The sequence below is a fragment of the Balaenoptera musculus genome, chromosome 20 (assembly GCF_009873245.2).
Source record: "Balaenoptera musculus isolate JJ_BM4_2016_0621 chromosome 20, mBalMus1.pri.v3, whole genome shotgun sequence".
NCBI lineage: Eukaryota > Metazoa > Chordata > Mammalia > Artiodactyla > Balaenopteridae > Balaenoptera > Balaenoptera musculus.
In genome coordinates, this window is record NC_045804.1 from 11132790 (window position 1) to 11268713 (window position 135924).

At 50.7% G+C, this 135924-nt stretch overlaps 3 protein-coding genes and 1 non-coding gene across 5 annotated transcripts in view; 2 read left to right on the forward strand and 2 right to left on the reverse strand.

The window, feature by feature from the left end:
- The first annotated feature begins 1094 nt into the window (after window positions 1–1094).
- Window positions 1095–88138, forward strand: ENDOV (endonuclease V). The gene is given in 13 exon segments (XM_036836327.1): window positions 1095–1204; window positions 1522–1693; window positions 11102–11236; window positions 11443–11463; window positions 11465–11483; window positions 12492–12604; window positions 13481–13549; window positions 13912–14040; window positions 16554–16627; window positions 17471–17529; window positions 86536–86678; window positions 87576–87696; window positions 88101–88138. Coding segments are annotated over 13 exon segments (1131 nt in total). The 5' UTR covers window positions 1095–1148; the 3' UTR covers window positions 88121–88138.
- On the reverse strand, window positions 53063–62910 carry NPTX1 (neuronal pentraxin 1). Its single transcript, XM_036836326.1, has 5 exons — window positions 62339–62910; window positions 61841–62048; window positions 59466–59710; window positions 58062–58241; window positions 53063–57273 (listed from the first exon to the last, which is right to left on the reverse strand). The coding sequence occupies exons 1-5, from the start codon at window positions 62780–62782 to the stop codon at window positions 57052–57054; spliced, it is 1299 nt and encodes a 432-aa protein (XP_036692221.1). The 5' UTR covers window positions 62783–62910; the 3' UTR covers window positions 53063–57051.
- Window positions 88139–107633: 19495 nt separating the features above from the next.
- RPTOR (regulatory associated protein of MTOR complex 1) overlaps window positions 107634–135924 on the forward strand; it is a 353305-nt gene continuing 325014 nt past the window's right edge. Inside the window, exon 1 of one of the 2 annotated variants that reach the window (XM_036836768.1) lies at window positions 107634–108557. In XM_036836768.1, coding sequence (XP_036692663.1) covers window positions 108396–108557 — 162 coding nt within the window. In that variant the 5' untranslated portion in view covers window positions 107634–108395. The remainder of the gene's footprint in view (window positions 108558–135924) is intronic. The other variant, XM_036836767.1, reaches the window with a different exon arrangement.
- On the reverse strand, window positions 122430–122502 carry TRNAR-CCU. Its single transcript has one exon. It is a non-coding gene; the product is annotated as a tRNA-Arg (tRNA).

Here is a 135924-nt window from a genome sequence, read left to right on the forward strand (position 1 = left end):
TCTCCCATTTGCCACCAGTGGTCAAATGCCATATGAAGCTTTTCCTGAACCTCAGACTCCAATCCTGTATTTTCCTCTTGAGGTCTATATTCAGACTAGATTACTTATCCATATACTTCTCTTAATTCCCCTAGTAGAATATAAACCACAGGTTAAATCGCTACACTTCAGCCTAGCTGGCTGCCTTTCAGTACATCAAATATACCAACCTCTTTGCTACCTCAGACCTTGAAATGCTCCCATATTATTTTCACTCCAGCACTTAACACAATTGCAGTTCCACCATGAGGAAGCTGTAACCCCAGCATCTCACACAACACCTGGCACAAAGAGAATGGAATTACTCTTCATTCAGTTGAAGAGCAGGGGTCAGTCAATGTTCCACAGGTTGTCCGTAGTAAGTCTTTCTGCTCACCAAGATCCACCGGGTCAAATTTACGAGTTTGGCCCCACTAAGGACTGTGTCCTGTCCTCAAAAAGAGTCACTGAAACGGAGATCAAGGTGCCATGTAGGCGGCAGATGCTTGGTGATGGCGTTCAGGACACACTAGCAGCAAGATCACTCCTGCTTCTCCCATTTTTCACTCCAAATCTCCCACGTGAAAGGTCCCCTCCCTGTACCAGGAAGGAGAGAGACATTCTCATCACCAGAGACAGGGCGTTTAAGGCCAAGAAGGTGAGCAAACCTCCATCCGGTTTCACCATTTACTACCCACAGCCCAAACCCCTCTGCCTTAACAATTCTTCACAAACTCATTGTTTCTTTATCCAAAAGGTATAAAGCTTCCCGCTCTGGTCACTTCTTCAGGTCTCCACTCTCCGGTGAAAGGTCCCATGTACGTGTAGAAATTCAGTAAAATGTGTACACGTGCTTTTCTCCTGCAGATCTGTTTGTCAGTGTAACTTTCAGATCCTGTCAGGGGCCCTGGACGGGGACCACTTTCCTTCCCCCACGGCTGCGGGGAAAGGCTGACTCTGATGGTCGGCGGCCGCTACTCCCGAGCCGTTGGTCGCCAGCAGGCCCTCCGGCCACGAGGCGTCGACGCCCCGGACCCCAACCGAGCGCCGCCATGGCAACGACGCGGTCCGGCGCTTGCGCGCGGCGCTCCGGAAGTGACGCCACGGGAAGGGGCGCTCAGGGCCGCGCCATGGCCCGAAAGGTGGTTGGGAGGCCGCCGGAGGAAACACTGTCGCTCTGGAAACGGTAATGGGGCCAGAGGACGCGTAAGATCCGGGGACTGGAGCGACGAGGTTCCGCGCGGACCTCCGACCTCGTAATCCCCGGCTTGGGGCCGCGGGGGCCTGCGACCGTTTCCGGCGTGCGGGCGAAAGGGCGTTCGGGAGCTGTAGCTTCCGGCGACGCGTCTGGGTCCCAGGGAAGGGAGGGGGTGAGACCGGGAGGGTCCCCGGGTAGAGCCCCGACCCCCGGGCCTGGACGCTCCGCGTGTGGGCGGCCGCAGCCGGACCGCGGGGTGGGGGGATCTGGGTTGGGCTGCTCGCTGGACCTGTTTCTGCCCTCAGGGAGCAAGCCCTGTTGAAGACACTTGTCGTGGACCGGGACACGGAGGCGTGGCAGCGGGACCCCGCTTTTTCGGGTCTGCAGAGGGTCGGGGGCGTGGATGTGTCCTTTGTGAAGGGCGACAGTGTCAGCGCCTGCGCCTCCCTGGTGGTGCTCAGCTACCCTGAGCTCGAGGTAACCCCGGGGGGACGCTGGCCAGGGGCCGCTCCGCTGGGCCCCGGGGTGCATTAGTGAGAGAGGTGGGGCTCTGGACAGGGAACAGTGTTAGGGTAGAACCCCGCTTTTCCTTTCGTGGGAGTTCATTAATGAATTGGGAAGCCTTTGAAAAAAAGAGGATAGGGGACAAAATCTGAAGTCATTCTGTGACTTATGTCCAAATAAACTCATGATCTCCAAGTTTGGCCGTTATCTTGGGCTCCCCATGTCAGGGACCCACAGCAACACACCCCCAAGTTGCCCAAGCTGGAAATCTCTGTCTTCCCAGACCCCTCACAGCAGGTCACACACGAACTCCATTTTTTCTCCCCCCTAAAATCACTGGAGTCTTATCTATCCACTTGTCTGCATTGCTGCTGTCCCTTCCCTGGCTGTGCCACCGTCACCTCTCCTGTAGGTGACAGGCAGAATCTTTCCTGGGTCCCTTCTCCATGCTGCCATCAGAGCAATTTTTCCAAAAACCAAATGTGAGCAGGTCACCACCTAGTCCACTTAAGACACTTAAGTGCCTATCCTGTGATCTCATGGTAAATAAAAGTAACACTCACGGACAAGGCATAAAGGCCCTTCGTGATCTGACCCCTGCTTAACCTAACTCCCTGTAGGCTCACCTCTAGCTACCACCCGCTCCTCCCCTACTCCCCACTCCGGAGGCCTTTGGCTTCCTCAAACACGCCTTGCTGTATCTGCCTGCCTGACCTTAGCAGTGATGTTTCCTCTCCTGGAATGTTCTTCCTGGCTAACTCCTCCTCATCTCTTAGGTCCTCCAGTAAGCCCCCCTTCGTCCTGCAAGACCAGGAGTTGCTCTCAGCACCCTCTCATTCCTCTTTATCACACTGGGATGGAATTGGCCTGTGTGTCTCTCCTACCAGAATGTAAACTCCACAATGGTAGGAACCATGCTGTCTTGCCCACCGGTTGTAGCCTCTGCACCTAGTTCAATGCCTGACACATAGAAGACGATCGAATAGATACGTGAATGAATGAACAGCGTGCCCACGATTCCTTTGGAGTCAACAGCTCAGGAAGCCTTGGCTAAAGAAGAGCTTGACGAGGAAACCTCTGCTCTGCAGCTTCAGCATTTCCCCCTCCCTGCTCCTCTGCCTGCTCCCAAAGCTACCACCTTCCTGCCTCAGCGTCTTTGTGCTTTACTTGGAAGATCCTTTAGTCAAAATTCAGCAGAAATATATTGATACCTGACTCAGAGTTTGGTGAGGAATAATTGAGATCATGCATGGAAAGCAGTTAGCATAATGGGCGTGTGGTAAGCCCTCAAAAATTAAATGCTAAGCCACTGTTAATTCTGAGGATGACTTCTCGCTTCTCAAGACCCAGTTCACTTGTTCCTATTGCTTTATACCTTTCTGTACCTGCAGAATTAACCACCCCCTCGTCTCTGTCCTAGGCCTGTTTCTTATGCATGTGCTATTACAGTACTTCGCACACTGTATTAAAGTTATCAGTTTAGGAAGTACTTGCAGATCTTACAGCCTGTTAACAGAGCACTCTCCTTTTGCAGTAGTCTTCCTCCCCTCATTGCAATAATAGTTTTGAATAGTTCCCCTTACCTCAAAGAAAAGTTATTGGTATATTCTGGTTTTCCCACCATCTGTAGGTTCTGAAGGGCAGGGTTATACTGTATTTCTTTTGGAGCCCCAGCACTGAGCAAAGTGCTTGCTACTTGGATGTAGTCAGCACTTGTCATCCTATGCTATGGAAGCTTAGACTAGGGAATGATCTTGGAATAGTCTGGTCCAGTGACTCCCAAATGCCCAACCATGGATCTATGCAATGAGAGTCGCCTGGAAGTACATTTAGAAATATGGATTCCATAGGCAAATCCATAGAGACACAAAGTAGATTTGTGGTTGCCAAGGGCTAGGGAGTGGGATGGAGAGTGACTGCTAATGGGTATAAGAATTACCTAGGGGTGGTGAAAATGTTCTAAAATTGGGTTATGGTAATGGTTGCACAACTTTGTAAATACCAGAAAGCGTTGAATTATACTCTTCAGGTAATTTTATGGTAGTAAATTATATCTCAATAAAGTTGTTAAAAAAAAGATTCCAGGGCCCCACTCCCTTTACTGATATTTACATTTTTAAACAATCCTTCCTGTGATTCCAAAGCAAAGCCAGGCTGTGAATCACTGGTCTCCCTTTAGCACAGCCAGGAATCCTTTCCTCACCATCCCTGACAAATCGTGGCCTCACACCAGAGCCCGTTCCATAGTTGGAAGCCTGGTTCGTATGTTCTTTTCCACATGGAGCTGAAATTTCGTTGTTTGTGACTTCTGCCTTAAGGTGCAGAGCACAGGACAAACCTTTCCTACCCTCCTATTTGAAGACAGTCCTGTGTTCTCCTGAGTCTCACGGAGGTGATTTCCAGCTTCTTCACTTGCTGCTTTCCCTCCAGCCTGCCCTCAGTGAGCAGGGCCCATTTGTACATCCAGCACCCAGAACTGAATCGAGTACCTCAAGTGCAGTTCAGCCTTTTGGTTCAACCGTTTGGTGGGCCTAATGCACAACGCCAGCTTAGGTTGAAACTTGCGTATCTTCACAGAGATTACTGACCAGATCATGCCCACACGCTAACTATACAACTGATCTTTCCTTCTCCCAGAATTTTTTTTTTAACATCTTTATTGGAGTATAAGTGCTTTATAACGTTGTGTTAGTTGCTGCTGTATAACAAAGTGAATCTGCTATATGTATGCACATATCCCCCTATCCCCTCCCTCTTGCGTTTCCCTCCCTCCCACCCTCCCTATCCCACCACTCTAGGTGGTCACAAAGCACCAAGCTCATCTCCCTGTACGATGCTGCTGCTTCCCACTAGCTATCTGTTTTACATTTGGTAATGTATGTATGTCAATGCTACTCTCTCATTTCATCCCTTCTCCCAGATTTTTAACTTGAAAATATGTGCACATACTGAAAAGTTGAAAGAATAATACATTGAACACCTGTATACCCTCTGCTTAAGATTCAACTGATTTTGTGGTCTTTTGTGTGTGTGCGCACTGAGATTCAAGAGTGCCTCCTAGAGCTTGTGACAGCTTAGCAAACCTGTCCTAGAATGATATTTTCTTACATAATGGCAGCGTCATTATCACACCTTAAAATATACATACATTATTCCATCACCACCTGAATCCCATTCCATAACACATTTCCCCAGTTGTCCCCGTATGTCTCTTAAAGCTGGTTTTGTATTTTGCTCTGATCTGTAAAACTTTGACATGTGTTATGTTATAGTTGCTGTTGATAGTAGATTATGATTACTGTGGAGATTTTCTTTGAGGGGGGTCCAGTATATTGCTGTTTACTTTTTTTTTTCCCACTAAGATACATTTTTTTTAAATTTTATTTATTTATTTTTATACAGCAGGTTCTTATTTGTTGTCTATTTTGTACATATTAGTGTATATATGTCAATCCCAATCTCCCAATTCATCCCACCACCACCACCGGCCCCACCTCCCCTTAATTTTTTAATTTTCCTTAATTTCTCTTTCTGATATTTTGTTGTTAGTGTATAGGAATGCAAGAGATTACTGTGCATTAATTTTGTATCTTGCAGCTTTACCAAATTCATTGATTATCTCTAGTAGTTTTCTGGTGGCATCTTTAGATTTATCTATGTATAGTATCATGTCATCTGCAAACAGTGACAGTTTTACTTCTTCTTTTCCAATTTGTATCCCTTTTATTTCTTTTTCTTCTCTGATTGCCGTGGCTAGGACTTCCAAAACTATGTTGAATAATAGTGGTGAGAGTGGACATCCTTGTCTCGTTCCTGATCTTAGAGGAAATGCTTTGTTTTTCACCATTGAGAATGATGTTTGCTGTGGGTTTCTCGTATATGCCTTTATTATGTTGAGGTAGGTTTCCTCTGTGCCCACCTTCTGGAGAGTTTTTATCATAAATGGGGGTTGAATTTTGTCAGAAGGTTTTTCTGCACCTATTGAGATGATCATATGGTGGTGGTGGTGGTGTTTTAATATTTATTTATTTATTTGGTTGCACCGGCTCATAGTTGTGGCAGGTGGGCTCCTTAGTTGCTGCACATGGGCTCCTTAGTTGCAGCACATGGGCTCCTTAGTTGCAGCATGCGGGCTCAGTAGTTGTGGCACATGGGCTCCTTAGTTGCAGCATGTGGGCTCAGTAGTTGTGGCACATGGGCTTAGTTGCTCCGTGGCATGTGGGATCTTCCTGGACCAGGGATCAAACCCGTGTCCCCTGCATTGGCAGGCAGATTCTTTATCCACTGCGCCACCAGGGAAGTCCAATCATATGGTTTTCAATTCTTCAGTTTGTTAGTATGGTGTATCACATTGATTGATTTGCATATATTAAAGAATCCCTGCATCCCTGGGATAAATCCCACTTGATCATGGTGAATGATCCTTTCAATGTGTTGTTGGATTCTGTTTCCTAGTATTTTGTTGAGGATTTTTGCATCTATATTCATCAGTGATATTGGTCTGTAATTTTCTTTTTTTGTAGTATCTTTGTCTGGTTTTGGTATCAGGGTGATGGTGGCCTCGTAGAATGAATTTGGGAGTGTTCCTTCCTCTGCAGTTTTTTGGAAGAGTTTGAGAAGGATGGGTGTTAGCTCTTCTCTTAATGTTTGGTAGAATTCACCTGTGAAGCCATCTGGTCCTGGACTTTTGTCTCTTGGGATATTTTTAATCACGGTTTCAATTTCATTACTTGTGATTGGTCTGTTCATATTTTCTGTTTCTTCCTGGTTCAGTCTTGGAAGGTTATACCTTTCCAAGAATTTGTCCATTTCTTCCAGGTTGTCCATTTTATTGGCGTAGAGTTGCTTGTAGTAGTCTCTTACGATGCTTTGTATTTCTGTGGTGTCCATTGTAACTTCTCCTTTTTCATTTCTAATTTTATTGATTTGAGTCCTTTCCCTCTTTTTCTTGATGAGTCTGGCTAAAGGTTTATCAATTTTGTTTATCTTCTCAAAAACCAGCTTTTAGTTTATTGATCTTGCTATTGTTTTCTTTCTATTTCATTTATTTCTGCTCTGATCTTATGATTTCTTTCTTCTACTAACTTGGGGTTTTGTTGTTCTTATTTCTCTAGTTCCTTTAGGTGTAAGGTTAGATTGTTTATTGAGATTTTTCTTGTTTCTTGAAGTAGGATTGTATTGCTATAAAATTCCCTCTTAGAACTGCTTTTGCTGCATCCCATAGGTTTTGAATTGTGTTTTCATTGTCATTTGTCTCTAGGTATTTTTTTGATTTCCTGTTTGATTTCTTCAGTGATCTCTTGTTTATTTAGTAACGTATTGTTTAGCCTCCATGTGTTTGTGTTTTTTACGTTTCTTTCCCTGTAATTGATTTCTAATCTCAAAGCGTTGTGGTTGGAAAAGATGCTTGATATGATTTCAATTTTCTTAAATTTACTGAGGCTTGATTTGTGACCCAAGATATGATCTATCCTGGAGAATGTCCCGTGTGTACTTGAGAAGAAAGTGTAATCTGTTTTCAGATGGAATGTCCTATAAATATCAATTAAATCTATCTGGTCAGTTGTGTGTCATTTAAAGCTTGTGTTTCCTTATTAATTTTCTGTCTGGATGATCTGTCCATTGGATGGTAAGTGAGGTGTTAAAGTCCCGTACTATTATTGGTGTTATTGTCGATTTCCTCTTTATAGCTGTTAGCATTGCCTTATGTATTGTGGTGCGCCTATGTTGGGTGCATACATATTTATAATTGTTATGTTTTCTTTTTGGATTGATCCTTTGATCATTATATAGTGTCCTTCCTTGTCTCTTGTAACATTCTTTATTTTAAAGTCTATTGTATCTGATATGAGTATTGCTACCTCCAACTTTCTTTTGATTTCCATTTGCATGGACTATCTTTTTCCATCCCCTCACTATCAGTCTGTATGTGTCCCCTAGGTCTGAAGTGGGTCTCTTGTAGACAGCATATATATGGGTCTTGTTTTTGTATCCATTCAGCGAGCCTGTCCTTTTGGTTGGAGCATTTAATATCCATTCACATTTAAGGTAATTATCAATAAGTATGTTCCTGTTACCATTTTCTTAATTGTTTTGGGTTTGTTTTTGTAGGTCCTTTTCTTCTCTTGTGTTTCTCCACTTAGAGAAGTTCCTTTAGCATTTGTTGTAGAGCTGGTTTGGTGGTGCTGAATTCTCTTAGCTTTTGCTTGTCTGTAAAGCTTTTGATTTTTCTGTCAAATCTGAATGAAATCCTTGCCGGGTAGAGTAATATTAGTTGTAGCTTCTTCCTTTTCATCACTTTAAATATATCTTGCCACTCCCCCCTGGCTTGTAGAGTTTCTGCTGAGAAACCAGCTGTTAACCTTATGGGAGTTCCCTTGTATGTTATTTGTCATTTTTCCCTTGTTGCTTTCAGTAATTTTTCTTTGTCTTTAATTTTTGTCAGTTTGATGACTGTGTGTCTCAGTGTGTTTCTCTTTGGGTTTATCCTGCCTGGGACTCTCTGCACTTCCTGGACTTGGGTGGCTATTTCCTTTCCCAAGTTAGGGAAGTTTTCAACTATAATCTCTTCAAATATTTTCTCAGGTCCTTTCTCTCTTCTCCTTCTGGGACCCCTATAATATGAATGTTGGTGTGTTTAATGTTTTCCCAGAGGTTTCTCAGGCTGTCTTCATTTCTTTGCATTCTTTTTTCTTTAGTCTGTTCCGCAGCAGTGAATTCCACCATTCTGTCTTCCAGGTCACTTATCCGTTCTTCTGCCTCAGTTATTCTACTATGGATTCCTTCTAGTGTATTTTTCATTTCAGTTATTGTATTGTTCATCTCTGTTTGTTTGTTCTTTCATTCTTCTAGGTGTTTGTTCTTTAATTCTTCTAGGTCTTTGTTAAACATTTCTTGCATCTTCTCCATCTTTGCCTCCATTCTTTTTCCGAGGTCCTGGATCATCTTCATTAATCATTATTATGAATTCTTTTTTCTGCAAGGTTGCCTATCTCCACTTCATTTAGTTGTTTTCTGGGGTTTTATATTGTTTCCTTCATCTGGTACATAGTCCCTCTTCCTTTTCATTTTGTCTATCTTTCTGTGAATGCAGTTTTCATTCCACAGGCTGTAGGATTGTAGTTCTTCTTGCTTCTGCTGTCTGCCTTCTGGTGGCTCTTCACTAAGATACATCTTGAGTTGACTTCCATGTCAGTTTCCCAAGTTCCCCACTTGGGTCTTTCAATATGTGGGGGTCAGATCTTCTTTTTATTTTTGGAACGTTCTTAGATTGTGGTTTTAAGTATTAGTTATATTTATTATTTCAGCTCATAGTTTTGTTTCTCTTCTTCAGTCATGCATATGCTGGGTTTTCTGTCTTGTCAGGTTTTTTTGTGTTTCTGTTTTTATTTCTGCCAGGTTGTGCTCTCTATCTGCCGTTTAGTTAACTACCTCTGCTGCACAACTGATTGGGGGCAGCATTTCAATCAGCTCACAAGGTTTGATCATTGCCTTCTGAGTTCTTGTAGTTCTCTGTTCACTCTAGAGTTGTACTTAGGGACTTCCCTGGTGTTTCCAGGTGGCTAAGACTCTGCACTTCCACTGCAGGGAAGATCCTGCATGCCACACGATGCGGCCTTAATATATATATATATTAAACAGGAAACTCAAGGGCCAGGGGTTTGGGTGCCTCAGTGGGTTTCTTAAATCATGAGGGACAGTGAAGTATAGTCGTTGCCAATAAATGCATCCTTTCAGAAGCAAAGACGGCCAGTGTCTCTTCTGATTCTTTGATACTCTCATTTCCAAAGGACCTTACACTTCTGGGCCTCGCTCTCTTCTCCACAAGCCCCCAGGGCTCACCTGTGTCTCCCCAGAGCAGCATCTTCCTGATAAGGCTGGGGCTGCCCCCCAGGTCTCATTCCATCAGGCTCCCCACCACTAGACCCCACCACACCCCCTGCCCTTGCCCCTTCCCCACCTGCCTTTCTGGCAAGGGGTCCAGAGCTGGCTCTGTGAGTCTGGGCTGTTTATTTCCGCCCGTAGGTGCACACCGTTGCTTGTAATTGGCTTGTCTCCCAGTCACGCTGTGGGCATGGGGTACAGGGGATTCACCTCCTCTCCTGTGGATCTCTGGTTCCTGGAGCTTGTGCAGAGGGATTCAAACATAAGCAGCCACCATCATCCTGTGGGAACTCAGGCCACACTTGAACTTCACTCCTGTCCCCGTTAAGAGTCATCCTGTTGCATGGGGTTCAGCACTCCAGCCTGCCGGGTTCACTGAATCGAATTCTCTGGTCTGTCATCCGGTTGGACCCTGCCCACTCTAGGTCATTGGCAGTTTGATGAGTTTCCTGTGAGTCACTGATAAAAATGTTGGAAGGACGAGCCCCTTCCTCCATGCTATTAGAGTAATCCCTTCACTTAGGGACACGTCATTATGACCTAGCTTCAAGGGAGAGGTGGAAGTATGATTTTGAAAGCTATCACCAAGAGATTGGGGGGTGGGTGGGATGGTCAGTAACAACCCAGACATCCGAAGGTTCTGGAGAATGTGTGCTTAGTGGGAAATGTTCTCACCACCTCCGCTGGTCTGGCTGTAATGAAAACTCAAGGTTTAAGGGCTTAGGGCTGCCGTCCTGTGCTCTGAGCGGGTCCGTTACATTCTAATCAAGTACCAACAGGGCCTCCTCTTCCATGCTGTTAGGACTTTTCAGTTTGAAGAACAGTCTGCCAGAGCGTGTGAAAATTCTGGGTGGTCCCCAGCAGACTCCTGGCCCCCACTCCTCCCAGCGTGAGCCAGGCCTTTTAGCACAATATCCCCAGGGGTATCCCCTCTTCTCTCTCTGGGGTTATTTGCAGGTGCAGCCTCAGAATTTTTCTTTTTGGACTCTCCCATCCCTTGGGACCCAATTCTCTTCCAAACTGCCTCACTCTAGATCGTGCCTGTCCTTTTTCTGAAATATTTGTAATCTCTTTTCTTAAAGCCAGAGTTGCCCTTCTTGCTATTGTAGCTTCTATGAAGACTTGGCCTCTTCTTCCCCAATGCCCCTTCTAATATGGCACTATGGTGTCTATTCACAGGTGCTTCTTGTGCTTTGTCTTCTGTGAACCTCCAAACAGCCTGGCAGCAGGGTGGGGTGGGGAGGCGATAGGGGAGGGCCTGATACAGACCCGGTGTGGCCAGTACCTTTGAAATGGCAGCATTTGAATCCCCACTGCCCATCTGCAGGGTGGATCACCTGTCTCCAGATAGTGAGGCAGGGAAGGGGGCGACTTGGGGGTGGGCCTGGGAGACAGAGGGAGAGACAGGGATTGTCAGATAAGGGCCAAGGGCATGCGAGGGTGTGGGGGAGGTGGCCAGGGCCGCGCGTGCCTAGTGACCTGGGTGCCTGGTGGCAGGTGATGTATGAGGACTGTCGCATGGTGAGCCTGACAGCCCCCTACGTGTCAGGCTTCCTGGCCTTCCGAGAAGTGCCCTTCCTGGTGGACGCGGTGCAGCAGCTGCGGGAGAAGGAGCCCCGCCTCATGCCCCAGGCAGGTATCTCACTGGGCTGGAGGAAAGGCCCTCCACAGGCCCCGCCCCATTGCTGGGAGAGATCCCATGAGCTTCCTGGAGAAGTGCTTTTGCGTCAAGAGGGATCAGACCTAAAGACCTGGGCCCTCCTCTTGCTCTGGGATGCCCCACCTGATGGGCAAGGGGCACTTCAGCTTACTGTGACTTTCCCCTGTGGCTCTTCCAGGTCCTTTTTGTGGATGGAAATGGGGGTGCTCCACCACCGAGGTAATCCTGCTCCCAAGAGTGCCCGAGAGGGGCTGTAAGAGCGAGGGACCAGGAGGGGTGCAGTCCGCCTGCACCAGCCCCAGGCCCTCTGCCACCAGCCTGGCCTTGCAGCTCCTTCTGGCCTTGCTTTCCTTGTCAGACCCCCTAGTAAGGAGCCCCTACTTCTCTCACCCTCCTCTTTCCTGCCTGCCTCCACCGCCTCTGCTGGCCGAGCTCAGGTACCAACATCCAGTTTGGACCTGACGCTTCCAGAAGTCTCAGGCGCTGAGCCCAGCTAGCCTGTCCCACTGGCGGCCTGCCCTGTGTCCTAAACAGACCCTTGCCTGAAACCAAACAGGAACAGACAGGTGTGCCTGTTCCCCACCGACACAGGGAAACCCACACCCACCTGGGTGCTGGAACATTGACCCGGGGAGAACCACCAAGGGGGAGGGGCTGTCTTACCCTCAGATACAAACCTGGGGGTTGGGCGGCAGAGGGAGTCAGGAAGGGGTGGCATTGTGATTTTAGCCCCGGCCCTGGGAGCCTGTGGGCCCAGAACCACCCTGGACGCTAGTGCAGGACCAGCAGGCCAGCCCTGGGCCTGGACCCCAGTCACTGCAATCCTTGCCCCCTGGCAGGAGCCCCAAAGTTCTGGGGGAGTTAAGGGCAGAGATGGAGAGGCCTGAAGGTGGCCACAAAGGGGAGGGGAGGATGAAAAGTGCCAGGAAATGAAAGAAGCAGGTGAAGCACGTGAGCACGCTAATTATAATCAGGCTCCTAATCTTGTCAGAACAGGGGGAGGCGTCCTCCACCCAGCCTGCCAGCCCGGAAGTCAGGGTAGAGGGCCATGTCCGAGGTCAGGGTGGGGCTTAGAGCCCTGTCCCACAAGTCCTTGCCCACCGACAGGCCTCTGCTCACATAGAAAAGTTCAGCGAGGCTCTGGTGTGGCCCCCATCCCCACACTGTCTCTAAACTGCTGGGCTCATCGCCTCACCTCCCCAGCCTCATCTTCCTCTGCCCCTGCAGGCTTTGGGGTAGCCTGCCACCTTGGTGTCCTCACAGACCTGCCCTGCATCGGGGTGGCCAAGAAACTCCTGCAGGTGGATGGGCTGGAGAACAACGCTCTGCACAAGGAGAAGGTGAGGGGGCCAGAGTCCGCCCCGCTGCAGACCAGCTCCACCTGGGACGCTCTCCTCCCAGCCTGGATTGCTGCCCTGGAGTGAGGAAGACCAGCTTTCTTTGCGCGCCTTGTGTTCCTTGTGGGTGGTGGGTCATCTCGGGAGACTCGGAGCTCCTCTCCCAGCCTCTGGGCGCACACTTGCCTCCTCTCCACCCCTGCCTGCGTGCTGCTGCGGCACCCCATGTGGGGGCAGAGCCTCCAGGTATCGGGGACCGGGCATTTGGGGCCTGTACAACACTCTGTACTTTTCCGCCTGCGGTGCCACCCCCATCTGCCTGGGGCATCTCCCTCCTCTGGGACCCCCTCTGGCGGGAGCTGGTGACACACGTGGCTCTCTAACCTGGACGGCCAGCTCTGAGAACGGGTCAGTTGCATCTGTCTCATCCTTTCAGCTCCCCCATGCCTGTGTGGAGTGCCTGTTTGTTGAGTTGACAGGGTCCCCTGACCCACCCAATGGGCCAGTCCCCACCACCACCACTCCAAAAAGTTTGTCAGGTTGAATCGGAAGTGCTCAAATTTGTAGCAGGAGAGAAAGCAGCAGGAAGTAAGTGGCCTCTAGTGGGTTGTGGCCCTGTGTGTGCACCAGCCTGGCGCCTCCACCCTGCAGCACTGGGGCCTGTGCGGGCTGCTGTCTCTTGTCTGCTGCAGAATGGGGAGGAGAGCACCTCGTCAGGGTGAGATGGTGCTGCAGGCCGCGCTTGGACGCAGGGTCCACTCGCGATGGGCCCTTCCATCTCCTTGCCCAGCGGCTGCTCAGGTTTTAAAAGTGAGCAGGCTTGCCTTCAAGCCTTTCACCAAGAAAGGTGTTTTTCCAAGTCTTTTTTCTGTTTTCCAGATACGGCTCCTGAAGGCTGGAGGAGACTCATTTCCTCTGATGGGAGGCTCCGGGACCGTCCTGGGCATGGTGAGTGGCCAGGGGCCTGCACCCCACCGAGGCAGACCCCTCAGCTGAGGGCCAGAGGGGGCCAGGGGTCAGCACCCACGTACGTGCACGCCCCAGAACCCGTCCACGCCCCAGAACCCGTCCACCTCTCCCTATCTTCCTGCCACTCTGGCTGACCCTGCATCTTTATTTCTTCCCCTCCCCCACTGTGCTGAGGGGGCCTCTGGGCCCTCACTCGCCCCACCCTGTCCCTCAGACAAACAGCAGGAAGGTGCCCCAAGGGTGCTGCCAGTCTCCCAAGCTCCCGCCCGCCGCCCAGGACATGTCAATCCTCCAGCCCACAGAGCTTGCCCAGTGCCCTGACCTCGCCCTCCCTGTCACAGGCCCTGAAGAGCCACGACCACAGCACCAAACCCCTCTATGTCTCTGTGGGCCACAAGATGAGCCTGGAGGCAGCCGTGCGCCTGACCCATGGCTGCTGCAAGTTTCGGATCCCGGAGCCCGTGCGCCAGGTGAGTGGGCTGCCAGGTGGGTAGGCTAGCGCACGGCACCTGCTCTTCCTGTACTCCCGGGCTGAGGGTCCACAAGCACCCGTGGGAGAGTCAGTTTGGGCCACACTAGGCTCCGGAGGGGAGGAGAGGGGCCTGGAAGACGCAGAGGCCTGCCCTGCCTGGCCCGGGGGTCTGCTGTGCCCCTGCACTCAGCCTTTCAGCCTCTGGCACCCTGGGTCATCGGGAAAATCAGCTGTCAGCTCAAATGGCAGAGTGGCCTGCCAACCCCTGAGGGCCCAAGCTGCCCAGCTGGCCTGGGAGTGAGCGGCCGTCCTCGGCTCGGGGGCCCCTGCAGGGCTGCTGGGCACTGCTGAGGAAGACTTGGGCCAGGGATGCCAATCAGGAGACTCCAGGGTGTGGCCACGCCAGGCACCCAGCACCTAACTTGGGGCCCAGGGGGATCAGAACTCTGGTGAACGAGTCGGCTCAGCTAACCTCATGCAGGATGCCCTTGGGCCGCCTTGGTGGTCTTGGCCATGACAAGGTGCAGAGCGGGTGCAAGTCCCAGGGAAGCCCATGAGGCGAGGATCTGTGAGAAGCTGTCCTCAGGGAGAGGCCTGCTGGAAGAGGGGGGAAGGGCAGTCCAGGCCTGAGGACCAGCATTTGCAAAGGCCCTGGGGCAGGAAGGAGTTTGATGCCAGAAACTCAGAGGAACTTGTGGCTGGAGCCCTGGTGGGGGTGAGTGGGCGGAAGCCTGTGTGCATTGCAGGGGGACAGAACTTTAGGTTTACCACAGGGCCTTGGATGTGAGTTGGGAGGGGACACCATCAGATTTGCCTTCCCAGCAGGGACTGTATATCGCCTGCTGCTCCGTGTGTCCCTGAGGCCTGTGCTGCGTCAGCTAGAGGCAACCTGGCCTAGGTGCCACAGGCCCCCTCGGTACTCTCAGCTCAGCACCAGCTGGTGACGCCGCAAACCTGAGGGCCCTGGCTCTGCCTCGACCACCCCAAGAGCCCCGTAGCCACCACCTCGGGGTTTGGGGCCTCCCGGCTGCTGGTGTGCAGGGCAGCCTCCAGGTGGCAGCAGCAGCACGCACGCGGCTGTGGCTCTCGGCCCCTGCCAGCAGCTCTCTGGGCTGCGAAGAGTCAAGGCCTCTAGGGTGGCTTCCAGGGTGGACTTTCTAAGTGTCCACCAGCCTCAGCCTCCTTCCCTCCCCGTACAGGGTTCGTAGGTGCACAAGCCTGTGACGTGTCCTGGCCCCAGGAAGCCTTTCCTCCCCCATTCCCATCCACCTGTGCGACCTTGGGGGGTGGGGGTGACGACCCGAGATTTCTCCGCAGGCCCTCAGAGCCAGGGACTCCGCTGAGCTGGTACGGTGGGCAGGTCTCTGTTCCTTCTGTGTCTCGCTTTGCCCCAGAGTGGATGATAGCTGTGTCCTTGCAGGTGGGGGGATGCCCCATAAAGTGCCGTGAGCCCCTCAAAGGTGGGCAAGGACTGTGTGTCTGCCCTAGAGAAAAGCCAGACGTCTGCACCCAGGAGTCCACCAGCCCCATCGCTTCCAGGAACGGGGTGTGGCCCTGTCCAGTGGCACTGGTTATCTCTTGGTCCATCTTCTTCCTTGGCCCACTCACCTGTGTACACTTTGCCCTCCTGACTACTTCTGTAAGCTCTGAGGAGAAGCTGAGAGAGCGGCTTAAGGCCCGCTCCATTGGTCACAGGCCCGCTGCCCCCAGCTCCCGGGCCAGGCCGGGACAGGTTGCTGCAGGGGAAGGCGGGAGGTGCTGCCTTGCGTCTCCAGGGCCTTTCTCCCGGAGCACCCTGCCGCCCACCCTGCCCGCTTGCCCGTTCACTCTGAAGTAGAAACAGTTGGGGGGGATTAGCTGTTGTGTCCTGTAGTCACACAGCCCAAAGCGGGGCTGAGCCATCTGAGCTGGGATCAGGGGCCTCCCTGAGGCCAGGCCCCCTGGAACGGGGAGAGCCTATGGGAGAACCTGAGCCGCAAGGTCCTGGCGGCCCCACTCAGGCCTGTTCCCCTCTCCCCAGGGTGTGCCCTGATCCCAGCCTGTGGCCCACAAGCCCCCTTTCATTCCGGTGACTCTGCAGAACTTTCCAGACACTTCTCCAGGGACGGAGGTTGCAGCTGACACTAGCCAGGGAGCCAGATGAACCAAGAGTGAGGACAGACAAGCTGGGCTGAGGACAGCCTTCAGAGAAGAGGGCTTTAGCAGAGAAACTGTTGGCTCAAGCAAAACCTACAGGGAAGCACAAGCTATAAACCCACTGAAAGCCAACTGAAACAGGAGTGAGGCACCCAGCCCATTTCCTCAGGCCCTTCGGGGACATGCTGTCAAGCACCTCGACCAGAGGGCCTGACATCCTGGCACCCACGCATGATGGGGCTGCTTCTCCTTGTCCCTAAGGCTGGGCCTCCGTGGGCTTTTCCAGGAGGGGCCACCCTGTCGGGTGGGGACTGGTCCAGAGGCCAGCTTGGGACCCCAGCCATCCCCTCTCACTCGAGCCCTCCCTTTCCTCAGGCTGACATCCGCTCCCGAGACTACATTCGCAGGACCCTGGGAGTCCAAGGGGCCCCTGCCTTGCAGCCGGAAAGGTGAGTGCTGGGGTGGCTGGGTCATGCCCCTGTGGGGCCACTTCTGGTGGCTGGGCCTCTCTCGGCGGTGGCGCTGTGGCTCAGGCCAGACAGGCAGGGCCAGGCAGGGGGCGCAGGGTTCCTGAGGGGACAGGAGAAGAGCCAGCAGAATGCTGGGGGCCAGTGTGGACTCCATGTTCAGTGGGAACTGTCCAGCAACCCCCAAAGCCCAAAGCTCACCTCCCACCAGGGCACCCCCTGCTTACCTTGGTCCATTTATCTGTGAGGCACTGGGGTGTCGTGGTCTCCACAGAAAGGGTGAGGGAGTCAGATGGTCCCGGTTCATGTCCTGGCTGTGCACCTGCTGTGTCGTTTACGCTCTCAAAGCCTGTTTCCTCACCTGTGTGGTGTGCACGGTGATTCTCATCCCACTGTGCTGTGGTACAGTCACAGCCAGCAGTGGCTGGTTACTTAATCCTGACGGCACTTACCGTGAGACAGCCACTGTGATCACTTGGCCGATGAAGAGACTGAGACAGCGAGGTTGCCATTGGCAGCTTGGACATCAGGCCCATCCTCTCCCACCCGGAGTCCTTGCAAGCATGGCGTTTCCTTTGTGCTCCCTTCTCCTCCAAGCTCGTGCTGGCCTGGGCCTGGCTAAGCTGCTTTGAGAACTGTGGGAAGGTGTGGCTGGGACCCCTGAACTCTCCCAGGGGTGGGGGCTGGCCGTTGGGATCTGCCTTGCCCTCTGGCCTGGGCTCTTGCACCCCTGAGGATCCAGGTCGGCGCAGCTTCCAGGGACCACCTGGGGATCGAGGGGGGGCTCTGACGTTTGATGCTGTCATTTCTTGATGTCATTACCAGGAGCAAGAAGGCACAGAGGCCAAAGGCGTGCCCCCAGGGAGTCTCAGAAGAGCCCGCAGGTAAGGACAGGCTCCGCGAAGCCCACAGCAGAAACCCCAGGACACACCGGAGAGCCCCAGGCCCAGGTGCCCAGGGGCAGTAGGGCAAGGGCTGGGGCTGGCACCGAGCTGGATGCCAGGAAGACTCTTGGGCCGCCTGTGGCCCTGCTCCAGCTCGTCTGTAGGGACTGGGGGAGCGGCCCCCACATCAGGTGGGGCACCCTGGCCCGAGGACATGGGGACGCAGAAGGCACAGCCCTGCTCGCCCGGGAGCCTGGAGAGAGCTCAGTGGAAGACAGAGCTCACACGGCAGAGCGCCAGGCCCAGAGAGCACATGACGTTAATTTCTCAGGAGCACAGGAAGGGATTCAGAGTTCATAGGGGATTTTCTGGTGTTTTTTTGTTTTGTTCTGAAAGCGCCCAGGTGGGCTTACAGCCGCCAGACCGCACATACATGCACACCTTCTCCTTGCCTGTCTGCTCCTCTGAGTACGTGTGCCGCTTTCACTTTGTGTTCGTTTATAAACCAGCACGTCCCTCCCTGCCGACCAGCTACACCGAGCCGCTTCTGCCCTGGCCGCGGAGGGTCCAGACTGGGGTGGCTGCTGTCAGGCTTGGCCCCTGGCTGCCCAGCCGGTCTCCAGCCTGCCTGCTGCTGGGACGTGCAGGGCCAGGAGGAGGGGAGAAGAGCAGCGTCTGAGCCTGGAAAAGGCTGAGGGTGGGGGGACATACAGGGGCAGTCTGGGCTGCAGGGGTGGGGTGCCAGACAGAGGGCCGGCACCCATACCCGAGGAGATGGGTGTTGGGGGTCTGCTGTCCTGGCCACGGGCCCTGAGGACGGGCAGCCCACTGTGTTCAAGTGCCAATGGCTCTCCCCTGTTCCTGTCAACCCGACGCACTCCCCCCCCTGCCAGTCTCTTCACCCAGAGGCCGAGCCTCAAAACGCGTCTCCGCTGTGGGAGGGCAGCCCTGACTCTGGCCCCCTGCCTGGCCACTCCCCTTGGTGTGAGCTAGAGTTCCAGGGAGGCGCACGGCCCCACCCACAGCCCCTGGGTGCCTCCCAAGCAGCCCCAGTCCTCCACCTCCTCCCAGCTCACCCCCAGGTTCCCTAAGGACTCTGGAATCTTTGCTGAGTGGTGTGAAGAATCCTCGGAGGCTTTTCTTGCCGTTTATCCTGCCTCTCAGGAAGGAGCTGCCTGTCATGGTTTGACAGCCTGGGATGGAAGCCCAGGGAGGCCCCGGGTCGCAGCGCTCCTTCCACACCCTGCTCTGGTTTCTCTCCTTTCATTCAGAATGAGAAGGGAGCTCTCCTCCAGGGCCTGGGCTCCTGGAAGAAGCAAAGGGGACAAGTAAGCAAGGCAGCCAGCTATTTGGGGTCAGCTGTCCGCCTTCCCCTCCCGCTTAACCTGTGCTCCCAAAACCCTTTGTAAGGCGGGGCCAGGGGCTGCCCCACATGGTAGTAGTAGCCCCTAGTCAGGACATTGCAATAGGAAGCGGGGCCATTCCAGGGCAGGGGGCTTCGGGGTACAGAGGGCCTACTGGGGCCAGGTGGGCTGCTGGGTGCCACCCACATGCTTATGGGCTCCACTGGATGGCCCACTGGGCTCAGCAGCTTCCGGCATGTTCCACAGGTACCTTCAAGGGGACTCCTTCAGGCAGGAAGGCCTGTCCCAGGTTCTGATACGTGGTCCTCCCCAGATGTCCTCGCTGGCACATCTTTTTTCTCACCTCAGCTTCTACTGTCCACCCAGTCCTGAGACTGAGAAAAACCCCTGCTCTTCACAGCCGGTGGTACACAGGGAACCCCAGCTCACCCCACCCTCCCTAGCAGGCCCTGGGCCTTCTGCCCACTCACCCCGGGCTCTGGGATGCTGTGCCTGTGGCTTTAGAAGCTGCACCTCAGTGCCTGCGGCTTTTGGCTCCCCTGTGCCAGCAGTGCCCCAGCTCTCCCTGCCTCTGGACTGAGGCCCGGGTCTGTGTCCTGGGAGAGAAGGTGGAATGCGGCGTCTGATGGTGCTCCGAGAGGGACCGGTCCTCCCTCTCGGAACCTGTTTTCTCACGGGGATACAAGCACCTGCTTAGTCCAGTTGGGGGAGTGAGTGTGAGGACCCACGTGGAGTCTCTGCCGGCGATGGCACAGTCACTTCCCAGTTAATGAAGGATAGGGGGCGTCCAGCACCAGCTGGGCTCCACGCTGAGACATTAGTGGTCAGAGGCAGGGACAGCGTGGACTCCCGTCTGAGGCGTGCAGGAGCACGGGGCCATGGCGAAACCATCTCCCTAAAATCCCTGATGGTCACTGGGCACAAACAGGCCTGGGCAGGGTTCCACCGGGGGGTCACAGCTGGACTAAGCACAGCCATAGTCCTGGGGGCTGTCCAAGGACAAGGGAAACAGTGGCACTTGCCTGGGGCCCCAGGCAGCTGCTGCCTCATTCACACCCCTGCTGAGTGCAAGGGTGCTGAGCCACCCCAGATGTGCCCCGAGTCTGGTGCCCAGGACTCTGTGCCAGGGTGGCCCTCAGGAGACTCAGTCCCAGCCTGCCACCCATGCAGGCCCTGCCTGGCGCTCCACAACCACTGCCCTCCTAACTTCTTCCAGGTCTCTCCCTGCCCAGAGTTCATCAGGACCAGGGGGTGGGGGGGACTTAGGAGTGCAGGATGGAAACCAGGCAGAGCTGGCTGGGCCTGACGGCTTTGTACTGACTGGCCTTGGGCAAAGCTTCGGGCCTGTAATGGGGATCATACCTGTGCTGCCTCCCTGGACAGCTGCAGCCCTGTGTGGAGTGGCCATGGCACAGAGCCTGGCACGCAGTCAGTCCTTGCAAAGAAAGTGACAAGGTTTGGAGAAGTGGGGCCCACAGGGGCCAAGGTTGATGGTCATCAGTCTGCAAGGCTGTGCTAACTGCACCAATGGGAAGGGAGAAACAGGAAGTAAAGGTCCTCATTTCCTACCGAGCTCCTCCCACCACCCCAAGCCGCCAGAATGCAGGTCCCGCAAGGGCTGGGCAGGAAGGACTGTGACTCCCCGGCCCCAACTGCACCTTCCCCTTCAACGCCTGCCCCACGCACATGCCAACAGGAGAGCTTCCCATGGTGCCGGGAGGCTCAGGGTGATGTCCGCAGCAGCATCCCCTGGGGACCCATCTCTAAGACAGGCACAGAGATGGCCGAGACCTCCTAGTGGAGTGGGACTGGGGCTCTGCTTAAAGCCACTGCTTCCTCACTGACCAGAGGAGTCAAGTGGGCCCCCTGGGCTGAGGCATGGACTGCTGTGGGGACCCAGTCCCCTCCACTTCAGTGAGAAGCAGACAGAGCCTAAGATCAGTTTGCAGACAACTGAAAACCTGAGTGGTTTTTGTTTGTTTCAAGGTTAAAGTCATGTAACAAGTCACCATTTTAACATCTTTAAGTGTACTGTTAATTGGCTTTTAGTATATTCAGAGTCTTGTGCAGGCACACCACTATCTAGTTCCAGAACTTTTTCATCCCGCGTCCATTAGCAGTCACTCTCCTCCCCCCCTCCCCCCCCACCCCAGCCCCTGGCAACCACTAATGGGCTTCCTGTTTCTGTGGACTTGCCGATTCTGGGTACCTCATAGGAATGGAGTCACACAAAGTATGTGACCTTTATGTCTGGCGTCTCTCCTTAGCATGATGTTTTCAAGGTTCATCTGTGTTGTAACATGGATCAGTACTTTTTTTTATGGCCAAATAATATTCTGTTGTATGGATAGGCCACATTTTGTTTATCCATTCATCTACTGATGAATATTTGGGTTATTTGGGGCTATGATGAATAATACTGCTATGCGAATCGACGTACAAGTTTTTGTGTGAACTTACGTTTTTAGTTCTCTTGGGAGTGGAATTTCATGATAACTCTCTGTTTAACTTTTTGAGGAATAGCCATACTATTTTCCTACTGTTTTCCGTGGTGGCTGCACCTTTTTACAACCCCACCAGCAACACAGGGTTCTAAGTTCTCCACATCCTCACCAACACTTGTGATTATCTGTCTTTTTGATTCTGGCTATGCTAGTGTATGTGAAATGGTATCTCATTGTGGTTTTGATTTGTATTCCCCTAATGGCTAATGATCTTGAGCCCCTTTTCATGTGCGTATTGGCTATTTGTATGTCTTCCTGGGAGAAATGTCCACTCAAATTCTTTGCTGTTTTTAAAATTGGGTTGTTTGTCTTTCTGTCATTGAGCTGTACGAGTTCTTTATATGTCCTGGGTACCAGACCCATTTCAGTTATATAATTTACAAATAGGTTCTCCCATTTTGTGGGTTGTCTTTTCATTTTCTTGATAACGTCCTTTGAATGAAAGTTTTAAAATTTGATGAAATCCAGTTTATCTGTTTTTCACTTGTTGCCTGTGCTTTTGGTGTCATAACGAAGAAACCATTGCCGAACCTGATGTCACAAAGATTTCCTCCTATGTTTTCTTCTAAGAGTTTAATAGTTTCAGCTCTTACATTTAGATCTTTGATGCATTTTGAGGTAATTTTTGTACATGGATATTTGGGTCTCTTGCAATTCCATATGAATTTTAGAACCAGCTTGTCCATTTCTGCCCCCAAAAAAGGCAGTTCGAATTTTGATAGTGATTGCACTGATCAATTTGTAGAGCATTGCTGTCTTTTTTTTCTTTAATAAGTTATTTTTTTAAATAAATTCATTTTATTTATTTATTTTTGGCTGCTTTGGGTCTTCGTTGCTGCGCGCAGGCTTCTCTCTAGTTGCAGCGAGCGGGGGCTACTCTTCGTTGCAGTGCGTGGGCTTCTCATTGCGGTGGCTTCTCTTGTTGCAGAGCACAGGCTCTAGGCGCGCAGGCTTCAGTAGTTGTGGCACGCAGGCTCAGTAGTTGTGGCTCATGGGCTCTGGAGCACAGGCTTAGTAGTTGTGGCGCACAGGCTTAGTTGCTCCGTGGCATGTGGGATCATCCCGGACCAGGGCTCTAATTTCTTTCAACGATGTTTTGTAATTTTCATTGTACACGCCCTGTACTTCCTTTGGTAAAATTTATTACTGAATATTTTATTCTGTTTGATGCTATTGTAAATGGAATTGTTTTGTTCATTTTATTTTTGGATTGTTCATTGCTAGTGTATAAAAATACAGTTGATTTTTGTATCTTATATCTGGCAACTTTGCTGTATTCATTTATTAGCTCTAATTGTGTGTGTGTGTGTGTGTGTGTGTGTGTTCTTTAAGGGTTTTATATATCAGATCATGTCTTATGTGAATATAGTTTTACTTTTATTTCTTCCTTTCCAATCTGAATACCTTTTATATCTTGTTCTTGCCTGGTTGTCCTGGCTGGAACCTCCAGTGCAATGTTGAATGGAAGTAGGGAGAGTAGACGTCCTTGTCTGGTGCCTGATCTTAGGGGGAAAGCTTCACCAGAGTATGACGTTAGCTGTGGGTTTTCCATAGATGCCCTTGATCAGGTTGAGGAAGATCCTTCTATTCCTAGTTTCTCTGTGTTTTTATCATGAAAGGGTGTTGGATTTATCAAATGCTTTTTCTGCACCTATTGAAATGATCATTTTCCTTCATTCTGTTAATGTGGTGTGTTATATTGATTGACTTTCATATTTTGAACCACTCTTGAATTTATGGAATAAATCCTTCTCGGTCATGGTATATAATCCTTTTACTAAGCTGCTGAATTTGATTTGCTAGTATTTTGTTGAGGATTTTTACATCTATATTCATAAGGTATACTGGTCTGTACTTTTCTTGTGATGTCTTTGTCTGGCTTTGATATGAGGGTAGTACTGGCTTCATAGAATAGTTAGGAAGTGTTCCCTCCTCTGAGAAGGATTGGTGTTGATTCTTGTTAAACCTTTGGTAAAATCACCTGTGAAGCCAGCTGGCTCTGTGCTTATCTTTGTTGGGAGGGGTTTTGATTACTGATTCACTCTCTTTATTTGTTATAGGTCTATGAAGATTTTCTATTTCTTCAATCAGTTGGTAGTTTGTGTGTTTCTAGGAATTTGTCCATTTCATCCAGATTATCTAATGTGTTGGCCTACAATTGTTTGTGATATTTTCTTTCTATTTCTATAAAGTTGGTAGTAGTGTCTCCACTTTGCTTATTGACTTTAGTGGGTTAGTCTGGCTGTGAGTGGTTTTTCTAAGGAGCCCTCTCCCCACCCCCAAGATGCCACTGTTAGTGCCCCTGGCTTGAGTGGGGAGTGGGAGGGCAGCGTCCCCTGCAAGATTCAGAGGGTCAAGACTCAACCTACCTCTGCTTTCAAGAGTTTCCAGTTCTGCCCACAAGCCCCAAAGGGTGTAAATCCCACCCCATCAGAAACTAATTATGGCCCCAATAAATCCTGGGCCTGACCTCAGGGGGGGAGTAGGGTTCCAGGAGAACCAGTTGGAGGATAGCAGAGACATTGTATAACCCTGGGTGGGCTGAGTTGGGGGGGGGGTTAAGCCTGGCATGGAAGGCTTGTGGGCAGAGGTGGGGGTGTCTGAACCTTAAAGGGACGAGAGTTTCAGCTACAGCCTGATGGAAGAGAATCTGCAGCAGTGCGTGGTGCCATTGGCCCCTTGGCCCTGTCTACTGGCTACACCAAGGCCGTATCAGAGATAAGATGAAGAGGTAGAGCATGTCAGCAGCTTGCTGGGACCCCTGGCTCACCCCAGGGTGGTGGGTGTGGCTATAGCCCTGAGCATCTTGGAGGGATGGGCCATGCTGAGAGTTCATGTGGAGGGGTTGGGGAGGCTGTGGGAGTGCAGAAGCAACTAGAAGGGGCTGAGGTGGTGCCTGGGGACCTACTGGCTGGGGTCATTCATGGGAGAGCGGGAAAGCAGTGGGACTGGGAATGGGGAGGGGGTTTGGGGGTGGCATGTCCTGCCCACCTCTATCCCCCACCCCCAGAGGCTCTACCCTGCAGAAGGCTACACAGGAGCCCTAAGTGCAGTGGTGTCTGGCCTTCTTCTCACAGAACCTTAAAAATAGGGCCGAGATGATATCCATCTTCGCAGATCACAGCCCACCCCAGAACCAAGAATAAATCTCGAAACACTCAATAATTCAAGTTGGATCCAAATAGATTTTTCTGTTAGCCTGGCAGCCTCTGTGCCCCTTCCCTGCATCCCCAGGGGCTGAGCCTGAGAGGCACCCACGAGGTGGTGGGCTGGCCTGACCATTGCAGGTCACACCCAGGCCCCTCAGGACACCCGCCTCCAGGACCCCAGTCTGCCCACGCTCCCCTCACCTGGAGGAGTCAGGAAGGGAGGACACCCAGGGCTGGGAGTCCTTCATGATCAGGTCAAGGAGGAGGCCCACCCATGTTCCTAGCCGTCCCAAGGATACCTCCCTTGCCCCCCTACTTTCTGATCACAGGCATTGGCCTGTTTGAGCTTGGGTCTGAGCCAGGCTTCTTGGCCCCTTTGACCACACCTCCCCTCCCCTCCTAGGCTCCTGGGGTCTCAACTTCCCAAGGCTCAAGGGCCAGCCTGGGCTCCAGGGGAGCAAATCCCCCCACTTAGGCCCCAGTCACTGGTGCACACACACCCCTCAGGGTCTGCATTCCTGCCTCCTCCTGGAAGGGTCCCTAAAGGGGCTTCACCTGGGGCTCTGTGGCCTGGCGTGAACAGCTGGGGCAAGGAAGCAGGGCCCAGGTTCCCGCCCAAGGCCTCTGCATTTGCTGGGGGTGGGGGGGTCCTCATTGGCCTGGCCCACCCACCGCAGGTTTGGCCCAGCCCCAGCAGTCCCTGTTGCACTGCCCTGGCCAGGCCTGAGTGGAGTTTTACCAAATTATTAATTAAAGGCATAGGCATGCGGCAGCTCTGACATCCAAATGAATAACACACTGGGTAATTAGGAGAGGTGTCAGGGAAATGATGGAGCATGGCCCGCTATCCCCAATTCACCTCCCTGGGAAGCAGGAGCAACTTCTCCGTTTCCTGCCATGATGGGCGGTACTGGAGGCGGGGTAGGGAGTGCAGGCCAGAGGGGCCAGGGCACAGCTGTTGCTTGTGGACAGGGCTGGGTCTTCCCCGGTCTGGTTGCTCTCCACCCAACCGGGAGAAGACCTGGGAACAGGGCGCAGAAGGCAGGAGGTGGGCTAATGGAAGAAGGATGCGGTCCCAAGACAGATAGGCAAGCCGACCTGGAGCGACTCAGAGAGAAAGAGAGAGACTGGGGGAGACCGCTGGAGGCCCGTGGCGGGGCAGGGGAGGAAGGATCCAGACCCGACTCCAGCACACTGGGGGTCCTGCCCTGGAAGAAGAGACGGCTCCCTAGGCCCTTCTTTGGGGCTGCAGGGGCCTGATAGAGAGCTGGGAGTAGAGAGCAGGCTGGAGTAGTTTTGTCTTTTAGTTACTTAAATTGCACTGGTGTTTTGGTGGTGTTTTTTTTTTTTAATCAAGGTTATAAACGTACATAGTTTAAATAGTCAGATAGTTCTATAAGACTTGTAACGAAAACCCAGTAGCTCCTTATTCACCCACCCCTCTCCTCTCCTGACTTCGCCTGCTCAGAGGCAAAATTTTGTTATTTTAGTTTTCTTTGGTGTGGGGGTTTTTCATATTCTAAATAACATGCTAATGCTGCCTTTCTTTTTTTTCTTTTTCTGTTTTTTTTAGATTTAGAAATTATCCATTGACTTTCTGCCATGGAGGTTGAGAGTTTGTTCCTTCTCACGTAGCCTCTCATACACTTTCCTTCCACCCATCTTCTCATTTTCATTGAATCAGAATTCAGTGTCTGTGTTATTCTTTCTTTGCACATACTGTTCACAGCTGAGTAATGTAATGTAATTACATCTCCTTTTTTGTACAACCTCTTGTTTTTCCTGCACGTGATAATTGCCTCATGTTTTGGATTTGGTTTATTTTCTGTGTATCCGTTACTTATTCCCAAACCCTGCAATGAAATATAAATCTCTTTTTGGTACATTCAGAGCATCAGGCCATCTTGAATTTATTTTTTCCTCAGAGCCTGTGGTAGCCAGCTTCCAAGACGGCCTCCTGGGGCTGGTGTCGCCCTGTGGCCACACTGAACCAGGTCACTTATGCAATGACCGATGGAGGTGCATAAGCGAGGGCGTGTCACTTCTGATACTAGGCCTGAAACACACTGGGACTTCTGTCTTGTTGGTGCCCCCTCCCTTTCTCTCCCCCCTCATCATTCACCTTGAGAGAAGTCAGCTGCTGTGTTGTAAACTGCTCTGTGAAGTCCACGTGGCAGAGAACTGAGCCCACCTGCCAGTCACCATGTGAGGGAGCCATCTTGGAAGTGCACCCTCCAGCCCTGCTCAAGCCTTCAGATGCCCCCAGCCCTGGCTGTCATCTGTCTGCGACCTCATGAGAGACCCTGGGACAGAACCAGCTAGCCAGTCTGCTTCCAGGTTCCTATCCCTCAGAAACTGTGAGATAATAGACCTTTGTTCTGGAATAATATTTTTATGCAGCAAAACATAACTAATACAGAGCCACTCCTCCCATACCCACCTGTCCTGGTTGCCTTGTATACCTGATTCACATCCATCACCAGGGACCTCTCTCCACCCTCATTTTGCTCCGGCTCCTTGTTATAATGGTATGCGTCATCTAGTGTCTTCTTGAGAACTACAACCCCACCCTAGCCCCACCGTAGAAACTGGGGAGACCTTGGAAAGGGGCTTTTTTAAGTACCCAGAAGAGTCCTTGTTTCTAAGGCACAGGGACACCACGACGTCTTTCAGGAGTCTGTCAGTAACCTCAAGATGGGCCACATTGTCCTGTCTCTCCCAGGTGGGTGGGAAATCTGTTCCCTCCTCTGGGCCTGCAGCGCTGTGTGGGGCAAGGCCACCGCCGTCCACGGTGCTGAACTCAACGCCGTCATGTTGGCCTCGGGTGCCAGCCCCAGATGCTGGGTGGCCTCAGCTCTAGCTTTCCTCCTCTTCCACCCAGATCCCCTCTGTCCAGGCCTCACCTTTCTGCACTAGGCTGTCTTCCTGCTCAGGGCTCCTTCTCGTTCTTGTAAGCAGACCCCACATGGGCTCTGCAGACAGGCTTGAATCCTGAAGTAAGATCCTGTAGGTGCTTGAGCTGAGAACTCTCCAGATTACATGTGACAGAAGCAAACTTAAACCACCTTAAGCAAATAATAGGGGCTTGTTAGTTCACTCCAGGGCAGAGCTGGCTGTGAGTGGCCTGGCTGCAACATACGTCTGCCCTCTCCCTCTGTGCCGTTCCCAGGGGGCCTCCCCTCTGGGTGCTGGATGGCTGGCAGCAGCCCCAGCTTACTTTCTCCCCTGTGGTGTTCCCAGGCAAAGTGCAGCCTCTATCCTAAAGGCTCCATCCAAAGCCCCAGGCCCTGGGTTCTGGATGGACTGTTATCACTGCTTAATGTTATCACTGTGGCTGGAGGGGAGGGGGAACCATGTGTGCCTGGAGCCGGGGAGTGGAGTCAGCCACAGCGCATCTCATGGAGGGGCGTTCCTCAGTGGGCAGAGCACTGTCACCAGAAGAAGGCACACCTGATTGGGGAAACTGAGGGGAGGGGACCCCAGGCTCTCTGAGGATGCTCTGTTCCCAAGGCCCTAAGAAAGCACCGTCTCTTCCCAGCAGTGCCCCATCTTGTCTCCGGGCAATTCTCTTCCCATACCAGCAGGGAATGGCATGATTAAAGCTCCATTATTAACTTGCCAATCTTATTTCTGGGGCACAGATGCTGACGGCTTAGGGGACCCAGTTGGCATATAACGAGGTCTCTGTGACAAGTTACTTGGGTGTCAATTAACTATCTAGAGAAATGTCAAGCGGGATCTGTCATGCTGGTGGTGAGGGGCAGCCAATTAACCCGGAGTGGTTAATCCAATCCACGCAATCGCCTGCCTCAGCCTCCGGCAGGGCTGGGAATGAGGAAGAAGACCTAGGGTGTGGGGTAGGCGGGGCCTGGCCTCCATCTCCCTGGGACACACTTCTGCAGTCACACTGGGGTGCTCAGCACATGGCTCTTGCCTTGCAGCCTGATTCTGTCCATTCTTTCATTCATTCCACAGCCACCTGCTGGGTCAGGCCTGAACTGGTCACTGCTGGTCAGGGGGTGGGACAGTGCTGGGGAAGGACAAATGTGCAGACAGGTGTCCATGACTTGCGTGGTCTCCACAGGATCCAATATGGATAAGAGTGTCCTCAGGGAAGGGTAAACTCTAAAGGGGTGAGGGCAGGGCAGGGAGGTGAAGGAGGAGTGGCCAGGTCCCGGGTGGCAGTCAGGTGGAGGGCACCCAGGACAGCGCAGACACAGAACAGTACCCCGGTCCCAGTGCTCGGAGCCTTTGGCAATCAACTGGCAGACCTGAGCACAATCCAGCTACCCGACTCTGAGCCATAGGACTTGGAGACAGTTTCTTCAAACTTTTCTAAACCTGTTTTCTCACCTGTAAAATGGGGCTAAAAGCCCCCAGTTCCCAGGAGTGTTGTGAGAGCGAATGGGGCCCTGTGTAGACATGCCTGGCCCAGCACAGGTGCTGGCTGAATTTGCATCCCCCTCCTCCCTGCAGGTGAAGCCTTGGTCCCCAGCTCACTAGTGGGAGGCTCAGATGGAGCACGTGCTGGGGAGAGGCACAGGATGAGGCATGCAGCCTGGGAGGAGAAGGGCATCCTGGAGGGGGTGGTGTGGGCTGGCCAGCGGGCCCACAGGCAGACACGAAGCTGAGGGGCAGGGTTCAGGGACTCTGGCTACCCCACACGGTCACACCATGCCATTTGGGTTTTGCTTGTTTTCAGGAAAGCACACTGGTCACCTGGAGGTGGGTCCCTCTGGTGAGGACCAGTGACCATGCTCTGATCCCACCCTCTTCCCATGCCTCTGCCCGCACCATCCCCCCACCTGGCCCGCCCCTCTGGTAGTGGTGACCCCCCCCACCCCACCCTGTGGTAGCCCCCACCCGATGTCTGCTCGGCAGGTGATTGGCAGCTGCCACTTCCCAGCCCCCCAGCTACAGCGCCTCATGCTTATTCATGACACTGACATATGGCACCTCCGTGGGGGGGGGGGATCGGAGGGAGCTGCCAATTGTGAGAGTGCAGCGTGTCCCCATTCGAGCCCTGCTGAAGGAAAACAAATGCAAGATGTGAGGGGAGCAGAGGCGGCCTGGGGGCGTGCGTGTGTGTGTGCGTGTGCTTGCCTGCACCGAGGGGGCGCTGGGAGGAGGGGAGGAAAACAAAGGGTGAAGGTGGGGGAGAAAGGGAGGCTGCAGGGCTTGGAAGTGAGCTTTGTTTGTCGTGGCTTCTGCCGTCTCAGTTAACGGGGTCCTCAGAGGCCAAGCTGTCCATCCCTCTGCCCCAGGCAGGCTGGCTCACACCAGCCTAAGACCCCTTTCACCTCGCTCCCCCTCACCTCTCACATGGGACACTGGGCTAGAGGCCGTGAACAAGATAAGGGCTCAGCAGCCAGCAGCCCCATTTGCAGATCGTTGAAATGTTCTAATTCTTTCTAGAATCAGGCAAATTTAGCTAATGTCAAGCCAGAGTCCATAGGGCTCCAGACTTAGCCAATTTATTTTCCTGTTTTTATTGAGGAAGAGTATGTGCACCACCCCCCAGCAGTTCCCCTCCCCCAGGCTGGGCTGGCCCTCCAGTGCTCTGCTGGCCACCCACGGGCTACAAAGCTCTGTTCCTTGGCTGGGGAGGGCAGAGCAGAGACAAAGGCCGAGCTCTCGGGGTCCTCAGCCAGCCCCTCCTCCTGGACCCAGGGCTGGAGGCTGCTACCATGGAAACGAGGCTCTTTGCCAACTGGCCACGTGCATCCTGGAAACAGTAGGTGAGTCCAGGAATCAGTGGGTCCAGGAACTGTGACCACCTCCCAGGAGGCCCAGCCCTAGGGTCCCTTGACCCTGCTCTGCCATCTACCCCCATTGGTTGTAAGAACTCAGGAGAGAGAGAGAGAAGCTTGCTGAGGGAGCCTGGGATGAGGCTGGGGCCAAGAGAGAGTGAGGAGCCCCATGAGGCCCAGCCGAGGGTCCCACACTTGTACAGGAGCTGGATGCTCTGAACCCTCTTCCACAAGCCTTCACACGCGCTTTGTGCAGTGGCTGACCCTGTGGGGTCTGTCCATGGAGTCCACCAATCCCCTCACTTTAGGCCTTCCCCAGGGAGTCAGAGAGCTGGAGAAGCCTGTCCCCCAAGGGTGCAGCCTGCTAGAGAGCTGCCCATCCAGCAACTCCCTCCCAGGACACTCTGATTCCGGCCTCAGACACCCTGGTCCCCAGCCCTGGTAGGCTGTCTGGGTGTCCTGACCCCCTCCTGGCCCAGCCTTGGATGAGGGGCCCCTGCCCCAGCCAAGTGTCACGTGAGCCCTGCGCTGGGCTGGCATGCTCTCGTCCGGCAGGCGCAGGGCCGCTGCGCTTCAGGCACCGCTGTACATAGAGGCATCTGCTGTTCACTGTCTCCGGGCAGATGGGCTGCCAGTGAGCTAAGTGTGTGCGGGGGAAGGGGTGCCATAGGAACCCCTTCCCGCGGTAGCATGGGGGCGGGAGAGGCAGGCGCCTGCCTAGGGAGAGCGGGGAGCACACAGGAGGGAGGGGCTAGGATCGCATGGGCTCCCCGTTTGGGGTGAGGCCTGTGGTGCTGGTTCCTGGGCAAGGAAATCCCAGCAGGACCGCCGAGGGGAAGGGAAGCCTGGAAGCACTGGCCGAGGCAGGGATCCCCCTGTCACCACTGGCTGGCTGGCCTTGGGCAGGTCCCTTGCCTCTCAGGGCCCGAGGGAGTGGGTCTGGATTGTCTTCAGGATGCCTTCCAGTTCCTAAACCCTGAGCTTCGGCAGGATGGGGGCAGCCTGCCATCTGAGGGACCTCCTGCGTGGCAGGGGAGGCGGGGACGACACACCAGCACAGTCTGCTGTGGCTCCTAGAGAGGTTAGGGTAGCGCTGTGTGTCAGGTGAGGTCACTCTGCAGAGTGGGACTCAGCGCCGGCTTTTGCAGCCCTGCCTGGCCGCAGCGGGAACCACGCAGTGTGGGTCCCGGCAGGTGATGGGGGCAGGATGCCGGCTGAGGTGGGAGCCCTGCCCTGATACAGACCTGGCTGCCCCAAAGCCCAGCCTGCTGGACCTGGACCTGGGGCCCATGAAGGGGGAAGTGTGGGAAAGTCGACAAGGAAACAGCCCAAGACCACCGACAGCCTCGGAAACGCACCCATGGGGCAGCAGGAGGGCCTAGGGCAGGGGTGGGGGAGGTCCACTGGGCAAACCCCAGAATCCTGCTCTGGGAAAACCTAAAGGCTCCTCATTCATAATGATGGTGAGCAGAGCCACTGGGGCCTGGCTCAGCACCCCCTCGTGTGCCAGATGCCACCCTGAGCACTTGGCACCGTGGCCTTCAGTAATCGGCCCAGTAGCGGGGGAAGCAGCCATTACCCCACTAGACAGGGGTGGAGACTGAGGCTTAGAAAGATTACGTGGCTGGCAGAGGCCTGTGGGCCAGTTGGTGGCTGAGCTGGGAATGGAGCCCGAGGCCAGCTGGCTGCACAGCCCTGATGGTCAGCTCGACCCCCTGGGCACCCTGCTGCTAGGTGCCTTGACCCTCCACAGCTCCAGAAGCCCAGGGGAGAGTGCCAGGTGCCTGGTGTCCCCTCCTCCTTCCTCCGTCCCTGGGAGGCCCCCACCCCACCCCTGCAGCCGCCTCCACCCGCCTGGCTGCAGTGTGACTCAGCTCAGCTGTTCCTCAGCCACTGTGCTGGCTGGTGCTTGCCTTTCTTCTTCTTTTCCAACATGTGACATTGCCACTGTGCTGTGGCACAGTGACTGCCTCTGCCCAGGACTGTCCGTGGTGGCCCCAGCTTGAGGTGGCCAAGGTGGCCAGGTGGCCGGGCCTCACTCCCAGACTCTGGTCATGGGCAGAGAGACTGTCACCTCCAGAGCAGGCACAGTCCTCACCTTAGTTCCGCCTGACTCGGGCACAGTGCCAGGGGACACCTGTCCAAAGTCACCCTTCGCAGCTGCCTCAAGGACCTGTGTCCTTGACATTGTAGGTTGGGCATCAAGAGGCCAGAAACCCTTCTAGGGAGGGTAACCCGGAGGGGATGGCCAGAGCCCCACTTTTCAAGAAAGGGGTAAGAAATGGAGAGATGTGTCCTGGAGAAGACTGGGGCAGGGGCATTGCCCATTGCCAAGGCGGGGGGTAGGGGGGTGAGTTACACAAAGAAGGAAGGGCTTTCCCTCAATGAAGGAAGACTCCCTGATACTTGGGACTGTCAGTGGAATTCGCTGTTTTGTTAGGTGGTGAATTCCCTGTTCATAGGAAGATTGAAGCTGTGACATGGACAGGATTCTTCATGGGGTTGAGCCCGGTGTGGTGGAGTTGGTGGGAAGAGCATTAAAAGCTGGCGTTAGACATTTCGGGTTTGAGTCTCAGGTTTGTGTAAACTCAGGCAAGTCATTAAACCTCTCAGAGCCTCAGTCTCCTCTTCTGTAAAATGGGATTAGTATCTCCTTCACAGGCAGCAGTGAGGATCCCAGGAGACAGTGTAGGATAAAGGGCAGTGTAAACTGCAGAGTGCACACACATGTTTTTATATTCTGGTTCTGACCCATGCATCTTGCATCTTGAAGGTTCTCCATCTCTGAGAGCATTTTCTGCCAAGGATGGGAATGAGCCCCATCAGAAGAAATGGCCCAAACTCCAACAGAGAATTTGGGGAAGAGGAAAGGAAGCGCTTTGGGAGGTGGGAAGTCAAAAGATGAAGGGATTGTGGGACCCACCCTTCCCCTTGGGCAGGAGGGGCAGGGCAGCTTCTTCTGCCTCCTGGACTTGGAGATCTTGGGGGTCTGAGGCGCAGGGGGGCCTGCGAGCCCTCAAGGAGATGGGGTGTTCATGATGCCTGGCCTTGGGGAAAACACAATGATGGGGATACGGGAGGTGGTGGGAAGCTCTGTCTGGGCAGCCACAAGCTGACTTGGGGTTTGAGTAGCAAAAGGAGATTCGACAGCCCCATGGATGCTCGGCTGGGGCAGCTGGTTTCTCCTGCCCGAACGTCCCTTTGCACCTCACCTCTTCCTCTTCTCCCTTGCTCCCTTCTCAGTGCCCATTTCTCATGCCTCTTGGAGTGGTTGAATGGCTGGGTGCCCAAAGATGGAATCCTAGAACCTCAGAACGTGACCATACTTAGAATAGAGTCTTTGCAGATATAACCAAGTTCAGGATTTTGAGATGAGATCATCCTGGATTAGAGTGGGTCCTAAATCCAGTGTCAGGTGTCAGAAGAGAAAAGCAGAGGGAGATTTGAGACTTAGACCCAAGAGACGACCATGTGAAGTTGGAGGCAGAGACTGGAGTGGTGCGCCCACCAGCCAAGGAACACTAAAGATGGCCAGCAGCCACTGGAGGCTGGGAGAGAGGCCTGGGACGGTTTCTCCCTCAGGTCGCAGCAGCTGCTGGGAGTTTGGGCTCTGTGAACTAAAAGGGGTTCTGGGGTGGCTGCTACCTTGCTGGTGTTCTCTGGCTCCCTTGCAGTTAGAGTGGGGGAATGTGACCTGGGCTCCACCAACCAAGAGTCACCTGAACAGACTGACTCAGAAGCAGCCAACACCAGAAAGCAGATCCCCCCGCATCTCTTTTCTAGCAACGGTGGGGGTGGAAGGTCCTGGCTTCTGGGCAGCAGTGCCCTATCACGCGTGGGCTGCTGGGTCTGTGCCCAGTGGTGGAGGCCGTGTGGTTGGGGCCTTGCTCCTGGGCGTGTGGCCACTGAGCAGAAACTTTCTTTGCCATTAAGCTAGCCAAAGTGTGTCCTGCTGGTTGTGAGCGGTATAAGGGGTAAGGAGACCTCTGTCCATGGGGCAGGGAGTTCATGCCCCAGAGAGAAGCTCCTAGAAGCCCTTCTCCTGCTAATCCTGGCTGGATGAGAGCCGAACTCTGCCCCAGGGACTGTGGGAGTGGAGCTGGCCGAGAGGTCCATGGGGATCAGGAGGAGGAAACACAGCCTGGGCTGGAAGCACCGCGGTCAGGACAAGGTGGCCCCCACTTTCCCCACAGCTTTTCCCTGGGACTGGCACCCACTCTCCCCCCTCCATCCCTCCTCAGGGCCCCTGTCCTCCCTCCCTCTGTCCTCCTTCTCTCCCCTACACCCTTCTTGGAAATGAAGTCATCTAGAAAAATAATCAAAAAATAGAAAGGAAAAAAAAAAAGCTAAGAAAATGGGATTTTTTTCCCCTTCAAACATTTGGTAAGACACCTCCCACACGGATGAGTGTCCACCGGGGCCTGTTTTTGTCCGAGGGAGACTCGGGCTTGAACGCCTTGGGTGGTGTAAGCCAGGTGGGCCTCCCAACTCCCCACCGTGGAGGTCCGCGCTGGGCCTCTTCCTGCAGACCGGCCAGGGTCAGCCCCTGAAGCCTGAGACCCCAGGTGATGCCTTCAGCAGAAGGCCCACGAGCCCCTGAGGCAGAGGCAGGGTGGGGAGAGAGGACAGGAGGGTTCAAGTTCAGGGGGGAATATTAGCTCCTAAGTGAGGTCTCTGCCTCCAGTCTCTCCCGTCTTCCCACCAGCCCACGCCTCGCCTTGCTGCAGAGTTCTCGTTTGTTTATTTATAATTTAAACTCAGCCTGCTTCTAAGAAGGCTCAAGGCACTTGCTAAAAAGCTGCTTCCGCGAGCTGGGTCGCGCTCCCTCAGCCTTGGGCTCAAAGACCATGGACACTATCCCGTTGCTCAGCCTGACTCCCAGGGCCCCCTGGCCCTGGCCCCCATGGCAGCCTGTCCCACCACCCGGTGTGCACCCGGGTTTCAGACACCCTTCCAGGGCAGCTTGCTGGGGTGACCGGGCCTGGGGTGCCCCCTTCCATCTTGGAACCAGCCCCTTCCTCCCTGGCCCCTGTGGAGGGACCTGGGGACGTCTGTACCTCTCTTCTGCCCCTCGGCCATCTGTTCTGTCACAGTCACCTGGTACAGGCTGCTCCTTTTGCCCCCAGCTGGACTCGCCCGGCCCTTGAAGGGGTGTGACCGAGTCATGTCACTGTTGACAACGATGGATGATACGGTGGTGAAGGAGGGGGCTCCCCTCTGCGTCTGGAATGGCATTAGGCCTGCGGTGCCATGTCTCTCGGGCACAGGTTCCCACGGTTGATGTAAAGGAAGGGAAGGGCCTGTGGGGGAAGGCTTGGCAGGGCAGCGCCTGCAGAGGAGGGCAGGGGTCACCCTGATGGTTTCGTCTGAACCCCAGGTAGAAGCCAAAGATGCCATTTTCTCATTTCTTCAGGATCCAGTGACCAAGTGCGACTCCATCCACCAGGGAGGGGCAGGGCACCCACCACAGTGAGGACCCACATTGCTGCACTTGGCGTCCTCATTCCGAACTTCCCAGCCCAGCTGGGCCTCAGGACTTCTTGCTTCCTGCAGGAGGGTCACCTTGATCCTGGGTCTCCCTTCCCTCAGCCTTGCATCTTTGGGCTCACTTTTCCATCTCGTGGCAAAACAAGCAAGCGTTGGCACTGCCCCAGCTCCTTCTCAGATCCGTGCCATCCCGGGCCAGATAAGGGGCTTACCAGGACAACTGGCAAACAGCACTTCATTTCTCCAATCCCCAGTTCCTCCTCTGTAAAACGGAGCTAATGACACCAACCTCAGCCCTGCAAACAAGATAAAGCCCACTGAGCACACATTTGCTTCCTTCCCCTCTGAGAGCCTCAGTTTTCCATCTGTAAAATGAAGCCCTCTCTCAGGTTGTAGACCCAACTCCTGCAGAGCAGGCTGGATGCCTCTGCCAGCTGGAGGGCGCATCATGGGCAAGGTGCGGGGGCTGCCCTCCTCTCCTACTATTTACAGATTCAAGATCCCACTGGCCTGGCATCATCAGTTGTAACCAGTGTCCCTCCCTCCCTCCCTCAGCCTGAGCAGACACTGCCTGGCAGAAGGATCCCTGACAAGGAGGGCCCTCAGGGGTTGCCCTCAGTAAGCCTCAGTGGAAAGAGCAATGCCAGGCGGGCCATGCCAGGAATGCTCGGCCACTTGGCGATCACAGTAGAGTATGGCCTTCCCCTGGTTCCGGCTCTCCTCCTTGCCACTGCGTTCCATGGGGCCACAGATGCCCTGGCTGCGGGGGCTGAGGCAGACCAGATGTCCATTCCAGGCCACCATGCCCCATGCCAGAAGGACAGTGCAGCATGGCCCCGTGCTGACACAGCCCTGGAACCGTAGACTTTGGAGCTGAGAGGGAGGCAGGAGCAGGAGGGCGGGTGGAGAGGAGCCAGGTGGCTCCTCTCCTGAAGGAAACGCCTTTGAGCCACAGACCGGCCCAGTAGCATCTGGCTGCCGGGGTGGCCTGTGCCCTGCTCCGCACAAGGCTGGCGGCATATGGCTGCCCTGGCTCACCCAAGCCACACACCATGCAAAGAGCTCCTCTCCCAGTGCCTACACCCACAGGGAAGCCAGTTGTCTGGACACTTGGATGCAATTCTGGGCAGCCCTGGTTGCTTGTCTGGCTTCCCGCTTGAGAAGCAGCATTGGGCCCTGGGAAGAGCACAGCCTTCTCAGCCACAAAGAGCTGGATCCCAGGAATTGCATCAGCACAGAGCAGACAACCAGTGATTGTCGTCCACAGTGCACACTTCACGCCAGAAGGGCCTCCAGGGACCACCGGGAGGAATTCCAGAGGCCCCACTCTGGACGCTGAGCCCACCCTCCTTACACTGTGCCTCACACGCCCGGCCTCAGCACTGCCCTCCGCATGGTGGTAATCACTCTCCTCTGTCCCACCAGACTGAGAGCCTTGAGGGCAGCACCAGACTTTCTCACCCAGTTCACCCAGCAGAGTGCCAGGCACGTGGGAGGGGCTGCCGGCACCAGCCAGCGACATCTGGAGCCCAGAGGATTCTGAGCTGAGGATGACAGTGTTTGGAGGATAGGGCTCCCTGAGACGCCTTGGGCCTCCTGCAGGAATGGGAGGCTACTCTTTGGGAGTGAGATATTGAAAGTAAGGCACTTGGCATGTGGGCAGTCAGCCAGTCCTGGCCGGTTCTCCTTCCAGAGAGGGTGACCCAAGGGATTCACCACCCTTCTTGGGAAGGAAAAGAAGACCCCTCTTCCACCTGCTCAGTCTACAACACTTAGTACCTGCTCTGGTCTAACAAGACAAACTCTTGGCCATGGAGCTTTCAGACGACATATAAGTACATTATCAACTCTTTTGGATGGTGATAAGACCTACGGAGAAAAATCAGGGCAGGGAGTATGGGGAATATGGGGTGTAACTTTAAGCAGGTGGGTCACCTCACTAAAGAGGCGAGCATCCTGCTAACGTCTTGGGGAGGCGTGTCCCAGGCAGAAGGACCAGCAAGTCCAAAGGTGGGGTGGGGGGAGGGGCGGGGTATGGAGCAAGGTCAGTCAAGAGTCAAGCAGTCAGCGAGGCTGAAGTGGGGGAGCAGGGAGCGGGTGGCAAACGGGGCAGGGCCTTGACTCTCTTGAGGGAAGCAGGGCACCACAAGATGACACGGACTGAAGGGCGGAGCTGGGAGACCCGGCGAGAAGTTGGGCAGTATTCTAGGCGACTAAAGGTGGCCCAGACCAGGGTGGTCGCAGCGGAGGAGGGAGAAGGTTCCTGTTCTGGGCACGTTTCGGTGGCACAGCCAGCAGGGTCGGCTACCACATGGTACGCGGGAGTAGAGTCCAGGTGGCAGCCTAGGATGGAAACTCTGCCCTACGCTCCCTTGGCCCGCGCCGACCGGAAGCCACAGGGCCGAGCTCTCGCGGGAGCACCTACCGGGCCCCGCCTCTGCGCTCCGCCAATCGCCGCGCGCCCGAGGGCGTTGCCGTGGCAACCCCGCCCGGCGTCTGGGTCCCGAGGTTCTGTCCCAGAGCGTGGCCTCCGGGCCTCGGTACCCAGGTCCACGTGTGGTCTGGGTGCCGCCGTTCCCGCGCTCGGGGTCACGGGCGTCCTCCTCCCCAGGGCGCCCTCTCAGGAGGGTTCGGGGGCAGGAGACCGCAGAAAGCCCAGTCGACCCTTTTAACATTGTCCGAACATTTTACACCCACTGTCCCGGAAGTTGAGCCAAGGCCGACACCCACGCCTCCTGGAGGGCTACCCCGCCTCCCTCGGACACCACCCACCCCGGAACATGCTCGCCGCCCCTTGCGCCCCCGTTTCCTCGCGGAGGAGCGGGTCGTAGGGAGAGAATGCCCCTAGGCTGCAGACTCTCTGAGGACGGGGACCCCGGCCCAATGCATCGATTGTCTAAGGAAGGAGGAATGAAATCACGAGTATGAAGTAGTGTGAACTTGAAAGGGAGTCGTTGTTTTAGGTTCACCCAGAAATCCAACTCAAAGGAAAGTTACTACAACTGGGGAAGAGCACAGTTGGCTGGAGAATTTGGTTTAAATATAAATAAATAAAATTTAAATTACATAACCAACACATGTTTGGTGTAAAACACGAAAGTATAAAAATCCTTGATCCCATCGCAAGATAAACCACTGTTGACACTTCAGAATATTTTCTTCTAGTCTTTTTTTCTCAATATATTGCATACACATTTTTTTTCAGATAAAATTTATGCATGTGCTGCAGTGCCCCATGGACCCTTATGTGTGAATGGGAATGGAGGCTCCTGATGTGATTGAAGGGTTTTCCCTCCCCAGTATCCCAGTTTCTCCCCCAACACACAAACAACACTCAAGGGCACACACATGTGCACTGATGCAGCTGATACCAGTGTAGCTTCTAGTTCCCAGAACCCCACCTTCCAAATGCAGAGGGGGTCCTGGGGGTGACAGCAAGCTCTCCATGCTCCATGTTTGTTTCTACAGTCCCAAGTTCTCTCCACCTTCTTCTAGGTTAGGGGCGCTGCGGTGGGAGACAGGGTCAAGATGAGGCTTGAGGAACCCACCAATCCAGGTGAGGGAGGGAAATTCAAGCAAGCAGGCCTAACAGAGGGCTCCACCTTCCAGGCGTGAGAGGGTCCTGGGAGAAATAGGAGAAGCAGCCAGGTCAGATGGGGAGGCAGCAAGGGGCCCAATACAAACACTTTGCCTCTGCCCTCCCTGGGGACCACTGGGCATGCTGTTGGACCAATAACCAAAGGAGGACCACACACACACACACACACACACACACACACAAACAACACATGGTTTCACCGGCCAAGGGGACACGTTGTAGCCTGGCACCTTGGAAGAAGCCCCCCAGCTAGCCCACCCTCCCGGGCACAAGTTGGAAGCAATGTGTATATGCACTGGGGCAGGGGAGGTGGATACACCTCCTCATCTGAGCTCCCTTCCTGACCTGGGGGCCAGTTATTCACAAGTCTGACCCCTTAGCCCTCCTGGCTGAGCACACACAGGGTCATGGGAATGACATCACCATCCATCCAGACTGAAACATCAGACATCTGTGTAGACCCTTATGTCCTTGGCTTCTTGGCACCTGCAGGTGTGGATTGATTTTGTCTTTTCCACAAAGTCTTTTTTTTTTTTTCCTTTGGCCGCTCTTTAGTTCCCCAACCAGGGATCAACCCAGGCCCTTGATAGTGGAAGTGTGGAGTCTTAACCGATGGACCGCCGGGGAATTCCCTCCACAAACTCTGTCTTAAAGGGTATCTTGAATGTGGTGGCCCCTCTGCTCAGAAAGGGGGTGGGTAGGCGCCTCTGCACTGTCCACTAGAGTGCTTGTCTCCCTGGCTGCCTAGAGCTGATGCAAACAGCCCTGTGTAGCTCACCGCAGCTGAATTCTTATCTCAGAAGCCCCTTAGAAAGTGGTTCTGGGACACAAGGGCCATCCGTGTGCTCTCATCCTCCCTTCTTCCTGCGCTGGAGGCAGAAGGAGCTACCTCCCCCACCGAGTAGCCACAGGGAACGCTGCTCCAGATGCGCTCCAGACAGAGCCTCCTGATGGATCTTCCAGAACATTTCTTTTGAAAATCGCGGCACACTTCTCTGCTTAAAACCATCCAGTGGCTTCCCGTATGATTCAGAGCAAAACCCACAGTTCTTTCCATGGTGTATGAAGTGTCAGTTACCTTCCATCCAAGGACCCCCAGGAACACAACTGCAGTGGAATGGAGCGATGGCAACAGCACACCGTGGGGAGCTGGGGTGTGTGTCCGTAGGAGGTGTTAGGAAGGACTCTGGAGACGGGCTTGTGCTGGGGAAACTGGGGCTGGGGTAGAGGCCGTCAGGAAGCAGGGTTGATGCCACAATCGGGTATCTTAATAATTTGTGTCTAGAAGGCAGGAGAACAGAGCAAAGCTTAGGCTGAAATTGGTAAATCCACGCCAATCAGCAAGGAAAGGGGACCAGGGCCCATTTTTAGGTCTGGACAGTGTCCACGTTCTGTGTTCAGATATGACTGCAGAGGCCTCTTGTCTCTGTCTCCATCCATCTCAGTCACAGAGGGGCTGTGTCTGATGACAGTGACATTGGTTGTTGTTGTTTTTTTTAAGATTTATTTATTTATTATTTATTTATTTAATTTATTTTTGGCTGCGTCGGGTGTTAGTTGCAGCACGTGGGATCTTCGTTGCTGCGCGTGGGCTTCTCTCTAGTTGTGGCATGCGGGTTTTCTCTTCTCTAGTTGTGACGCGCAGGCCCCAGGGCTCGTGAGATCTGTAGTTGTGGCGCGCAGGTTCCAGAGTGTGTGGGCTCTGTACTTTGCAGCGCGCAGGCTCTCTATTTTAGGCGTGCGAGCTCAGTAGTTGTGACGTGAGGGCTTAGTTGCCCCGCGGCATGTGACATTTAGTTCCCTGACCAGGGATCGAACCTGCATCCCCTGCATTGTAAGGCGGGTTATTTACCACTGGACCACCAGGGAAGTCCCGACAGTGACACTGTTGAGCCATGCAATTGTCAGCACAACACCGAGGCCAGGTGTTTTTCTCCTTCTCAAGCCCCTGTGTGACCTGACCAGCCCCCCAACCCCTGCCCGCCTCCAGCTCTGTGCTTTCCTGCCATGTCGCTGCCCCTTCAGGCCCTCTGCCCGGTCCCTCTGCCCAGGAACCCTTCCCTGCCCCACCTCACTCTCTGTCCCTTTATCCTGCTTTGAGCTCTCACCATTGCCTTCCCTTCTGCTAAGGGAATCCTCCATCCTCTGGTCCCTCCTCATCTCTTGCTCCTCTCCCCAGGCCGCCACCAAATCCACAACAGGGAGAGTCTGGTCACACGCCAGGGTGTCACAGTACTGGGGGCAGGGGATGGTTCTCGGGGGCAGCTCTTGTCCTCCCAAAGCACTCGGGCGTTTTCCAGGGTTGGTGATCCCACTCTGCGCTGCTGTCTCTGCTGCAGCACTTAGAGACCCAAGCTGGCTGTGGTGGTGTGTGACGTGCAGAGGCAGTTTTGACCAGACGGCTTCTCAGCCTCCCCTTTCTACTGCCAGATGCCAAGGGGCCAACAGTCTGGTGACCCTGAGCCCTAAAGAGCAGAGAAACTGGAGCTCGGAGGCTCTGCCCAAAGCCGGTCTGGCTCTTTCTGCTGGCGGCAGGGACCCCACGCTAGCCAGGGTCGGCTCCTGATGTTCCCAGCCCTCCAGCCTTGGGGCCTCCCATTCCTTTGCTCTTAAAACAGAAGGACGTTAGCCCCTCCATTCATTTCTTGGGCTGCCATAATAGGATACCACAGACAGGGGAGCTTCAGACAATAGAAATGTATTCCCTCACAGTCTGGAGGCCAGAAGTCTGAAATCACGGTGTCAGCAGGTTGGTTCCTTCTGGAGGCTCTGAGAGAGAATCTGTTCCAGGCCCCTCCCCAACTTCTGGTGGCTGCTGGCGATCCTTGGCATCCCTTGGCTAGTAGACACATCATCCAGTCTCTGCTCTGTCTTCACATGACCTTCTCCCTGTGTCCCTGTGTCTTTGATCAAATTTCCCAATCTTTGAATTAGGGCCCCCTCTAATCCAGTAGGATTGCATCTTAACTTGATGACACCTGCAAAGACCCTATTTCCAAATAAGGTCACATTCACAGGTTCTGGGTGGATATGAATTTTGGGGGGACACTACTCACCCCAGTACAGCCCCCATCCATATAAGGTGGAAAACCCAGAGTCCCATGAGGATCCCCACGTTTCTCTGGGTCATCTGCCTTCACGTTCCCTGCTTCTGCTGCGCACTCGATGCGGGGGGGGGTCTACACTGGACACCACCCAACTTCTTGGTTTGTGCAAAGCATGGTTCACATGGGCCCTTCTGGGAGCAGACGTTCACCGGTGTTTGGGGTGACGGAGCAACTCATTACAGATGACAACACAGGCATTTCTGGCCAACTGGGCTTTCCCCCTTTGGCCTTTCTCCACCCCGTCACGTCTTTTCTCTCCCCAGTTCTCTGTTCTGCAGATTCTCACCTCTTCTCTCCCAGGATGTCTGTGAAAACCACAGTCCCTTTTGCTGCTGTGAAAGCAGCTCCCTTCACCTTTTCCTTCCTGCCTCGACCCCTGCAGGCAGGGGAGAGGGTGAGTTCCCCTTCCAGACTAACAAAATCCATTGGATCCGTTGGTAACTTGGCTGAGTCAAGCCAGCCTGTGACATGTACCAGCTCCCCTGGTGCATGAAAGCAGTTGGTTCTTATTTCAAAGAGCGTTTCTGGTTTTTTTCTTCTTTCTACATCTGCACTAACATTCTGTGATTCTTAGAGAACCAGAATTCTGAAGAGTAAAGCCCAGAGCCAAGAATGTTCATCCAGAAGGGGCTTCTAGGAGGAAGGAAACAGACATGACCTCTGCCCACTGGGGTTCTGGGTTGGGGAGACTCGGAGCTGTGCAGACCAACTGAGCGCGGCTGGCACTGCCAAGGGAACACAGGTGCAATGAGACAGGATCGCAAGGAGGACTAATTTACACCGGGCAGGGGATCAAAGATGAGTAGGATTTAGTCTAGCAAATTATTTCTTGGATATGACACCAAAAACACAGTGCAGAGGCGGCTTTGACCAAAAAATAGCTAAGTTGGACTTCATCAAAATAAAAAACTTTTGTGTATCAAAGGGTACTATTGAGAGAGTGAAAAGACAACCCACAGTATGGGAGAAAATATTCACAAGTCATATATCCAATAAGGGATTGACATCCAGAATATATAAAGAACATCTATAACTCAACAACAAAAAACCAAGCACCCAATTTTAAAATGGCCAAAGGGTTCAAAAGGACATTTTGCAAAAGAAGATACACAAATGGCCATAAGCACATGAAAATCAGTATATCAGGGACTTCCCTGGTGGCGCAGTGGTTAAGAATCCACCTGCCAATGCAGGGGACACGGTTTCGAGCCCTGGCCCGGGAAGATCCCACATGCCGCGGAGCAACTAAGCCCATGTGCCACAATTACTGAGCCTGTGTTCTAGAGCCCGCAAGCCACAACTACTGAGCCCATGTGCCACAACTACTGCAGCCCGCATGCCTAGAGCCTGTGCTCTACAGCAAAGAGAAGCCACCGCAATGAGAAGCCCGCGCACCGCAATGAAGAGTACCCCCACTCACCGCAACTAGAGAAAGCCCACGCACAGCAACGAAGACCCAACACAGCCAAAAAATAAATAAATAAATTTATTTTAAAAAATCAGTATATCACTAACATTTTGTGATATCACTAATCATTAGGGAAATGCAAATCAAACCCATGTAAGATAGCATCTCACGCTCATTAGGGTGGCTACCATCGAGTAATAACAACAGCAGAAATAACAAATATAGGTGGAGACGTTGGAACCTAGTACGCTGTTGGTAGGAATGTAAAATGGTGCAGCCACTGTAGAAAACTGTGTGGCAGTTCCTCAACACCCATACATAGAATTACCATATGATTCTACTCCTAGGTATATACACCAAAGGATTGAAAGTAAGGACTAAAACAGATACTTGCACACCCATATTCTTAGCAACACTATTCACAAAAAGGTGGAAACAACTCAAGTGTCTATCAACAGGTGAATGGATAAATAAATGTGGTCTATCCATACAGTGGAATATTATTCAGCCATAAAGGAATGGCATTCTGACACAAGCTGCAAGATGGAGGAACCTTGAAAACATTATGCTAAGTGAAAGAAACCTGACCCAAAAGGACAAATACTGTATGATTCACTTATATGAGGTCCCTAGGATAGGTAAATTTTGAGAGACAGAAAGTATATTAGAGGTTACCAGGGGTTGGGGGAGGGAGTCGGGAGTTAATGTTTAATGGGTACAGAGTTTCTGTTTGGGGTGAAGAAAACGTTTTAGAAATAGTGGTGATACTTGCACAACATTATGAATATAATCAATACCAATGAATTGTACACTTAAAAATGGTTAAAATGGTACATTTTATGTTATATATACTTACCACGATTTTTTAAAACTAGTAATGTAATATACCAAAAGCCATTGAGCTGTACACTTTAAATGGGTAAATTTTATGGTATGTGAATTATATCTTAATGGAAGTATTAAAAATGAGGGGAGCCCTCCCCCCATGCAAGTCCCATGCAAAGACCCGGAAGTTTTAGGCAGGGGCTTGATGCATTGGAGACACTGGCGGGCCTGAGGCCTCCCAAGGATGGGGCAGGAGCAGGGGCGTCTCTCCAGCCCTCCCTCCCTGCACCCAGCCCTGCCCGCTGCCTCTAGCACCTCTGCAGGCTGGTTCTGTGCTGAGTGCACAGCCTCCCCTCAGAAGCCAATTTTCTGCATAGCGAAAATGTTTTCTCTGTGTCCACTTTAGCAGATGGCCCCCCACCTTGGCCTGAATTGAGAAGCGCAGAAATCAAACAGCAGACAGACGGCTTCCTTAGCAATGCCTTATAGGCACATAAGCATGCAAGCTCACACCCGCCCTCCTCCCCCTCCCCCATCCTCCGGCACCATTTGCCTTCGGTGTTTCTAAGCCTGAAGCTGGCCCAGGTGCCTGAGCTGAGCCTTCTTCTTCCGCCCCTCAGACCACCCACCGGGCACCTGGCCCAGGTACTTGCTCATGGTAGGTGCTCAGGAAACAGGTCCTCGATAAGTGAATGAATGCATGAATGTACGTTTTTCTTTATTTCTCTTTTTTTTAAACTGGAGTATAGTCGATGTACAATATTGTATAAGTTACAGTTGTACGATATAGTGATTCACATTTTTTAAAGGTTATATTCTATTTATAGTTATTATCAAATATTGGCTATATTCCCTGTGCTGTACAATATATCCTTGTAGCTTATTTTGTACATAGTAGTTTGTACCTCTTAATCCCCTACCCCACGTTTGCCCCTCCCCCTTCCCTCTCCCCACAGGTAACCACTAGTTTGTTCTCTCTCTCTCTCTTTTTTTTAAAATTATTTATTTATTTATTTGGCTGCGCCAGGTCTTAGTTGCGGCATGTGGAATCTTTTAGTTGTAGCATGCGGGCTCTTAGTTGCAGCACGTGGGATCCAGTTCCCAGACCAGGGATTGAACCTGGGCCCCCTCCACTGGGAGCATGGAGTCTTAGCCACTGGACCACCAAGGAAGTCCCTAGTTTGTTCTCTGTATCTGTGAGTCTGCTTCTTTTTTGTTATATTCACTAGTTTATTGTATTTTTTAGATTCCACATATAAGTGATATCATAGAGTATTTGTCTTTCTCACTTCACTTGGCATAATGCTCTCCAGGTCCACCCATGTTGTTGCAAATGGCAAAATTTCATTCTTTTTTTATGGCTGAGTAGTATACATATACATTTGTATACACGCCACATCTACTTTATCCATTCATCTGTTGATGGACACTTAGGTTACTTCCGTGTCTTGTCTTGGCAATTGTATATAATGCTGCTATGAACATTGGGGTGCACATATCTTTTCGACTTAGTGTTTTTGTTTTTTTTTGGATATATACTGGGAGTGGAATTGCTGGGTAATATGGTAGTTCTATTTTTAGTTTTCTGAGACCTCCAAACTGTTTTCCACAGTGGCTGCACCAATTTACTTTCCTACCAACAGTGTATGAGGGTTCCCTTTTCTCCACATCTCGTCAACATTTGTTATTTGTGTCCTTTTTGATAACAGCCATTCTGACAGGTGTGAGATGATATCTCATTGCGGTTTTGACCCTGATGATTAGCAATGTTGAACATCTTGTCATGTGTCTGTTGGCCATCTGCATGTGCTCTTTGGAAAAATGTCTATTTGGGTCTTCAGCCCTTTTTTTTTTTTTTTTTTTTTTGGTCGCGTGGCATGTGGGATCTTAGTTCCCTGACCAGGGATCAAACCCATGCCCCCTGCAGTGGAAGTGCAGAGTCTTAACCACTGGACCGCTAGGGAAGTCCCTTCTGCCCATTTTTCATTTTTCATTCAGGTTGTTTGTGTTTTTGATGTTGAGTTGTATAAGCTGTCTGTATATTTTGGTTATTAACCTCTTATTGGTCATACCATTTGCAAATAATTTCTCCCCTTCAGTAGATTGTCTTTTCATTTTGTTGAGATTTCCTTTGCTGTGCAAAAGCTTTTAAGTTAAATTGGGTCCCATTTGCTTATTTTTGCCTTTATTTCCTTTGCCTTAGGAGACAGATCCAAAAAAATATTGCTACAATTTATGTCAAAGAATGTTCTGCTTATGTTTTCCTCTAGGAGTTTTATGGTTTCTGGTCTTACATTTAGGTCTGTAATACATTTTGAGTTTATTTTTGTATATGGTGTCAGAGAATGTTCTAATTTTATTCTTTTACATGTAGCTGTCCAGTTTTCCCAGCACCACTTACTGAAGAGACTGTCTTTTCTCCATTGTATGTTCTTGTCTCCTTTGTCATAGATGAATTGACCATAAGTGTTTATTTCTGGGCTTTCTATCCTGTTCCATTGATTTATATGGCTGTTTTTGTGCCAGTACCATTCTGTTTTGATTACTGTAGCTTTGTAGTATAATCTGGAGTCAGGGAGTGTAATTCCTCCATCTCTGTTCTTCTTTCTCAAGATTGTTTTGGTTATTTAGGATCTTTTGTGTTACCATACAAATTTTAAAATTGTTTTTTCTAGTTCTGTGAAAAATGCCATTGGTAACTTGATGGCGATTGTATTGAATCTGCAGATTGCCTTGGGTAGTATGATCATTTTAACAATATTGATTCTTCCAATCCAAGAACACAGCATATCTTTCCATCTGGTTGTGTTGTTTTCAATTTCTTTCATCAGTGTCTTATAGTTTTCTGAGTACAGCTCTTTTACCTCCTTAGGTAAGTTTACTCCTAGGTATCTTATTCTTTTTGGTGCAATGGTAAATGAAATTGTTTTCTTAATTTCTCTTTCTAATAGTTCATTGTTAGTGTATACAAATGCAACAGATTTCTGTATATAAATTTTGTATTCTACTATTTTACTGAATTCATTGATGAGCTCTAGTAGTTTTCTAGTGTCATCTTTAGGATTTTCTATGTGTAGTATCATGTCATCTGCAAACAGTGACAGTTTTACTTCTTCCTTTCCAATTTGGACTCCTTTTATTTCTTTTTCTTCTCTGATTGCTGTGGCTATGACTTCCAATGCTATGTTGAATAAAAGTGATGAGAGGGAATTCCCTGGCAGTCCAGTGGTTAGAGCTCTGTGCTTTCAATGCTGAGGGCCCAGGTTCAATCCCTGGTCAGGGAACTAAGATCCCACAAGCCACATGGCTTGCCCCCCCACAAAAAAAGTGATGAGAGTGGGCATCCTTGTCTTGTTCCTGATCTTAGAGGAAATGCTTTCAACTTTTCACTGTTGAGTATGATGTTGGCTGTGGGTTTGTCATACATGGCCTTTATTATGTTGAGGTATGTTCCCTCTATGCCCACTTTCTGGAGTTGTTTTTTTTTTAATCATAAATACGTGTTACATTTTGTCAGAAAGCTTTTTCTGCATCTATCTAGATGATCACATGGTTTGTATTTTTCAATTTGTTAATGTGGTGTATCATATTGATTGATTTGTTGATATTGAAAAATCTTGCATCCCTGGGATAAATCCCACTTGATCATGGTGTAAGATCCTTTTAATGTATTGTTGGATTCGGTTTGCTAATACTTTGTTGAGAATTTTTACATCTATGTTCATCAGTAATATTGGCCTGTAGTTTTCTTTTTTTGTGATATATTTGTCTGTTATTTGGTATCAGGGTGATGCTGACCTCATAGAATGAGTTCAGAAGTGTTTCTTTGCAATTTTTTGGAATAATTTGAGAAGGATAGGTGTTAACCCTGGGTTTAGTGCCTGCATACTAGCGATCAGAGCCAGGTCCCAGAGTCTGGTTGCCGGGCTCAGGGATCCCAGAGCTGGTGTCACATCACTGTTGGGGTGGGGGACGGTTCTTGAAACAGTTGGGTACAGGGTCCAGGGTGTCCTGAAGCTTGTGTTGTCCTGACAGTGGGCAGGACTGGGACCCAGATGGTTCCAGGGCAGGGTCTAGCTTGCTGGTGGGCAGGCTGTATCCATAGGCTGTGGGATTATGGTTTTCTTGTGTCTGGTGCCTGCCCACTGGTGGGTGGAGCTGGGTCCTGGGCCCTCTGGTGGGCAGGGCAGTGTCTGGGGTGGCTGTGGGCTCAAGAGGTCTTTAGGCAGCTTGTCTGCTGATGGGTGGGGCTGTGTCAGTTAGTTGCTTGGCCTGAGGCATCTCAGCACTGGTGCCTACAGGTTGTTGGGTAGCGCCAGGTCTCGGCCTTGATGAGCTAGAGGGAAGATCCCACACAATGGCGCCTACCAGCACCAGTGGCCACGCGGTAGAAGGAGCTCCCAAGAATGGCTGTCACCAGAGTCTATGTCCCCAGGGTGAGCCACCCCCCGACCCTCACCTCTCCAAGAGACTCTCCAAGAGTAGCAGGTAGGTCTGGCCCAGGCTCCTATCAAATTACTGCTTCTGCCCTGGGTCCTAGAGCATGTGAGATTTTGTGCTCACCGTTTAACAGTGAAGTCTCTTTCCCCCCCGCCAGTCCTATGGGACTCCTGAAATTAAGCCCTGCTGGCTTTCAAAGCCAATGGTTCTGGGGGCTCATCTTCCTGGTGCAGGACGTTCAGGCTGAGGAGCCTGATGTGGGGCTCAGACCTCTAACTCCTGTCGGAGAACCTCTGCAATGTAATTATTATCCAGTTTGTGGGTTGCCCACCCAGGGTTATGGGTGGGCAACCCATAACTTTATCGAGCGTCTGCCCCTCCTACCCGTCTCGTTGTGGTTCCTTCTTTATGTCTTTAGTTGTAGAAGATCTTTTCTGGTAGGTCTTTTTCATTGATGGTTGTTCTGCAAATAGTTGTGATTTTGATGTGCTTGTGAGAGGAGGTGAGCTCAGGGTCCTTCTATTCCGCCATCTTGGCTGATCTCCTGTGTGTATGTTTTTCTAAAGGGTCAGTTGTGGTTCTTCATTTCCTTAATATCCTTCTCTGCCCCTGTCTCCAAAGGGAGACTGATGAGTCCAGGTCATGACAGTGGGCTCAGGGCCTGTGGACCCCACCCCAAGTACCTACATGCAACCTGATTTGTATGGTAGCTAAGAGATTCTGGGGAGAAAATGTGACCCAGGTCCACCAACAATGATCAGAAATATGAACTCATGTAGCCTGAACAGGGACCCTGAGAGGACAGTTAACATTGAGGAGAAGTCTGGTGAGGGCAGATCCCATGGCTGCTGGACTGCTGGTGGGGCAGGGGGCAGAGGGGTCCTGTGTGAGCAAGGGTCTTGCAGCAGGTAGGTCAGGCATCCTGCACAGAGGGCCCTGCTGGTCCCCACGGACTGGGGAGGTTGCCTCCTAGGCTCCAGGGAGAGCCCAAAGGGACTGCAGAGACCAGCTGGTCCCACCCTGTCTTCCTATGCTGGGGGAAACCATGGCCCTGAAGACCACTGTCCACTTCCTTGAGTGACCACGTGAGTCTCAGGAAATGCAAGTGTGCTTCATGGGGAAACCAAGAAATGAAAGGATTTTCAATTTTTAAGGACCAGACTGTTAGAAACAATTTATTTGAATGTCAGGAGAGGAGGGAGGCTCTGCTCCCGTGGGGAGGGGCATCTTGGGAACCCAAGGCCACAGGGACTTACCACGTGCATCACACGTGGGTGCGTGAGAACCTGAGGGGTCAAGGATGACAGAGCAGCAAAGTGCGAGGGAAGAGCAGGTCTGGCCAGAGATTCACGGGCTCAGATTGGGACTAGGTCCTCTGTGAACGGGTGGCCTGCCAGGTGCTGACCCCTGCAGATGAACTCGGAACCTGATAGCTAGTGTGGAAAGACAGGGGCTTTGCAGTCTGATCGCCCGCCCTGCCACTCATGAACTCAGCAGGTCACCTGGCCTCCCCACCAGCTCCTCATCTGCAAAATCAGTGTTATCATCAGGGTGGCCATTGGGATGACGTGAGATGAAGCGTAGGAATGAGTTAAGCACAGAGCACGATGCACAGTGCGGATGCCAAGGGCCCCTGGAGGGTGGCAGCACTGCCGGGGCACCTCCAGAGGTGGACCGTGGAGACTCGTGAGGGTCTGGGCCCCTGGCAAAGCTAGCCGATGGGCCTGAGCCCAGGTGGGCACCACCGGCTGTGAATGGGAAAGAATCTCCTAGTCGGGGACGGGGGAGGCAGTTCTGCTAAGGTCAAGGCAGCAGTGCTGGCTGACTCCATCCCAGGGAGGGCCCCTCGTTGGCTGGGCTGAGCGTTCCAGCCTCTTCCGAAGGGCATCTGGTTTCTACAAAGAAACCAAGCCCTGAGCTCAGAACCACAGGCCTTTCAAAGAGTTCCAGAACCTTTGTAACTTCCCCACAGCCACCACTTTTATTCTCTCCTATTTCCCCATTCCAGCGAGTAGTTAACTTCTCAGAGCCTAGGCGGCTTTGTGCTCCTTGGAGGTCTGCAGAGAGGGGGCTGCTGCGGACAGGCCCGCTCGCTGGGAGCCTCATGGGGACCAGACAAGGAGATGGAGCAGGTCGGGACTCCTTGAATTGCGCCGCTCCTACCCTGGGGGCCCACAGCTGATGCACAAGCCCCAGCTTCCTGGAGCAAGGATGGGGGTGGGGTGACACATTCCCTGGACCCTCCAGGGGTTGGTCTACACTCCTATGCTGCCCCCTGGGGGGCTTCCGGGGTGGGAGGGGTGTGACCCTAGAGCAGGTCAGCCAGGTGGTGCAGGAGAGACATGAAGGCTGAGACCCAGGGGACATGGGGGCTGTCTCCCTGTGTGCAGACAGGTGGGTGGAAGCTGCAGCTCAGTATAAGGAACTGGACACTACAGAAAAGAAATAGAAAAGGTAGAAAAGAAAAAAAAAGAAAACTCCCAGCTGGAGCTGTCTGAAAATGGGGCAGACTCTCTATGAATAGTGAGTTCCTCATCACTAGAAGTGTGCAAGCTGAAAACATTTTCATGCACCTGATGGGCCGTTGGAGTCAATGGCTTTGGAGACACTCTCCAGCTTTGAAGTCCCGAGCCTGTGTCCCTCTGCCCCAGGCTTCCACGCAAGCGAGCTCAGCAGCAAGGTCTGACTGCCTCCCTGCGAGCTGCTGTTCTCAGCTCCATGGCCTCTAAAGTCAGTCACTGATGTACCAATATCAGGTGTGAGAGGTGGGGAAAGTAACTTGTTTCTAATGATAGTTAAAATACCCAAGTTTTTGAATGAGCACTTCCATAGAAATTAGAAATGTAAGAGTGATGTTATTATAGGCATAACTATGCACTTGGCTTGAGTGGGAGGCAAAGAGGTGGTGTGTTGGCTGGAGCTGCTGGGATTGGGTACAACCCTTGGCCTGGCCACACGTGTCTGGAGGTGGATACCACCCGCCAAGGGCAACTCTGGAGAAAACAGGTCCGGGGTCTTCAGCCTGGCAGGGGCTTCTCTCTCCCAACTGGGACTCCTCCTGCAGGGGCAATAGGGCGAGTGGCCACCTGCTCTGAGGCCAAATCCCCTCCCTCTGTACCACCCCAGGCAATGGACGGCTCAGTTACACTCCACCAAACTCCAGGTCCTGAGTCCTGGCCAGGTCCCCTCTGCTAACCCAGTGTGCGTGTGGGCACGTGTGTTGGGGCATGGGGGAGACCCACCAACCAGGCAGGCTACTTTGGCCCCTGGTCATTAATTTTGTCCCCTGGAAGGGAACAGTTCCAAAGCTCTTTGTTCATCCAGAGTCTAGCTTGGTCCACCAGGGGCCAAGGAAGTAAGTTCTTCTCAGTGCCCAGGGCTCTCGCGTCACCCATCTTCTTGTTATGTGAATCTAGAGATGCTGTCTTGCTTGAGAGCAGGAAAGCAGCCTGGGAACCCCAAAAGAGGAGAGGTAACCAGGTGTTGGCCAAGGATGGGTCAGCAGGGATATGGCAAAGGAGAGCAGAGCAGGGCTGTTTGGGAAGGACAAGCCCAGGCCACCTGGGACCTGTGCCCAGGTGTGCTGTGGGCAGTGCATTCACTCAGTAAGGAGCAGGGCTGCAGGCGAGGTGAGGAATGGGCAGTTACTCTGCACCCCAAGCCCCAGTGTGGCCTCCACACATTGGGAAATCACTTCACCTCTCTCTGCCTTGGTATCGGCTATTGGGCAGGCCCCCTCCCCACCTCTGATGTCCAGTGTCACCAGATGGCTGCGGGATTTTCGAGCGGCACAGGGCAATGGGCAGGCATGCATCCCCTGGGAGGACCCCTGAGGTCATCCAGCAGGTTGAGGTGACATTTGCAAGCTTGAGAAAAGAAGAGACATTCCAAGGAGACCACAGTCTTTCTTCACTCTTTACTGTGTAAAAATAAACTTAACAATTCATGTCATTTCAGCAAGAAAATGAAGAAAAAGAAAAAAGCAAGAATACCAGTAGAAATAGTGCATTTCCAGAACTGCTTATGGGAGGTGGCAGGTCCCATGGTTTTGACCCATTAGATACCCAAAAGGCTGCGGATCATGTGAAAAATGTACAGCTTTGGTTAGCAAATAATGAAAAAGTAAGATACATCAATTCTGTTTCCTATTATACAGTATATACAATATAACAATATCAACCATAGGGGGTTTGCTTTGTTGTTGTCGTTGATTTTTTTTTTTTTTTTTTTGGCAAATAAGACAAAATTGGGACTTTAAGTATTGGGCTTTTTTTCTCCTCAATGACTTGTTCCCCTTCAACAAATGGCACTTAAGTCCACTGTGCATGGAAGTGATATATTTCCCGTCATTAGTTGAATAGATTTACACACTGTGTTTTAAGAGATGAAACCATGACTGCTTTAAGCCACATTTTGGTTGCCATAAGATTACAAAGGATACTATCCTCTTAATGTTTACAATTCAGAACCCTAGTTTCTTCTATCAGGGTTGGAACTGACCATCAAGTCTTCAACTCATTCCACTTAACAAGTCAGCTCCGAGACAGAGGGGCCACCATAAATGGCCAGTGTACATCCCATCCCCGACACATCTTTGAGAACAGGTGGCCCCTCTTTGGAGCTCATTGGAATGACTGTGACCTTCATGCCAGCCTCTTCCCTCCCCTTCACTCCCCACAAGACACCCCCTTGGTCTCAGGTCCCAGGGCTGGTGACAAAGTGATCTTTGCAGTCTTAGAAAATAAAACTGTGAATCTACAAAAGGAACAGAAAGCATACAAAATGTATCTCTTTCTTCCAAAATAACATGCTTTCAGTTCTACGTTTTTGGCGGAGCCTGAAAGTATTTTCAAGGGAAATATAGGTTGAGTTAATTTATAGGTTTGTCCTTTTCTTTCATAAAAATACTCTTGTTTGGTAATAAACTTTTTCTTCTAGAGTAAGAGAAATAATACTGTTATCAAAAGCAAGAAAGGCTTACGATTCAAGTGGGCTCTAATCCCCCGAGGGCCCGGAGAGCCTCTGTCAGCAGCTCTCCCACCTCGGACACCCAGGGAGCTGTAGGACACCAGCTCGGCGAAAGCAAACACTGTCTCGACAGTGCTTTTTTATCTTCTTATTTTATAAAATCGCTTACCTGAGATAGGCATGTATTATTCAGTGCAAGAGGGAACATCAATCAGATTAAGGGGTAGATGGAAACTATGTGGATTAGATATGTGGCTGTGTCATCTGCCTTCCTCGGGGCTGGCAAAGTGCCAAGTGTTACCACAGTAAGGGAGTCCGGGGCTTGGCACAGGCTCCAGCTGGGGAGGGCGGAGGGAGTTAAACATCAGCTTCCATCCCTGGCACCGTGGGTGCGTCAGGGGAGGGGCGAGGAGGGTGAACAGGTCGGGAGGCTGAAGGGACACAGGCGTAAGCATCTGGGGTGTGCTCTGCCCCTCTCTACTTAGGGCAGAGGATGGCTTGTGGTCCTGAAAGGACAGCTCCCACCGCGCCCACTGGGACAGGAGGTGGTCGGGGTCTGGTAGATCCATAGATCGGCAGGGGCTGGTGGGAGGTGCTGATGGGAGAGCACCTAGCACACTCTGGGCCTTGCCTACAGCTCTGAGATGGCTGAAGTGAGGGGTGGGGCCGATCTGGTCTAGAGGGGGATACTAAGCTCTCACTCTCTCCCAACCACAGTCATTGTTAGGCTTGTTCTCAACCTACACGTTAAAAATACTTCTTGGTGTGTTTGGGGAGTGGGGAGGGGGAGAGGGAATCGATCTCTCCCTTGACCTCCTCCGACACCCTTGGCTTGCTTACCCAGCCATTTTCAGTAGCTACATGGATGGTCACAGAACAATGGGTGGCACTGCGCACACAACACAGAACCAGAGAAGTTCATGCAGGCAGGGGAACACACACCAGACTGAGGAAGCAAGGGACATGCCACCCCAAGGAACATGCGAACAGAGAAGATCCCTGCAGATCCACAGGTGCCACAGCCCGATGGGCTCTGACAAAGCACAGCGGTCTCAGAAAAAGCCACTGTTGAACCACAACACGCAGCCTGGCGCCTGGACCTCACCCTCGGCACTAGAGTGATGCATTGCAGAACGGCGACTGGGTACCGTGCAGACACCCACGCGGACACCAACACAGAGACACCAACACAGACACACACAGATGCACTAGGTTTCCGACACAACACGGACCTGCGTTTAAGGAGACAGGTGCCCTGGAAGGAACAGAAGACAGAAACACCTGCTTCTCCTGAAGAAATGTCTGCAGCTGTAGATGAGCCAGGCAATGCAGTAAAATTTCTAGAAAGACTTGCCAGCCTTTTGCTAATTAGACTCCTGGTGACAGAGTCCAGGTTGCCCTTGGGGTGTGCGACCCCCAGATGGTGCAACAAAGCAGGGAGCTCACCCTCCCCTGGGTGTGATCCGTCTGAGTGCTCTTCTTCTCGCTCTCATTCAACACACACACACACATACACACACACACACTTTTCTCCCCACCTTGGAAGGACTAGAAGGAGGTGCACATGCTAGTTTTTCATGGAGGGAAAGAAATGTCAAAGCTTCTGACACTGGTTGGGTCTCAGTGTCACCAGCTGGTGACAGGTTGGAGGCTACATCAGGACTTGCGCTCTGTAAGATGGGGGAGTGGATTTCAGGCCCCGGCCTAGCCATGCGTGGCTCCCCAGGAGAGGTCTCCGGAGGCCCTGCCCCCTTGGAGGGCTCGCCTTGGCCCGGGTGAAGAATATGGCTGTCAGAGTTACCACGGACCTGGCCCATCGACTGGCTGGGTTCAAGTTTCAGTGGCCCTGTGTGGCTGGGTCTTAATCAGAGTGCGGGTTTCCTGGTCTAAAAGGTCTGCTCTCAAGCTGACCCACTGAAGCCTCTGGTCTGCCACTGCCAGAGGCCAAGGGGAGGAGACCAGGGGTCCTGGCTTCCTGGGCTGTGGATGGGATGTTCCTCTCTTGGGGGCACTAGCTGGCAGCTGAAGGGGAGTCTGAGGAGGTGGGAAGGCTGAGGGCCACAGACGGTATCCTGGGCCAGAGCTGGCCGAGCTGGGTATGCAGGCTGGCCTCCCAGGCCCAGTGCTGCCCTCAGATGCCAACAACAGGATGCTGGCCAGGCACTGGGGGTTGGGGGAGGGACTGCCCGGATCCTGAGGCTGGTCCCACCTCCTCTGCCCCCGCCCAGCATGTGGTGCCATCACAGGACACTGTCTGCCTTCAACCCTTCAGAGAGAATTCCTTCTATGACAAAATACAAATTCTCCATGCAGAGGCCCCCGGCCTTTAACAAACTGCTAAAAGATATTTATTTTATCAATATAGAGATATGTCGCTCTGAAAAACGTTTACAAACAAAGACGAATGCATTGCAGAAGAAGATGCACCAGCCCCAAGACACGCGGGCAGACACCAAAGTTGGCAATGCAGATATTAGACCAGTCATGAGATTTCCCAAAGCCACAGAGAAAGAAGAAATGAAATACCTCATTTTAAAAGAGAAGGCCTCCCCAGAGAGACAGACCCTTGTAGACACACACACACACACACACTCACACACAGGTCCTCTCACTTACGTGTGCATTTTTCAAAATGTTGCAGCTGCCGGCTTTACTGGTGAACGGGGCATGCCTGAGAAACAGTGCGGGCTCCTAGAGAGAAGTGGGGACACCTCGGGGACAGATGGGAGCCGGGCCTGCTTCACGTGCATGAGGACGAAACCAGGCTGTGTGCGTGTGCGCATGTGCGAGGGCGATGGCCTTGAGTCATTCCTGGGGGAAAGGGAGAGAAGAAGAGACGACGGATCATCTCCGCACAAGCAGGGGGGAAGCGGGAGGGGGCTGGGGACCTGGGGACCAGGAGGCTCAGCCTGGCCCTGGGCCTCAGTTGATCTGGCGACAGGCTTCAAATGTCCACTTGGTGGCTCCGCCGTAGATCTCGATGTGGGACTCAGCCCAGGCAATGACGTTGCCGGAAAGGGCCTTGGTGCTGCAGGTGGCCAGGTTGTACACCTCCCCCGGGGTCAGCTTGCGGTCCCAGATGTTGAAATGGGCCAGCTCGCCCACGAACGCCTGGGTGGCATCAAACCCGCCACCCAGCGTGTCCTTCAGAGAAAAGCAGAGGATGAGGGTGGAGGGGGTCATTGCGGTGGGGGCCTATCAGGAGGGCATCCCTAGGGGGAAAGGCTCTCACGTCTACCTCTGGTCCATTTGTCTCCCTGCGTCTGGTCTTCAGCTATCCATCAGTCCCTCCCCTGTGGGGAGCTCAGGAAAAGGAGTGATGCTGGCCTCCTCTGCCCTGGATGCAGAGCTTCTCCTGGGGGCACCTGAGAGGTGCCCAGTGAGGGAGGGTGTCAGCCAGGTCCATGAACAACTGTGGGAGCAGCGCCTGGGGGGCCTCCCCTACACTCCCTGCCTCTAGTCAAGAAACTCAGATGTCACTCTTTGACAGCAATACCTGCCCAATGAGAATGGAAGCCCTGGGGCTCTCCTGCCTGCCTTTCCCTCCTGGGTGCCCAATGGGAGACAAACCACTTCCAGGAAATAAATTATGCATCACTAAATGCACATTTGGTCTTCCTGTGCCAAAGAGCATTGCTGCAGTTGTTGAGAAAGTTGTGGAGAGCCTTGAGACCAGAGCCCACTCCTGCTTGCCTTTCCTGAAAGTGCCCACTCAGAGCAGGGACTTTGCCCAAACTGCTGCATCACTTGCTTCCCTCAGCTACTTCTCAGGGGAAACCACTTCCTTCTCCAGCTCCCTCCCACTTTGCTCCCTGCTGCCTCTCTGCCCTCTCTCCCAACACCCTCATTCTTCTTTCTCCTGCCGAGTCTCTGGTTCTGGGGCTCCTCCCCCTGCAGCTGCCTCCCTCTTTCCCTGCCCCCATGGCCTGTACCTGCTCCTGGCCCAGCACCAGCACGCCCTGTGGCTTGATGGGGTGATAGGGCGCCAAGTTCTCGCCGTTGCCTCCTTGGGTGCCATCCTGGTAGGCTTCCCAGACCCCGTCCCGGGTGGTCCAGGTGATGCAGATGTGGTGCCACTTGCCATCATTGATTACAAAGGGCAGCTTAGCCACCTGGGAAGGAGAACAACATACAGGACATTATGGGAACAGGGGTACAATCAGAATCAATTATCATCACTAGTTAGTAGTTCAACCGATATTCATATGCATTTACAATAAATATCAAGAGCCGTTACTGAGTTCTTGCAGCACCTGCCCCTCTGGACTGTCAGGCCCATCCATTGATGGAGCACAAAATCACAAAGGAAATGGGAAGATTTGTCAAGGGGGCTCCTAAGATCGATCTGCATATGCAATCTCCTCACTCCTACTCACCCTCCTCCCTCTTGGCTAGTCTACAAAACAGGCCCTCTGATGGAGGAGGGCCACCCCTGGGGGCTGAGTTCACTGCTGCTTTCTGAGCCTCTCCTCTCTTCCAACACTCCATCTCTAATTGCCAGATCTCTGGGTCTACAACCCGCCCAGCCTTTTCACAGAGACTCTGAAAGATGCCAGGGGAGATGGCACCATACCTTTTAACGCTCAGACCAGCCTCTCACCTGAAATTTCACTCACGCTCTTACCATTTCAGGCAGGGAGGCTGCTTCAGCCAATGAAAGAACCCTCACACCCTTTTAACTTGGGGGAAATGGGGCCCCAGAAAGGCACAGCCCTTTCTAGGCAAGGCCTCAAGAGCAAGGGCTTGGAATCTAATTCCCAGCCCAGGTTTTAGACATTTACTACCAAAGCTGGCATAGAGATGAGGGAGTTTGAGAGTTGGCAGCTATTCCCACAGCTAACAGAGGGCCAGGATGGAGACGGGTTCCCTGGAGGGAAAGGTTGCCCTCTCCCAAGGACTCACCCAGATCTGGCCTCCTCCCAGGGGTCGGGGGCTAAGCAGGATTGATTTGGACTCTCTAGGAGCATCTTTACCACCCCCCCAGCATCTGTGGTCTCCCAAATATGGAGGAGCAAAGTCAGCTCCAAGGCCAGCTGGGGGAGGAGGATTCTGTCAGATGGACTGTCCCCCTGGATCACCCTCCTCCACCCCAGCCCGGAGGCCTCTGTCTGGGAGGCCTGCTCGTGGAGCAGGGCAAGGGCACCCCTCCCCATTCCTCCCAGTCCTCACCCTGCACCTCCCTCAGCCCTGCCTGGCAGGCTCTCCTCTTGGGGCCACAGTAGCATCTGAGGCTGTATATCTCATGCTACCCAGACCTGTCCCAGCAGCTGGCACAGACTGGGGCCCTGGGGGCCTCGCCCTGCTGCCCTGCAAGTCCAGAGGGGTGGGGACTCTACCTTGTCGTTGATGAGGATCTCCATGGGGTTGTTGCCCCACTCAATGAGGACCAGCTCATTGGCCTGGCCGGGCACGGCATAGGAGAAGGGCGTGCCCACCCCTGGCGCTGCGCTGGACTTGAGCCACATGCACACCGTGAAGGCGTACATCTCCGGCAGGCTCTTCTTCACCTTGGCATACATGTAGTTGGTCCGCAGGGGGAATGTGAGCTGGAACTTGTCTCCAGGGCGGTTGTCCTTCTGACCTGGGGAGGACGGGACACAGTCCAGACACCTGCACCTTGATGAAGCGCCTGTCCCTGACTAAAGCAGGCTTGCCAATGCCCCTGCCCCCAACCAGGCTTGGTGATGCAGACACAGCAGACTCCCCTCTGTTCTGTAGATGCTGAGAAGGAGGCTCGGAGAGGTCAAGTACTTTGCCCCAGGGCACAGGGCCAGGACAAAAGAGCTGACCCAAGGTCTCTGCTCCCGGTCTGGCTCCCATAAGGTGGCTCCCACACGGTGACCCCTGTGGAGAGGCTGGGATGGGGGTGTGGGGAGCCGCCCGCACACGCTGGGCTCTGAGTGTCTGCACCTGGGCTGGGCAGTGGGCGTGGGTAGGGAGTGGGTCAGTGCACACCCTGTAAAGCAACGCTCGAAGGTGTCACCACAGAGGAAGGAGGTCTCCTCCCGGCCAGTAAAGAGGCTAACTCCCCTCAGAGCAGCCCCTCCAGGAGCCCAACCTGATTCCAGGATGCTGACTGCTGACGGTGCTCAGAACCAGGCCCCCGGTGCCCGTCACACTTTCCTTGAGGCCAGGACACACTGCAGCCCCTGGTCACTCATCTGACCCAGCCAATTTGCCCCGAGGACTCAGGCTGTTTCCAGAATCCCATCCATCCCACAGGAGGGAGAGTTGTACCCCTCGAGGCTCTTCTAGCAACTCTGTCTGGCCCCCTGCAGAGAGGGCAGGACAGCAGGGAGCCGGGAGGTAGCCCTAAAGCCACGTTCCCCTAAGGTGACTGCTTTGAGGATGATGCCAATCATTCTCAGGGCGAGCTTCCTGTGCGTTTCCTGAAAAATCAGGCTCCTGGTCCCATACCCTCCCTTTATACACGGCCACCAGCTCCCCGCCTGCCAGCAATGTCTCCAGGGAATGCTTTTCTGCCCTCTCCCAACCCACACACACACTGTGGCTGTGGCCCTGGGCATGGTGTGACTGAGTCCAGGCAAAACATGCCAATCCAGCAGTGGGCATGGGCACCAGGCCCAGAGCCAGGAACACACACCCACCAGCTCCAGGGTGTACACTGGGTGCTGCCAGGGAGCCCAGCACTAAACCGGCCCTCCAGGCCAAGAATTATTTCTAGAAGGCATCCTACTGGGCCAGCAACCCCACCCCCTTCCTCTAAGCCAGGTGTCAGGGAACAGAGCGGGGCTGGCCCTCAGTGTTCCCCTTCCATCTCAGGCTGGCAGCCCCCTGCCCTTGGAGCACATCTGGTCCCTGGTCTCTCCAAGGGGTGTTCTTCATTTCCCCAATCTCCCCTTTCTCCCCCCCTCCTCCCTTCCCCGATCTGTTTTTCAGTTACATAACGTGCCTTAAGATGGCACTGTTTAAATCCATCCAGCACACTTTGCAGTCCGAGAAGGGTCACGTGGCCCTGCTTCGAGCCCCGAGTCTCACCCCCTCCCCCACTTTTACAACCTTGTTTGATTTCTGCGACTTCAAGGCTGAGCCTCCCGAGCTCATCCGTGGGCCTGGGGCGAGATTGGGGCTGGCTGTAGTTGGCGACTCGGGAACCGTGGGGCTGCACGCAAGATGCCTGGGCTTGGGTCACTCAGAAGAGAAAACCTCGGGGGTGTGCTCAGGGCGGAGGGGAGGACCCGGAAATCCCCAGAGGATGCCAAGGGTACCAAGGAGCTGGGAGGAAACTGCTCAGGGCCCAAATGTGCCATGGACCAAGAGGACCCAGCCCCAGCCCATGCGCTGCTCTCTGCTGTGGATGGGGACTGGCTAGAGCCAGGTTTTCTTAGCCAGGGAGGACTTGAGCCAGCCAAAGCTATAGTGCAAAGTTGCTGAAGATTAAACAAATCAGACTTGGAAAAATCCTGTGAGTGTGCGAGTGTGTGAGTGTGGCGGGGGAGGGGGGAGGGAACCCCAGGCAATCCCTTCCTCACTCTGCTTCCTGAGATGTCCCAAGCCCAGGGCACCCCAGTCCCGCCAGGAACACCAACTGGAGAACCTGGGGCAGGGATGGGGCTGGAGGGGTGGAGGAGCTCAGGGCTTTTACACTCCCAACCTGAGCTATGCAGGAAGCCAGGACCAGAGGCAGGGTCCCGCTGGTCCAGGGAGCTGAGACAGGATGCATGAACCCCCAGCCCCCCATGACCATTACCTTTCTCGAGCTCGCTGATCCGCTGGTGCAGGGAAGTCAGGGCGCTCTCGATCTTGACTCTTTCCTCGGTGTCATTTCTGGGGCCCCCCTTGCCCTCCTCCAGAGTGTTCACCCGAGACAGCACCTGCCTCTCCAGGTCATCGATCTTGCTCTGCAGCAGATCCTTGAGGCTGTTGGTCTGGCTGGAGGAATTGAGCCGGCTGTACTGCTGCGAGGGTGCAAGGGCGGGGGTGGGGGGGAAACCATATCGTTACGCGTGGAGCAGGGGCCGTGCCAGGAGGCCGGTGGCGTGGTCCCCTCAGGGCGACTGCGGGGGCAGCCTGGCGGGGAGCTCGGGCGAGTGGCCGTCCATGGGGCCCCGTACGCTTGGGGAGGGCCCAGCCAGGCATCGGCACCCGGCCGAGGCCGGGGTTGGGGGTGTCGGGCCGGGTCGGGAATGGAGTTGGGGGAGGGCAGAGGGGCGCGCGAGCCAGAGGGGAAACAGCGGCGCGCGCGGACCTCGAGGTTCTCCAGGCGGGTTTTGAGCGACTGCAAAGTTTGCCCGAGTTGGCTGAGCGTCTCGGCGGCCGGCGTCCGAGACAGGTCGCCCATGGTGTTCTTGCCCGAGCCGGGCTGCTTGCGGCCGCCGCCCGTCCGCGCCTCGCCGGCGCTCGCGTCCAGCGTGCTCTGGCTCTCGCAGCGGCCCAGCTTGGTGGTCAGCTCGCGGATGGTCTCCTTCTGGCTCAGGATGGTCTCCTTCTGCTGCAGCACGGTCTCGCGGAGCTGCAGCACGTTGCTCCGGAGCTCCTCGGCGCCGCCGGCGGCCACGGACGCGGCGCACATGTCGGCGTCCACCGGCACCGAGGTGCAGATGAAGCGCGTCGGCCCAAAATCCTGGGCCCCGCTGCCCAGGAGGCAGAGGGCGAGCAGCGCACAGGTGCGCGCGGCGCGGCCGGCCAGCATGGCTGCGGGCTCTGGGACCCGGCGCTCCGGGCCCGGCTCGGCTCGGCTGGAGCTCCGCGGGCGGCCAGCGCTCTGGGCGCCGCGCTGCTCACTGCTCCGCCGCGCAGTCCGCACGGCCGCGCTGTCCGGCCCCCACTGCCGCCTGCGCTGCGGAGCCCGCGCCTTTTATGCCACCGCGGGAGGGGCCTCGCGCTGCCGACGTCAGCGGGGGAGGAATCCCGCTTTAATTGTCTGCGGCCCGGGCCAGCTGCTCGGCTGGGGTCGCAGGGGTGCGCAGTGGGTGAAACTTCCCCCAACCCCCGGCGCCGCCGCGGCCTTCGCACCACCCTCTACCGGCCCGTCCCCGACCCCAGCCGAGAACGGAGGGGGTGGGGTGGGGGGAGGAGGGTGGGCCGGGCCGCGGCCTCGGACTCCTGGATGGGCCACCTGCGTGGTGTCCCCAAATCTCCGACGGGGCTCGGGGCGTGTGGGAGGCCACGGAGGACCCGGGAGACAGAATTCGGCTCAACCCGCTCGGCTGCACTGAACACTCGCGGGGCCCGGACCCGGTCCCCAAGGACTCAAGTCGTCCACACCTGCGTGCCGGGTGGGGAGCGCCGGGAGCAGAGCCTCGCTACGTCGCTAAGTCCCGAGAGGGGGTCGCGGGACCGCTCCAAGTTTCTTAGATGTCCGTATGGGGTTAAAAAGATGCTATACACCCCAGGTCTGGGGGCTTCCCACGCCCTCGTTCTTGGCTCTCCTGTGCCCTCCCCCACCCCCCAGCTCCGAGCTTTGGGGACTGGCAACGTCTCCTGGGATTGACAGCCCCCACCTCGTGCCGGCGGGGCAGGCGGGCACTTTCGGAGGCGTCCCTTGCGGATTAAGCCTTTCCTGCCAGCCGAGCGGGCCCGATTCCGGGCAGACGGCGCCGCCGGAGCTGGACGGTCCCTCCAGCCCCGGGGGAGGTGTCACGCTTCCGAGGGGACTCTACAGGCGGACCCTTTCGCGCTCTCCGAGCGCCTTCCCATCGCGGAGATGTGAGGGCACGTGTGTGTCCCTGTGCGAGTTGCGGTGCGTTCGTGTGTCCATGTCTGTGTGTGTCCGCGTGTGTGTTGGGCTTTCTGGACCCCATGCACCCCAGCTCTGCCCACTTCTCTGCTGCTGGGGAGGGGTCCCGGACTTTGGGAGGGGGCGTCGCACCTGCGAAGCTCCACACGATGGTAGGTTACTCATAGTCACCCCACTCACCCGCCCACGCACTCGAGCCATTTTTCTGGGCAGCGGCGCCGCGGGGCTCGGCTCCCAGATTTCCGTCCAGTTTTCAGTGCCCGGTTCGGAGCTCCCGACTATGGCCTGAGACCCTGGCCCGTCCCTGGCGGTCAGAGCCAAAGGCGCTTCGGAAACCGCCCCTCCCAGCTCCCACTGTACAGAGGAGGGCACTGAGGTGCCAGGACTCCGGGGTCCGGCTCGATGCGACAGGTCGAGCCAGAGCTACCTACAGTCGCAGTCGGGGCCGCCCGGCGGACACCCCCGCCCCACGCCCCGAGCCCTTCATTCCGCCTCCTCTGGGCTCTGCGATGGCCCCGCCGTTGGCAAGTGCGCGGGTCCCTGCCCGGAGGGACCCACAGGCAGCTCTTGGGTGCGGAGCTGACTTCCGCCTCGCGGGTGGGAGATGAAACCAGCTCTATTGACACCTTTTTGATAAGCCACGATCTCCTGCCTCTCCGCAGCCTCCTCCCACCCCCTGCCCCCTGGGCTACCCGCGGCCAGAGTCTTTCAGCGGCGCCAGAGGGACCCCGCGACCCGCAAGTGGCTGTCCTGGGCTTGGCGCGCCTCGGTCCTGGGCTGTGCGGGGGTTTCCGGCCCCGGCGGCCGCGCTCGCCCACCACGGAGCCCTGAGACCTGCCGCAGCTCACCGCCCGGCCCCAGGCCGCGGGAGGGGGCCGGCCACGATTGCCCCACGCGTGTCTGCGACCGGAGCGCCCCAGGCCAGCAAGCGACTCGGGAGGAATTACCCGCGCAAAGGGCACCACGGCTTCTGCCCCAACTCCCTGAGACCGGAGGGGGTCACCCCCCGGGTCAGCACCCCATCTTCCGGTCACCCCCGGGTCAGCGCCCCCCCCGCGCTCCCCCGGGGCAGGGCTGTGGCTGGAGGCTGATTTCCGTGGGGCCCTGAGGGCACAGAGGGACCGCGCTCTGCAGAGATTGCACGTGGGCGCAAGAGAGGAGCCCAGCTGGGCCGGGCGGAAGGTGTGGACGGAGCGGGAACCCTGGGCTGGGCCTTGCGTCCTGAGCCCCAAGAGCAGCAGGGGCTTGCCCGAGCAAGGCAGGGACCTGGACTTTTACCTCCAGAGGAGATCTCAGCCGTTGGCACTCGGCACTTGGGCACTGAGGGCCAGACCCCGACCCCCCCCCATCGCCTCACACACACACACACACACACACACACACACACACACACAGAAGATGGAGTAGACTGAGTCGGAAGGGGAGGAGGGGCCCTGGGGCAATGTCCAGGGGCAGTGGGATCTCTGGGAGGGAAGTATGGAACCCTGAGGGGAGGACACTGCGGTCAAGGGCCCAGGACCCTTTGGTCCCAAGGGCGACCTCTGTGGAGCTCTCTGTCTGCCAGAAGGCAGTATGTGGGACACCTGCGCAGAAACGCTGGGCTCTGCTGAGGGGCTGGTGGGGGGCACACTATGGCAGCCGTCTGCCTTCTTTAAATCTTTTAAACTGGACCCAAGACCCTGGGCAGGAGAGATTCAATCTGAGTAGTGTTTGCAGCTTCCTCTCCCTCCCTAGAGTTCAAGAGGTATCTGGGAGTTGGGGACTAGAAAATCAAGGGCTGCCTTGCCCAAAACCCTCAGAGGAAGAACTTCAAGTTGCCTAGCTACCTGGTCTGAAGGTCTCATATGTGTACACCCGTTCTCCCGACCTGAGCCCTGTACATCAGGACTGCAGCGGGGATGGGGGTGGGGGTGGGGGGGAGGAAGTGCTGTATACACACTTGCAGTGGAGTTGGGAAAAGATGTGGCAGGATCACACAAGTATATGGTTTTCCCACCTCATGGATGCAATAGATGTGAATAACCTAAAAAGCATAGATAATAGTAAAATGTAGTAGAAAATATTAGAAAGTGATGAGTTCTATGTATTACCTTTGTTCTTAATATAATTTATATAATTGTAAGTTTGTATAATTTAAATTTTAATGATGACTGTGTTTAACAATCAGCTTGCAAATTCCTGAAAATGTAGCAATCAGCTGGAGCCAGCCAGCTGGGCACATCACTGGTGGAAGAGGATGGAGCGGCCTTCAGAGGTTAAATTGGGGTCGGGGGGGCAGGTACCTCGATGTAGGGAAAGCAAAGGGGGCTGGTGGAGAAGTGTGGCCGGAGGCTCCCCAGCTGTGGCCAGTGTAGTAAAGGCAGGCAGGCATAGGAAGGCTAAACAGGTGGGTCGGGCACTATTCTGAGCACGTCAGTGCTGTTGAGGGTCTTTACCCAGCGGATGGTGGGAGCCCACCCAGGGAGGGTACCCAAGCCTGGTGCTGTGCCCAGGACCCTCACCCATCCTGTGGTGTCTCCTGGCCCTGTTCTCTTCAAGGGCCAAGGCCATGGGCCGGCCTAGGAAGGAAAGAGCTACCCTCATGTCAGGCAATAGGGGGGCGCTGGGTGGGTGCTGGGAGGGCACAAGGAGGACCTGGGAGGACCTGGGAGGGCACTGGGAAGAGCTGGGGGGACAATGGACCCAGGCCAGGGCCCACCCACCACTTGACTCTGAGCCCATCTAGCATGAGGGTCCACCTTGCCTTTTGAAATAGCTCTCCCTGCAGGGGGGAGGCTAGGGAGTGGAGGGGGAGGCTGGAGAGTGGAGGGGGAGGGCCAGGCAAGGCCCCTGGACCCCATCTGGGAAGAGAAGAAGGCAGAAGTCCTCACTGATCTGGCTCTGGACACTGGTGGGCTCCTCAGACAAGAGTCAGGCCCATGTCACTGCTAAGGACACGCCGTGGACCCTGCTGGGTGAGCTGGCGTCTCACCTGGGATGGGAGGACACTGTGGTAATGTCAGTGGCTGCTGTTTTAAATGTGTGGGGACACGTCTGCCATGCTCCTGTGTTGATTTTTGCTTTTGTTTCTGTTTTTGGTTTGTTTCTGTTTGCGGCAGCCCCACAATGCTGGTTACGATCTGTTTCTCAGTCTGGGTGCTGCTTTCGTACGGGTGTTCACTTTGTGTCCAGGAGGATGACTTATGCACCCCTCTATGTATGGTTATTTGGGAGGGCAGCACCCACAGGTTGTCCCTGGAGCAGAGGAGACAGGCTTTTGGCTGCTACCAGGTGAGAGTCAGCAGAGACCTCTGGCAGCCAAGCCCTCACAACAGAGCCAGGCCATGTGACTCCCATGTGAGAAGCCCCTGGGCCCAAGGGATTGGGGATGGGGCCACTCTGACAGCAGCAAGCCCCATGGGGCCTCTGACCCCTGGCCTGGAGTGGTATTCCTGACAGGCCCCATCCACCCTCTCTGGCGTGATGGGGACAGGTCCCTGCTGCCCAGCTCTGCTGGGGGAGGGACCACACCAGAGCCGTCCCCTCTGCCCTCTTCTCAGACACCCCTGCAGTAATAGCCTTATCTTATAAACAAGGAATTGTCCTTTTCAAAGCCCTCTGTCCATGTTCATTCATTTGCCTTCCTAAGGCATGACTGGGCTATTGTCCTTACGTGGCAGATAAGGAAACCAAGGGAAGTCCAGGGTCTCCCACACGTGCAGTGAAGGAAAAGCTGAGGGGCAAGCCCTGGCCTTCACACTCCCACCCAGCTTTCTCCCCGCCCGGCACAGTCCCCTCTCTCCCTGCCCACCCCACTACTTCCCCCCTCAACCCCGAACCCGCAAGGGAAAGAGCTCTCCGACTGGCAGGACCGGGTGGCAGAGAGGAGGCCCAAGAAGGGACAGTGGCCCATCCTGCCCACACCCGGTGGTGGAGGCAGATCAGGCCAGGACCGCAGACCCCGGGCTGAGGAGCTTCTCACCTGCTACCCTTGGAGGAGAAGCCTCCCTACTTCACCACAGGGTGTTCAAGTTCATGCCCATTGTGTGACTACAACTATCCCTGCGGCAGCCACATGGGGACTAACCAGTCGTGGGCCGTGGTCATTAGCGTTGGACAGTGGGGTCCCCCCACCCCGGGCCTCCAGACTCCCTGCACCCAGGGGCATTTCCCACCCTGAGGACCCCCTTCCTCTGAGCCAGCCTGGGCAGCCGTCAGCCCAGTCTGGCTGGAACAGAGCCCTGGGTGGCCTGCCCTCCTCTGGACCGAGCCCAATGCTGGGATCAGGTGGGGAACAGGTGCTTTTGAACTTGATGACTTGCTTACCCCAGTAAACAGGAGTTTACAGGCATAAACTTACCATCCTGTCTCGGTGAAAACTCACTTTTCTCCAAGCAGGGGTTTCTGGCCCCAGGCAGAACCGTGGGCACTTAGTACAGTGTAAATATTCATTGTGTGCTCTCAGTTCAGCAAATATTTCCAGAGCATCTACTGAGGGGCAGACCCGGTGCCGGGGCCAGGGATGAACACAACAGTCTCTCCATCCTGAGGTTGCTCAGCCTGGTGGGCAGATGGGGTAACACACACCTCCAGGGCGGGATGGCACGTGAGTGCCCCAGGCCAGGGCAGGTGGGTGGGTTGGGGTTGAGCAGTCAGGGGGATTTCCTGAGGAGGTGATACCAGAGCACGGTCTTGAGGAGCGAGTGGGGAGGGAGGTGGCTGGCACGAGCAATGCCGGGTGAGGGATGAGGGGCGTGAGTGGAGGGAGGGGACGTCTTCCATCTTCGCAGTGTAAACTGCAGAGCTGGCTGGGAAGAGGCGTGGGTGAGGGCTGGCAAGCGTGTAGGAGCCACAGTTCCGTCCTGTCCATTTCATCCTGTCTGCAAGGAGGCACAGCTGCAGTGCCGAGTGTATGTAGGAGGTTCTGCCTGGGAACCTGCCTGGGAGGGCAGACTTGAGGGGGACACTGGCTGAGAGGCTGCTGCTGGGTGATGAGGGGTGGGAAGGAGTTTGTGGCAGGAGCCAGGGAAAGAGAGACGGACTTGAGAACGTTTGAGGAGATGAAATCGTCGGGACTTGGTGATGACTTGGGTGTGAGGAGTGAGCAGAGGGAGGAACCTGGGAAGATTCCTGAGTCTGGTGCCGCCCGCTGAGTAGGGGAAGATCTGGAGGGAGGGAGAGACCGTGAGTTCTTGCTGGGACATGTCACGTTTGAAGTGGTTATTCGACAGCCAGGAGGAAATTAAAATGATGGGGACCAGGTACTTGGCTCCAAACCCAGTACTTATTAGACTATCCATATTGTCCAATGAGGAGACTGGTCCTGAGCCAACAGGGACTACGGGTCAGTGGGGAGGTCGGGGCTGACAATGGAACCCCGAGAGCATCTTCAGCACGGTGGAGTTATAGCCAACCAGTATAGAGACCGCCCAGGGAGAGGATGGAGGAGAGCGCCCGGGACCCCACTGCTCAAGAGATTAGTTAAGATTTCTGATCTCTGAGAGTGACACCACTGGCGATAGGTCCTGGCACTCCCAGCCATTTGCGTGGTGCCCTTGGACACCAGCGTGCTTCCCAGCACTGTCCTCCCTTCCCTCCAGACAACGGAACTGGTAAATTCAAAAGCCAGGTCTGGAGCGGTCCTGGAGCCCCCACTCCAGAACCCCATTTGTATCCCTTTGGTTGGCTCCCTCGAGCTAACAGCATCTGGCTGGTGCGGTGGGTGCTGGGGCCGCCAGCCCGCTGTGTCCTTCCACATCAATTTCACCATCTGCCACAGGCAGGAGAGGGCATATGAAATATAAAATGAGCCGAGGTGTAAAAGTGTTTTGGAATAAAAATGGTATGTACCGGCAAGGGATTACAATTATTACAAGGTCTGTGCCTGATGCCATCACTCACACCTGGGAGGGGAGGGCATGAGCTCCTGCCTCTCTAGCCTCCTCCTCTGGGGACTGGGCCACCGCGAACAAGGCTCACTGGACAGAGGCCGCAGGCTGCCAGGCACCGGCAAGGTCCTGAGAGCCCTGGGGGACCTCCCAGTGCACCAGAGAACACGACACAGACCAGTTCCTTCGTTCCCTCATTTGATCACGGAGGGACCTGTGAAGCGGTCACAGCAGGGGTTATTACATTTTATTTCCCCCATTTTACAGACCAGGCAATCGAGGTTCCTTACGTTTCAGTGTCTTGGCTTAAGCAGCACAGCTAATTCTTGTAATGTAAGAACTGGCCTTCTGTTTCCAATCATTCATTCATTTATTCATTCAGTGAACAGTCAGTCTTCCAGTATCTGTTGTGTGCTGCCGGGAACTCTCCCAGACAGTGGAGATGCAAGAGCTTTCCAGCTAATTTTTTTAAAGTTGATTTCTTGGTTTTAAGTTTCAATTTCATGCACTTTTCTTAAAACCTTGTTATCTGCTACTAGCAGTTGTATTAAGATCCCTCTAAGGTGGTGTCTGGCTGGGCCGAAGCATGAACCCATGGCTTTCCGGTCTATCAATATCCAAAAGATGCAGTGGGCACCCTCTGGGGCAGGGTGAGGAACGTCGGGAGGGAAAGAGGCTCAGCATGTGAGCTCCAGGGTCACAGCCTTGGCCACCAGCTGCGAGACTCTGGGTGGATGTGAGGATGACATCAGGTGGCACAGGGGAGGCACCCCGTGGAATGAGCGCCTGGTCAGTGGTGGTGGTGGTTATCATTTTTACAGTGATGTCGTTGTGCTGTTGGCAGCACTGGTCCAGTCCGGGGAGGGTCTCCAAGCCAGGAGGGGAGCTGACATGACGTGCAGGAAGCAGAGAGCTGTTTTTCCATTGTGGCTGTGCTTCCCATCTCTGTTTTTCTTGATGCTGAGTCAGAGTTAGTGTCCAAACCTCTCAGATCCTGCGGCATGTGGACATGTCATGGGGATGAAACAGGAGCTCTTGGGAGAGGAGCCCTCTTTAAACACCCGTTGTAGGGTGTGTGTGTGTGTGTATGTGAGAGAGAGAGAAAGAGAGAGGTTTGGGGGGGCGGTCAGAGAGGAGAAATCTTAAATTGTCACGTAGTGGGAAGAAAACAAAAGAATGAAGGAGTGACATCCTCCTGTTGGTTGTCTTAGGGTTGCAAAGCCTCTTTCCTGGGGAGATTTTCATTCCCTGTCTGCACAGGGACAGCCCAGTGCCCTGGGAGGCAGGGCTGCAGCAGGAAACTGGTCAAAGCCAGCCCTCACCCTTCCATCCCACCCCCACTCAGGACCAGCCCCATCGGCTGACAGTGACTCCGGCAGGGTCCCCCGGTCCCCCAAGCCAGTCGAAGCTTGGCCTTAGCCGTGACTGTCCCTGAGGCTCTGAGGGGAGGCCGACCTCCCAGGGAGTAACGTGCATCATGCTTCCTGACCCCTCCTGGTCACCCCATCCGTATCCAGTGGGGTGGGAAGTAAATGTCCCTTTTTTTTTTTTTTTTGGCCACACTATGCAGCATGTGGGATCTTAGTTCCCCGACCAGGGATTGAACCTCTGTCCCCTGCAGCGGAAGTGCAGAGTCTTAACCACTGGACTGCCAGGGAAGTCCTAGTAAGTGTCCATTTTTATTCCTTCTGCCATGGCTCTTTACTCGGTGATACCCATGGGCCAGGACAGTGCTGGGCACAGGGGGTGGCACGGGGAGGAGAAGATGTCCCCACCCTCAGGCCGGGTAAATCGACCTAACAAGGGATTCTTGAAGAGTGAGGAGCTGCGGCCACGAGCGAACCTGTCACCTCTCATAGCGGCTACTGCCTGGCGTCTGGGCTGCACAGCCTGCGGCCAGCTCCCCGCCCCCACCCCCGACCGTGCTGCAGCCCAGCGGTCCTCGCTTCCTTGTGGCCCTGGGGCTCCTTTCTGCTCTGCACACTCAAGTGCACACCTGGAAGTGTGGGGTGAGGCCACACTGGACCAATGGCGCAAAGAGTCAATGGATAAGAACCTTTTTCTGCCCCCTGGGGGGATGGCCCTGAGTGGTTCATAAGTCTCTCAGGAGGTCCCCTGGGATTGAACACCTGGTGCCCACAGCAGTGGCCAACTCTATCACTCATCCTTGCACTCCTGTTTCCCCCTGGACCACTTCACAGGTAAACCACCTACCAGCCTCAGGCTCTACCTTTGGGAGAGCCCAGCTGACTCAGGGGCATCTGAGGAGCACACAGCAGGGCTCCCACCCAGGCAGGGCATCAGGGAAGGCCTTCCCAAGGGAGTATCGTTTAAGCTGAGTTCTGAAGCAGGAGTGAGACTTGTCTAGGCAAAGAGGTATTCTAGGTGAGGAAAGGCAGCACATGCAAAGGCCCCAAGGCAGCAAGGTGTTTGGATGAGCAGGGGGTGGACATGGAGTTCAGCAGGGCCTTCTTTGTAGGTCACACTAAAGGGTTTAGACTGCACTAGGGGCATGGGGAGCCACAGAAGGGTTTGGAGCAGGTGACTATTTTTTAAAAATTGAAGTTGATTTTACAATGTTGTGTTAGTTTCAGGTATACAGCAAAGTGATTCAGTGTTTTATGTATATATATATATATATATATATATATATATATATAATATATATGTTATTACAAATATTGAATATAGTTCCCTGTGCTATACAGTAGGTCCTTGATGTTTATCTATTTTATATATAGTAGTGTGTATATGTTAATCCCAAACTCCTAATTTATCCCTCCCCCAACCCTGCTTTCCCCTTTAGCAACCATAAGTTTGCTTTCTATGTCTGTGAGTCTATTTCTGTTTTGTAAGTTCATTTGTGTCATTTTTTTAGATTCCACATATAAGTGATATTATATATCTGTCTTCCTCTGTCTGATTTACTTCACTTAGTATGATAATCTCTTGGTCCATCCATGTTGCTGCAAATGGCATTATTTCATTCTTTTTTATGGCTGAGTAATATTCCATTGTATATATGTACCACATCTTCTTTATCCATTCATCTGTTGAGTCGATGGACATTTAGGTTTCTTCCATGTCTTGGCTATTGTAAATAGTCCGGCTATGAACATTGGGGTGCATGTTTCTTTTTGAATTAGATTTTTCTCCAGATACATGCCCAGGAGTGGGGTTGCTGGATCATATGGCAACTCTAATTTTAGGGGGGTTTTTTTGGCCACACCGTGCGGCATGCGAGATCTTAGTTCCCCATCCAGGGATCGAACCTGTGTCCCCTGCAGTGGAAGCGTGGAGTCTTAACCACTGGACTGCCAGGGAAGTCCCTATTTTTAGTTTTTAAAGGAACCTCCATACTGTTCTCCATAGTGGCTCTACCAATTTACATTCCCACCAACAGCGTAGGAGGGTGCAGGTGACTATTTTTGAAAGCTTCTTCTGGCCACTCAGTGGGGAATGGATCCAGCACTGGCACCAGAGCAGACAGGGGGACCATTTAGGAGGCTGTCCTGGTGACCAGGTGGGATGACGGCTTGGAACAAGGGTGGAGGTGGGGAGAACACCCAAAATTATGCCATGTGCGGAATCAGCATCCATTCTATGTGAAGTCCAAGGCTGACCGTATTTATCTCTGGCCTCCATGACTGTCCTGGTTGATTTCTCAGGGACCCAGCAGCCTGGTCTCCCCTCCACAGGCCTCTGACACAGCCCTGCCGCCCCCTTTCCTGTCTCCTTATCCCTCAGATCAGTCTGGGGACATTCCCAGCACTCAAGTCTGGGGGCATTTTCCCAGCTCCAGCCAGCTGTCTCATAACCCCTGGCCTTTAAACAGAAGTGCAGGAGGGACGGCAGGAGGGACGTGGAAAACAGCTCAGATGTCTCGGACGTGCCCCTTAGTGGCCGGCCGGGGTGCAGGCTGCACACTCTAGTCTTAAACCTAAGACAAGTCACTCGATCTCTGAAGTCTTGGCTTCTTCATCTGTGAAAGAGGGATGTTCTCCGCCTCCTAGGAAATCATGTCAAGAGCACAGCATGGACCAGTGGTGGACCAGCAGTGGGACTGGCACAGAGGTTCTGGGGGTCCAGGAGGGCAGCTCCTGTTCAGGGTGTGGGCTCGTCCCCCGACCCCACCCCAAAGTCTTCTCTGACCATAGGTGACCAGGCACTCAAGGGTGCTTCCAGGGAGGCTCTTGCAGGCCCAGCTCCACCGGCCTGGAGGGGCCAGGTTGCTTGGTCCAGCCACATGCTCTCCATGTCCTGGGCGGGCTGGGGGCACCCTGCAGAAGGGGACCCCCATCAGAGTTGGACCAGGCACAGGTGGGAGAGTAACGCAGCAGGGCAGAGACCTGGTCACTGGGAAGCCCACCTTCTGATGGGCAAACTTAGGCCCCGCTGCGTGGGCAGCCGTCATCCCACGTGGGGAGCATCATATCCGACCCCATCTGGAGGTGTCCAGCCCTGCTGCCCCTTTAAGTGAAGGGATGCCTCAGAGAGCTGGGTGGGGGAGCTCAGAGCCTGCTTCGAAGAATTGAGCTGCATTTTGCTGCAGCATCTGGCTTGCAGGCCCCGGTGCTCCCTGGTGAGGCCTCTCCATCTCCCCTCTCTCTCTGTCTCGCACACATACACACTCCCATCTCCCTCCTCTCCATCCTTTCATCTCGGCCTCACACTCATAGTATTTGGGTCTGTGAAGTCACGGCTTCCTTCCCGTGACTGCCATTTATAGCTGGCAGTAATGAAAGGCGCCCATTTTTTTAAAAAATAAATTTATTTATTTTATTTTATTTATTTTATTTTTGGTTGCGTTGGGTCTTTGTTGCTGCACGCGGGCTTTCCTCTGGTTGCGGCGAGCGGGGGCTACTCTTCGTCGTGGTGTGCAGGCTTCTCATTGTGGTGGCTTCTCTTGTTGTGGAGCACGGGCTCTAGGCACGTGGGCTTCAGTAGTTGTGGTGCACGGGCTTAGTTGTTCCGTGACATGTGGGATCTTCCCCGACCAGGGCTCGAACCCGTGTCTCCTGCACTGGCAGGCGGATTCTTAACCACTGCGCCACCAGGGAAGCCCAAGGCGCCTGTTTTACATTCGCTGGGCCCCAGCAGCACTACAGAGACACGGATCCCTTTGTTGCAAATAATCAATTTGCTTCTATATTGCGTAACATCCTAAAAAGCTTTCCAGGGCAAGCTCCCACCGGCTGGACACTGTGATCTCATCAATATTGCATGGCATCGGGCACTACTGTTATGCGGTTTCATTAAAAATTTAATTTGTGGTTTAAATCTGCAGTGTTTCCTTTAAAAGGATATAAAGGGAGGGAGAGGCTTCATGTTGGGGGTGAGCAGATCTTGGGGGGAGGGGGGATCCCAAGCCCCAGGAGAGGGAGAGGGCCTTCCAAGGGCTGGAGCAGCGGACGCCTCTCTGATTGGCCGCCGGCCACAGCTGCTGCTGCTGTTGCTGGAGGGGGGGTTGACTGGACCATTCATAGAAATTATTTCTCCAAAGCCTGCACTGTTTCCCTTTCTATATCAGCCATGGGGAAAGGGCAGCTCCCCGGAACCCAGACGCTGGCGGAGGGCTGGGGTGGCGGTGGGGGAGGCTTTCACCAGAGACCCTAGGCCCCTCCAGACCAGAGTTGCCACCCCACCCCGAACTCCTGGCTGTGTGGCCTCTTGCAGGTTACCTGCCCTCTCTGAACTCTGGTCACCCCCACTGCCCCCTAAAGTCAGTGCCATAACTCCCTGAGAATGAGTGAAGGGCCTCCCAGATCTGAGGCAGCACAGCCTGTGTCACTGTTACCCCCATGTGGCTATGGCGGAGGTGGCCCCTAGTGACAGGGTGGCAGTCCACAGGACCCCTGCTGGGGATCACAAGTGTCTGAAAGGCCACCATAAGTCTTATTTCTTTATCTGGACCTCACTCCCTCCCGGAGCGGACTTGGGTGATGCCACCAGCCCTGCAGCTTGTAGACTGGGATTTCGTTTCCAATGAGGGACCTTCACTGGGGGGTGGGGGGTTGGTTTTGCTCTTTCCAGGGAGGGAGGAGGAGGCCCCTGAGAGCTCTGATTCTGGTGGGGGAGGAGAGAGAAGTGAAGTGAGGAGTGGGAGCAAGCACAGATGGGCCAGAAGAGACACTTGGGCAACCTCCTAATGCTGCCTGGGCGCCTCTGCCTGAGGGCGCTTCAGACCCGCAGGCCCTGGCGAGGCCACCGACTGTCTCAGAAGGCAGGGATTTGTGCATCCGGGGCTATCTTCTGACATTGTTCCAGAGTGATTAAGTTAAGCCTCCTGGGGCCAGCTGGAGAGAGAGGACAAATTGCTTTGTAAATTTGATTTGCTGCCGTAGCATTTACAGCGTGCCTGGGGCATATCCACAGTGGCAGGTGCATTGGTGCCCTTCCCTCCCTCACACGGGGGTCTCACCGGCCATGTATACACCGGTCACACGCCATGCGTCCAGAACATGACTTGGGCACCACTCACTTCAGTGCACATGTTTGTGTCCACTCGTGGTGGGCTCATGGTTAATCCTCAGTGTCTCAAATGCCCACACAAGGCAATGGCCACCCACAACTGCAGCCTGCTGGGAGACTTGTCCCAAAGACCCCTGGAGGGGTCCATTTCTGTGGGCAATAGCCATGGGTACCACAGGGGCTAGAGCTGGGATCTAAACATCTGAGACTTGAAGGTTCTCTAAGAAGAGGGGCAGAGCCAGTGCTGGACCAGGGTCTCTGGACCCCGGTGGGGCCTTTGCAACACCTGGGCTGCCTTTCTGCATTCCTGGGGAAATAGGACAAGGCAAATATTGTGGTCTTCAAAGAATCTGTGAGCTTGGATGATGGTATGATGAGACCCATGGACCACACTGTTGGGCTGCTGAGGGCCATCCAGGGAAGGAGGACATGCTGGGGCCAGGGGTCCATCCAGACAGAAAAGCATGGCTGGCATCACCACCCAGATAGAGAAGGACTGATGGTTCCTTTCTGGCAGGCCTGCCGTGCATTAGAAAGCACACACTTGGTAATGGAGCATCTTGGCCTGGCTGTAGCCCAGGAAACAGGACTCAGGCCCTTGGGCGCCGCTGGTTTCTTTGCCTGCTTCCCAGGCACTCTGGGAGCACTGGCCAGTAGTGTCTAGAGCATCCTCTAGACACTACTGGGCAGTGGGAAAATGGTCAGGGATCCTGGCAGTGAGAGGCAGCTTCAGCATCATGCCTGGGCCAGAGCCGGCTCCTCTGCTCAGCTGCTGTGTGACCTCGAACATGTGACTTCACCTCTCTGAGCTGTGTCAAGTGTTAAACTAGACAAGACCCATAAAACTCTGAGAACGGTGTTGGTCTACAGAAATAAATTAGTAAAGCTTAGTAAATGCTGATTATGATTTTTTTCTTCTTTCCCTCCCTCAAGATGCTCAGGTACTAGTAACACAGGGGAGTGAAGGAGGGGCTGAGCCAGGGGTCCCGGGGTTAGGGAGCTCCTGCCAAGCCACAGACAAGGAAGGAACGTGGGCCTCTGAGAAACATCTCAGGCTGGGCCCTTGCACAACAGCACCCTCCCCACCTTTTAAATTTTTTAATTTAAATTTAAAAATGTTTTAAATTGTGCTAATATATACATAATATAAAATTTACCATTTTAACCATTTTTAAGTATACAGTTCAGTGGTATTAAGTACCTTCACATTGTTATGCAATCATCTCCAGAACTTTCATCCTCCCAAACTGAAACTCTGTCCCCATGACACTCTAACTCCCCATCCCTCCTCCCATCATGCCCAGGCACCCATCATTCCACTTTCTGTCTTCATGAATTTGACTCCTTTAGGGACCTCATATAAGTGAAATCATGCATATATGTCCGGTTGTGACTGGCTTATTTCACTTAGCATAATGTCCTCAAAGTCCATCCATGTTGTAGCAGGTGTCAGAACTTCCTTCCTTTTCAAGGCTGAATACTATTCCATTGTACGGATGGACCACATTTGGTTTATCCACTCACCTGATGATGGACACTTGGGTTGCTTCCACCTTTTGGTGATTGTGGATGATGCTACTATAAAGATGGGCATACAAATATCTCTCCTAGACCCTGCCTCCACTGATTTTAAATATATACCCAGAAGTGGGAATTTCTGGATCATATGGTCCCCACCCCACATTACAAATGCAGGAACTGAGGCTACACAGAGGAGCTCAGAGGCTTGACCAGGGACCCAGCGTCCCCACCTCCCAACCCCTGCCCTCCAGCTCCTCTGTGGCCTATTCCCAGGCCTTCGGGAAGGCTCTCTGGAAGAGGTGAGCTGTGATGGACGCACTGAAGCTGTGATGCTGTCATCATGGGGAGGGGGGCACTGGGCCAGGATGGCAAGTGGACAGTCACCAGCCAGGCTTGACTCAGCGCTGGGAAGGCGAGCCAGACGAGGGCTCCCAAGGGGAGAGACAGACCAGGAGCAAGTTCAAAGGCAGCAGTAGGAGCACGGGACCGCAGGCTCTGGTCCCCTCTGCATCTGGGCCTGTCACCCGAGGCACGAGTGGGTGCTATCTGCCCCTGGCGGCCACCTCAGCGTCTGCTGGACCTTTGGGGTTCCCCCACCCCCCACATGGGAGGCCCAGATGGCTCTCCGTGGCTTGGATGAGGGGGCTCGGCAGGAAGGGGCTTCTGCTGCCATGCCCTCTGTCCCCAGGGCCTGCTCAGCTCTCTGCAGGGTCAGCAGAGCCACCTGGTCTTGGTGGAGATGCCGGGCTCTGCCCTCCCCAGGGCCAGTCCAGCCCCAGAGTGCAGTCGGCCTGGAGAGGCCAGGGACCTGCCCCCAAGGTCTCTTCAATTTCCTGATAAGAACTGAAGGGCTCCTCGCTTCCCAGGGAACCCCCATGCTGACAGGTGGCTCTGGTGACTGTCCTCGGTGTGTTGTCTGAGTGCTTCCATCTCCCGTTACAGGTGGAACCACACTGTCCCCTGTGGCTAGAGGCCTCCTGCAGTCAGTGAATCAAGCCTGAGCGTCACTTCAGCCCAGGGCGTTTCAGAACCCCACACACCAACCCTTTCTTGTCCCTGTGGCACAGCAACTGGGTCCCCGAGTGACCGAGGTGAGAGGAGGCCTCGACTGACCTGTGGGGGACATACCTTGGGAGGGAAAAAGAAAGGACACCCGTCATTTGTAGTAACTGATGTCTCGGGATGCTTGTGACTGTGGTATGACCTAGCGGCTGCCTAGTCCAGCCGTCCTGACTGATGAGGTGGCCGAGGGGTCAGCCCAGCTTCCCAGGTCCTGCCCATGCTTCGTTCTCCTGGCTGCTGTTTTCCTTTGAGGAAACCGATACCCGTCCAACAAGTTTCTTTTCTGCTTAACTTGACCCCAGTTAGGCTTTGCTCTTTGCAACGGGGAGCCTGGCCTGGTGGAGGAAGCTGTTTCACCTGTTACCAAGCAGCTCATCACTGCATGTGGGCGAGGCAGCTGGGAGGAATGCAGGGGGCCTGGGTTTCAGACACAAATGAGGGTCACTGGAGGAAGAGGTGGCGTGGTTGTGTGTGTGTTGGGAAGAGCGCTAAAGGAACTTTCCCACCTCTGAAGGCCATGCGGCTGAACAGTTAGAAGCACAGCTTTGCCTATACGCCCCCCACCCCCCACCTCCCCCCACAAGCCTGGGTTTGGATCCTAGTGCACCGATGACCGGCTGTGGGTCCTTGCTCAAATTCACCTCTCTGAATGCCAATAAGCACATCTGAAATATGGTGATCACAAGACATGGGATTGTTGGGAAGACGGCAGGAGAGGAAGTATATGAAGCACCTGACACAGTGTCTGGACATATCATATTCCCAATTCACCATCATAGTACCGTACATCAAGGCCAAGGGTGGTGTGCAGTAGCCGCGACCCACAGAGTCAGGCTGCGCCTCCTCCTTGCCATCTGCGAGCCCTCGGCCCCAGCTGCCCACTTGCACCCCTCCCTCCACGAGGGAGCCCAGCCGTCCTCTCCAGCCCACCCTCTGGGACAGAGCTGAGTGCCAGCTGTGGGCTCTCAGTGTCTGCAGCCTCCAGGATTCCTGGGTTTGGGATGCCAGCTTCTTTTACTGTTGTTAAAGTGTTTTGCTGCTGGGAAGCCTCGAGCATCTCCACGGAGGGACATAAATAAAGGCAATAACCTGGCCATTAGGAAGTTTCGCCTGGTGTGTCCACCCTGGAGCGCCCTGGCATGCTGCAAGGCAGCCCTCGCCAGCGAGCGCAGGGACGGGTGAGAAGCCTCTTGTGCTCTCCGTTTCTGGGTCAGGTACCTCTTATTCTCTGGGGTGCAAACAGAGTGGGGGGTGGGCATAGGCAATGTGCCCCCCGTCAGGGTGGCGTGGGAGGGATGTGGGGCGGGCCGCCCCCAGGATGGAGCATAGTAAGCGCGGTGAGGCAGGACAGAGGGTGACATCTCTGAGTGCTGCTCTCCACGGCCCTCCTTCCTCCCCCAGCTGGACGTGGAGCCTGCAGGTGGGGCGTATCGCTCAGAACCCAGAGCTGAGGCTTGGGGCTGGCAGTGCAACCTGGCGGCTGTGGGTGTGGGCTTTGGCACCAGGCCAACGTTGGTGCAAGTCCTCGTCCCTGTGCAACGTCTGTGCCACTGGGCAGGTCCCACCAACTCGATAAACCTTGGTCTCCCGTGTATAGAATAGAGACGGTGATGGTCTCCACTCCCGGGAGCTGAGCCCAGAGCCACCAGCACCTGTAGAGGGGGTTGGCACACGTGCAGCCTTCAGCTCTGTCCTGCCCTGGATTGTCCCATGCAGGATGTTTGGGCTGAGGCCCGGCTGCTCGTGGGGTCTCTCCATCTCCCACCCTAACACAGAGGAGGCGCCGGGCCTGCCTGCTGGCAGGGAGGGGGTCTGACCTCATCTCCGGTCAAAGATGGGACAGTATTGGCTGGTGGCAAAGCTCCCCATGAGGGAGCCCCGCTGGGGGGCTGGGTGGGTGGGATGCTTGGGGGCCTGGAATCAAGCTGGATTAATTGAACCTGACAGGCTTGGGCCTGAGAGGGCTCAGAGGGTCCCCAGGCTGCTCCTCTGTTTTGATCTGACCACCGAGGGCTTCTACCCCCACCCAACCCCAGGCCTCTGTCTTCTTTTCTTTAAGAATTGTGACGGCACATTTTCATTTATTAATTTTATGCTTAATAACACTTTTTTTAAAACCCCAAAACTAGATGCCCGTGAGAAACAATTCACACTGTGTGGATAGTTGTCAGGGCCCCTCAGATGTGACCATGTGGCCCCAAACCCTATGACAGTTCCCTGGGTGTTTCCTGGGGATGCTGAGCCTGGGAGCGGGGGCGGAGAGATTGGGGGCTGCAAAGCTGAAAGGGAGCAGGAGGTGGGACACAGGGGGAAGAGTGGCAGAGGAGAGGACAACACTTAGGGTGCCCTGGGGCCATCCCAGGATGCAGGCTGGAGAGCAAGGCCAGCCTGAGGTGGGTGACATCCTGGCATCTGTGGGTTCACTCCAGCTGTGAGCTCCCCAGGAGTGAGAGCAGAAGAGGGCAGAGGGCAGGGGGCAGAGGGGGGAGGAACAGCACACAGGGACAGCTGAGGAGGTCCGCAGAAGGGGGTGAGTGTCTCCCCTAAGCCCCCAGGGCAGCAGTAGGACAAAGCTCTGTGTTCTCCTCCCCTCCCCTCCCCACGTGCTCTCCACTGAGGAGTCAGGGCCCTGGGTGTCCGCAGCGGCCTGTTTAGGGATCTGTGCGCTGGGCCAAGGTAGGCCAAGTCAGCCGAGGGCCGGAGCCGCTTTGACCTGGCAACCTTCCCGGCGCCCCCTCCCTCCCCCAACATTCCGTTCACAGCAGGCGTGGTAATTGGGTTTTACACGGGGCCCTCTGGCACTGACCTAGTTGTCTCGGTTCCCGCCTTCCTCTGTCCCTGTGTGTTCGCCCCTGATGTTCTTTAAACCCCAGGCATTGTGCCTTCATATGTCCTGATTTCATCCTCCACTCTGATTCTACTGGGCAAGGTCAGGCTGGTGCCGGAGCCTGGAGCAGGCGTTCGGGGTGCCTGGCAGAGCATGTGCTTCTCAAGGGCGCCCTGCTCTGGGCCCACCTCTGGGAATGAGACAAGTGAGGCCCCGGGTCTGCACCCTGGACAGCTGAGCAGCAGGTGATGGCCTGAGCGTGAGCCCGTTAGGGGCCTCCTCCCTGACGCTGGGTCCCCATGTGTGTGCGGAGGGATGGAAGGGTTTCTGGGGACCAACTCCTCATCTGGAAGTGGCAGCAATAATGCAAAGTGCACGGGCTCAACTGAAATAACACGTGGGGGGCACAAGGCCTGGCACCGGATGAGAACGTCCATCTGTCTGTCCATCTCCCTCCCTCTCTCATCACTTCCTCACCTGCAGAATGGAGGCCTGGACATCCCGGTGAGAGCCCTGTGCCCGCAGGGACCGTGTGTCCACTACCGGACACTGACCATCTGCGCTGGTGCTGGAGCAGCGCAGATGGGAGCATCTTCTGCCGATTAGAACATCTCTGGGGGGGGGGTGTGTTCTTGGGTTCCCCATTCACAGGTGAGAGCACCTGAGGCTATGAATGACAAAGGGACTGTGCCCAGGGCTCAGAGCTTCTCCCGCTGGACTCAGGATTCAAGCTTGGTGACCGACCCCTGTGCCCCTGCTCTTCACCCCTGCTCCGGGCTGACCAGATGTTTGGCAGCTCTGGGGCTATCTAGGGGGGTAGAGGGCGAGGAAAACTTGTCCTGAAGCGGGTCACCACCCTTCACCAGCCCCGTGGGTGGCCGAGCATGTCCTGGTCTGGATTCTGACAGGTTGCAGCTTGTTTTTTTGAGACTTGTCAGCATGGGGCTACCAGGGAAACAGGTGCCCATCTCTAACAGGGATGTCTAGCCGGCTGTACTCTGAAGGGGCATGTTCCTTGATTCCTACAGGGCTTGGGGCCAGTCCCTGTAAGAGGGAGCCTCGAAAGTGTCGGCTGGGGGGCACAGATGGCTTTGGGTTTAAACGGGGCCAGAGCTTTCACCAGCTCCTGCAAACAGTTCCCTGAATGTGGAGGTTTGGCTGAAATCAGGAGGGCGACATCAGCTGCTCCCCACACCCCCGCCCGGAATCCCCCCACTGCCCCCTCCCCAAGACATCCCCCCAATTTCAGAATCACCTCTGCTTGGTCTCCCAGCTCCTGTAAGCCGCCAAGCATGAATCCTGCCCTCCGAGGCTGTATGAATAATAGAACTGAAATCATCCCTAGTTAAAAATAGATACTCTTCTTAATAAATATTTTACGTACTGTCTTTAGAATATACAGATCCCCTGTCTGAAGAGTTAAAGAAAACCCTGTTATCGAACCCAAAGACTGTAGGAAAGGCTCAGCCTAATGTCCCCGCAGGCACAGCTCCTGACTGGGATCCACCCCTTCTTCAGTGACGTTCCCTGAACACAACCCACACCAGTACCGACAGAGCTCCCAGCCAGGAGCAGCCTGGGAATTCTTGGGCGTGTTAGTCACCTATGAATTTGATGGAGGCAAATCAGTTATCCGATGCCCCTTGGCTAAGTGAGGCTCGGAGTTCGGAAAAGCCAAAAGCAAGTTCTCACGTTCCCGCTGTACAGAAGGACTCCCCTCTGGGAGCGGAAGCTGGGGGCGTCTGGGGGCAGTCTCGGGGAGGGAGAGAAAATTCTGGGTGGGGAGGCGGAAGTGGTTGGAGTTTAAACTGCTGGCCCATTTCGGAAAACTTTGCAAATGCAGTATAACCTTGAAGGTCTGCGTTAATTAGGACACGGCATGATCTAGATACAGCAAATGAATCTGAATTATCTGCAGAAATAGCTCCCAATCTTGACCGCCTCCTCCCCGCTATGATCTTCCCATGGAAGACAGGGCAGGCAGGAAATGCTGGGGTCTGCCCAGCATGCAGACCACTTCAAAGTAACCCCCAATCTGCAGGTCCCAAGAGAATGGCTGAGAGTCCTTACTCAACAGGGCAGGAAACTGGATATTGAAGGGGCAGAGTATGCTGAAGCTAGGACAGATGAACCAAATGGGGTTTGGGGCCGATGTCTCAGCACTGGTCTCTCTGCCTGGACTGGCAACTGCATACCCCATCCGGTTTCCTTGGACTGAGCGCAGGGACCCTTCCCTGTGAGGCCCACCTGCCCTGAGGACGGGCCACTCTCTCCCTTGTGCCCAGCTTACTTTGAGGAGATTTTGGTTTAGCACCCGGCACCCTGATGAATGGGTGGATGGATGGATGAATAGATGGATGGATGGATGAATAGACGGATGGATGGGTGGTGGATGGTTGGATGGCTGGATGTATTGATGGGTATGTGGATAGATGGATGGGTGGATGGATGGATGGATGGATGGGTGGTGGATGGATGGGTGGTGGATGGTTGGATGGCTGGATATATTGATGGGTATGTGGATAGATGGGTGGGTGGATGGATGGAGGATGAGTGGATGGATGCATGGAGGGGTGGGTGGATGGATAAATGGGTGAGGGGACGGATGAATGTGTGGATGGGTGGATGGATGGGGAGTATGTGTGCATGGATGGATGCGTGGATAGAAAAAGCCACCTTGTATCAGACTCCAAAGGGGAATTGATCACAGAATAAAAATGGGAGCCCAGTCACTCCATTACTCCAGGGTTGATCATATATGTGGTAATGTGCTTTAATCCTTCTCTCCTGCTGCCCTCTATCCTTTGCTTTCCAGTTCCTGCATTACTGACTGGAAAGGCAGGGCTTGGGGAGCAGGGAGAAGGAGTAGGGGAGACCAGAATTGCAGAGGCCAGATAGTGAGAGTTCAAGGACCCGATGCTGGACTCTCCCACGTGGCCCACCTGGAGACCTTGAGAAACCAGGCTGCCCCTGCACTGTCAGTGAGCCAGGGCACTTTAGGACGTTATTATGTTTCCCAACGTTCCTCGAACAAAGCCGGTGCTGGAACGTTGGGCAATCAGAACTCAGCACCTACTCGGGCTCTCGTTGGGCGAGGCTTTGTGGGGGATACAAAAGAAGCTAAAAAAAAAAGACATCCAATTATTTCAATAGAAAGCATTTTTAAAAAATCCATGCCACTGTACCTACACTTGTTTTACGTTTTTTATTTTGGAAGGTACAGGGGAAGAAAATCATGAAATATTTTCATTTCTCTGTGATTAAGCAAACACTTAAAATATTAAACCATTGCTTAATAATTGATTAAAACTAACCTCATTGGGAGCCAATCACCCATTTGGCAGGATCTCTTTAAACTTTTAAGGGCTTTTAGCTCCCCCTGGCCGCCTAGCCTTTCTCTTGTCTGATTCATTCAGGTTTCAGCAGACAGTTTGCCTCTTGTTGATTGATGATGTCACGATGTCTCTATTGAGCTGTGGGATGGCTGACCCAGGCTGGATTCAGAAAAAGTAAAGTCCTAGCAACACTGTGTCTGAAGAGGTAGTGAGGGGAGGAGGGAAGGAAGTCAGAATGTCTGCAAATAACGGTACTGCGGTTTCTAAGATGCAGAAGGGGAATCAGAGGTAAAGCTGTGTGGCCTTCAGAGCCACTTAAGTTGTCTGTGACTTGAGTTTTCCCGCTGAATGACAATTATGCCGGCCTCTCTGTTTTTCAAGGAGGATACTAAAAACATTGAACCGAATGGTTTAGAACGTGGGCTCAGGCGTCACACTGCCCTGGTCCAACCCTTCCCCAGAGGTTACTTCATGTGTGACCTTGGACGAGTTTCTTAACCTCTCTGTGCCTCAGTTTCCTCATCTATAGAATGGGGGTAAGCGTAGAAATGCCCTCCTGAGCACATTAGGTAAGATATTCTCAGCATTAGCCAGGCTGGGAAAGGGCTCCGCTGTGGTCGCTGTGCTGATTTTAAATCAAGTACTTTGAATTCTGTAAGAGAAAGGGCCATTATATGAACAGCCAAAGTCCCCCAAACTAAGCACAGTCTTCAAGAGATATGTGCACACCCATGTTCATGGCAGTATTATTCACAACAGCCAAAAGGTGGAAGCAATCCAATTGTCCATCAGTGGATGAATGGATAAGCAAAATGTGGTCCATCCACACAACAGAAAATTATTCAGTCTTAAAAATGAAGGAAATTCTAACATATGCTACAATGCAGATGAACCTTGAAGGCATTGTGCTAAGTGAAATAAGCTAGACAAAAGAATACAAATACTCTGTGATTCTACTTATATGAGGTTCCTGGGGTATCCAAATTCATAGAGATGCAGTAGAATGGTGGATGCCAGGGGATGGGGGAGGGGAAATGGGCATTTAGTGTTAAATGGGGACAGAGTTTCAGTTTGGGAAGATGAAGAAGTTCTGGAGATGGATGGTGGTGACGGTTGCACAACAACGTGAATGTGCTTAATGCTACTGAACTGTACACTTAAAATGGTTAATACGGTCAATTTTATGTTATCTGTATTTTACCACAACAAAAAGTAATAACTAAAAACATCACTAAGCACACCTGCCTCCTGTCCTGAGTGTGTCACCCCTGATTGGGGCCAGACTCATTTGCTGTCTGTGGATGGTGCTCAGACGTGCATGGACGGGGCAGGGCTCTTTCATGACAGCTCAGCAGGGGCTGAAGAGCCCCCTCCCAACCTGCCGGGTTATCCGCAGACCAGCTGAAAGAAGCTTCTCAAGGGTCCACAGCTGGATGAGCCAACCTCACCCTTCTATGCCATTGGTGGGAGTGGAAACTGATCCGGCCTCTTCAGGAGGGGATCCTCGGGAAGGTGTATGGGAAACCTTAAAGACATGCCCAGGCCAGAGCCTCTGAGGAGTGGAGTTGTGGTTTGAACCCTGCCTGGTCCTAACTTAGCCTGTGCTCATTCTCCTTGATCCAGCCAGGCTCGGTAGCGTCATCTCTCAGTGGTGGAATGCGGTACAGGAGGATAGAGATGGGGACTGGACCCAACCCTTGCGAATCCCCCATCACCAGAGAACACAGGCAACAGTGATGACAAGGGTTTCCAAGATGCTGTTAACGGTAATATGATTCCTGCTGCCTTCCTAGAGCTGAGGGCTTAGATTTTTTTTTTTTTTTTTTTTGATGCAGACCATTTGTAAAGTCTTCATTGAATTTGTTACAATACTGCTTCTAGTTTTATGTGTTGTTTCTTATTTTTTGGCCACGAGGCATATGGGATCTTATCTCCCCAACCAGGGATCGAACCCACACCCCCTGCACTGGAAGGCGAAGTCTTAACCCCTGGACCACCAGGGAAGTTCCTAGAGCTGAGGGCTTAGAAAGTACTTTCACATGGTTGATTTTCTTCATTTCCTACAGCCTGCCTGCCCCATCCCTCGCTACAGACTTGTCTATTATTTATTTATTTATTCATTTTGGCCACGCAGCATGGCTTGCAGGATCTTAGTTCCCTGACCAGGGATTGAACCCGGGCCCAGGGCAGTGAAAGCGCTGAGTCCTAACCACTGGACCACCAGGGAACTCCCAAGACTTCTCCATTTAAAATGGCCAACGTAAGGTCCGCCTTCTCAGGGGGCTGTGGGGCAGGCCTGTGGGAGACCAGGGGTGGGGGAATCTGTGGGTGGGGGGCGGGGGAGGACACCCAGCACTGAGAGTCACACACAGACTCAGCAGCAGCTGAAAGGGCCACAACCATACGAAGCTGGGGTCCAAGTTCAGTCTTCCTCATTTTCTTTCCTCCTTTTATCATGCGTGCGCTCTTTTGAAAAATCAAATTAAAAAAGAAAAAAAAGTCAAACAGTTCAGAGAGGTTTATAAAGAACCCTCTTCCTATTCCTCCTTTCTCAGCCCTGAAGGCAAGCACTTTTAACTGTTTCATTTTTAATTATATGGTGGTCGCCTCCGAGAGCCTAAATAATATGCTCATAACGCCATTTCTTGATTTATCTGCTTTAGAGATTATCTGCTGTGCTGGGTGAGGCTTCCTCATTGACAGCGCCTGGCCCCGTCCCTGCCTCCGTGCGGTTCCCCCTCTGCCGCTTCCTGACTTTGGATTCTGTGCTCGGTTCTGTCTCAGGTATGGGCTTCTGCAGTCTCTCTGTCCTCCTGGGGAGAAGGGGGATGTGGGCCTGCCTTCCTGGGACACCCCTGCTTCCGCTCAAGTTTTGCGCTGCCCTGGTTGGTGGTCTTTCATTCCAGTCTGAGGCACTCTCATGTCTCAGGCTTTGGCCCCAGAGTGACGCTCTACATTCGAAAGCACATGCACGTGAACACTACATGGCGAGCAGGGCAGGGCCTGGCTCCTGGCCCTTAAGGTTCTGAGGCTCCAGGCCCCTTGCAGGACTGCTCACCTGGGCTCTGTCGCCCCACCAGGGGTTCAGAATCACTCCTCGTTTTCATTTGCATACGTTGGACCAGGCCTTTCTTATAGGCACTCCATTTTCTCCTGCATCTTGATTGCTTATTCCTTCCTTTTCGCAGAGAAGAAGCCCCTGCCCTGACCCTATCTCATCCCTGTTACCCTCTATGTATGGCTTGGACTCCATCCATCCTCCTCAAAGCTCAGACCAGGGGCTCCACACTTGGACCAGAACTTCCTGGCGCAGACTGTTGTTATTCCTGGATTTCTCATCACTTTTGTTTTTTGCCGCTGCATCTTGGATTTACTCCAGTCATTGTGTCACTTTGGTACCTTGGGCTTTCTTGTTCATGCTGAGGCTTTTGTTTCAGGGAAGTGGGCTGTCTGTTCACGTGTGAGACTAGCGAGGCTGGCGTGGAGCAGGCATGGGTGGGATTTGAGGACTGGCAGGCTGGGCTGCAGGGCAGCTGCCGAGAGCCCCCGGAGGCCAGCATTATGTTGGTTACTAGGGGCAACCAACACCCAGAGACCTCAGTGCCTATGTTCCAGATGAGGAAGCTGAGACCCAGGGGGCAAGTGGCTTGTCCAAGGTCACATGGCAAATTGGTGACCAGAACCCAGGTTCTCTGAGTCAAGAATCCAGGTCCCTCCACTGGACTGCTTTGGTTGGAGCCACCCTGGAGAACTGGGCTTCCTAAACACATGGACCAGTCTGTAAAACTCTCACAAGGGGGCTCGTGACCTAGGTCACAGACACCTCTGCTCCTCAGTGCTCACCTTCCTTCCTTGGCTTTCCCCTGCTCCATCCACAACTGCCCTTCCCAGCAAGGTCATGCTCTGAGGTTTCAGAACAAAAACAACCTCCAGGACTATTTGACTAGAAAATACAGGCCAGAAATCCACTGTGGGACCTTCACACTGAAGAGATTTTGTTGATTTTCTTGCCTTGAACAATCCAGTCTTAAAATTAACTAGAGATCCGAGCCTCCACGTGTGTGGGAGAAGGGCTATGGGCTGGAGCCATTTGCAAAGGGGCTGCTGGTCTTTGGGGGCCTGTGGGCAGGCTCACAGGCCAGCTTTGAGGGGACTCGGCCTCATTTCATGACCTGGAACTTTTGTCTCCTCTACACGTCAGGCACTTTCCCACAGGCAGCCCCATGGGTTCCCCTTTTAATGTCAAATCACAGAACTTTAGTGCAGAGTGGACTTCTGTCCTGTCCCTTCACTGTAGAGGCAGGGAATAGGGGGTCCACGTGGGACTGGGCCAGGCCACTCAGTGGCTTTCTGGGGGGGGCACTGTTGGTGTTTGGGGCAGGCTGTATTAGTCAGGGTCCTCCAGAGAAACAGAATCAATAGGATATATATACAGAGAGAGGGAGTGGGGAGTGGGGGGGAGGAGGAGAGAGAAAGAGGGATTATTTTAAGGAATTGGCTCCTGAGATTGTGGGGCTGGACCGTCTGAAGTCTGCAGGGCAGGCTGGCAGGCTGGACATTCCAGCAGGAGTTGATGTAGCAGCTGTGAGCCCAAAGGCAGTCTGGAGACAAAATTCCTTCCTCTTCTGGGAACCTTATCTTAAGATAAGGCCTTCAACTGATTTGATGAGGCCCACCCACATTAGGGAGGGTCATCTATTGAGTTAAATGTTAATCTCATCTGAAAAGTACCTTCACAGCAACATCTAGATGGTGTTTGACCACACAACTGGGCACCATGGCCCAGCCAAGCTGATACAGAAAATTTAACGATTGCAACGATTCTGTGTGTGCAGTTGTGGGACATTTGGCATCCCTGGTCCCTGCCCACTCAGTACCATAGTGTCCCCAGACTTGTGACAACCAAAGACAAGTCCCCTCTCTACTTCTGAATGAGTCCCGGGTCAGGGGTGAGGGGGGTCTCCTATGAGAACCTCTTAGGGAAGGTGGTGAGAGAGCCGAAATTTCCCTGGGACCCTTAGCCAGTGCCTCAGGCACCAGGCTCCATGAGCATCTAGCTTTTCTGCTCAACTGGGGGTTAATGTCTTGAGCCTAGGGGATGCCTCCTCGCCTGTGTCCTCCAGAGCACAGGGTGGGTCCTGAGCTCACAGTGGGCCTCCTGCAACATCCCACTCCCCACCGTGTCCGATTCTCCGACCACCAGTCCAGGGCCCCCAACTGTGGCTGCCTCTGATGAATGGCCACAATAGCGGCCTTCGAAACCAGCCCAGAAATCAGATACTTCTGTAATAATTAGAGATCATTTGGGGTCCAGCTCCCGGGGACATTATGTGGTTAAAACAGATCTGTTTCATTTCATCCCCAAGTGTGAGACTGTGATATTAGGAATTCTAATGTGACCGAGTCCCTGCTGACCCCCGGCTCCTGTCCTTTAGGAAGCCTGATGTCTGCAACTCAGAGGCAGTGTGGATAATGGGGGGGCCTGCTGCTTAACCCTTGATATTTACCAACTTTGGTCAGTTCATCAATCCCCAGTCCCAAATTTGCTAAAGTAAATGCTATGCCCTTTTCATAGAGCTGTCATGCATAAAAACTGCCACAGTGTTCCCTCGTTCCTACCCCCCCAGTGAGCCCTGCAGCAGGTGGCTGCCAGCACACTGGGGGTGCTCCGAGGACAAGCCCGTGACAGTCTCATCCCCTTTCTTTCCCAGTCCAGCTTGCCTTGGTCCGGAGCCCTAAATAAGTCCAGGGATGGTTCTGTACCCTTGTGTACACCCAGGAGAAGCGAACGCTTGACCCTCCAGCCCTGGCAGTTGGGGTCCAGCTGGATGACACCTGGAGTGGGGAGGAGGAGGAGACGGGGTCATTGGCGCAGGGATTTCAGCCCCTCCTGCGTGGCTGGATGCTCCTGTCCCCCCTCTGACCTGGACCGCCCTCACCACCTCCTGCCCCATCCAAAGGGGAGGGGAGGCCAGCGAGACAGGGAAAGAAGACAGAGGGTTTGGGACCACAGTGGCAAGTGACCCCCAAGTCACAGAGACCATAATAAGCTGCTATGAATGGAGCATTTTTATATGTCAGCCCCTGCATCGGGCTCTTTGTGTAGACTGTCTCACGTACCTCCCCTGCATGTGCCCGTTCCCCCCTCACGATCACACAAGCCCCACGTCCATATAAGGCTTAAATGGGTAAAAAGCCACTTCAAATGTCTATCTCTAAATTCAGAGTCATACAAGGATACAGTTCACACAGGTATTTCACCCTAGTATTTATGCATTGTTTTCTTTTTGTAAAATCATGTCTTTTTTCATGATATGATTTGGTTATCACTGTAGTAGGTATTTGAGTGCCTATTAGTTACTCATTTTTACTGATGGGGGGATTATAGGTCTAAGACATAGTACCGACAAGCTCACAGTCTTGTAGGAGGTACAGGTGTAATAATATAATGTAATGTGCAGCTCTAAGGTGAGATGGCTTGTCGCCCAAGTCTCTACTGTTCTGAATACTGCCTCTGAACACAGAAAGTGCTGTTTACCCTAAGAGGATTCCCTAAGTCACTGATTGAATCAGTGAGTTCTCCTAGAAGCATTTATTAGGCTGAAGAAAACATTTTCCTTTGAACAATACTTCCTCTCGTTGGTATAATTCTATAGGGGTGGCCAAAGGACTTTATCATCTAATTTTTATCATCTAATTTTTTCCTCACAATCACCTTACGGGATGGGTAGTAAAAGAACTACCCTCACCCCATTTTACAAATGAGGGAAGTTGCAAGGCTACTGAGGTAGATTCTGGGCAAGAACTTCTGCTCCTTGGCCAGAGATTCATTTGTTCATCTACTCATCCATCCATCCATCCACCCACCCATCCACCATCCATCCATCCATCCACCCATCCATCCATCCATCTATCCACCCACCACCCAGCCACCCACCTATCCATTGCCAGGCCCAGGGCTAAGTGCTGGAGGACAGAGGTGGCTCCGGCTCTCAAAGAACTCCCAGTCTGGAAGGTTGTTTGGATCCTGTAGGTTACGATGGTGGCTTATGTTCTCCTCGACATTTCAAGATTAGTTTCTTCCCTCACAAACAATCTGGGGACAAGCAAAGGCACCTGGTAGCAAACTCCTTCAGCTTGGGTTGGGTGGTTGGTACACCTGCAAGTGATAGACACAGGGAAGAGCACTGACATCCCGCAAACTCCTGAAGGTCCCTATACGAAGTGCTGAGTAGTAGTATTTTGGTGCCTAAGCCTCCGGGCAATCATGGGAGAGGATTTCTGGTTTCCCTCTGGATGCTAAGAGGTAGCAAATCTTCTTTTGATGGATTAATGGATCTAAATGTCATGAGGGCTCCTGATTTACAGCCTACATTCTCCTCTGCCCTCCGTAGGCTGGCAGAACCTTAGAGAAAAGTTCTTGGGCAGCAGGGTCAAGTGAAGGATGTTCTTTTAAAGCAAGAGGAGAACGTTGTGACAACACAGGAATGATGTCATGAAGGAAGACCCCTGACATGTTCAGCAACCAGGAGGAGGATCAGCAACTGGGACCCCACCTGCTCAAGTTCCAACTTTCAGCCAGACACCAGCCACAAAGAGCCCTCCCTTCCGCTGAGGGTGTGCAATAAGCATGCCCCATGCAGATTTGCCACCGCGGGGGTGCTGCTGCTTCTGTGGGATCAGAGGAGCATCAGAAGGACACTCTCTCTGCCCCAGTATCTTCCTACTGGCCCGCCCCTATGCCTGGATGGTCCCCGTTAGCAGTCAGTTCATTTGAGTTAAAGCAACGAGGGTGCTAGAGATTCCTGCAGAAACCAAGGAAACCAAGGAGGAGGGGGTGGCAGCGGCAGCAGTGCCCTCCCCATGCCCACCCCATGATGGTTCCACTTCCCAGACGGCCTTGCTCTCTGACAGCCAGGTAGGAGCTGGGCCTCAAGGAGCTGGTACATAGGACAGGTCATTTTTTTAAATTGTGGTAAGATATTTATAACATAAAATTTTCCATTTTAACCATTTTTAAGTGTACAGTCAGTGGCATTGAGCACATTCATGTTGTGCAACCAACACCACCATCCGTCGCCAGAACTTTGTCATCATCCCAAATTAGAACTCTGTACCCATTACACAATAGATCCCCATTCCCGCTCCCCAGCCCCTGGAAGCCACCATCCTCCTTTCTGTCTCTGTGAATTTGACTCCTCTAGGGACCTCATATTAAGTGGAATCATACAGTATTTGTCCTGTTGTGAGTGGCTGATTTCACTGAGCATAATGTCCTCAAGGTTCATCCACGTTGCAGCCTGTGTCAGAATTTCCTTCCTTTTATGGCTAAATAATATTCCATTGAATGGATGGACCACACATTGTTTATCCATTCATCTATTGATGGACACTTGGGTTGCTTCTACTTTTGGGTGGTTGTGAGTGATGCCGACATGAACCTGGGGGTACAAGCATCTGTTCAGGACAGAACACTTGTGATGGGAGCCAGAGGGCAAGGGGTGGAGGGAAGGGTCACCAGAGCTGCCGGGCTGCAGTGGGGGCTCTGCCTTCTCCAAAGTGACCTGCCTCTGGCTTGATCATCGCTCACCCTGTGAAGTTCCTCAGTTGTGTGGACACCCTGAGTGCCAAGACCAATCTTCTCCATAAGTGGTGTCTCCCCCAGCATCCCAAGGAGAGAGGGAGATGCAGGGGAGACTTGAGAGCTATCACAACCTAGCTGACAGGCAGCCGAATCCAGGACTGACTACCCTTGTTCTGGATTGTTTCAGTGGCCAAGCCCACACACTGCCTGGTGGAGAGGGGCAAAGCTGGCACAGCAGAAATGTCACTGTCCAATGACAATGATATCGACAAGGCAATGCCATTCTTGTCAAGGTGAGCTTTCTTCGTCAGAACCAGTCAGTGAGTTCCTCATAAAAGTGATGGCGAGACCTCAGAGGCCTGCCCCTGGAAGCGTGGTATTGCAGTGTCTGTACTGGTCAGCTATTGGCCCAATAATGATGCATAACAAGCCAGCCCAACTCATGGCTTCACACGGCAGCACTGACTCTCCTGGGTTTGGGGGTGGCTGGGGGCTGCCTCACCCGGCATCTTGGCTCTCTCTCTCTCCTCGGGTGGGTGGCCTCATTGGGGTGGCTTCTTGTTCTGGAGAAAGAGGCGAACAAGGGGGAGAGTCTACCCCCCAGCACGTTCACAGCCCCTGCTTTTGCTGCTCCGCTAGCGTCTCACTGGCCAAATCAAGTCTCAAGGCCAAGCCTGAAGTCCGGGGTCAGGGAAGCACGTTCTGCCTCTGTGGGAAGAGCTGCAGGTCACTTGACAGAGGATGGGGACACAGAGAGGGGTGAAGAATGGGGGAAAATCTGCCACCTCTCCAGAACGTTCCAACAAAAGCTGGATGGCCACCACTCTTGGGTTCCCCTCTGGCCCTGGAAGGTAGGTTTATTTGTTTCCACTGTAAGGTGCTCTGATTGATTCCAATCCCCGAATCCTGTGACTCTTAATCAATGCCTGATGAATCATACACATGCAAACAAAATTCATTCTCTGCCAAGATAATCCTGAGGGCCTCCAGTGTCTCTCCTTTATTCCCAAAGCCCGTGCAAATGCATCTTTTTTGTTCCAGGCTTACTGGGAAGTAAAAGATTTTGTCTGCGGGCTGATGGGTATTAGCAGAGCTATATGGGGCTTGAGTGGAAATGCGGAATTTGTGTGGATCTGCCCGAGCTGTGTTGGCAGGGTCTGGGAGGAAGAAGTGGCATGCTGAAATTCTGCCCAAGTTGTGGCTGTCATCTGCCTTGACTGCCAGACTCGCTCTTTTTGGGGTGTGTGTGTGTGTGTGTGTGTGTGTGTGTGTGTGTGTGTGTGGCTATGGATCATGCTGTAAAGTTTCCTTGCTCTTGGCTGTTTCCGAGAAGGGCCTGGATTACTGAAGAAAATCCAGCTTATGTGTCCAAGGGCAAAGCAGGCTGTTTATCTTTGACTCGTACATGCTTCTCACATCTCCTGAGGTTTGTCTCTAAGTAGGATTTATGTCTCCCCATATGGAAGGTAAAAAACCAGAGGCCAGCATTGAGTTTGCAAGAGGCGTTGCAGCCAGCACATGGCTTGCCATATGCTTAATGTGGATTTAAGAAAAGAGAGGGTTTTTAAAAAATTATTAAAAATGGCAATTTTGAAAATCTGCCCTAATGTTATTAAGCGATCTTGACATGGAATGTGTGTGGCTGGAACCTTCTGATGGGATTTGGGAGCTGGGCTGCAGCGGGGGGCTGGGGACACATTCCTGAGGTGCCCTTGCCCCTTTGTGGAGCTCAAGTACATGAAGGGGAGACTCAAGTCTTCAGAGATGACTGTGCACAGAGCTGTGGTTCTCAACCAGGGGTACATTTGGCAAATTCAAGAGCCATTTTGGGTTGTCAAAACTGAGAGGAGGGAAGTGCTTCTAGCATCTAGTTGTTAGAGGCTGGGATGCTGCTAAACGTCCTACGGTGCACAGAACACCCCACAACAGAGCATCATGTGACACCTGCTACATCATGGATGGACCTTGAGGACATTATGCTCAGTGAAATAAGCCAGACACAGAAGAACAAATACTGTCTGATTCCACTTATATGATGTCCCTAGAGCAGTCAAATCCATAGAGACAGAAAGTAGGAGGGTGGGTGCCAGGAGCTGAGAGGAGGCGGGAATGGGGAGTCAATGTTTAACGGGGACAGAATTTCAGTTTGGGAAGTTAAAAAAGTTCTGGAGATGATGGTGGTGAGGTTGTATAACAATGTGAATGTACTTAATGCCCCTAAACTACACACTTACAAATGGTTAAAAGTGTTATATGTATTTACCACAATGTTTAAAAAATGCTAAAACATAAACAAAAACAAAACAGAATCATTTGCCCAAAATGTCAGTAGTGCTGAGGCTGAGGAAGGCTGGCCTGAGTGGTGTGGGGACAGGCTGGTGCTGACTTGCCTGAGTAGCTGTGACAGTGCGGGGGTAAATGCAGCCATTTCACACGTGTCACCCAATGTCACAACTTACAGAACAGCAGTTGCCCAAAGTCCCTCCCTCTGTCCCCCCTATACCCACAGTCCCTGCCCCAAATTACAGCAAGGCGGCCCCACATCCCCCAGGAGCCTCAAATGAGCTCACAAACCAGGTGGTCACCCAGAGGATTGTCATCCCTTCTGGTCATCCTGCTGTGGTTTGATATCACCTGCCTCTGCTCTCAGCCTCGAGGGAGAGCCTATGACTGTGCCCGTGTGCTTCCTGGACACACCCAAGCTGCTTTTTGGGGAATGACCCCCTCAACACTATGCCACAATGTGTCACCAGGGCCCCCAAGCAGCCCTGCTTATGCCCAGAGTCCCCAAGTTCCCCCCAGTCCCAGCTCCTGCAGCTGGTACCCTGCCCCATGTAACTGTTTGGGCCCAGCTCCACTCCAGACAGCTAGGAGCACGTACGTGCCAGCGCTCTATCACCTCCTCTGATCCCTGAGTCAAACTCTTCCCACCTTCCTTAGTTTCCATCAGCATCTGGGGAGCAGAGACCCAGGGTGGGAGCACCTCACAGCCCGGTCGACTCTCGGTCTGTGTGCCCGGCTCTACCACTCTCTTCCACAGGCCCGCGCACAGGGTGGTGTCAGGGTCAAGGTGAAGGGTTCCAAAGTCCGACTTGTCTTTTTGGAAAGTAAATTGGCTCACAAGAAATTTGGCCTTCTCACTGGATCTCATTACCTTTGTGATCTAACCAAGTGCTTGGGGGGAAATTGCATGATGACTGTGGCTACGGTGAAAGGCTAAAGGGAAATGGGAATTACAGACCCGTAGACCCGAGATGGGGGGTTCTGACTTTGATTATGTTGTCAACCTTGGACCATATTAAGTCCGTGATGCAGCCTCTGGTTCTAGAAATGAGTTTCTGAGTTGGCCTAGGGCCCTCCTCGCATCTCTCATCATAAAAATCTTTTTCATCCAGTGGAAATCAGCTTGACAGTTACACATTTTTTTTTTCCCCATTTCAAGCTCACTCTCTCAACCCTATGCTCTGATGAGAGCTGGGCTCTCAGAAGCCCCTGGAAAGCCCTCCTCAGGCTTACTTGGGAGTGGGTGGTGCCCACGGGAGCAGAGAAGGGAGACCATCCCTCTGGGGATGCTGTGAAGGGGGCGGTCGTGCTGCAGTGAGAACCGTGGCCCCCCTGTCCCAGCTGCCCCACCTACCTCTTTGGGGAACAGGGATTGAAAGATGCATAAAAATTCAAACCGTACTCGAAGTAAATGAAAGGAAAATATATATTTCAGGAGGAGATAACCATAGCAATCACTTTCACTCAAAGGTAATAAAAATATGTATCGTAAACATGAACTCGGAGATTGGAGCCTGCACGCTCCGCCACCGGAGAGAGCACATTCCGAGGAAAGGCAGAGACTTTCAGAGTCACTCTTGACAGATCCCTCTGATTAAAAACCAGAGAGGGGAAAATACGGGAGGAAGATGGAGAGTTATGAGGGGAAAATAACGACCAAAACTATGACAAAAATTGAGAATACAAATTATATTTACAAATTTCCCCCTGGCTGACATTCTGCCTGGAATGTGATCACATGTCATAAGGTGGCTGGTATGAATAATTCACAGGGGCCGGGGTTATTCTGCACCGAGCAGAGTGTTCTGACGTGTGGTGGCACCGACGGCCTCGTGGATGTCTTACTCCGAGCGTCTGCTGCCACGTTCATCCCCTGCAACCATCAGCCCGAACCGCCCCTGTGACAAGCAAACCAGACAAGCCTCTTCCAGCCTCAGCAGCTGGGCTGTCTGCAGAAAGCCATCCAGGCTCCTTGCTGGAAACATTAATTTCAGATGGAGAAATGGAAATTTCTGTCCTCTCTGCCTTTTTTGCTTTCTGTAAGAAGAGAGCTATGATCTCGGCTAGTTAAATGTTCCTCCATCCCTGCCTGGGTGGTGTCCTGTGATGGCCACTCCCAGCTCAGCAAACGCCCTCCAGTTCCCAGGTCTGCCCTGAGGGCTCTACACACACTGGCCCAGTTCCTGTCTGTCCTCAGCCCTTGGTCCTGACTGCCCACCATCCTTCAGTCGTAATGGATGACCAACCTGAGTCCTGAGTACCTTGTGCACTTTCTGTGTCTTTCCTTACCAAAACGCAAACGAGATGCCATTGTTCACTTATCGAATTTGCAGAAATCAAGATAATAAAACTCAGGAAGAAAACCAAAATACTCTTACTTGGTTTGGGGAGGATGATACCAGTACTCTGCTGGTCCATAGGCAAATTGGAATGAGCTTTTTGGAAGCAATGTGAGAATGTCTCGAGAACCTTTAAAAAGTTCATTCTCTTTGTTTTTCTTATGGGTTGAATTGTGTCCCCCAGAGACATACATCCAGGTCCTGAGCCTGTGAGTGTGACCTTATTTAGAAATAGGGTCTTTGCAGATGTCAGTTAAGATGATTTACAGTAGGCCCTTAATCCGATATGACTGGAGTTCTTGTAAGAAGAGGAGAGACACAGAGACACAAGGGGAAGGCACTATGTAGTGATAGAAGCAGAGGCTGGAGTTATGTGGGGCAAGCAGAGAGACACCAAGGATTGCGGGTTACACCAGAGGCTAACAGGCATGGGACGGATTTTCTCCTGGAGCCTTCAGAGGGAGCTCCACCTATTCACACCTTGATTTCAGACTTCTGGCCTCTAGAACTGTGAGATGATAAATTTCTGCTGCTTTAAGCCCTCCAGTTTGTAGTACTTTGTTACATCAGCCCTGGGAAACAAATATAGCCTTTTTGGACTAATTTTTAGGAAGAAATCTTATAGCTCCTTTTTTTTTTTTTTTTTTGCCACACTGCTCGGCATGCGGAATCTTAGTTCCCTAACCAGGGATCAAACCCATGCCCCCTGCAGTGGAAGCACAGATTCTCAACCACTGGACCTGCAGGGAAGTCCCTATAGCTCCTTATTTACCAAATGTATTGCATTTCCTCCCAGGCACATACACCACATTTCCCAGTCTCCCTTGCAGTTAGTTGTGGCACATGACCGAGTTTGGCCAGTGGAATGCAGCCAGAAGTGACGTAAGCCACAGGCCTGGCCAATAGAAACCTGGATTCCCTTCCGAGCTGCTCCCTCTGGCTGGGAGCAGACACCTAGCTAAGGACCCCAAGTCCTGGGGGGCGGTGGGACCCACAAGATGGAATGAGATCATCCCAAACACCTGTATTGAGCTCACCTGTTGTGTGGGTGAACAATGGCCTTCTGCTGAGACTTTGGAGGGGGTGTCCAGAACTTAGCCTAGCTTGACTAATACAAGGAATTAATCAGAGATAGATAAAAGCCAAGATTCAGGGGCCAAGATGTTCCTATGCCCCATTTTACTCACTTGGGGGTTCAAAATAAAGTCACTTATAAAGTCACTTTTCTTTTCATAATCAGGTCAGCATGGCCCCAAGTCTTTGTCCTTTGACTCCTTGGGCGGCCATTCTTCTTGGAGTGGCATTGGGGGTTTCTCACATACTCCCCAGGTCTGCCCCTCCCCACTGCTTCCTGCCTCCAAGGGGTCAGCTGTAGTGTAGGCAGATAAGGTAGGGGGTTCCGGGAGGAAGAGAACCAGGTATTCATCGCTTTCTTGATACAAGAGAAGCCATTTCAGGTCTAAACCATTTTGTGATCTGAGCCTGGCCACAGTGCTTGCCCTTGCACAAGAATAGGCCTCAGTAGTTAATGATTTTAAGGGAACAAAAGAAGGTAAGAACAAACAGCTATTACCAGACCAGGGAAATAACCATATTGGAAACAATAAATCAATTGTAAGGGTAAAGATTAGCCTGGAGTACATTCCTGAGCTGTTTTGCAGGATCCAAGCCCCCTCCAGTGCTCGACCACCAGATTAACTAGAGCCTACGGAATGATGATGTTGACTTTGCTGACCCTCGTGACTTCCATCAACTAAAGCTCGGACTCTGTTGACCTTTGCCCCAATTCTATGCTGAGTTCTCCTCTGCTTCAGCCCCTTCATGAATATGCATGTACCCTTAGCTTAAAACTTCCCCAGTTTTGCTGCTGGGGAGACACTGCTTTGGGAAAGATCCCCAGTGTTCTCCTTACTTGTTGCAAGGAATAAATCCTTCCTTCTCCTGCTCTTGTGCGTTGTGTGTTTTGGCTCGATACCCACCAAGAGGCAAACCCAGTTTTCGGGTAACAGTAGCTGCTATGGCCCTAAAGTGTGGTCAGTGTGCCTGTGCCTTGTGTTCATCGGAGCAGGGCAGCCCTGCTCATCTGAGTCATTCAACCAATACTTCTGGTGTGTCTGCCACCCTACCAGGCTCTGTGATCCCTGCGGGGCAGAATCAGAAGATGTGGTCCCTGTCTTCACGGAGTTTCTACCTAGGTGGGGAAAGGGACATCAAAATAAACACTGGTTTGGACTTCCCTGGTGGCGCAGTGGTTAAGAATCTGCCTGCCAATGCAGGGGACACGGCTTCCAGCCCTTGTCCGGGAAGCTCCCACATGCCGCGGAGCACTAAGCCCGTGTGCCACAACTACTGAGCCCACATGCCACAACTACTGAAGCCCGCGCGCCTAGAGCCTGTGCTCCACAACAAGAGAAGCCACTGCAATGAGAAGCCCGCACACCACAATGAAGAGTAGCCCTTGCTCGCCTCAACTAGAGAAAGCCCGTGCACAGCAACGAAGACCCAATGCAGCCATAAATTAATAATTAATTAATTAATTTAAAAATAAATAAATACAAAATAAACACTGGTTTGATGAGAACTACTCTGTATGCTGTGAGTAGAAAGTATAGGGTCCCATGAGAGAGGGTAAAGGTAGGGTGATTGTAGTTTATCATCCAAACCAGGACATTTTGGGAATGTAAGAGGGTACTGTTAATAATATGTCCAGGCAGAAGGTACAGCTGGGGCTGCCCCAGGAAACCAGGACATCCAGTTACCCAGAGAGACTTAATCCAGCCCACCACGAGTCTTCTCTGGCCAGCTTGCTCCCAGCTTTGAACCAGCCCTCCCCCGCACCTATGCGCAGATGGCACAGCCTGGACGTGTCACCACAACAGCACGTTTCCCCAAGACTGGACCTAATCACGCTTTTCAGGAGACCATGTCACTGCCTCCATGCTGGCACTGGCAGGCTGGAAACAAGCCCCTGGGTGCGCTTAACACAGTGGTTAAGAACTCAGACCTCGAGGCCGTGGGTCCCCCACTTCCCAGCACTGGGAGCACCTGGGGGTTCCAAGCTGCTGCCGGCTACCACCCCTGACATTCTAATGGTGAAGGTGCAGCCTGGGCATCAGGTCTTTAAAGCCCCGCGGGTGATTCTGATGTAGCAAAATTTGGGAAACTGCTGGTTTGAATCCTGGTTCCACCACTCGTTAGCTGTGTAGCTTTGGCAAGTTCCTTAATCTGTCTGTGCCTTAGCTTCCTTATCTGTAAACTGGGGACAATAGGAGTGTTGTAGGCATTGAGTTAATACATGTGAAGTGCTTATAACAGGGTCTGGTCCATAGGAAGCATGCTATGTTAGCCATCATTATTACAATAATTATTTTAATTAGTACTAAATCGAACACTTAAGAACCTTCCAAAGGCTCCACAAGCAGGCTTAAGGTCCCTCAGGATGTTTTTGGAAATGAACTGCAGGGTGTTTGCCTTATGTCTTTGTAACCAAAGGTCTAGCCTGTTGAATTTCATTAAACCAAGTGAAAGTTCTGGCTTAAGGCAGCAGCCCCAAGGGTTAGCCCACAATAAAAAAAAAAAAAATTTTTTTTAAATTAAAATCCTTCTCTATGGGTCTCCCCTCCACATTTTTCAGTTACTGTCTGTGCCAGGGATACATGGCAGTGGCTAATGATGTTGATTTGCAGAATGCTAGGAAGTGTAGACTCGGGAAAATGCTTCTGCTATGTGAAAAAGGCACAAAATGAAAGGTTTTGTTAAACAGTGTTTATACAAAATTGAATGATTCTCTTTTGCAAAACCTTACAAATAAGTATGTCCATTTATAATAAATATTTATAACATATACTGGAAGGCTATACAAAGAAATATTAAGAGCAGTTATGTGTGTGCAATAGAATTAAAAGTGTTTCTTCTTTACTTTCAAAATAATGTTTCAGAATAATGTTATTTTTTAATGTAAAAAGCAAATATAATTTTAAATATATATAAGCCAGAAAGAAAAGGCAAGAAGGAAATACATAAAATGGAAACAGTAGTTACTCTAGGCTGTGGACTGATGGGTAATTTTTTTTGACATTGACATTGACATTTTCCAATTTCCTCCAGCAAATATCTATTACTTTTATTTTTTAAATTTAAGAAAAATTGTCAATGTACTATGTGATACTGTTTAAAGTGTCAAATATTATCTCTGGGATTATAATGCAGGGAAGGTGGTGGTCCCTGCCCCCTGCCCCACATCACCCCACGCCTGGAGCAGATGGTCTACACATTGGGCTGTTTCTTCTAACATTCAGTTCAGCATTTCTACATAGTGTGTTTCTTTCTTTACTTTTTAAAAATCAGTTTACAGTCTGATCCACTGACATCTCCCGTGAAAAACGAGACATCCCACTCTGACCTCTCCTTCCCACCCCAAGTGTAAGGTTTTCATTTGGAAAAAAACAATTTAAATTATTTGAAAAAAAGAAATCCACTTTTGAGGCTCAGGCACACATGCTGTGTTTTCCAAGAAGCCTCTTTAATCTTCCTACATGGAATTGGTTCTTATAGCAGTTTGTTAATAAAAACAGCCTTTATTGAATGCTTATTGTGTGCCTGGCACTAGCTGATTTGACACTTATAACATCGCTACGAAACAGAAACTATTAGTTTCCCTATTTTACACATGAAATTGGGGCTGGGGTGTGTTCAGCACCTTTCCCTTGGGTCCCAGGACACAGAAACGCCAGAGTGGGGATTTGAACTTTGGTAGGTGTGACTCCCAAGGGCCCAAGGAGGTTCTCATGGCTCCCAGGTCCTGGCCTTAGACATGCTGGTTGGACTCTCGCCCAGCCCTGGCCAGCAGGGAGATCTTGAGAAAGCTGTTTAATTGCTCTCTGTCTCAAGTTCCTTACTGGTAAAGTGGATCTAATACAGGAGGCTTACAGGGGGTTATTAGGAGGATTAAAGGAGTTAATTCTCATGAAAAGGGCTTGGCTCACCACAAACACTATCAGGATTACAATATTTTAGTTACTGGCACATTCTCTAATGCCCCCTATTAAAGGCAGAGGCAACGGTTGGGTTAGCCTTGGCTCCCCCAGGACCTCGTGCTCACTGAGAACCTGAGAATCATTGATGAGATGTGAATATTACATAAAATAACAAATGGGGAATTTAAAAAGAGACAGTGGTGATATTATTTGTATTTTCATAAAGGTAGAATCTTATTGTAGGCAATACTATTAAAATAAAAGGTTATAAAATTCCATTTGCATATTTTTTTATTGGATAACAATTTTTCTCAGCATAGTCTCTATCATAAAAGCTTTCCTTTTTTCCTCTTTTTTCTTTTTAGGCACTCTTTCTGCCCTGGGCATAGACCACATCCCAGTGATTCTACCTCCAGGTTCTAGGGGAGGAAGACGGGGCTCACATGAATGAACTTGTGACTGGGAAAGGTACTGGCTTTCGTCCCTTCTCTACAAGGGCTGTGGACAGTGGTGTCTGGTTCAGTGAAGGCTTGGAGCGGGGAGCACCAGGCCTCCAGACTGACGGGTCAGGGCTCCTGTGCTGCAAGCTGGGCCCAATGGTGACTGGGCCTGAGACACATTTCCTTCCAACTCCATCACTCCTCACCTTGCTCCAAATTCTAGGGTCCCCCGATAGCTCTTCACCACCCTATGCAAAATAGCCCCCAGAGTGGGAAGGAAAGGGCCGGGGGTGAAGGATCCACTTCTGTCCCCTTCCTTGTGTGTTTCCTTCTCGGCTGGCTCTTTAAGGCTGAGGCTATGCAAAAATTCTCAATTCTGAAAGAAGAAATGTGGATAGTGGGTGAAGTTTATTCAATAAGAGGAATCTTTTACCATAGTCCCCATGCTACTCAGGGGTCACTTCCTTTTTAAAATGGAATAACATTGTTGTTTGTGCTTCCCAAAACCTTACTTGCTCAGTGTAAAAATTTGTACATAAAATAGAAAGATATGCAATAGGAGGTGAAAAGCACATACACAAACACTGCCATATTTTTAGACGGTGGAATGGGCAGAGAGGGAGGTGGGCTCGTTTGGGTTCTCAAAGCCAGCGTCTCCAACTGCGGGTGCTGTTACTTCCCTTTCTCTCTTCTCACTTCGCTGTCAACAAAACATCTGACCTGCAGAGGGGGGAGTGGCTTGGATTCTGCTGAAAACAGAGTAATGATGCTCAGACAATGGCAAAGTACTATATTTTTGTTTCTTTTAAGCTAAGCATAGATTTCTCTGGAAAGGGTGGGAGATGGCTGGTCTCCCTGCATGGAAAATAATAGCTCAGCGAAGCTCTGGTTTTCTTGAGTTGCTTGACCTCCAGGCTTGCTCCTGATTCTTGATGACAAAACACATTCAGTGCCCTTGATTGATTTAGCGGAGAAACTGCAATATTGGAGGATGGAACGCAGCCTGTCCTGCCTGCAAATGGAACGCCTCGGCTGTGATGGTCTTGTGTTTTGAGAGAAGATTAGCCAACAGCTGAGCTTGAAGGCTGTGAAAACCCAGCCTCCTTGGTTCTTCCTGGGCAACATGCTATGTTCCCAAGTCATCTATTCAGACCCTTTCCCTGCCCCAGTTGTTATCCCAAATTTACCCCTGAGATTTTGGGCTGGAAGGGGTCTTCTGCTGGACCTTCATATTGTAAGACAAGGTCCCCCCTCTCTGTACAGGAAGATCAAATGTTATTCTGTTGTTTCACATCAGAGCTGGGCCTAAAAGCCCCTTCTCTCTCCCAGTTCCACATTGGCAGCCTGATGTTTACCCCCAGCAGGATTTCATTAACATTCTCTCCCCTTCCATAGCTTGAACCAGATCAGGTTTTACGCATTTTTTGAGATTTGTAGAACTTGTTTTCATGATTAAAGTATCTTATTTAGAGGCTTTGTGGCAAGCAGGAGATGTCCTTGCTTGTGAAGAATTGGAGATATTGGGAATCAGAACGGCAGGCCCAAGTGGCTGGCCGATCACACGCCGTGGTAATGAGATCACCCAGGTGAGAAAAGTTAGCCCTTGAATTTCCAGCCTGTTATTAGTCATCGACGCTCACTGCCTTCTGGAAACCTAGAGCCATGCTTCCAAATGCTTATCTGGGACTTGAATAGAGCCGCTCATGGCACACTGGGAAGAGGTTTCTTTTAAAAGTCATGATGCTGTGAAATGATTCAAGCCCCTTCTTGAAACTTCAGGTTGGGAGCTGGGCTTTCATCTGCCCATTTCTGGTTTTTACATGAATCACAGAATTTTGACCCCGAAGTGTCTTTAGAGGTTCACCTTCTTTAAGTTTCTGTTGTCTCAGATGTGGAGACTGAGGACAGAGGAGGGCAGAGGCTCTGGCAATTCTGCAGGAATTGGTGGTGGGCTGGGGACAGAATGTTTGCATCCAACCCTCAGTCCAGGACATGGACCCTAAAGGCCTCTTGGTTCTGGGGTCACATTTGTAAAACAGTAGAGGGCGTGTTTTGTTATGTAGTTTGGGGGAGAGGGTGTCTTGTTCTGATGTATTAGATGGAAGATTGGATAATTGCTTCATAGTATTCATTTGTTCAGTACAAATAGTTATTGAGGGCCCACCATGGGGCTGGAACAGAATCATTGGGGGAGAATATTGCCTAATATCCTCAATATCCTCAACGAGAATATTGTCCAGTATCCCCACATCTGACTGATTTTAAGTTATCATCAGGGTTACCTGATTAAAAAATAGAGATCCTGAATCCCTGTCCTCCCTCTCCCCGTGATTCAGTAGGTATGGGTGAATCTTTATTTTAAAATAGTTTCCCAGGTGATTCTGACAACCTGCCAGTTTTGGGTTCCACGGGCTCCGTTACTACCTTCGCTTAGAATGTCAGACAGGGTGAGTAGATTTCCCCAGGTGACATACTTCATAGGTGAGGAAACTGAATCTCACACAGATCTCACATGGGTTTTCCCATGTCACAGGGCTAGTTAGGAATGAATGGGTTTAATGCTGCTGCTTTTCTGTAACTGCTGCTTCCTGCAAGAGTGCCTGGGGACCCTGGCCTTCACTGTTGTGAGCTGCAGGGTGACAGGGCAGAGCCGGAGTTATGCTGCTGCCCTCAGGTGAGAGTGGGGTCTTCTCAGGACCCTGCAGTCCTGAAGCCTCTGCTGGTGACTGTGGGGGATATTTTGTCAACACAGAGAGCAAGGAAAAGGCAGATTTTAGCCTCTATTTCTGTTCTGGTGAATTTGCCCTGAGTTTAATGGGAGGATTGGGCTCATCAGGATGTAATAACTGAATAAATGTTTAGAACGGTAATGATTTAATCCAAGAATTTTAATTAAATGCCTGTGACGTGCTAGGTGAGAATGATCTGGGATTGCACTATTCACTCGGCTGTTGAAAGGAACACAAATGCCATCAGGATTTTTATATGGGCTGCCACATTGTGTCAAAGCCCTAGGAAACCACACTGAGAAAAAGGGTCTCTTCCAGAGCCCACCCTGAGGTTTTAGATTAGTAAAGCACACAGGGCTGCTAGATCTCGCTCCAGCTATAGACGCATCATTGCTGGAATTGTATTGGGCACTCACTATATACCAGATACCTACACGGGTTAATTTTATCCTTCAAGGTGGGTATTATATTAACCCAGTTTTATAGTTGAGGAAAGTGAGGCTGAACTAGTTAAGGGATTGACCAAGGTCACAGACATGGAAAGTGATACAGCTGAGATGCAGATACAGGTGGGCCTGACCTCAAAACCTAAATGCAGAGGGGAAGACGAGCCTCTTTGCCTTCTGCCCGGCTCTATCTAACGGTTACATCTGTGTCTCACTAGACACTATGTTTATTGAAGGCAGGCACCGCATGCTGCTTGGGGTTTATAATCCCTCCGCATGGGACACAGTTATCCACAAACTGTAAATACGCAATGTTTATGGAATACAGCAATAAAGTAACGCAGGAGGCGTGACACGCATAGAAATCTGTAGTGTTTAGTTGTTTGCACATGAAGCTCTATCAAAATAAGAATAAACTGCACAGAAAATAAGATGGATTAAGCAAAAAATTATAATTGTCGAAATTAATTTTTTCATTTAGTGTTCCTTGAAAATAAAAAAGAAAATATGATTGATACTGTGGAGGATACTACACCCCCACCCCCCCAATACTATCTTCTTTTGTAATGTTATCAATTGTTCTTTCTGAAGCCTTTGCTGCTTTTTCAAAATCTGGACAAGGGGTCGAATCCTTTAATTTCAGAAGCATGTAGGTCCATTTGTAATAATAAAAAGCTTTTTTCCAAATAACACAGTTTCATTTATAGGACTGACTTTGATATGACGCATCTATTATACTAACTGCCATAAACTCTAGAAAGCGTAATTGTGGTAACGATGGTAACGGGGAGACAGGGACGCCTCTCGCTGCCTCCTGGGAAGCATGGCCAGAACGCTCTGAGGAAGTTTGGCTTGTTCGCCACGCCGTAGATCGCGCTGCATGCTGGGTCTTGGCAATATGGCGTCCTCCTTGATGTGCTGATGAGAGGAGTTTCACTGTAGCTTCAAGCCAGAGGGCAAAACTCCCCAAACCCAATAAGCCCACGTTACGCGTTTTCTCCGCGGCTCCGTGTCGCCCGTTTCTCAGGACTCGTTCTCAGGCAGGAGAGAGCCACGGGGCCGGAGTCCAGGACCGGCCAGGCCGCGCGGACCCGCGGCTGAGGAGCCGGCTGCGGGCAAGCACGATGGGCCCGTCCTGGCTCTGGTTGCAGCAGCTCCGGCGAGTGCGAGATCCGCAGGGCTGAAAGTGGCTGTAGGAGACCCGAGGCGCTCTGAACCTCTTCCCCTCGGCCGAAGACCTCAGCCCAGTCGGCAAACCGGCACCAAGAGCGGGCGGCCTGCCTGTCCTCGGATCGGCTGAGGCGTTGGAGGCCGAGAGCAGGGTCGTCGTGAGGCCTGGAGTCTCGCACGCCTTTGACAGCTCCGCTCGCAGCCCCTCCGGGAACGGACAGCCTCAGAAGCAGCCGGTGGCTTGGGATCTGGGGGCGTGTGTGTCTGTGAGGAGCTCCTTGGGTTCCCTCATTTCCCACCGCTCTTCCCACCCCTTCTGATTTCTCGCGCAGAGTTAGAGAGAAGGATCTCAGACTTCTTGCCTCAGCGAGGGTCTCCGCACACTCTCCATCCATTTCCTTTTCTACTTCCCCCTTCTCTGTTTCTTATTTCACCAATTCTGGTACACACTAGTTTTTAAGGCTGGAGGTTCTCGAGCGCTTGCTGCCCAGGACTCCCCCACCCCCTCCCCCGGTGATGGAATCCGAGATGCTGCAGTCGCCCCTCCTGGGTCTCGGGGAGGAAGATGAGGCCGATCTTACTGACTGGAACCTGCCTTTGGCTTTCATGAAAAAGAGGCACTGTGAGAAAATTGAAGGCTCCAAATCTTTAGCTCAGAGCTGGAGGATGAAGGATCGGGTAAGTGGATTGAGCCTGCGTCCCTTAGACCTTGATAACTTTTTCAAGAAAGTTCAGGGCCAGAAATATGTCCTTGGGAGAGCAGCGATATTTTTTCTCAGCCACATGTTGCAAGTCAACCAAAAAGCACAAACCATTTCAGACTCCATTTTTTAATTGTAAATGGAAAAAGCTGTTTTAGTTAGTAGTTATTCACTGGATAGTGTTAATTAGATTCAAAGTAAGTTCTAATTCAGACAATGGAAGTTAAGCAAGTTAGAAAATACAGCATTGCAACTATTTACATACTCTCTGATATACTTTGTACTGTTAAACTTTGTATTGTTAACACTTAGAGGAAAGACAACTTGGGATATATTTGTCCCAACGTGGTTAGTCTACTTAGTGGCTAGTTTACTTTTTTTGTCCAAGCTAGGTGGAGTGCAGAAGTCTAATATAGTATGCTAGGAAACAAGATTACTGGCAAATGTTCAGCTAGTAACAAATTAATGCAAAGTTATTTTAAAGTTACAGTGAACTTCATCATAGACTTCTAAACAGTTTGTCTTGAATCAAGACTTTCGTACTTTTATGTGGTGTCGCGATACTGTTAGGTGGAGACAATTTCTCTAATAATAGAGTATGATGGGTTGGAACTTGGGTCTGGTAGGGGGTCCTCATGGTGTTGGAGTGTGGATAGTGACTTAAGAAGCTAGTAGGAAAGAAAACAGTCAATTTTGTGAAACCTGTCCTTAATCAACCACCATCTATTTCCTGGCCTCCAGAGCAAAAGGGTGGGATCGTCTCACCCATACACGCTTATAATTTGTTTTGGGGTTTTTTTTGTGCTTTGTTTTCTCCTTCAAAACTGTCTTTATTGATTTGAACATTTTAGCCTAAGAGGGGTAGTTGGTGTTGTAATGCAGTGTGCTTGCTCTGGGTTTATGGATATGTTTATATAAGATTGTTGTTTTTAGTGTATGATGTTGAACATATATAGGATTACCCTTGTGGTAATTCTAGCTAGTCAGTCACTAGTAACTGGTGCTTCAGTTGTTATTAGGAAAATTTGTTTCATCCAAAAGTAGTTTAGAGACTAAAAAGAGATGGTCATTGGAAGAGATTGTATAAAGTTTGTCTTACGGACATCTTTAGTACTAATTATATGGTTTAAAGCTTTTGTGGTTCCTATGCATATATGAAAAGACTTATTTTAAAACTAACTGTAATCTTTTTTTTTTTTTCCATTCTATTTGGAGGGCTTTTTTTTCTTTTTTCTTTTGAAATGCGGTTCCCTTTGCTACTCTAAACCCATGCTTAAACTGTTCAAAACTGATTGATGGATTTATTTTTGACCTTTTAATTAAAACAATTTGTGAATGATTAACATTCCCTGGTAAGCTCTTCATAGGTTATTAAGAGGAAGAAAAGTTCTGGGAGTCGGAGTAATTACTGAGATTTTGACTTAGAAAGATCCAGGGGAGAAAGTTTGCTGTGTCCGACCTTTGCAAGTCGTTTAATGAAGAAGAAGATCAGCAGCTAACATTTTTAGTTAAGTTTGTGAGAGCTTGGCCTCTGTACATCCTTGTAGTCTCTTTCCCCTGGTTAGACCCTGAGGGGACCTTTTCAGCACACTATGCTAGGGTAAAGGGTACAGATCCAAATGATGCTGAGAGTTGGAAGGTAGCATAAATGAATGAAACAGGCCAGATAGAAGGAGAATAATGGCACAGGTTCATAGATAAATGGCAGCTGAGGTTTGACTCGTGCCTGACTTTCTGGAGGCTGAGATCAGTGAGGCGCTGAAGAGCACAGGCTGCAGCTCAAGGGGCAGCTGGTCCTGGCCAGGTCTCCCTCTCTCTCTCTTTTCTTTGAGAAGCCAGAAAACTTTTTTTTTTTTTTAATGTGAAGTTTTCCAATTTTAAAATACTGGAACTAATTCGAATATTACAAAACATGAAGCAGTCCATTTGTGGGGTTGGCTCTGGCCTGTGGGTTACCCATATGTGACTTCAAGATTCTAGGAATCTTGAGCACATGGGCATGATGCCAGACTGTTTCCCTGTGCTGGAGGTGATCTCCAGCAGTCTGATGATGCAGCATCATTGTAAAGCAACAGGTGTGGACCTGGTTGTCCTGTACCAGGACCTGTGTAGACTACTTCTTCCAGGGGGCAATTGACTGCCCTAAATGCAGACTCAGTCATTGCTTTTTCCTGTGATCCGTATGCAAGTCCACATACTTTTTTTAAAAAATAAATTTTATTTATTTATTTATTTATTTTTGGCTGTGTTGGGTCTTTGTTGCTGCATGCGGCTTTCTCTAGTTGCGGTGAGAGGGGGCTACTCTTCGTTGCGGTGCGCAGGCTTCTCATTGTGGTGGCTTCTCTTGTCGTGGAGCACGGACTGTAGGCTCGCAGGCTTCAGTGGTTGTGGCACCTGGGCTCAGTAGTTGTGGCTCATGGGCTCTAGAGCGCAGGTTCAGTAGTTGTGGCGCATGGGCTTAGTTGCTTCATGGCATGTGGGATCTTTCCCGACCAGGGCTCGAACCTGTGTCGCCTGCATTGGCAGGCAGATTCTTAACCACTGTGCCACCAGGGAAGTCCCAAGTCCACACACTTTTATTGTATATGTATCAGTAGTTACTTACTGTTGTCCTATTTAGTGGAGTTGTTAAGGGTTCCTAAAATTGACAACTTTACCAAAGTTGAGTGATGACTCCAAGTTTTCTGCCTCTCGGCATTTGGCATCCTCACAGAACTACAGCACGTGCCCACTCTCGGTTGGGATTCCCACAGTCTTGGTATTGAACCATTCCTGGTTTTCAGATGCCACTATTGTTGCATTTTAATTACTAAGTTACTGTAAGTTTAATACTCTTATTATCAAATTATCAAGTTTGTTGTTTGGTTGTGTGTAGTAAATATGTATATGCCTCACTGGCATTTTTGACTTGTGATTTTCAGATAACTAGACATGTGAATTACAGTTCGAAGTGAATCATTCATAGACCTATGGCTAAAACAGATTTGTATATAACTCCGCCATTTATGTTTTACTGTGATACTTTATAGTTATCACAGAGTTCATTTTCCGCAAAGTGGGCATGTGGAGAAAATTGGTCTCAGATGGATCTTTACCTTACGTATGTGGGATGGAATCAGGGAAGCCTGAGAGCTATTGCTCTGAAAGAAAACCATTGACAGAGACACTATACCTGCATGTGTGTAGGAGATGTAGCTATAAAATGATGAAGCCATTTCCCAAACCAGTCTTTAGACTTAGTCACCTTGCTTTGTAGCCATATTTGAATAAACCACGGAGGAAGCCAAGTAGATACATTAAACTGATATATGGACAGTCAAATGTTTAGGTTGTCTTTGGAGCAAGGGGAAATAGTAATACTTTATAACCCTTCTTTACTCCTGTTTCCTCACTTTGCATCCTCTCAATCTACTCCATTTAGGCTCTCTTCCATGCCACTCAGACTGCCCTCCACAAGGTCATCATTTGTTGCTAAATCTAAATGTCACTTCTCTGTCCTTATCTTTTCGACTTCTCAGCAGCATTCCAGGGTGGACCACTCGCTCATTCACACAGCTTTTTCCTCACTTGCTTCTGTGTCTTCCTGAAACTCCAGGTCTTCCTCTGAGGTCACTAACTGCTCCTCCTCAGACTCCTTTGCTGGTTGACAGCTGAGCGTAGAGTGTTCCAGAACTTGATCTTGGAGCCCTTTCTCTTTTCTCTGTACACCCCTTGCTAGCTGATCTCATCTAGTCTCATGGTTTTATGTGCCGTCTACATGCTGTGACTCTTGTCTCAGGTACCTAATTGCCTGCTTTGCCTTGGTTTTCTCCATCACAACACAGTGTCATCACCACCCACTCAGTTGTTCAAACTGTAAATCTAGAATTTATCTGTAATTATTTCTTCTTCCTCTGCTCATTGTACTGTCTGTCATCAGCAGAACCTGTCAACTTTGCCTCCAAATTGTGTCTTATATTGGACCACCTCATTTTGTCTCCACCGATGTGAGCCCAGTCCAGGCAACTACCATCTTTCATCTGGATAGCTAGAATCGTGTCCTGACTGGTCTCCCTATGTCTGCTCTTGTCCTACAATTGATTCTTCACGTAGTGGTCAGAGGGAGCTTGTTAAAGTGTAAATCAGATTCCATTACTTACCAGGCCGCTTGGAGTAGAACACAAACTCCACCCTGGTTCACAAATCTTCTTGATCTGACCCCACCTGCCTTTTCTGCTTCTTGGATGGAAAGGCCTGGAATGCTCTTCCATCTGACCTTTGCACACTTGGCTCCTTCTTGTAGTTTGCACCCAGTGTCTAGGTCACTTCCTTTCCTGATCACCCCATCTTAAGCAGCTCCCCAGTCGCTCATGATCACTCTTTATGTCTCTGATATTTTTCTTTATACCCTGACCCCCAGAAGTGAGCTTTTTAATCATAAAACAAGAACCTTGTTTCTGCTGGCATAGAGGACAGTGCTTGGCACACAATAGGGATTCAATAAAAATGTACTGATGAAAAAATGAATTGTTCACCAAGGGCTTCCACATAGATCATGTCTTTCAAGGCTCAATAGCAGAGATCGTTATCTATGTGTGATTGATGAGGAAACTGGGGCTTGATTAAAAGGCTTGTCTGAAGGGACATAGTTACAGGGCTCCAACAGAGGAAGCAGAATCTGAGAAACACAGCCCAGGTAAAAACAAACAGGCAAAACTGTATCACAGTGTCTCCACTGGAAAAATCCTGCTGAGAGGCCATGGAGGCTGAAACAAAATGTATGGGGAAGATGAGGCGGGTGGTGGTCAACCACCAACAGAACAATGCTGATGGTGCAGCCTAGCTGTTCTCACCGTGTGCTCGGTGCTCGCTCGGGTCCCCGAGGCGACACTGTTTTCATAATAATAGAAGATGTTAGTTATTGGCCTTTTCCCCATGTTGACAGTTGCGCTGATTGTGGGTGGGTGAAACTGCTGGTGCCTGAGCTTGAATCAAGATGGTGGCGTCTGACTGTGCTGGTGGTTATTGTTTTCTTCATTGCCATATGCTCTCAGTAAAAAAAAAAAATCGCAGTTTCACTTCAGAATGCCCTTGATAAAGCATTAAAATTATTAGTTTTCTTAAATCTTGGCTCTTTGGTACACGCCTTTTTTATCCTTTGCACGAGGCATGGTTGTCTGAGGAAGAGCACCTGCGGTTGCCGGCTGCGCCAGTTGCTACCCTTCCTGAAACACAAGCTGCACCTGGAGGAGGCTGGCAGGCCGGCCCTGAACGGTCAGGCTTGGGTTCTGGTGGACATTTTCTGGAAAACGAACCAAGTGAGCTTCACTTCAAGGAAAATAACTGACAGTATTTGTTGCCAGTGATAAAATTTGAGCTTTCAAGTGAAAATTAGAGTTTTGGAAAACCTGTATCTGCCACTGTGAGCTTCCCAGCTTCCCAGTACTTAAAGATGTTTCTGATGAGATGATGGTGATATTAATGAATATGATCTTTCTTATATTGTAGAATGAAATGTGTCCACATTTGGAACATCTGCATAATTCAGTGAACCAATATTTCCAAATGACCGATTCATGATATTATAAAATCATCCATGGGTAAAAGATCCAAAGTTAGGCCAATGGATTTTAACATAATAGGGTATGAAGAGTCATTGCTTTGGTTTTGGATAGATTAAATTTTCTATTTTCTATTCTATTCAGATAGATTACAGCAAACCTTTAAGAAACTACCACTTACTGAGTTTTGATGTAATATCATAGAAGAATATTTCCAATTATTTTGCTATTCTGTTACTCCTGCCCTTTGCAAACTATGTGTCTTTTTCAGTCCATATTTTTCTCACATACTTCAGCCAAAACAACATATCACAACAGATTGAATGCAGAATGTGAGAGTTCAGCTGTCTTCTATTAAGGCAGACATTGGGAGATTTGCAAAAAACAGTGTCACTTGTCTAACACTTTTTTGAAAATAGTTATTTTTCATAGAAATCTTTATTGAAAATGTAATAAGTTTATAATTTTTAAGTGAATTAATAAGGAAATATATATATATATATATTTGGTTTTAACATCTAATATGGAAAATATTGATAAATGTAACATATAAAAAGCTCTTTGGGAGTCTTCAGTAATCTTTTAAGAGTGGTTAGGTGTCCTGTTATCAAATGTTTGAGACTTGTTAGTGTAGTTAAAAGAAAGTGGACATGATGGAAATCTCTGGCATTCCTATACACCAACAACGAAAAATCAGAAAGAGAAATTAAGGAAGCAATCCCATTTACCCTTGTAACAAAAAGAATAAAATACCTTGGAATAAACCTGCCTAAGGAGTCGAAAGACTTGTACTCAGAAAACTATAAAACACTGATGAAAGAAATCAAAGACGACATAAACAGATGGAGAAGTATACCATGTTCTTGGATTGGAAGAATCAGTATTGTGAAAATGACTATACTACCCAAAGCAATCTACAGATTAAATGCAATCCCTATCAAACTACCAATGGCATTCTTCACAGAATTAGAACAAAAAATTTTACAATTCGTATGGAAACACAAAAGACCCTGAATAGCCAAAGCAATCTTGAGAAAGAAAAACAGAGTTGGAGGAATCAGGCTCCTCGACTTCAAACTATACTACAAAGATACAGTAATCAAGACAGTATGGTACCGGCACAGAAACAAATATAGATCAGTGGTACAGGATAGAATGCCCAGAGATAAACCCATGCACATATGATCACCTAATTTACGACAAAGGAGGCAAGAACATACAATGGAGAAAAGACAGCCTCTTCAATAAGTGGTGCTGGGAAAACTGGACAGCTGCATGTAAAAGAATGAAATTAGAACACTCTCTAACACCATACACAAAAATAAACTCCAAATGGATTAAAGACCTAAATGTAAGACCAGACACTATAAAACCCTTAGAGGAAAACATAGGAAAAACACTCTTTGACGTAAATCACAGCAAGATCTTTTTTGACCCACCTCCAAAAATAGACAAATGGGACTTAATTAAACTTAAAAGCTTTTGCACATCAAAGGAAACCATAAACAAGACAGAAAGACAACCCTTAGAATGGGAGAAAATATTTGCAAATGAAACAACAAAGGATTAATCTCCAAAATATACAAACAGCTCATGGAGCTCAATATCAAAAAAACAAACGATCCAATTAAAAAATGGGTGGAAGACCTAAATAGACATTTCACCAAGGAAGACATATGGATGGCCAAGAGGCACATGAAAAGGTGCTCAATATCACTAATTATTAGAGAAATGCAAATCAAAACTACAATGAGGCATCACCTCATGCTGGTCAGAATGGCTATTATCAGAAAAATCTAGAAACAATAAATGCTGGAAAGGGTGTGGTGAAAAGGGAATCCTCCTGCACTGTTGGTGGGAATGTAAATTGATACAACCTCTATGGAGAACAGTATGGAGGTTCCTTAAAAAACTAAAAATAGAACTACCATATGACCCAGCAATCCCACTACTGGGCATATACCCTGAGAAAACCATAATTCAAAAAGAGACATGTACCACAATGTTCATTACAGCACTATTTAAAATAGCCAGGACATGGAACCAACCTAAATGTCCATCGACAGATGAATGGATAAAGAAGTTGTGGCACATATATACAATGGAATATTCCTCAGCCATAAAAAGAAACGAAATTGAGTTATTTGTAGTGAGGTGGATGGGCCTAGAGTCTGTCATACAGAGTGAAGTTAAGTCAGAAAGAGAAAAACAAATACCGTATTCTAACGCATATATATGGAATCTAAAAAAAAAAAAATGGTACTGATGAACCTAGTTGCAGGGCAGGAATAAAGATGTAGACATAGAGAATGGACTTGAGAGCACGGGTTGGGAAGGGGAAGCTGGGGCGAAGTGAGAGTAGCATCGACATATATACACTACCGAATGTAAAATAGTTAGCTAGTGGGAAGCAGCAGCATAGCACAGGGAGATCAGCTCTGTGCTTTGCGATGACCTAGAGGGGTGGGATAGGGAGGATGGGAGGGAGGCTCAAGAGGGAGGGGATATGGGGACATATGTATGTATGTGGCTGATTCTGTTGTACACTTTGGTGTACAACAGAAACTAACACAGTATTGTGAAGCAATTATACTCCAATAAAGATCTATTAAAAAAATAGAGAGAGAAACAAGTGTAAAAAAAAAAAAAGTGGGCATCAGACTTAAACTAGGAAGAAGGCTTGAGGTATCAGATGGTTGGCCAAAAATACCAAGCTTGACCAGAAATCAAGTGACAGACCTAAAAGGGATCTGTTACACTCTTTCCATCCTCTGAGCTTGTGCTTGTGGAGAGCCTTTGTGATTGTGAAGGCATTTGCCTTATATGTAGCCCTTTAGGCACCGTTAGGGCCTCCTGTTGCCCCTGTTGCGTGTCCTGTAGGAAGACACACTGCCACTCACCCAGGACGGCCTTGTTCTGTGAGGGGAGGAGAACGGATCCAGTGGGGCGAGGGGAGGTAGCCAGAGGTCTTCACTTCAGCTCAGTGGAGGTTTATTGCTTACTGACAGTGTGCCGTGTCATCAAATTATAGTGCACTGTGTGTTTATAGGGGAGGAGACCATGGTTATCAGCGAAAGCCTTTAGTTTATAGTAAATAAGTGAATCCTTTGCATTGAACAACATTTATGAAACATAAATCAGTCAAGTCGACCGAGCTTTAAACTCACAGCAACTAATGACTGTTGATGTAGTTGGTGATGGCAGCTGCTTCAGGATTTAAGCAGGGGAGTGTCAGACATAGATTTGTGTTTTGAAAGGTCTTTTTGACTGTGGGTGGAGTGGAGGGTTTGAAGAGAGGTGACACTGGAGGTGGCATCACCAGCTGGGGAGGGGAGTGTGATAATCCAGGTGAGAACCACCAGGGCTGGAGGAGACAGTGGTGGGAGGGGTGGAGGACAGGGCAGGGCCTCTGCTGATGTCCAGAAGGTGGAATCGAGAAGGTAGAATCAAGGGAGTCTGGTTTGGATGTGGGGGTAAAAGGGGGTGGGGTTTATAACACCCTCTCACTTTGCATTTGAAGTATATGAACTTTCCTTTGGCATTTGTCATGTGAGCCTCAGGAGCCACAAAGGGACATCTACATAGATTTTTTTTAACCTGCTTTAAAAAATGTACCGTGTTCCATTTTTTTTTTAATTAATTAATTAATTTATTTATTTATGGCTGTGTTGGGTCTTTGTTTCTGTGCGAGGGCTTTCTCTAGTTGTGGCAAGTGGGGGCTACTCTTCATCGCGGTGCGTGGGCCTCTCACTATCGCGGCTTCTCTTGTTGCGGAGCACAGGCTCCAGACGCGCAGGCTCAGTAGTTGTGGCTCACGGGCCTAGTTGCTCCGTGGCATGTGGGATCTCCCCAGACCAGGGCTCGAACCCGTGTCCCCTGCATTGGCAGGCAGATTCTCAACCACTGCGCCCACTGGAAGCCCCCGTGTTCCATTTTGAACAACGTGCTGTGGAAGAGTCCTGAAATGGATGAGAACATTTCTACCTCATTATCACCTTGTGGAATTGTAAAGCTAGAGTTCTAACAAGATCCATGTGGCTTACATATAGAGGGTGTCCTCTAGGTTTCTGACTCTGTCCTCTTTTTGTTCAGAATCCATTAAAGTGCTTGGGGCATCCACCATGCTTGTCTCCGTGGAGCTCAAGGTGGATACTGTTTCCTTTTTGTAAGTGTAGTTAAATACATAGAAAAGGCCATTCCAGTAAATATATGGCATGATAAGTTAATGCTTTAATCATGTTCTTGAACCTTATACTTGCCCTGTACATCCAACTCTGCAGAGAGGGTTGTGCCTTTACAGCAGAAGGGGAGACAGCTGAGGAGAGACAGCCAGAGACATGTGTTAATTTTACCCACCGTCGGTGTGCTTTCTAGGTGGGTCTTCTGTTCTTGACTACTACTATTTTGTATTTTTTAGTTTTGATGTAATTTCAGACTTACAGAAAAATTGCAAGAATAGTGTAATGAATTCCCATATATCCTTACCCAGATTCACCCGTTTTTACATCTTGCCTCATTTACTTTTCTCTATTTATAAATGTGAATATGTAATTCTTTCCCCTGAACTATTGAAGAGTAAGTTGGAGACTGTGCTCCTTTATGCCTTACTGTGTGTATCTGCTAAGAACAAGGACATCCTCTTACATAAACACAGGACAGTTGTAAACGTCAGGACATTTGCCATTGATATAATACTATTTTTTTTTTTTTTTTTTTTGCCACACAGCTTGCGGGATCTTAGTTCCCCAACCAGGGATTGAACCTGAGGCTACAGCAGTGAAAGTGCCAAGTCCTAATCATTGGATCGCCAGGGAACTCCCGATATAATACTATTATTAATCCACAGTTCACATTAAAATGTTGTGGTTTGCCCCTTTATGAGCCATTTTTGCCCCTCCCCCCATCCAGGTTCACTTACTGCCGTAGAAGTCTCATCTTTGTAGCCTCCTTTAATCTAAAGGAGTTTCTCAGGCTTTCTTAGAATTTCTTGAACTTGACAATTTTTTTATTGTCATAAAATATACATAATATGAAGTTTATCATTTAAACCATTTTTAAGGCTACAGTTATTAAGTACATTCATAGTGTTGTGCAGCCATCACCACCGTCCATTTCCAGAACTTTTTTGTCTGCCCAAACTGAAACTCTGTCCTCATTAAACACTAACTCTCCCTCCCCCTCCCCCAACCCCTGGTAACCACCATCCTACTTTCTGTTCTGAATTCATTGACCTTGACATTTCAAAAGAATACAGGCAGTTATTTCTTGGAACGTCCTCAAGTTGGTTTTGCCTGATACTTCCTTGTACTCAGATGCAGGTTATGCATTTTGGGTGAGGATGCTACTGAAGTGACTTGCTTTTTCCAGAGCATCGCATCATGTTGCTTGGTCCCAACTTTGTTGCTGTTCATTTGGCCCGTCCCTGTCATTATTTATTTTCTAGCTTAGCAAGGCCTCATCACATTGTTGTCAGTGCCCTTTGACATACAAGGCTTTGAACGTTTCTTAGCTTTTTGGCACTGTAAGATGTTCCAGGCTTATCTTGTATTTTCCCTGCCTCAGCCCTGGAATCAGCCTTTTCTCCAATGATCCCCAGTACCTTTTGGTGGAGAATGGAATTTAGAAGCAAGACCTGGCACTAAGTGTGCCCATTGCTGCTGGTGTGCCACTGTTTGCAGGCCCCCTCAGCAGAGAGGTAGGGTGGAGACATCCGTGTTTGTCTGTATTTATTGCTTATTTACTGCTGTGCATTGTACCGTGATGCACAGAGGTGATTACCACAAGGCCCGTCTCCTCTGTTCCCCTTTTCAGGTTTGTCACTTCCTTCCCAGCAGTGAAAACCTGGCTCCTTTGTCCTCACGGATTCATTTGCTGGCTGGAATACACAGAGGGGAGTTTCTGAACTGCTAACCCATAGCACTTGAGGAAGCACACTTATTAACTAAGAGGTTAATATTCACTTACATTATTGTTTGAGGCAAACTTTACATACAGTGAAATGCACAAATCCTAACTATTAGTGTACGCTATCTAAAAGCAAGTTGCAGGGCTTCTTAGTGTTTTGTGGGGAAATAATTGTTCTTATGAGCGCTTTGTACCATTTACCTACATGGCACTGAGCCTGGGATTGTGTGGGATCTCAGGAGGTATAAGACGTGGGCGTGGCCCTTGAGGAATTTTATCTTATTAGAGAAAATGGCATCCTTATACAAAGTTAAGTAAAAGCCCAACGCAGTAATTATGTATCTGCACTTGAGTAATAAGGTAGTGATTTAAGGAATTCTGCTTTCTGGACATTTCGGTGGCGTCTGTTTGCCCAAGCTGTGTGCAATAGGGGGTCCCTAATGGGGGAGATGAAAATGTGTGCAGGTCAAAGGTGGGGGTGTAGCAAGGGGACAGAGTGGTGAAGTTGCAAAAACTGATTTAAAGAATTCAGTAATTCAGCTAATATTTATTGAGGGCCTCTATGTGCCAGGCACCATGCTAAGTGTTGGCGATTCATTGGTACATAACTCCTGCTTTTAAGGAGTTTACCAGTTTACTGGGGGAGATGGGTTGGGGTGGTGGTGGCTGTGTGCAGAGTGGTGAGAAGGCCTCCTGGAAGGCAGGCACACTGAGCCAGTACCTGAAAGAGACTAGAAGTGATCTGGGCAAAGAAGGAAGAGGGTGGGAGGGAGGGCAGAGGAGCCAGGTGTGCAGAGGTGGGGAGGGGAGAGAGCCGGTCTTTGAACAGTGCTTCCCTCTTTCCTCCCCAGGGCCATGCTCCAGCCACGGCCGTAGCCCCACCTGCTTTATCTTCTGTTGGCATGTCCACCCCGTGACACCGGGTTATGCATTTGTTTTGCCTCCCCAACTAGGACAGGGACTTTGTCTTGTTCGTGCCACATCTCCAGCTCCTCACATAATGACTGGCTGGTGGTAGGTGCTCAGTGAGTATTTGTTGCGCAAATAAATGGAGCAGAGACTGTTCGGAGAGAAGTGCCGGGAGACCCATGATGGTGGAGAGGCAAGCAGGGCAGGTCCTGACAAGCTTTGTGAGGCCCTAGGAATTTGGGTTTTGTCTTAAGGACAATTAAAGAAGGTTTTAAAGCAGGGTAGTGAAGTGATCAGGATTGCATTTTAAAAAGATTCTTCTGGCTATAGAGTCAGGCGGGGAGGGCGGGTTAGTTTGTGTGTGTGTGTTTATGTGTATGTGTTGTGTAGGTGTGTGAGTGCGTATGTATATGTTTGTGTGTGTGTGTGTGTGTGTGTGTGTGAATGTGTGTTAGGGATGGGGAGTGGGTCGGGAGCGTCCTGAGGAGGGGGAGGTGGGAGCGAGGAAGAGCTGGCCATAGCTCCAGCTAGGAAGGTGCCAGTGAGACGTGGGTGGCCCCAAGCGCTCCCTGGAACAAGGATTGATTGCACTTGGCCATTCATTGGCTGCAGGAGGCGACAGAATGCCTTGCTGGTTCCGATTGGATGTAAGAGGGAGAGGAATGAGCCACTACCAGCATTTGGGAGGGAAAGAACATGTATCTGGCTGTGGAAATGGGAAAAAGTTTTCCTTAAAGAATGTTTTGGTGGAAAATGTTGAAAGTGTTGCTTCAGTGGTTCCCAGCCTCCTGTCCCCTTGGCATCTGGTCTTCATCCCTCCCCGCTGCACCCCTTGTCCCCATGCCTGAAGGTATTGGTGATGAGCTGGGCACAGTGAATACCGTTCAGTTTGGTGTTTCCTTGCGTGACTTCTTTTACCCTTAAAAGTTGATCTGACAAGCAGTTTAAAGGTGTATCAAAATAAAACCACGGTCAAAATGTTAAATCAAGCTTTTCCTCTTTCTGCGTTCCCTCCAAGCCCTGGCCTAGGTCCGGACTTAGTTTCTACAGAGGTGAAACCACTGCAGGGACACAAGGTGCCTCCTGTCTGCTGTAGTGGACGTCCTGAGTGTGCTGACTCGGCACTGTCGTCTCCCTGAGTCTCTGGCCACAGGACCTCAAGGGCAGACTGTGTTTCTTCCTGTCTGTTGCCAGCCTGGCCTGGTAGGTGGCACAGCCCAGATCAGACCCCTGGTCTGGCTTCAGGGCCTGGCTCCAGAGAATTGCTTCTCAGTCTTTTCCTTTGTACATACAGCTCTTCTCCTGAAAGTGAGTTTTTACTTGACCAGCAGGCATGAATATTTTCCCTGAAGAGTTTTTTTTTTTTTTAATATTTATTTATTTATTTATTTGGCTGCACCAGGTCTTAGTTGTGGCACGTGGGATCTTCATTGTGGCATGTGGGCTCTTAGTTGCGGCATGCGGGCTCTTAGTTGCGGCATGCATGTGGGATCTAGTTCCCTGACCAGGGATCGAACCTGGGCCCCCTGCATTAGGAGTGTGGAATCTTAACCACTGGACCACCAAGGAAGTCCCAGTTTTTGTTGTTTAAATAAAACTTTATGCTGAAAATGGTCTTAATACTTGAAAAATATTTTAACTTTTTTTTATTGGAGTAACTGAGTTCCTTGAAAACTTGCTGTTTTCCTTCAGATTATAAAAATAACACGTCATTGTAGAATATTTAGAAAATATGGAAAAACACAACAGTGAAAATAAAAATTATATAAAATCCTGTATGCCACTGTTAATATTTTGGTGTATTTTCCACTTCTCTGTCTTCCCTTTCCCCCTTCCCCACAACCAGGAGTATACTGTATGTGTCGTTAAAGGATTATTTTGAATTATCTATTTTTGACATTCTTACCCTTGTAAGATCTGAAGCATAACAATAAAATAAGCACTCGGAAGACACCCATCACACTCAGGAACTAGATCATCATCAAGACTGTCACAGGCACTAGCTCTTAACGTCTTTATGCCTCTGGGAAAATAGTAGCACTACTAGCTTAGTTTTAAGTCGTGCTTACTGTGTGTCTGGCTTGTCCAGGCTTCCTACATTGACAATCCCTTTAATTTCCAAACAGCCCTGGGAGCAGGTACTGCTACACCCACTTTGTGATTGAGGAAACTGAGGCAAGAAAGGTTAGATGATTTTTCAAAGGTCACGTGGCTAGTGAGCCACAGAGCCTGGACTTGGACCCCGGCCATCTGGCCCTGGCATCTGTGCCCTCATTGTGCTGAGTTATCCCCCTCTCTGAGAACATGAGCGTTAATGGTTGAACCTGGGAGACCATGATTTGCTGGCTTCTCAGGAAGACCTGCTCACTCGCTGTTTACTGACCCCTGAGCCAGTGCCTCTGCTGTACCAGCTCCTCTGTGGGAATGAGGAAGGAGTGGACCTGGTCCAGAACCCTGGGAAGCACTGTGAAATCAGTACACCTGCAGACCAGCTTAGTGGATCAGATAGCGTCTGGAAACATCTAACTAGTGGCTCAAGGCTGTGTTAATACCAGTGAGAAGTAGTGATGTGGCCAGTGGCTGGTGAGGGATTCTAGGAGAGGGGTCTGGCTGAGGAAGGCTTCTGGAGGAGGGAGGGAGGACCTGAGCTGGGCACAGAGAAAGGAAGGATTGCACTGGCTGGAATGGAGAGGAAAAGACCGTCTAGGGTGGGGTATACATGGCCTCCAGTTTAGGTGAAAAGACACAGTGGGACACAGTGCTGGCGGGCGGGGAGTGGAACCACAGTGTGACCCTTTGGGTGCCCAGCAGAAAGGCTTGGCCCTTCTCCTTCAGTTATGGATGTGCGGGGAGATGATGACGGCAGCATCCTACCAAGGTTAACTGGGCGTTCTCTAGATGGACACAGGTGGGCAGAACACCTAATCGTCTGAAGGTTTTCAGTGAGCAAGAGTTGGTCCAGTTAGGACCAGCTTCTGCTCTGAGGGCACGGATCCCCGGGAGGTTTGGTGGTGAGAACTAGTGCTCGGGTGAGATACTGCAGAAGCGTGGGCCTCAGGGGGCTCACACACCTGGTGTTAAAGGTAGGTGGGTGTCAGGGAAGCTCTGGAAGCAAGAAAACATTTGAAGGACAGAGTAGAATTTTGGCAGGTGGAGTTGAGAGAATAGTATGGAGTTGGGAGGGAAGGGTTTGCCCAGAGTGAGAGGAAGCCTCAGGTTCCAGAGGCAGGAGGTGGTCTGCTCCACATCTTTAAAGGCCTGAATGGTAGCGTGAGGAAATGACATTTATTTGGAAAGCAACAAAATCTTTGAAGGTTTTTGAGTAGGGGTTGGGGTGTAAAGTGGAGTAGTAACATTCTGAGAGACATGAGGAGAGAATCATGGGATTTGGTGAATAATTGGGAGAAAGAAAAACTGTGTGGTGGTTTTTTGTGGGGGAGGGGAAAAGGACTTTCTCTCTCTTTTTTTGTCCATAGTTTTAGAATTTTATTAAAATTGAGAAGATAGAGCTCCTGTATACTTTGTACCCAGTTTCCCCTGTTGTTAACATCTTGCATTAGGATTGTACACTTGTCATAACCAATGAGTCAATATTGATACATTATTATCAATATCAACCAAAGTCTATCCATACTTTATTTGGATTTCCTCAGTTTTTACCTATTATCTTTTTCCTGCTCCAGGATCCCATCCAGGATGCCACATTACATTTAGTTGTTACGTATCCTCAGGCTCCTCTTGGCTTGTGACAGTCTCTCAGACTTTCTTAGTTTTGGATGACCTTGATAATTTTGAGCAGTACTGGTCAGGGATTTTATAGAGTGTCCCTCTGTTGAAATCTGTTTAATGTTTTTCTTATGATAAAACTGGGATTATAGGTTTTGGGGAGGAATATCACAGAGGGGAAGTGCCCTTCATATCACATCACATCAAAGGTCCATGCTCTCAACACGACTCATCACTGTTGATGTGACTTTGATTACCTGGCTGAGGTCCTGTTTATCAGATGTCTCCACTTGATATCCCCTCCCCCCATCTTGTTCTCTTTGGAAGGAATTTACTGTGCCCAGCCCACACTTAAGGAGAGGGGGGTTGTGCTCCATCTCCCTAAGGTCAGAGTATCTGCATATATTAATTGGAATTTTTCTGTATGGGAGATTTATCTATTCTTCCGCATTTATTTGTTCAATCATTTACTTATATCACTGTGGACTCATGGATATTTATTTTGTCCTTTGTGTTATAATTCACTACTACTTTATTTTGTTGCTCCATCTTTGGCCAGTGGGAACGCTTTCAGTTGGCTCCTGTGCTACTTTGACAAAGCCCCACCATTGTGGACTTTTTTTTTAAAGCACCTATTTACTTTCTGGCTGTTTACTTTCTGGAGCACAGGATGCTCTGGGATCATCGTGTACATTTCCTGCCTCGGTTCTCAAATCAGGTGTTTCTCCAAGGACCTCTGGTTCCTGTTATTGGAGAATGGTGTTAGAGACCAAGATCAGGGTGCCGGGTGTGCTCACTGCTACTGGGGTGTCACTACTTTTAGGTCCTTTCAGGTGACAGAGCAAGGAGATATATGTGCATATACTGACCCCTGTGTATATATACACATCTGTAAACATTTCTATATGTAACCATCTCTGTATTAAGCTAAACATGCATTTGTAGTGATGTCTTCAGGTCTAATCTGTTTTGTTTTTTCTGTTTTTTGTTGTTGTTGTAAATCTGGAACCAAGAGGTTAGTAACCTAAGGTGAAGTCAGAGATAGGTGTGCTTCTGGAGGAAAGCTAATGAGTATGTGTGTACCAGGGGGTGTCTGTGACGTAGCGCAGACTTCTTAAATATTTGTTGCATGACGGAGCCAGGGCCCTTGGTGACTTTTGTGAGTGATGTCTTGGTTGAATAGAAAATTTTGTGGAAGCTGAATTTCTGGGAACAGAAATTTCATCAAGGTGGTGAGGGGAGAGTGAGGCAGTGGTCACAGAGCAGGGGTTTGGGAGGAGAGAAGTGGCTGGCATTGGGGGCAACAGCAAACAAATGTTTGCAAGGCAGAGGAGCCATCAGAGGGAGAGATGGAAGGTGGTGGAAAGAGGCCCAGGGAGGGGAGGCAGTGTGGGCAGAAGCTATACTGTTCCTACTTTATTGCTTTACAGTTTGTGAACATTTTTTCACATGGATTTAGTCTACTTAATCCTGACAACACCCCTAGCAGGCACCTGTTGTTACCTGAGTGAACTGAGGCCACTTAGAGGGGGCATCCAACCCTGTGGAATTCATGGGCTGCTGAGGAGCCGAGCCAGGAGTCCAGGCCTCAGTCTGATGACTGAGGAGCCGGGCTGCCACCTTGTTTCTCATCCCATTTGCAGAGCAGCTTTGGGCGAGATTTCTCATTGGCTTAAAGTCCCTCCTTATGGAGACTCAAAAATCTTTTTTTTTTAATTTTAATTTTTATTCATTCATTTGTTTATTTATTGGCTGCGTTGGGTCTTCGTTGCTGCGCCTGGGCTTTCTCTAGTTGCAGCGAGTGGGGGCTGCTCTTCGTTGCGGTGCGTGGGCTTCAGTAGTTGTGGCACGTGGGCTCAGTAGTTGTGGCTCGCGGGCTGTAGAGCTCAGGCTCAGTAGTTGTGGCGCCTGGGCTTAGTTGCTCCGCAGCATGTGGGATCTTCCTGGACCAGGGCTTGAACCTGTGTCGCCTGCGTTGGCAGGCAGATTCTTAACCACTGCACCACCAGGGAAGTCCCAAGACTCAGAAACTCTTGATGGACTTTTTCTAAAAATTGAACAGGCAGCTGAGGTTTTATCTAAGAGAATGGACTTTGTTGTCAGACTGACCTTGGTCCAAGCTGGTTTCTTTTCTAGCTGTCTGTTCTTGGTCTAGATCTTAGTGTTTTGCTTTGTAAAGTGGGTCTAAGGCTACCTACCTCGTGGTGGTGTGTTGCAAAGATTAAATGTGATCATATTTATGAAGCAGGAAGACTGTGTGACACATAGCTGAGCCCAGTGTTTCGAGGGGCAGCCTGTGTGGCTGTGTGTTTCTGCCCATGTGCTCCTTACTGCACAACTGCTAAGGAGCTCCACCCCTCCTGTGTGGTGGCGCAGATGTTGCACGTGATTGACTATTTGGAAGAAAAAGAACAGATTTGTCCCTGTCGAGACAGCGAGCTGTGCCTGCAGTTTTCATCAGTTGATAAGGGGCACAAGTTGTTCAGGTGACCACCATCCTAAGAGGAGCTCCAAACTGGGCAGGCTTAGCTTTCTTTTTTTAAAAACCCTTTGCACCGACCCTTACCCCTCTCCGGAGTAAGATGGGAGCTCTCCTAAGATCCATGCTCTACCTGAGTGTGTTTATGTGAGGTTCTGGTAAATGTTATAGTTTATCAAAAACTAGACTTTATGGCACACTTCCCATAAATCAGTGTTTGTGAACACTACAGAAAATGAATTGATTCTTGCAGGCCACCATGGCAAGTATTAGGGCTTCAATAATAGCTCACACGTTTTTTCCTGACATCAAATTCATTTCATTCAGCATGAGTATTCTCGTAAAAACAGTTCTGAATCTACCAAATCAGACTGGGAAGGTGAGGTCATTACTGTTCCCTTCTTTCTAGTAAAGGTGCTCTGAAGATGAAATGCTTTATTTCCGTATTATGTGGTCTGTGAGGCAAACTGCTGGGTTTAACAGGCACTACTGTGGGAAATTCTCTGAACAGGTGCTTGCTGCAAAGCCCTTCTTTGTTGCTGGTACTGTCCCTGACTCCTACTCTGTTGCCTTCCCGTGGGTGGGCTCACTGGCCTAGCGCTCTCCTGGGTTCCAGGAGAAATGAGCCAAGTAGGAGGTACTTCAGCTCTCCCGGGGCCTCTCTGGGAGTAGCGGTGTGGGGGCTGACCCAGAAGTTGGGGGCCTGGCTCTGACCGCTGGGCTTTGGAGCTGTGGCTGGGCCGCATTTCCTGTGACCTACATTTGGTTCTTTGTCTCCAGATGCTGATTCACTCCTCCTAAGTTCAGTGACTCCCTGCTCTCACATAGCCTCAGAGCTTGTTACTAAGTTCCAGAGCTTGAGTTCCCTATATGCGTTCTGGTTTGCTTCATATTTTTCTGAGTTTTGGTTTTGGGCACCTGATGGGCTCTCCCTTCCTGGATTTGCCTGGGTCCTGCAACCCAGTATATGGAGTGGTGCCCCTGAGCTGTGTTGTGCTCCACATGCTGTGTCTCCCTCAGATGCCCTCCAGGACCCCAGGTGCCAGAAGTATGCCTGAAGTGGGCTTGGAGATTGACTCATCCCCTTGGCTACTACCCCTGCCCCAATCCCTAACATTCACCTGGTCCTACTGGGGGGGTGGGTGTTGACCACGAGCCCTTCGCTCTGCACTTGCTTATTGCAAGCTGTACCAGGACATGCTTGTTTATGGATCATTTACTAGTGCCATATCAATGTCTTATGTTACTGTGTTGAACTTTGAGACAGTGGATCCTAATTTATGATCTGTTTTGTTGCCTTATTAAAATTAATGATAGTTTTCACTTAAATAAATATATTTTCACTTAAATGCATATATTTGAGAAATAGTTGCCAGATTGTCCCTGACAGTATTCTTTTCTCTGAGAAGAATTTCATGCTAAGTAGATTATGGTTGATTCTATAGATTATTTTTTTCTTCATTTTAAATGGCATAACTTTATGGAATTGTCTTTATAGAATTGTGAGCCTGTTTTAAATTTAGGAATAATAAATCCAAACAAATGTAGAAAACTGGCATTTTAAGATTATCCCAGTTTTCTACAAGAATATTCATTACAGCATTCATTCATTCATTCATTTAGTCTGTATTTATTGAGTTCCTGCAAATAACCTAATATCCATCAATAGAGAACTGATTAATTAACTTTTGGTGCATCATATACTAGACTTCCATGCAGCTACTAAACACAGAAGTAATTCTGTGTGTGCTGTTATGGGAAAGTTTCTAAGATATATTATTAAATTAAAAAACAAACCACACACATTAAAAAAAAATACAACTAAGGCACAGAGCAGACTGGTGTGATCCTGTTTTTGTGTTTTTAAAAAGCTATATAGGGCTTCCCTGGTGGCGCAGTGGTTGAGAATCTGCCTGCTAATGCAGGGGACACGGGTTCGAGCCCTGGTCTGGGAAGATCCCACATGCCGCGGAGCAACTAGGCCCGTGAGCCACAACTACTGAGCCTGCGCGTCTGGAGCCTGTGCTCTGCAACAAGAGAGGCCACGATAGTGAGAGGCCCGTGCACCGCGATGAAGAGCTGCCCCCACTTGCCACAACTAGAGAAAGCCCTCGCACAGAAACGAAGACCCAACACAGCCAAAAAAAAATAAAATAAATAAATTAATTAATTTAAAAAAAAAAAAAAAAAGCTATATATAGGGCTTCCCTGGTGGTGCAGTGGTTGAGAATCTGCCTGCCAATGCAGGGGACACAGGTTCGAGCCCTGGTCTGGGAGGATCCCACATGCCGCGGAGCGACTAGGCCCGTGAGCCACAATTGCTGAGCCTGCGCGTCTGGAGCCTCTGCTCCACAACAAGAGAGGCCAATAGTGAAAGGCCCGCGCACCGCGATGAAGAGTGGCCCCCACTTGCCACAACTAGAGAAAGCCCTCGCACAGAAACGAAGACCCAACACAGCCATAAATAAATAAATAAACAAATAAAATTAAAAAGAAAAAAAAGCTATATATACATATAAAAATAAGTGCTTATCTATGTAAAAAATATATGGAAAGTTACACATTTAAGGACAGGGATAGGAGGTAGGCATCAGTAGAATTATACTTATAAAAATTTATATTTTCCTGTATTTAATTATTATATCCTTTTGCATGGTTATTTTAATGTTAGTTAAAAACATGATTACCCTTATGATATGTCCTCTGTGGGCCTATTAACGATACCTTTGTTTTATTTTTTGAGGTGGTGGTTCTAAGGTTTGCAGTATTACATCCTTAACTTATCACATTGTACCTCAAATAACAGTACACCTCTTCACATGTGAGGTAAGAACCTGACAGCCTGGTGCTTCTGTCCCCCATCCTTTTGCTGTTCGAGTCATACATTTTACTTCTGCATGTTATAAACCCCAGACTACGTTGTTATTATTTTTTTAAAAAGTCAATTATCTTTTAAAGAAATTTGAAAAACGAGAACATCCTTTATATTTACCCACATAGTTCAGTTCCCAGCCTTCATTGCTCTGTGTAGCTCTGAGTTTGAATCTGGAATCATTTTTCTCCTGTCTGAAGAGTGTTATTACTTGGGTCCCCTGGCGATACATTTTCTCAACTTTCGTTTGTGTGGGAGTGTCTTTATTTCATCATCATTTTTTTATTCCAAAATTTTATTTATTTTATTTTTTGCTGTGTTGGGTCTTTGTTGCTGCACGCGGGCTTTCTCTAGTTGCGGCGAGCGGGGGCTGCTCTTCGTTGCGGTGTGCGGGCTTCTCATTGCAGTGGCTTCTCTCGTTGCAGAGCACGGGCTCTAGGTGCGTGGGTTTCAGTAGTTGTGGCACACGGGCTCAGTAGTTGTGGTTCACAGGCTCTAGAGCGCAGGCTCAGTAGTTGTGGCGCACGGGCTTAGTTGCTCCATGGCATGTGGGATCTTCCCAGACCAGGGCTTGAACCCGTGTCCCCTGCATTGGCAGGCAGATTCTTAACCACTGTGCCACCAAGGAAGCCCTCATCATCATTTTTGAAGGATGTTTTCACTGGATGTAAAATTCTAGGTTGACTTTTCTTCTTCAGCACTTTGAAGATGCCCTGTTGTGGTCAGGCCTGCATTGCTCCTGATGAAAAGTGTGCTCTAGTCTTGTTTTTGTTCCCCAGGATGTAATGTGTCTTTTTTTCCTCCTGCTACTTTTAAGATTTTTCTCTTTATCATTGGAATTTAGCAGTTTGATTATGATGTGCATTGGTGTCCTTTTCTTTGTGAGTAGCCTGCTTGTGGTCTACTGAGATTCTTGGATCTGTAGGATTATGGTTTTCAGCAAATTTTTGGAAAATGTACTGCCATATATTTTCAGTTTTTCAATTTTTCTCACTCTTCTCCCTTTCAATCTTCCAGAGCTCCAATTACATTAATTTTAGATGTTTCATATTGTTCCATGAGGCTCTCTCCCCACTCCTACCTTTTTCCCCCCTCTGTGTTTTAATTTGGATCATTTCTATTGCAATGTCTTCAAGTTCTCTCATTTCTATTGCACTGTCTTCAAGTTCTCTCAGTCTATTCTTTTGCAGTGTCAAATATGTTGTTAAGCCCACCCAGTGTAGTTTTTCTTTTTCTTTTTTTCTTTTCTTTTTTTTTGGTCACACCACACGGCCTGCGGGATCTTAGTTCCCTGACCAGGGATCGAACTTGCATTGGAAGCATGGAGTCCTAACTACTGGACCACCAGAGAATTCCCACCACCCAATGTAGTTTTCATTTTGATATTATGTTTTTATTTTCTAGAAATTCTACTTGGGTCTTTTTTATAGTTTGTTTTTCTCTCTTCTTTGTGTTCATGTTTTCCTTTAAATCCTTGAACAAATTTGTAATGCCATTTTAAAGCTCTTGTCGGTTATTTCCATCATCACTGTCATTTCTGGGTCTGTTTCTCTGGATTGATTTTCTTTTGCTTATGGATCACATTTTCCTGCTTTTACTTATATCTAGTAATTTTTGATTGGATACCAGACACAGTGTTATGTTGTTGAGAATGTGGATGTTATTGTTTTCATTAAAACAGTGTTCAGTTTTGTTCTGGAAGGAAGTTAGTGTACTAGTGTATCAGCTTCCTTCTTTCAAGGTTGTTTTCTAGCTTTGTTAAAGCAGGCTTGGATCAGGGGTTGGCAGACTATGACCCACTGCTTGTTTTTGTAAGTAAAGTCTTTTGGAACACAGCAATGTCTTTTATGTATTGTCTGGGTTGCTTTTGTGCTACACTGGCAAAGTTGAGTAGTTCAGCAGAGACTGTGTGACCCAGATATTTACCATCTGGCTCTTTATGGAAAAAAGTGGATGACCCCTTCTAGAGAAGCCTTTGCTCTGAGTCTAGTCTTGCCCTATGCCTAAGGTGGGGCTACCTTTCTGGGTGACTATTCTGAGTGGTCAGTGGGGTCTCTTCATTCTGAGTTGTTGGAACTTGGATGTTTCCCACCCTCTCTCAGTAGTTCTTTGCTTGGCCTCCTGGAGTCTCGCCAACTACGTGCTCAGCCAGGGACACGAGAGACCCCATGTAGATTTCTGGCACACCCTTTCTGTGTAGTGCTTTCCTCTTTGGTCCTTGGGCCCACCAATTCCACCTGCTGTAGCCTCCGTGAACTCTGGTCTCTGTTTTCTCAGCTCAGTGATCCTACCTTTCTCTGCTCAGGGCCCTGTCTCTCCGTGCAGAAAGCTCAGTGATCATGGGGCTCACTTCATTTGCTTTCTTTCTTTCAGCAGTCATGTTCCGATACTGCATGTAGTTTAATGTCTGAAAAAGTGTTTTATATGTTTTGTTTAGCTTTCTAGTTGTGCACGGCGAGAGGACTAGTCTGATACTGGTTACTCCATCTTTACTGGCAGGGGAGGTCTCCCTAAGTAGGATTCGGAAGAGCCAGGGAGGACAGGAGGTTTTGGAGAGATTAATGATGCATGACTAGATCACCTTTTATTCAGTGGAGTAGTTGATAGCTGATTCTTTACAATTAATAGTTATGTGTTGTAATTCTTTTACTGAACCTTATTTTTTGCCAGTGGAATTTTACTTTCCAACTTCAACGTGGCATTAAAATTTAAGATTACATTGTATCAAGTTGATAGTACAGATTAACTGTTGGGAAGAGTTGCACTTGCAGTGATCCCTAGACAGGTAATTTACAAGTCTGGATTTAGAGTCCTCCTCTCTCTGATAACATCCTTTGCATTTCATTTGGGCTTTATAAAGCCAGGTGGGTCAGAGTTTGAAACTGAAATAACTGTTAAACATGTAAGAGGATTTAAAAATAAAATCCTTTCCTGTTTTGGTGTTACAGATCTAAATTGGGCGCTTTGTCATGCAGTGTTAGAGTACCGGATTTCACCTGCTACCTTAAGGGTTTAGTTAATTGTACAGAAATCCTCTTTGGTGTTAATAATCATTAGAGCCCTAGAAGGAATTGTCAAATTGCTCTTTTCATTTAACTATGGGGTTAAGTGGGTCTAGTCTTATTTGATTTGGTTTACTTTCTTTTTAAAAAAATTATGAGGCAAAAAATGCATAAAACATCTATTTATAGTTTAACTCATATTTAGAAAAAGAACACCTATGTACACCCTACCCAGGTCAGGAAATAGACCCTTTCAGCACCCTGGAAGCACCCTTGATGTGTCCTACCCTCATCACAATTACTTCCTCCCTCCAAGAGGCAAATATTTTTCTTACTTTTTTGGGTGATACTTATTTCTTCACTTTTCTTCATGGTTTTCCTACCTATGCATGCATATCTAAAAAACTGTGCTTATTTTGCCACTTTGAAGGTTATATGATTGATATACTGCATGTATGTTTCTTTGCATTGCTTCTTTTCTCAGTATTACATTTGTAAGATTCACCCAGGTTGTTGAATATGTGTGTAATTAATTCATTTTTACTTCTGTATAGTATCTCATTACAGGTATATGTCACAATTTACTTATCTATCCTACTCCTGAAAGATGTTGAAATGAGCATTCTTTTGTATTCTGGTACACATAGCAGGCATAGGGCACAGGTACAGCATAATTATATATTCTTTTTTTTTTTTAAAGCCTGTTCTGGTCTTTTGCCCATGTTTTAGTTGAGTTGCCTTTTTCTTACTGATTTTAGGAGCTTTTACATATTTTGGATATTTACTGTAAGTGCCTTTCCACTTTGAAGCTTGTCTTTCTGCTTTCTTTGTGAGGGGTCTTTTGACATCTCAGTTTTAATGTCATCAGATTTGTTATTTTTTCTTTTTCATCTTCGTGCTCTTTTCCATCTTGGTTAAGAACTTCTTTCCTACTCTTCCCTGGTAGCATGAAGGTGATCCCCAGTCCTGTCTGGAAAGCTCCCTCCCGGTTTGGGTCTTTTATGCACTTTGTGTGTGTGGTCTATGGAAGGGGTCCAATTTTCTTTTTTTCTTTCCCCCATGTAGATATCTAGTTGTCTTAGTGGATTTTGCTGGAAAGCTCATCCTTCCCTCAGCTGCAGGGCTCTGTCTTTTGTCCAGAGGCCATGTCAGTGTGGGTCTGTCGGGGGCTTCCTGCTCTTTCCCCATGGTCACTGTTGCACCGCTCCTCTGTCTTAATTACGAGCTTTATGGAAATCGACTGAGAGGAGTCCTCACAGTTGTTTTCTTTGAGAAACATCTGGCTCTTCTTGTTCTTCTGCTCTTCATGTGAGGTTAAGAATTAGCTTGCAAGTTCAAAGAAAGAAAATTTTTTGGGTATGTGATTGGGATTGCGTTGAGCCTGTATTTCAATTTGGGGAGATTTAACATCTTTACAAAATTGAGTGTTCCAGTCCATAAACACAGCATGTCTTCATTTAAAGGTAGGTCTGAGAATTTCCCTAAATAAAGCTATATACCTCCCCTGTAGAGGTGTTGCCATTCTTTTTTTTTTTTTTCTCTTTCTTTTTTTGGCCGCACCTTGTGGCTTGTGGGATCTTAGTTCCCCAATCAGAGATCAAACCTGCGCCCTCAGCAATGAAAGCGCAGAGTCTTAACCACTGGACCGCCGGGGAATACCCTGTTGCCTGTCTTTTATTCAGTTTCTTTTAGGTACTTCATATTATCTTGATGCTTTCCTAAATAGCATCTTTTAAAAATCTAATTTTTTTTTTTGTTCCTGTACTAGAAAGTAATTTATTTTTATATGTAGCGCTCACAGCATCTTCGATTTCATCAGGAGCCCTGGCAGCCCATGTGCACAGCTTCCTGCCTCCGCCGCTGCGCTGCGTGTGTAAAGCTGCTGGGGATGAGATGGGTGTTGGGGGGGTGTGTGGACACAGAGAAACCATGCCTTGGCTTCTTACCGGTTTAATACTGTTCTAATCACAGGGCCACTTGACAGCTTTTGTTTCAGGTGCTGTCATCCCACAGATCAGACAGCGGCTCTGGGCACCAGCCTTCCCCATTTTCCTTACCTGGTGCATCTTCAGGGAGTTGGTGCTGTGAGACGTCAGCCCCACTCAGGCACCTTCCTGCATGGCTCTGGGGACAGGTTCAGGCTTCGTGGTGACTCGAGCCAAGGAGAGTGATCCCTCAACACTTGAATGATCTGTTCCATGAATGCTTGATAGGACCTGCCAGTGAAGCCCTGCAATCCTAAACGTTCCTTTGTAAAAAGAGTTTTTAAAATATGATTTAGGCTTTTGAAATGGTATTTTTTCCCCCAATTTTATTTATTTATTTTCCTTCCAGTTTTATTGAGATATAACTGGCATACAGCATTGTATAAGTTTACGTTGCACAGCAGGATGATTTGACTTACATGTATCATGAAATGATTATCACAGTAAGTTTAGTAAACATCCATCATCTCATATAGATAAAAAAATTAAAGAAATAGAAAAGAATTTTTTCCTTGTGATGAGAACTCTTAAGGTTTGCTCTCTTAACAACGTTCCTGTATAACATACAGCTGTGTTAATTATATTCATCATGTTGTACATTACATCCCTAGCACTTATTTATCTTATAACTGGAAGTTTGTACCTTTCAGTATTTTTTTAAAAGTCAGTTTTAGTAATTTGTATTTTTAGAGAATTTTGTCCATTTTTTCTGGGTTTCAAATTTAGGAGCATAAAGTCGTTCATCATATTCTCTTGTGATCTTTTTAAAGTCTATAGAACTGTAGTAATGTTCCCTTTCTATTCCTGACATTGAGTATTTGTGTGTCCACTCTTTTTTCTCAGTTCTGGCCAGAGGATTGTCTATTTTTTTTTTTTTTAATTATTTATTTTTATTTATTTATTTATTTATTTTTGGCTGCGTTGGGT

Coding starts and splice junctions, on each gene's coding strand:
- NPTX1 (XM_036836326.1), bottom strand. CDS start 62,782: ATGCTGGCCGGCCGCGCCGCGCGCACCTGTGCGCTGCTCGCCCTCTGC. Junction 58,242..59,465: donor AGATCCTCATCAACGACAAG/GTAGAGTCCCCA, acceptor TCTCCTTCCCAG/GTGGCTAAGCTGCCCTTTGT. Junction 57,274..58,061: donor TGGTGCTGGGCCAGGAGCAG/GTACAGGCCATG, acceptor TTTTCTCTGAAG/GACACGCTGGGTGGCGGGTT.